At 39.3% G+C, this 144,179-nt stretch overlaps 6 protein-coding genes across 7 annotated transcripts in view; 5 read left to right on the top strand and 1 right to left on the bottom strand.

Moving 5' to 3' along the window:
• The window catches only part of smtnl2 (smoothelin like 2), a 48,792-nt gene extending 31,120 nt beyond the window's left edge, over positions 1 to 17,672 (top strand). Inside the window, exons 3-10 of the mRNA XM_088346309.1 lie at positions 6,699 to 6,771; positions 9,672 to 9,920; positions 9,998 to 10,051; positions 10,134 to 10,194; positions 10,270 to 10,422; positions 10,495 to 10,618; positions 14,986 to 15,137; positions 17,236 to 17,672. Coding sequence (XP_088202435.1) covers positions 6,699 to 6,771; positions 9,672 to 9,920; positions 9,998 to 10,051; positions 10,134 to 10,194; positions 10,270 to 10,422; positions 10,495 to 10,618; positions 14,986 to 15,137; positions 17,236 to 17,362 — 993 coding nt within the window. The 3' untranslated portion in view covers positions 17,363 to 17,672. The remainder of the gene's footprint in view (positions 1 to 6,698; positions 6,772 to 9,671; positions 9,921 to 9,997; positions 10,052 to 10,133; positions 10,195 to 10,269; positions 10,423 to 10,494; positions 10,619 to 14,985; positions 15,138 to 17,235) is intronic.
• A 5,027-nt stretch (positions 17,673 to 22,699) lies between these two features.
• sebox (SEBOX homeobox) lies at positions 22,700 to 27,941 on the top strand. Its single transcript, XM_088346120.1, has 3 exons — positions 22,700 to 22,828; positions 23,763 to 23,968; positions 27,264 to 27,941. Exons 1-3 carry the CDS (start codon positions 22,726 to 22,728, stop codon positions 27,939 to 27,941), a joined length of 987 nt encoding a protein of 328 aa, XP_088202246.1. The 5' UTR covers positions 22,700 to 22,725.
• A 7,365-nt stretch (positions 27,942 to 35,306) lies between these two features.
• Positions 35,307 to 41,471, bottom strand: vma12 (vacuolar ATPase assembly factor VMA12). The gene is made up of 6 exons (XM_088345534.1): positions 41,161 to 41,471; positions 39,742 to 39,815; positions 39,456 to 39,545; positions 38,640 to 38,682; positions 35,986 to 36,098; positions 35,307 to 35,848 (listed from the first exon to the last, which is right to left on the bottom strand). Exons 1-6 carry the CDS (start codon positions 41,342 to 41,344, stop codon positions 35,753 to 35,755), a joined length of 600 nt encoding a protein of 199 aa, XP_088201660.1. The 5' UTR covers positions 41,345 to 41,471; the 3' UTR covers positions 35,307 to 35,752.
• A 430-nt stretch (positions 41,472 to 41,901) lies between these two features.
• Positions 41,902 to 51,522, top strand: poldip2 (polymerase (DNA-directed), delta interacting protein 2). 2 transcript variants are annotated; one of them, XM_088346193.1, is made up of 11 exons: positions 41,902 to 42,123; positions 46,072 to 46,147; positions 46,369 to 46,466; positions 46,968 to 47,067; positions 47,249 to 47,324; positions 47,459 to 47,566; positions 47,685 to 47,821; positions 48,574 to 48,600; positions 48,731 to 48,856; positions 50,284 to 50,363; positions 50,476 to 51,522. In XM_088346193.1, exons 1-11 carry the CDS (start codon positions 41,945 to 41,947, stop codon positions 50,588 to 50,590), a joined length of 1,122 nt encoding a protein of 373 aa, XP_088202319.1. In that variant the 5' UTR covers positions 41,902 to 41,944; the 3' UTR covers positions 50,591 to 51,522. The 2 variants fall into 2 exon arrangements, with proteins under 2 accessions (XP_088202319.1, XP_088202318.1); XM_088346192.1 differs by having other exon boundaries at positions 46,066 to 46,147.
• Positions 51,523 to 53,649: 2,127 nt separating this feature from the next.
• Positions 53,650 to 110,651, top strand: lrrc75a (leucine rich repeat containing 75A). The gene is made up of 5 exons (XM_088345394.1): positions 53,650 to 55,927; positions 77,939 to 78,067; positions 87,474 to 87,586; positions 105,187 to 105,460; positions 106,542 to 110,651. The coding sequence occupies exons 1-5, from the start codon at positions 55,679 to 55,681 to the stop codon at positions 107,127 to 107,129; spliced, it is 1,353 nt and encodes a 450-aa protein (XP_088201520.1). The 5' UTR covers positions 53,650 to 55,678; the 3' UTR covers positions 107,130 to 110,651.
• A 14,106-nt stretch (positions 110,652 to 124,757) lies between these two features.
• crk (CRK proto-oncogene, adaptor protein) lies at positions 124,758 to 142,911 on the top strand. Its single transcript, XM_088345518.1, has 3 exons — positions 124,758 to 125,312; positions 129,377 to 129,972; positions 140,574 to 142,911. Exons 1-3 carry the CDS (start codon positions 125,093 to 125,095, stop codon positions 140,709 to 140,711), a joined length of 954 nt encoding a protein of 317 aa, XP_088201644.1. The 5' UTR covers positions 124,758 to 125,092; the 3' UTR covers positions 140,712 to 142,911.
• Positions 142,912 to 144,179: the final 1,268 nt, after the last annotated feature.

The following is a 144,179-nucleotide window of genomic DNA, read 5'->3' as shown; positions in this document are numbered from 1 at the left end:
ATATCGGTTAACTAAACAGGATGTGGCACTCATGATGAACCCTTATTCCGCCTGTTTAAACAGAAGGCCTTCCCTGCACTCGTGATCCCGTGGCAACAGTCAGGCCCTATTGTGACTTTTGCAAACAGTCTCCTTAGGTTTGATCTAAAGAGGAGATTCTCTGAAAAATGGTGGTTTATGGATGAATATAGGTAAACAGACAATACGTTTGATACATGCAGTCTCCTGAACTGAAACTTACTGCAAAGCTCTCATACTTGAGGTATATGCTCATTTTAGGGGGGAAATATTTCCCACTCTTCCTACTTAATACATGCATTCATTTGCACACTAGCACAATCGTTTGAATTGGGGCTAGTGCTAGCACAATCGTGGGGCGGCATTAGCTCAGGAGCGCTCGTCTTGGGATCAAGAGATCGCAGGTTCGAATCCCGGCTCCTCCGTGTTACATGTCGAAGTGTCCTTGGGTAAAACACTGAACCCCTAATGCCCACAATAAGCAAGTTGGCGCCTTGCATGGCTGCACGACTATTGGTGTGTGAGTGTGTGTTAATGGGTAAATATGAAGCACTATGTAAAGCGCTTTGGGAAGTCTTCATTGACTTGAAAAGCGCTATATAAATGCAGATCATTTCATTTTCATCTCATTTCATTACATGAAGTATCGGGTTATATTTTGTAAATGGAAAAACTGGTTTATTTTGGAGGCATTTTGACCTGTCAACATCTACATTTAGCGTCTTATCAACAGAAAGGACATGCGCCAAGAGTCTTTCATGTGCCAGTAAAAGGGAACCCAACCGGTTAATGAATAGAAGATGGAGTGATTGTTAACAACAGTCAAATTCAATGAAATAAGCACAGTTGTTTTTTTTAGTTCTGTAAACCATTAAAACCAACTGATGTGCAGTGAGGTTCGATTTACAGATAAAGAAACCAATATCTTATTAATGGTTTTATTGGCAGATGTCATATTGTCTTACTTTAACTTATAAATTAAGTCTATGTGCTGCTCCTTTCGACTAAAAGCATTAATAGATAACTAATCCTTCATTATGAAAAACAGCCGAAGCAACTACAAAACAAAATACTGGAAGATTCACTTGCTGTTAGCTCGCTAGTGCTATTACTAATGTTAATATTTCGGGCTAAAGTATCTATCTATCTATCTATCTATCTAAAGTGTGCGCCAAAGTTAGAATCCTTGGTCTGATTATCGCCCTCTGCCATGAGGCAAGAGGATTGCGTGCCTCACTCCGCATCTGCAGATGCTCAGTACAGTAATAAGTTACATACATATTGTATTAATAATATTTATAATATAATGTGACTTTCTTTGAAAAACGAAAATCCCCAATTTGTGAAGTCTAATGAGAAAAAACTTTAACATTGGATAAATATAATCATTTAATATATTTTTAATTTCATATTTCCATTATGACTGCTGTGCCTCCCTTTACTGCACATCACTAATTAAAATTGATAAGGAATTTTAGTAATTCTTTTCTGATTGTTAGTGCCAAAGACATTAAATTTATACATATCTTCTTATAGTATCTCGAATACTAAATATAACATTTGATCTCAGAATTTAGTTTTTTTTTCTTGTGTATTTATTCCTCAACGTTTTTAAATATTTTATAAAAATCTGCATTTAGTTATATCTATTTTGGGGGTGTTATTTCTTACATAAGAATATAAAATTTAAAAAAAAAAATAATTAAAAATAAAAACGAAATAAAAAAGTTAATGAAGTTTTGTAGCAGCGGTCTTTTCTTTTATGTACACAGAATCAGCTTAATGAATACAATACGATTTAAAAAGACTAATATGGCAGAAGAAAATATTTCTTTGACCTGCTACCCTTTGAGAAATGTATATTTTCCTACTTTCTATAAAAAGATATTGTGTATTGTTTGACCACTAGATGTCACTGTATTGTATAGTTCAATCAAAAATGAGTGCTATAAAGCACAAGGAAGAATACAAACTACGGACACTCAAAAGTGACCATGACTAATTTTTGGGGCCAGCCTTTCACAAGGTTTTTGTTTTTTGTGGGTACCCGTAGCAGCAACATGGCGGACAATCACGTCAGCTCCCTCTATGTGTGGCTCATCCTACGTAAAATAAATCCAAATTTCTCGACCTTTGAGTTTTAAAAAAATGCATGTTTATTTGATAGTTGACATACTTTTGCTTTGTTTTTTTTAACCACTACAAGGAGCTACATAATACGCAATGACCTTTTAAATACATTTAGAAAGCTGTGGAAAGGTTTGGATGCCGCTTTACGGGCTTTAGCACTACCTAATGTCTCTATGTGCATGGCAGTGATCACAAGTCTGATGGGGATTTTTTAATGTAAGCGCTTACTGTACACCTAAAATTAAAGATACTGTAACTTGAAATTGACATTCACAAAAAATATATGTATTTTTTTACCTGTAGTAGATTGCATGCGCAAACTGGACCAGCTGATGCTGGTGGCAAACAGTCACAAGCTGTGAGTGGCCCGAGGGATGAGCGATACTGTATGTGTGTATTATAGTTCATGCATTTTTGTTTACTGTTTAAATCAACATCATTTTTTTAAATTAATGAACTGTTTCGAACACTAGGAGGCACTAAATAATGTACACTGCCACTTTTAATCTGCTAAAAGTCCATTCATTTATTTTCTGCACCGCTTATCCTCAGTATGGTCGTGGGGGAGCTGGAGCCCATCCTAGCTATCTTCAGGCAGTGGGCAGGGGACAACCTGATGGTTGCCTGCCAGTCGCAGGGCACCCAGAGAAAGACAACTCACTCGCTCATTCAGACCTAGGGAGAATTTGGATTGGCCAATCAATTGGATTGTGGGAGGAAAAGCAAAGTGCACAGGGAGAACATGCAAACTCTGCACGGGGAGGCTGTGGAAATTGGAATTGAACTCTGGACCTCTGCACCGTAGTGCTAACCAACCAGCCACTGTGCCGCCCTGCTGTAATAGATCTAACTGCAATCCTCTAGTAACTTAATCACAACAATTACCGTACTGACAGCTTAAGAATATTGGCACATGTCTTTGCCGTGTACGCGGCATGACCTGAGATGCCCGTCAGCTGCGTGTCCCATGCCAAGTGTTGCAACGTGTTCTGCCAGCGAATCTCGAATGCAGATAAAGGAGGGAGTTTACAGGAAGCCGAGCAGCCCCACTATCGTGTTTCCCCCTCTGACCCATTTCGGATTTTTTTAGAGAGCTCCACTTCCCACACAACAGACGTTCGATGGTTTGTCTCCTTTTGCTTGCAGTCAGCTGTTTCCACTTCACAAGCATATGCCTCTTTTATTTCCCTTCATGCAACACACAGCTGTATAATTCGGTCTCCTGCACGTTCTCATAGGATAATGTTTCTCAAGAGTCCTTGTTAAAGTTCACTTAAAATAACACAATTACTTTGTAATATTATCTTTATAGAGTTATAGTCGCTGGCCTGAGAATTAATCCTTATCAGAGATATTATAACAACCGATGTGTTTTTGTTACAAAATAAACCCCAATGATAGAAAAGAATTTCAATTGTCTTCATTGACATTGTTAACAATGTAGTAAACATTCTTTACAGCAAGATTAGACATAGCATTCTATGATAAACACGTAATAAACAATTACTCTCATCTCATCTCATCTCATTAGCTGCACCGCTTATCCTCAGTAGGGTCGCGGGGGTAATAAACAATTAAGAGAAATATATTATGTCAGCATAAATAGGCAAGAATATTGACATGGTCGTTCTTGGGGACTGGGTTGCAATTAAAGTGCAATGAAAAAGAAAAATGCATCGTAGCAATAGTGCAATGGAAAGTAATGTAATAACTGTGTGAGAAACGTCACACATTTGGGTTTTCCTGTTCCTGTTCATGACAGTTCAGGGAACAAGTCCAGCTACCGTAACCTCCCTGTATGGAGTTTGTATGTTCTCCCCGTGTCTGCGTGAGTATCCTCCGGGCACCCCAGTTTCCCTCCCACATTCCAAAAACATGCATGGCAGGTTAATTGGCCGGTCCGAATTGTTGCTAGGTGTGAATGAGTGAGAGAGTTGTCTGTCTCTGTGTTCCCTGAGACTGGCTGGCAACCAGTTTAGGGTGACCCTGCCCACTGCCCGAAGGCTAGCTGGGATAGGCTCCAGCACCCCCGTGACCCTACTGAGGATAAGCGGTGCAAATAATAGATGGATGTATGTATGTTTAGGCACGAAATCATACACATTGTCCTCATAAGGATCCCTGACACGGATGCTTTGATTCCGAGCATTTTGACATCGCGCACTCAGCGGTGAAGCGGCCAAGTGATGGCCGCCAAACTCAATCAGCTTCACTCTGACATTTTCAAACACAAGCAGCTGCTGCCAGCTTTCATCACGGTTTTACCTCCCAAAAAGCTTTTCAAAAGATCTGTGGCACTTGTATGGTGTTGACACGGTGCAACTTTGCAAAAATATACTCAGCTTTCTCCGTTGAGGCTGGTAGAGCCCAGGCGGCACATGTTTGACATTGAGGTCGATCTTTGCATGAGGCCTTAACTCGGAACACAGTGATATTTAACCACGAAGTGTTTTTGTGTAGTGCAACCGAAAACGAGTGCTACAATAAACAAGGAAAAACATAAACTACTGAGACTCAAAGTGACCAAACCGCACCATTATTATTTTTTTCATTTTTTTCCTGCTTTACAATCTCTTTTTGTTTTTGGGGGGGGGGTAAACGTAGCAGCAGGACGACGGACAATCATGCTAGCTACATCTAGGTAAACCTCGTGTACCCAAAAAAAACACGTTCATATAACAGTAATTTTATTTTTGCTTGTTATTCAAATCAATACAGTAATCCCTCGCTATCATGCGGTTCCCCTTTAATGGTCTTACTGCTTGGCGGATTTTTATGATGTGTTGTGTTCTGCATTGTGAATTGCTAAACAATTCAGAGAGTATTATTGGTAAAAAAAATAAACAACAGTACAGTATACAGCACAGTTTTTTAAAAGGGCATTTATTTAAGTTCCATTATGTCCCTAAGAGAGTAGTAACTTACAGTACACAATACAGTACTTATATTTGTTAAACAAATGCTTGGACCTGTACAACGGTTTTATTAAGGGATTTCAATGTATTGATTGTATTTTATTGTATGACAATTGCAAACAATAAAGGTTACTACATAACGGGTTTCACGTATCACGTGTTATTCTTGTTAATGTAACCCCTGTGATAAACAAGGGATTACTGTATACAGTATTTTCACAATTGTATTCAAGTTTCAGATTGGAGTTGATATTTTTTAGAAAAAAATACAACAAAATGAGACGGAAAAGAATGTTTATTTCTCAAGCTATATAGGAAAAGATGTATAAATTGATATTTAAATACATGAGATGGAACATAGATGTATTCAAACATTATTTTTCATCTCTTTTTTTACTTTTTTACTTTTTTGATTGACAGGGTGGGAAAAACGTATGAAAGTGGCTAATTTTGTTAATTATATTCATATTACCGGTATATATTTTTTATAGCTATTCCCCCTTATACAAAAAAGATGTTTAAGTGTTTTTAAGGGGACAATGTGTGTTTTTTAAGAGAATAGTTAAGGGTATGTCATGAACCAGAACCGGATCAGGACCCAAACGCGTGAGTTTCTCACACAAGCCTTTTATTTTACGGGAAATGGGGAGTCATGCACGTTAGGCAGCAGTCTGGCGTGAAATGATAGGAAGCAATTGGCCGATGAGATCGATACCAATTGACCGGGTTGATATCGGACAGATGGGGTCGATACCAGACACAACGGGATAGACAGGATAGAGGATATCGAAAATAAACAGTTTTGCGGGGCAGAGGTTCGTTGACGGACTGACAAAGGAAAAATGAGAGCACTGAGCTTAAATAGACGGAAAGCCAATCTGTCAATGAGCCGCAGCTGACGCCAAATGGGCGGGGCCAATTGGGTGCCATGGCAACCGTGACAGGGTAAACAAAATGTTTATAAGGTACAGTATACATTACAGTACTTATGTTTGTTGAACAAATGCTGTGACCTGTACAACAGTTTTGTTTAGTGATTTTAATGTATTTGAGTGTATTTCATTGCATAATAATTGCAAAAAATTAAGGTTACCACTTAATATATTTCACGTTTCGCATGTTTTTCTTTTTAGTTTTTTTTGGTTTTTATTTTCTAGACACTAAGGGCTGAGAGAAACACAATTTCAATTCTCTGTTTGTGCTGCAGAATTGACAATAAAGTTGACCTTGTTTTTGACTTTAGGTAAAAAAAAAAGGATTTTTTTTTTACATCAGGAAGCGCTCAGATGATAATAAACATAAGTCAGCTTTAGAAAGAGCTATATTTCCGTGCATGTTTACAAAAAAAACCGTCACAGCAGGAATTAAATCTTCATAGTAGCACCTTTCAGACTTAAGCCTGACTCATACTGTACATTTCATGATGAATTCATCTAATTTTCTCCAAATGTAGTAACAAATTACGCATGATCCAAATATGACGCACAACCAACATTCTTTCCACATTTCATCAATCAGTTATATCGCTGGCTAAACAAAATTTGACAGCCACAATTGCATCAGTCAGAAATGACGCCAAACTCCCATCAAAACAAAACAATACATTAACTGTATTTTACTGAATGTGTGTTCCAGAGTATCGAGCGAGAAGAGCCAATAGAAATTGACCCGGTCCCGGCGCCGGAGAATGGACACGCCGCATCAACAGGTACCCGCAAATGTTTCTCATCACGCTAGTAAAATCTATCCTCAAACTCAAAGATCTAGCACTGAAGTGACGTCAAGCTAATTAAGTGGAAAAAAATAACTTTACGAGTTTTACTACTAAGGGTCACTTTACTCGAGGATGTTGAGTGGTAGCCTGTTAAAATGGTGGAGTAATGTTTTCTGTGGTTATGGGAGAGATTTGTCAAGTCTGGCAGACTAATCCCAGACCTTTTTACAGTGATGTCATCGCTGTTAGTTCTCTGTTAGTTCTCATTGTATTTGGTCTGAGAGGCCCGGGTGTCAACGATTTCTGGACTACGCAATGAGAAATATCCGTTGTTTTTAATACTGTGTTTTACAAAATGATTTCATAATAAGTTGTGCGCACAATTAGACTCAAACTGGTGCCGAAACACTGCTCTCTGTCAAAAAATATCTTTAGGAATCTTTTCAACGATTATACTGTACGAAACGAAATTGTATCCGATTGGCAAGTTATTTTGCGAATTCAATGAGGGTTTTCTTAATTAAAAAAATTACTGTTTAGCTGTTTAAATATCCATCCATCCATTTTGTCTGCCACTTATCCTCACTAGGGTCGCATGGGTGCCCATCCCAGCTATCTTCGGGCAGTGGGCAGGGGACACCCTGAACTGTTTGCCAACCAGTCGCAGGGAACACAGGCAGAACACTCACTCGCTCACTCATAACAATTTGGAGTCTCCAGTTAACCTGACGTGCATGTTTTTGGAAGTGGGAGGAAGCCGGGGTGCCCGGAGGAAACCCATTCAGGCACAGGGAGAACATGCAAACTCTTCATGGGGAGGCAGCAGCAGCTGGAATTTAACCCTGGACTTCTGCTTTGTAAACACCTACTCGTACCCTGTTTAAACATAATCCTGAAAATTCGTAAAACATCCTTAGAAGTAAATCTTATCTTGGTAAAACATATTTCCATTACATAATACCATATTGTGGTAGATGAGTGGTTAGCATGTCCGCAGCACAATTCTGAGGTCTTGGGTTCAAATCCAGCTACAGGCCTTCCTGTGCGGAGTTTGCATGTTCTCTCCCTGCTGGCGTGGGTTTCCTCTAGGCACTCCGGTTTCCTCCCACATTCCAAAATATGCATGTCAGGTTAACTGGCCGGTCCAAATGGTCCCTGGGTGTGAATGGGCGAGTGTGTTGCCTATCTCTGTGTGCCCTGCGACTGGATGGCAACCAGTTTAGGGTTTCCCCTGCCCACTGCCCGTAGATAGCTGGGATGGGCTCGAGCACCCCCACGACCTTACTGAGGATAAGCGGTTCTATTACCATTCACTCTTTATTAATACATAGAGAGGAGAGGTCTTAAAGAGATGATGGACCGCAGGCAGCCATAGGAAACAGCCCTCTGCTCTTTTTTACGGCCTATTTTTAGTAACAATATTCAAAATTGTTTGGAAAGGCGGCTGCAGGTGGGAACGCAGGGAAAGAAACCAACAGGGTGGTGGGGCGAGATGCGATTTTGGACGGCATTGAGGCGACCCCTTGCCGGAAGTCTGCACCCTGCTGCTTCTGCTACCCGCCACTACCCGTTGTGCTTTTTGCTACTACCCATCGCACAATCACTGCTCCGCTGCGGCGGCAAGGATGCACCGCGTATGCTCAAGTGTATTGAACTGTATTGAATTCCTGCACGTTTAACGTAAAGTCATACACAGTAACACTGCCGCTGGGGCATACCATTTAAAGACCTGGAAGGTTCACACTCCCTGAAAAACTTGGCCGTCTTGCCATAAGGATTATCACTTACAATGCCTAGTTTAACCAGAGAGAAAGTGAAACAAAATTTGACATTGATTTTTAACCGAAATTAGGGGTGCACGTTATGCACATGTGAACACTATGCTCGTCATACTATATTTGTGATGTAAGGGGCCTGTCACACAGACATTTGCGGCTGAATCACGGCTAAAATTTTGCGTTTTTTTTTTTGCCCGTGGTTGCCCGGGATGGAAAATGCGTTAAGGGGGGTTAAGGGTTATTGGTCTATCTTCTTTATTCAATATCCATTATCAATCAGTTCATAATACGATACAAAGCTTAGGAGCCGGGACTCTTACTCTCAGCTAAAAGGCCAAGTTAAGGTCCTAGCATTAAAGCCTTGCTGTGACCATTGCGAATGCACCGAAAGATTTATTCGAAATGAAGAGAAACTACGCTGACGGGGATCCATGTTCACCCCCTTGACGTCACGAGCACAACTGACGTGTGCTCGGCATTCGCGCTGTTTATACGCGGAGAAAGCCGTTTGACTGTCACACGCGTAACACGCTAATTTCACGTAATAACACCGCGATACAGGCGCAGAACATGCTATTACCATGCTCCACCCACGAATACCCGCTGAAATTTCCCGTCCTACCCATGTGTAAGCACGCCCTGGCCGCGGCCAGAGCACGTCGTTCCGCGTCATTTCCGCGTCATTTCCTCGTGTTGACCACGTGTGCGGCACGCGGTTTAACACGTGCTCAAAAGTTTTGAACGCGGCCAACCACGTGAAAATTTACGACCGCGAGTAAAGCACTGCTCTATCTCGTCTATATGGCGGTCTCAAAACCTCCAACAGCGCCCAACAGCTTCTGCTTCACGGTCAGAAATTTCTGGCCGTGGTTCAGCCTCAATACGCTCGTGAAAGGATGTGTACCCGCGCTCTGAAGAATTGAGCAGGGTAAAAGTTTTTCGCGCTGCCACCCGCGCGCGAATTTCCGAACTCGTGTTGAGCACCGCTGTATCTCGTCTTAATGGCGAACTCAATGCGTCCAATAGCGTCCGCCTCAAAGGCAGAAATTTCTGGCCGTGATTCAGCCGCAAATGTCTGTGTGACAGGCCCCTAACCTCTATTTCTGCTCCAAACAGAGCATTCTTTGCTGGTACATGGAAAAATGTCTCCACCCAGAGACATTCCCCTTGAGCACACACCTCCAGTCGCCATGCGGATGGCCCATTTTCCCATCATGGCCACCACCAAGACAGCAGAAGTCAAGACTTCTCTGGACTCTCCAACTTCTTATGGTTCCCCTCCAAGCTCAGAGGCCCTTTCTCCCTGCCAATCAACAGCCAGCACCATACAGCCTCGACTAGGTGCAGAATCTTCATTTCAACCAGGTGACTCTCTAATAACTCTAGTTTGTTATGTATTTTACCTGGTAAAAATCGAGACTAAACAATTGCTTTGTGATTAGTTTCTTCTATGAAGACATGGACCCCATCACCCGCTAGTAATTCTCGATTTCCAGGTGAGGTTCACAGATATAAATTCACTCAAACTGGACCTCAAATAAGAATAATAATAAAGAATCGCTGTGACTATCTTTACAGAAAAGACAGCCTCTCCCTCTACTAAAACTGTGACTTATGCAGGATTACCTCATCATGATAGGTTAGTTGAAAGTTGGAAAACTATTTCAATTCCAAGCTTAAGTTTTGTTAGCATCTCTGTATGTGTCCCTTGCAGGGATGGCCATGGCGAAAACAAAGATAAGGCTTTCAACCAAGGAGGAGAAAGAAGACGGGGAGAACTGGTGAGGTCACAGACTTTACCGAGAAACATTGGAGCTCAGTCTCGGCGGCCAGTATTTGAGAGGTTGGACACAGACACAAGTAACAGGTAAAGAGATGGTGTATTGATTGTATAAAATGATGGTAATGTACTGACAAATGTTGCTTTTGACCTATTCAGTCGCCCCAAACTCGTGGAGTCCAAACCCAAACTGAAGCGCTCACAAAGTTTTGGAGTTTCCAGTGCTAGCAGCATCAAACAAATCCTTCTTGAGTGGTGTCGCTCTAAGACAATTGGCTACCAGGTAAGGTGCTGTTTAAACTATCATAACTTTAGGTTGGTTGTTGTCTATCTCGATCACCTAATTTCTGATGATGATGTTGGTCCGCAGGCCAACAAGCTAGCACACTTTAGCACACATTAGTCAACTTGTTCATCACATTCGAACGGATAGACGTTTATTGTTAGAAACTCGGAAAGTAAAGTTTTAATAATAATAATGATGCATCTAATTAGCACTTTATTGAACACTCAGAAACGCGTAACAGAGGGTTATTATTCGTTCTCTCACAGATTATATTCACAAGCGAGTCAACATTTGTAGAATCTTTTTGCACATTCCTGGCAGCTTTAAGGTGCTAGCTTTGCTGTCTACATTTCGCTGGTTTTAAAATCGGGAAAAGCCTGTACCACAACGATAGCCAAAGGCTAGTAAGACAAAATGTACCATATTTTTTTAAAGTACAAAAATGGGAAGTAGTTCTACGTATAAAAAAAACACGGCAACTAGCTATTTGATGCGAATTTGAGTGAGCGTCAAATAATGCTAGATATTGAACAATGAAACAATTACATTTTTTTGTCAAGAACCCACTCGGGCTGGTACAAAAGCAAAGTGCAGAAACACCGGTTAGTAGAGCAAACAGAGGTTGTATATTTAGGCAGCAGAAGGTCAAGTAGCCAGGCAATAATCGTGTTCGAGGATGCAGACAAGGCGTCAGTGTTCCAGTGAGTCCATACAGCAAGGCAGACAGTCCGAGAGTTCATTCGGCAGTATTTGTGATCCAGAAGGGCAGGCAAGAGTTTGGTACAATTGAATGACAAGGCACTGGGACAAGAGTGCTTGGGGCGTATAAGGAAGGCAACAAACTAGCACCGAGCCAAGGGTACAGCGTATTTAAATAGTGAAGAGGGATAGGTGTGATTGGGGGGTAATCAGGACAGTTGATACCTGGAAGGTGGATTACCACTTGTGAAGCCCCTTCTCAAGGTTTCTTTTCTCCTTACGCTGAGGTTTTGAGTTTTTCCTTGCCCGCATGTTGGTTGAAGATCAGGCGATGGTGTAATTGTAATCCTGTGCAGTCCCGAGACTTTTTTGTGATTAAGGGCTATACAAATACATGTGACTTGACTTGACTTGACGTGTGGGGTGTAAATTACAGTAAGGTATGGGCACGTGGGAAGAAAGGAGAGAGAGAGAGAGAGAGAGAGAGAGAGAGAGAGAGAGAGAGAGAGAGAGAGAGAGAGAGAGAGAGAGAGAGAGAGAGAGAGAGAGAGAGGCGAAACCAACCTGAGTGCAGGATTGTGACAGATTTAGACAATTGATTAAGACAAATAACATATATTTTGTAAAGTTTCGGTATTTTTGTTTTTTGGGTTGTTTGTTTGCACTTGTAATGTTGTTTTTTTATGAAAGGTAACCTGTTTAGTGTTAACGTGCTGAAACAATAAAATTAATCCAAAATTGACAATTTTACATTTAGGAATAATAAAAAAGGAACAGTCATGTTACATCCGACCTTCCACAAAAACAGTCTGCATACAAGGTTTTACTATCACTAATGACTAATGTGAAAGGAAATAAGAAGAATATAACCTGCAAAGTGGCAGCACGGGGGCACAGTGGTCAGCGCGTGTGCGGCACAGTTAAGGTCATGGGAGCCTCCTGCGTGGGTTCAAATCCAGCTCCAGACTTCCTGTGCGGAGTTTGTATGTTCTCCCCGTGCTTGCGTGGGTTTCCTCCAGGCACTCCGGTTTCCTCCCACATTCCAAAAACATGCATTTCAGGTGAATTGGTCGGTCAAAATTGTCCCTAGGTGTAAATGAGCGAGTGAGTTGTCTGTCCCCGTGTGCCCTGCGATTGGCTGGCAACCAGTTCAGGGTGTCCCCTGCCCACTGCCCGGAGATGGCTGGGATGGGCTCCAGCCCCCCCGCGACCCTAATGAGGATAAGCGGTACAGCTAACGAGATGAGATGAGATAACCTGCAAAGTAATGTCAGCCTTAATATAATTCATCGTATTCAACTGACCCAAGAGTTTCAGCACTATATATGAATTTTTCGGGCAGGTGTGACTCCTGGCAAAGTTCTTTTGGTTTAAATGTTGCACGTAATCCTTTAAACGGAGTGTTAGGTTGTTAGTTGCTCTGGAGCATATGGAAATGAAAGTCTGTGAGTGTGTTTATAAAACATTTTATTGTGTGTACAAAATTTCAGGCGGTTTAGATCACAGCTAAGTGTTTTGACACATGGCTGCACTGTTAGCAGCCCGTGCCAGCGGTTCCATGTGGCTTCGGTTAGAGTCAAATTCGACGCAGCCGCGAATCGTATTCGCTAAGAGGAAACACACTATTGTTCATATGATGACCTAACATGTTTCATCTCACTCAGCCATAGAAATCATGTGCACTTGGGACAAGTCTGCAATCATTTAAAGTACTGTCGAGAACCATAAAGTAGAACTTGAACACAGGAAAGATGGTGTCAAATTGTTGTTTTAGATTAATTGAGGGGTCTCACAATTTATGACTTCTGAAATACATTTCTGTGTTGTTAGTTTTTATATTATCATACATTCCTGGATATTTGGTAATTATCGTAAATCATACCGCTTGGATTCCAAATTAAAAGCCAAATTATGCTTTTAAAATTCTGTAATGCTGTAATTTAGTTAGAAATCACACCAACTGTCATCATTAACCCATACCGGTCAACCTGTACATTTTTGCCGTACAAAGAACGTTTATTATGCATTTTAAGACGTGTACGACGTACAAGAAAATCTGTACGGAAAAACGCAAATTAGTCAATTATGGCTACCATCCGGTAAACACATACTATCACGAAACGGCAAATCAATCAAGTCTAACGAGTTGTGTCTATCTCGGTATCGTTTTTTTTCGTTGCAAACGAAGCAAGCGGTTTGATGCTGCTGTGCGCATGCGTCTGCCGCCTGGGGATTTCCCATCATGCATCATTCCGAAAAAAAAAAAAATGCTGTACGATCATTTTGTATTTTGTAAGGGAAAATACAACAGTTTGTACGGGCATGGAGCCGTGGAGGTTGACAGGTATGTTAACCCCACAAAATTAAGAATGGGCAAGTAGCGATATTAGGAATAAGTATCAGTGACAATAACAGCCCTATCATATGGTACTGTGGTACATACCAGTATCGGCTGCCCTCTCGCAGCCAAGGATTACAAATGTCAAACTAGAGAAATAATAAATGCTCAGTCCTTCAATGGGATTTGAAAGCAAAATGTGAACATATGGATATAAAGGACACGGGCTGTTTAACTAAAAGAGTATGTACTGTAGTGCAGAAGTGGTGGGAAATGGAATGAGAGGAAGGCCCAAATATGGTTGAATGCATGAGGTAAAATGTGCTATGGATGTGAGGTTGGTTAATTTAACGGATGCAAGAGTGTGTGCAAAGGATAAAGGTGAATATCAAAAGATTTAAGAATGAATGATATTGACGCATATGATGCGGAGGGGGTAAACTATTATATCCTGTCAGGCCTCTTTGCTGATGAAGTGTTGCATGGCACAGCAACTCATCCCTTGTTGTGCTGTGGGCTTGTTTGGTTTCAGGTTGGAAAGAGCAAAGGGGAATGAATGTTTGGTGAATGTTCTTGATCCTAAACACCAACCACTAGGGGGATATGGCTTCGCTAGACAGACAGACAGACAGACAGACAGACAGACAGACAGACAGACAGACAGACAGACAGACAGACAGACAGATAGATAGATAGATAGATAGATAGATAGATAGATAGATAGATAGACAGACAGACAGACAGACAGACAGACAGACAGACAGACAGACAGACAGACAGATAGACAGACAGATAGAAAGATAGATAGATAGATAGATAGATAGATAGATAGATAGATAGATAGATAGATAGATAGATAGATAGATAGATAGATAGATAGATAGATAGATAGATAGATAGATAGATAGATAGATAGATAGATAGATAGATAGATAGATAGATAGATAGATAGATAGATAGATAGATAGATAGATAGATAGATAGATAGATAGATAGATAGATAGATAGATAGATAGATAAAATGGGACTTAAGTAATACAAATTGGCTTGCCTTTCAAGTGTCAAGATGTTTGTCAGAAATTCAATGACATAAACCTGGAAGATGTTGTCAGTACAAAATGTGCATTTTCTAGACGGAATTTGACAAGCAGGAAGCGTAGGACAATTTCAATATTGGAATTTGGAATTCTTACTGACATGTTATAAAAAGGCAATTTCATTCCACGTTTTCTTTCTGTGATGACAAGCGACGTTTTGCAACCAATAACAACATCTATGGTTTGAAGTGTCTTGATTAGTATTGTTAAAATTCTCCTGTTTTCTGCAGAACATAGACATCCAGAACTTCTCGTCCAGTTGGAGCGACGGCATGGCCTTTTGCGCTCTGGTCCACTCCTTCTTTCCGACCGAGTTCGATTACCAATCCTTGTCACCAGCCAATCGCAAGCACAACTTTGAGCTGGCCTTTGGGACTGCAGAGTGAGTAGTAGTAAACATGTGTAAAAGTAAGAACTGGCAGTATTAGATCATTGATGATACTTCAAATTAAAAGCAAGATAAGACTAACAGTGAATCATACGATAGATTGTAGCTGCCTGGCCCGTTATGTGCCAAAAACATTTACTAATAGCTATGGCACACATACTGTCTTTTTTAAATAAAAGCCTTGTGCTGACTTTTTTATACCAAAATATGTGACATGTGGGTACTGAAAACCAAACATTGTGTATCATTTGATCACTAGGTGTTGGTGTATTGTGTAGTACAACCGAAAATGAGTGCCAAAGGGCACAAGGAAGAATACAAACTATGAAGACTAGACGTGACCGAACCTCACCATCATTCGTTACATTTTTCGCGCCACCTTTTTATGGTTTTTGGGTACCTGTTGAAGCATTATGGCTGACAATTATGTAGGCTCACACTAGGTGAGGCTGTCACAGACCAGGAACGGAGACAGGACCCAATAGCGTTCGTTTTACTCAGTTTTTATTAAGAAAGAGAGCAGTGCTTGCATCTACGATCCGATGATCGTCGGTCACGGGTAGCAGATGGCAGGAACGCAGAAGTGGCACTTTCGTGTCGAGCGAGGGTCGTCGTTGACAGCGAGAAAACAGGTCGATGGCCAGGACGGGGGAGCAAAACAGAAACGGGTCTAGAAAAGAGGTCGGCAACGGATATCGGGCAGGAAAACAGGGCAGAATAATGTACAAAGGCTTGCCGAGCTGAGAGCATAGGTTCGCAGACGGTCTGACGGCTTCCTTTTGGAAGACGGGAGTTTAAAAAGAGTCCAACAGCCAATCATGTCCCATGGCTTTTGGCACCAACGGGGGAGCAGCGGGTGCCCCGAATCAGTAATCATGACAGAGGCTAATGTTATGTAAAATGAATGCTAAGTTCTTGAGTTTTTTTAAAGAAACACACTTTTTTTACTATAGTTTGTGTATTTTTGCCTACTTTTTGTCTAGGGAGTACAATGACCAGAACAAATTTTTTGGCAATCGTCTCAAAGAAAAAAATATATTTTGTCCAGTTTTGAAGGTGAATATTGATTTTAAACCATATATTTTAATAAATGAACAACTGATCTTGCCATTATTATGCTTTTTAAGACTAAACCAATAAAATGCATCCCAGTTGTCCCTACCTTAAAGTTGTATTATATAACTGCTCTAAGTGGCAGAAAATGCACTTTTATTAATTAAAAAAACAAAAAAATGGTTTAAATGATAAGCAAAAATACATGCACTATCATACAAACATGCATTTTTAATATACTCGTAGGTTGAGAAATTAGTATTTCTTTTACAAAACATAAGCATCACCCAAAAGGAGCTAAAAAATCGTCTGCCATCTTACTGTTACAGGTAACCAGAAACCTAAAAAAGGCTAGGCAAAAAAATTTGAATTTAAATGCGTTTTGGTCACCTTGAGTCTCCGTAGTTTGTATTCTTCTGGGTGGAGAGACTTCATACTTGTCCCCAAAGGTTTTTGTTGTGGAAATGGTGAAAATAAGAAAAGGCCTATTCAATTACAGTCCAAACGCATACCCAAACCCACAAAAAGATGAAAAAATATGAGTTTTAATCGAGTGTGTCCAAAAAATGCACGTACTTGCACATGCAACATAAGGAGCTTGACAGACTCTCTCATACCAACTACTATACTCTCATACACACAACTGCACTCTCTCACACATTTTACTTTACTTTCATACACACACTACTTTACTCTCTCACACTTCTACCACACTCTCATAGACACACTACAATACTCTCTCCTACACATATTGCTATACTCTCATACACACACTACACTGTTGTCACACAATTACTACTAAACACTACTGGGAACACCTCCAGTTTGACGCTAAATTGAACAAAATACACACACAGAGATCACTGTGCATTGCCACGGGTACCAAAAGTACCCAGGAGCGAGCAACAGCGAGTAAAAAGGTTCCAAATTCCGTACAGCACCTTTAAAGGGTAAAAAGCAGTAGTCTAACGTGTAAAGCAGTAGTGTTGGCAGGTATGCTTATCAAAATCTAATAAAAGAATTGTTTTCACCTCTGCAGATTGAAGGCCGGCTGCGACCGACTAATCGAAGTGGACGACATGATGATCATGGGTCGGAAACCAGATCCAATGTGTGTATTCACCTATGTCCAGTCCCTCTACAATCACCTGCGCAAGTTTGAGTGATACTCCATAGGTGACGAGAACGTTTTCCTTTGCCACATTCTGCCTCCAAGTAAAGGGAAATGAAGGAACTTTCAATAGGAGAGATTCAAAGGACTACAGACTGGGCTGCCCTCTTGTGGTAGATAGGAAAACATACGCTCCAATTTGGAGGACCGTTTTTGAGTTCCTGCAGTTTGCAACTGTGTGCGTGTATGTATGAGAGGCCTTTTGAGAGGTTAATCATACTTCTTCTTACATTTATCATTGAACTCTTACACATGCACAACCATACTTTCAAACACCATGAGCAAACACTACTATACTTTCATACACACAAGTTGACACAACTATACTCTCTCACACATATTAATATACTCTCTCACACATACCACTATACACGCGTGCACACACCACTATTCTCTCTCACACGTTTCTATACTCTTATACACACACTTCTATACTCTCTCCTACACACATTAATATACTCTCATACACACACTACTATGCTGTCACACAATTACTACAATTCCCTCTCACACATACTACTATACTGGGAACAACTCCAGTTTGTGTCATGATTACTGATTTTGATCACCTGTGCCCGCTCATTTGGTGCGGGCTACCTGATTGGTTCCCTGTCCTTTTTTAAACCCAGTCCTGTCACTCTCCGGTTGTGAGTCTGTCAGCGAACCTCTGTTGTTTCAAGGCAAGCATTTTGACCCTGACTCCCGCCTCTCCCATTTTTCCACTCGTTTTTCCACCCGTTTTTCCACCCGTTTTTCCACCTGTCCGTTCCTGATCTCCCCATTTGTTTTTGGCTCCGACCTGTTTTTTGATTCCTACTAAGTCTGTTCTCCCTTCCTGGCTTATGACTCGTTCTCTGATCCCGACCACGTTTTTGCACTCCTGTCCCGGCTATCGACCTGTTTTTTCTGCCCTTGACACCGCCATCTCCCGCTATGGAAGATCCACTTCCGTATTCGGATCACGATCCGATTGCATGAGTGGCTTGCTTCCCGTGTCCAGCGTGCACCGGATCGCGGGCGCTGCCCTTCCTCTTTCTATCAATAAACTTGTGGTTAACGCTACGCATTTGGGTCCTGATTCCGTTCTGGTCGTGACAGTTTGATGCTGAACTGTACAAAATACACACACACACACACACACAGTTCAGTTTGCATCACCATGGTTACCAAAAGTATCGAAACTAAAACAACACTGAGAGGTGTAGTGATCATTACATTACATTATGTGTGGAAAAAACCCTATAGTAATAGCAATCCTAATGGTGTGTAAGAAAGTATAGCAGTGTGTGTGAGAGAGTATAACAGTGTGTGAGAGAGTTTACAGTAGTCCATGAGTGAGGATAGAAGTGCATGTGTGAGAATACAGTTGTATGTGTGAGAGAGTAAAGTAGTGTGTATAATAGAGTGTAATGGTGTTTGTGCATGAGGATGACTGTCTGAGCGTATAGTTGTGTATGAGAGAGAGTACAATATATTTATATGATTGACAAGTATGATTTAGTACTCAAACACTCTCTCATGCACCTGAATGTGTGTTATCCCACAAAGTAAAGACAAGTCATTGCGTTTGTCAACTATATTTAGTTTGTATGTTTATGTGTTGCTTGTAAACTTATGTTAATCACAAATGTTGAGTATGTTAACCTTTGACATTGCACCAGAAGGGAAACATCATCAGTGAAGAACTCAAATGTTGTGATGCTTGATCATGAAATGTCTTTAGATATTATCATAACAAAGTTTGAGTTTGTAAAAATGAAACTGAATGATGAGCTGTTTCGAAGAAGTGTGTGACATAACGAGTCCGATGGTTAAATAAAGAGTCATTTGTCAACTGAAATGCTTTTATATAATTTTGTCAATACGACCACATTTTCAGAAATAAGTCATCAAATGAAATGTATTGGTCCACATGCTTGGTAGATTATATTGTTTTGGTCAATGGGGAAAGAAAGATTTTCTCATCCAACACCCTGTGTGTTTTTTTCTTAGCAAACCAGAATATAACAATTTTAGTCGAAATATTACTTACAAGTCATACTTATATGTATAGCCCTTAATCACAGGAAGTCTCAAGGGTCTTCAAAGACACCATACTATTACGGACTACAGACTATTATTACACCATCCACTGATCTAGAACCTACACAAGGGCGAGGAAAAACTCTAAACCTCAGCATCATCAAAATGTTGAAATGAATTTGTGTCTTGCAAACCTTATGGAAAGGAATACGTGAAATAGAATAGACAAATACTCTTTTCAAAAATATATACATCTCTGAATTCATACATTATTAATTGTTTTATATTTGGTTGGTAGGTAGGGAGGTCAGTAGGTAGGTAGGTGGGTAGCAGGGTTGGGTAGGGTTACTTTAACTTGATTACTATTAATTACTTTTGGATTACTCCAGTACCAAATATGCTAATAAAAGACAAAATAAACTAAATATGAATAAAATTACTAAATTTTGTGCAGGCTTGGGGAATAACGGAATACATGGAACGGCAAAAATGATGTTGGCAAGCTGTTTGGATTTATTTTCATTTTGTTTCTGTCACATTTTATGTTAGTTTTTGCTGGAGCTCAAAGAGATCAAAGCCAGGAGAGAAAGCTTACCACGTGTTGTGAGTCATAGTTTTATATATTTATATATTTTTATTCTACATATTTAGTTTCTTTTGTCTTTTATTCGCATATTTGGTATTGGAGTAATCCAAAAGTAATTGAAAGTAATCAAGTTAAAGGTAGGTAGGTAGGTAGGTAGGTAGGTAGGTAGGTAGGTAGGTAGGTAGGTAGGTAGGTAGGTAGGTACAATGAAAACAAAGGCCATGGCTTACTGGAAATAAATCCTCTGGTCTGATGGGACAAAGATTAATTTATTTGGGTTAGATGGTGTGAAACATGTGTGGCAGCAACCAGGTAAGGAGTACAAACATGTTTGCGTTGTGTCTAAATTCAAGCATGGTGTTGGGAATGTCATGGGTGCTACTGGATATTATGAGTTGCATTTCATTAAGGGAAACACAAACTCAAGCATGTACTGTGAAAAACCGGAGCAGAGAATGATCGCCTCTCTCCAAAAACTGGTTTGCAGGGCAATGTTCCAGCCTGACAATTACCCCAAATACCTATCGAATATGACCAATGCTTTTCTAAAGGGTCTAAGGTTAAAGGGGTGGACTGGCCAAGCATGTCTCCAGAACTAAACCCAATAGAAAATCTTGGGCGGCACCTTCGAGCAGAAGGTAAAGAAGCACAAGATCTGGAATATCCCCCAACTCTGTCATCTTGTCATTGTGGAGTGGAGGAGCATTCCAGTGGCAATTTGTGAGGCTCTGGTGAAATCCATGGCCAGGGCGATTTAGGCGGTTATGCAAAATCATGGTGGCCACACAAAATATTGAACTTCAGGAACTTTTGCTTTAGGGTGTACTCACTTTTGTTACCAGGGATTTAGCTACTAATGGCTATACAGTATATTGAGTTTTTTAGAGGGGAATAAAAAAATTACACTGCTATATAAGCTTTCCACGGACTACATTTTATTGTGTCAAAGTGATGTTTCTTCAGTTTGTTTAATTAAAAATTATGAGAAAATCTTTGTAGAAATTTGAGGGGTCTACTCACTTTAGGACATACTGTAGGTAGGTAGGTAGGTAGGTAGGTAGATTGGTTGGTAGGGAGGTAATAGGTAGGTAGGTAGGTAGGTAGGTAGGTAGATTGGTTGGTAGGGAGGTAATAGGTAGGTAGGTAGGTAGGTAGGTAGGTAGGTAGATAGGTAGATAGGTAGGTATGTATGATAGATGGGTATTCAAGATCTGTGCTGAAACAAAATGAACTAGCATTTTTTTAAAACATGTTTTGAAATGACTGATATGGTAAGTTATTTAACAATTTGGGTTAAACCTCTGTGCTGTGAGGAGAATCTATTTGAGGATAATGAGATTTAATAATAAATAGCAGTGTTTCTCAACCTTTTTTGAGCCGAGGCACACTTTTTTATTTAAAAAAAAATCTTGAGGCACACTCTGTCAAAAATGTAGATATTAATTCATTTTTTTCTAATTTTAAAGCTTAAATGATCGTGTTGCCTATATTGACAGTGTAACATTTCATCATTGTTTCTGGTCACCGTGGATCTGGAGGTAATACAGGTTATGTATTTTGGTTAATAATTTTACAGTAATTTGGGATTTTACCATATTTATCACTTTTATAAGTTTTACAACACATTTATTTTCTGAAAAAAAAAAAAGTATAAAATAGTACCCAAAATGAGATATGCCAGTACGACTTCCAATTTTACTACATTAAGTTTTTCTGAAATTATCAATCCAAATGAGAACAACTAAAAGCAATATTTTTACACTGATTAATTGTATTATTTCTATCGGAGTACAATCTTGAACAGCTTCATCAAACAAAATAAGTTATTAATAACATTTCCCTGTCTACCTTATAATAAATATATAAAGGGTAAAAGAATAGGAAACTGCTGCCGGGTCGATGAATTTTAAAGGTTTTTGGCTGACCACTGGAATAAAAGGAAATATACTGAACAATGGCAAATTTCCTGCGGCATGCTAGACAAGGTCTCCCGGCACACTGGTGTGCCCCGGCGCACTGGTTGAAAAACACTGATGTAAGGTTTATCACTTAATTGCCAAAGACAACAGAAAATGGAAGAAAATAATTGAGACTTATGAGGAGAAATTAAGAGACTGAAAAGTTTCAATCTCCAACCACATTCTGCACCAGCCTTTTTGCACTGGTAAATATAACATTCCATTTATAAAGTTGGAATTTTGCTCGATAATTACATTATTTAATCTACTTTGAATGTAAAATATTGTGTGAAATATATAAAAAGTATATATGTAAAAATATAGGTCGAAAAGGATTTGCATTGTTTTCAGTTTTTATTAACAATATAAACAACACAACAGCTTCTTAGGGATAGGCATTTGTTCAATGTTTGACGGGATAAAGTCGTAATTTACATTTGGCCAAATAATCTGTTTCAGTTTGACATGTATCTTGTGTATAATGTACCACAACGTCAGGTGTAAATGATGTTACCAAATATCATGTTGTTTTTGTGGATTATAGTATTGAAGATTGAAGTGATTGTGGGTCTGTTATGGGACTTTGAGTACGGCATGATTTGATTCTCGGTAACTTGAGATTAAAGTGGGTGATTTTTAATACCTGGATTTCCTGTGTGTGTGTATATGTTTGTTTGTGTGTTTTTGGTGGGTTGGGGGTGCTCTCAGTGGTTATAAGAGGTGGGCCCCCCGTCCTCTAATCATGCATCAACTTTCAAAGGATCAGTGGACGACTGTTTTTATGCAGTGTCGATGGCTTTGTTTATGGAAGCAGATTTCTCTTTAGGAAAGCAGAACCATCAGCCTAATGTGGTGGATCTTACGGGTTTATTTGAAGAACAGGAACACAGTAAAGGTAGGCCCCAAAAACTGGAAATGGAGATTATTTATACACATTTAAGGAAATATTAAAAGGGACCAGATAATATAGTGGTCTCTAAAATATCATTGGCATCAAGATTTTTTCTGGTCCCTTTAACAATACCAGAGGGCATTTTGATACACATTTCTTTCTTAAAAATTAACTCTAAGTATAGTTTCGTTTTTGTAACAGGATACGATCCGGGTCGCCAGAGTGATAGTGCCGAACTCTTACCACTGGACAACCAGAGTTACAGACGACATAGGACAGTTTTATCTCATTATTACACTATCTTTGGTCGGCACCAGAAATGAATGTTAAATTTGTTGTGCATTTCACACTTTATTAACAATCATTTTTTCTATTCTTCCATTATATTCTGAGCATTGTTAGTGGCAAATTTATTGTCATTGTACCATGTCAAATTCACAACAAAATTAACATTTGTTTCTGGTACTGTGACTAAAAATAGTGTGATAATGAGATTAAATCAAATGTCTTTTTGCAGGTCTTCTATGCCACTGGGGGGTCCAGTGCTCTAAGTAAGACGCTAAACTTGAACTGGTTAAAACTGTGCACTGCAAATTAGTTCATGTATCACTGGGTGTTATTTGATTACTATCTATTTCAGGAATAGTTTCATTATTTTGCTGACTTTTGTTTTGCGAAGAATCCTGAAGGGTTTTATTGTGGCTTTCTGAAAAAAAAAAAAAAAAACATTTTTACATTCAGGCACTCCTGCAATTGTCTGAGTTTTTATGTTCAAACTGACCCTGGGCCCCTCAAAAAAGGCAAAATGTATGTGGCCCTTTGAAAGATCGTTAGTTAAAATGTAACTATCAACAAGCACATACAGTACTTAGTATATGTTTAAAACAATGATAGATGATGACAATTGAATTGAGAACATCTTTCCCTTTTTTTGAAGACGGGGTCAATGAGAGTATCCCACCCGCCTCAGAGCCCGACAGAGCAGCCTGTCTGATGGAGGGTCCAAGAAAGAGGAAACGGACAATCTTTAGCCGAGCTCAGCTCTCCGAGCTGGAGCAAGCCTTCGCGGTTACCCCGTATCCCGACATCACCCTCAGGGAGAGGCTGGCTGCACGAACACACTTGCCCGAAAGCAAAATACAGGTGTGTGAAATTGAATGGATTGACCTTAACTGACTCATCATAATAAAGTGTGTTTTTTAAAAATATATATATTTTGAAATATAATTATTATTATAATAAATATATCTATTTCCCTGTACTAACTCACAAGCAGATATTTTTTGTAGATAAAAAGAAAAAAAAAAGGACTGTCTGTGTTATTTACTTCTCAAAGAGTATCATTTTTCTGAAACACTTTGTAAAAGTAACACAATAAAATATATTCAAAGTGAACAAAGATATACTGCCAGAGAACATACAAAAATAATTCACACGAAAAGAAGGAAGCTACAACTTGAGGCGATCTAGTAACTTTAAAACACAACCAGTGAGAACTACCAGGAAAAGTACGTGTTCAAATTACAGGATGAGCTCAAAAAATGTCCAAGTATTCACCTGTTCAAATCCAGATACAAATAAACAATATTGGCAAAACACAGGGAGGAAGAAAATTGTGTTTGAATGATTTAGCAAAAGGTAGATGTAAGCAAATCAACATTGTTGTTATTATTATTATTATCATCATTATTATATTAATATAATGGTAACAATAATTATAATTATTATAACTGTCATTAATTGTTGTTATTGTCATTATTTGTGACTGAATTATATTAGGTGATTACTAGAATTATAGAGTAAATAAAGAGGTGAGACTAAATTATTCTGGCAGGATAAAAACAGTGATGAAGTGGTGATACTGATGATAATGAAGCGATTGTGTATCCACAGAGCCAACGTGTCGAGAGGTGTTAGCTGTTTGTAAATACACAGAAGAGCTAACTGAATCAAGTAAAAGGGGTAGGATTTAATAAGCGTTTGCTTCTTCCTACTGGCTTTCGAACATGTGCGATAACAATGTTTGTGTTTTTTTTGTATGTTTTTTTTTTCGATTTGTTGTTTTGTTTTTGTTTTGTCATGTTCCAAATAAAAAGTTTAATTCGTTGATTCAGATTCTAATTTATATATTATAATATCTTATTATAGGGCAGCAAGGCGGCGCAGTGGTTAGCACGTGTGCGGCACAGTTTTGAGGTCATGAAATCGAACCTCCCGTGTAGAGTTTGCATGTTCTCCCCATGCTTGCCTGGATTTTCTCCAGGCACTCCGGTTTCCTCCCACATTCCAAAAACATGCATGTTAGGTTAATTGGCCGGTCCAAATTGTCCCTAGGTGTGAATGAGCGAGTGAGTTGTCTGTCCCTGTGTGCCCTGCGACTGGCTGGCAACCAGTTCAGGGTGTGCCCTGCCTTCTGCCCGAGGATGGCTGGGATGGGCTCCAGCATCCCCGCGACCCTATTGAGGATAAGCGGTGCAGATAATGGGTGGTTGGATATCTTCCTATAACTAGGGAGGTCCAAAATGACGTCAAAGGTGTAGGTCTAAGAAAAAAATCTAAAAAGTGGATCGAGAAATAGTCACTTGGGGATCCGCTGACACACGTTACATTTCATAAGATTATTACCGTATTGCGAGAAAATGTTGCCAATATCAAGTATATTTTTTTTATTATATTGTTAAATATTCTAAACCAATTATTTTGTTAGTAAAACTTTAACAACCAGGGATATCTTATACAGCAATAACAGTATTTCAAGGATTGTTTTTCTTATTTTATGGGAAAGTCAAAAATACAAATATACTACATGAAATCAGGAAGAATTCCTGCTAGTTGTTATAATTGTTTTTAGCTTATTGAGAGGAGATTTTGCTTAATATGTGTATTTTTCCTTGTTTTAATATAATGATATTGTTTTTTTATTGTGAAATTTAAATCAGACTTAAAATAAGCGACAATTTCTGATTGTGTTCTTTGTGGAGAATATAAAAGAGATGATAAAATTTGTCAGTTTTCTACAGTACATGAACTCTATGCACACTAGTTGAAAAGCACTGGTTTTTACATTGTGAACGAATGGGTGCATGTTTTTTGGGGGTTGAAGTATGTGTTCTACACTTATAGTTACTTCATTCTGATAGCAGGTGTTTATTTTTCCTTGTTGCTTGTACTGCAGTTGTGTCAAACTCATTTTAGTTCGGGGTAAATTAATGACATAAAAAGTGTGCCTTACCTGAGGGTTTTTTGGGAAGTTCACAATTAAATTATGATTCAGGGATTTTATGACAAAATAATTGATGAGGGTTTTTTCTTCAATAAATGATTTCCTTTGCCAAGATTTAATCTCTTGTAGTGTTTATCAACACTGAATTTTATAAACAAAAAGCAAAGCAACAATTAAATTAATTCCCCCTACAGTTTATTTAACTCGAGAAAACTCATGCAGACTGGAAAGTGACACAATTAGCATTCAAACACTAATTTAAATAATTGATTTAATGATTCAAATGCCTTTCTTTTTTTTAACTGAATATAAAAATTTTACCTTAAAAATCATACCAGCTCAGTAGCCTAGATGGTAAGGCGCCCGCTTTGAGACTGGGAGGTCGGTGGTTCGCGCCCCGGCCGAGTCATTCCTAAGACTTAAAAAGTGGTCGGTGGCGCCCTCTGTTGGCTGCGGCTGCATCGGCTCGCTACTACAGGTCAGGTGCAATCGACATTTCGTTCTGTGTACATTGTTACACAGAATGACAATACAAGGAAATTATTATTATTATTATATATATTTATATATTAATTATGCAAATACGCTCAGGTGCTATTTGAGTGTCTTTGTATTTTTTTTATTTTATTTTATATTCTTTGTATTGCCTTGAACAGTGCGCTTATAATTTTTATTCAATGTAAAATAACATCCGAAAGGGTATCCTCAATGTTCTCTGGTTGATGAATGGTAGTCACCAAATACAGCAACAGTGGGTGCTTTGCGAGTGGCGCCTGGCTTTGGTAACATCCAGTAGACATATTTCAAACCCTAAGTAATCGTTTGACGTAATGCAGCTCATTTTTCTCTTTTGCTTCTCTCAGCATTGTCTCACGTGCCACATAAAATGATAGAGCAGGCCATAGTTGGCACGCGGGCCATGAGTTTGACACACAATATCTGTTTGGTTAAAAAATATAGCTAAAGAGTTCCCAAAAATCTGATAAAATACTTTTTCTAAAAAACAGTATTATACTAACAATAAAAATAAAAAATATTTTAACAATAACACTAACAAATAGGTCAGTAGTCTACTGTATGTATGTATGTATGTATTATGATTCATTGTCCACGAGGGTTCCCTTTTATCTAAACTCTATGAGTTAAGGTTATCTGTAATCGTTAATGTTGACTGTCAAAGTTTCCATCGAGACTAACAACAAAAATCTTCCACAGGTTTGGTTTCAAAACCGAAGAGCTCGAAGTATCAAGACTGGGAGATTACCCAAGTCCAGCAAACATGCTGCAGCTAGTAGAGGTCTTGAAGAGTCTGCCTCCAATCTGGTGACCACCGCGTTCTCTTCCCCAAACACTTTAGCAGACATATTCAGAGCGGATCATCACCAGCCCTGTGACGACATCCCACAATTCTGCTCTGACTGGATCCAACTTTACAGCAACCAGTCCACACCATCCAATTCATCCCTCCACCGGATTTCCAACCGTGGTTCCCCAAAGCGTTCAGAGACCCGTCTTTGGGAAGAGGAGCGACACCATCGCCAGCATCTTGGATCAAATCTGCCGGCGTTTCTTCCTGGCTCTTATTCGCATCCCATTGCTAGGCAACCACACCACCACTCTGCATCCAACCACTCTTACCAGGCCCTCAGAAACTTCAAATCCCAGAACTTGGTCCAGTCAGGGACTCATCAGGCTGTATATGGAGGAGATGGCCCCGTTTCTGTCGACCAAGTGGTTCCTTCTCACTCTCAGTCACTGTTTTGGGATGTAACTCAGGGCCAAGGACATCACCACCTTCATCATCACACACAAATGGGACCTCAGACTTCTATGGGCTACATATCAGACCTGATCTACAATGCTGCTATTGTCACCAACTTCCTGGAGTTCTGATTATATGTAATGTTTTTTTCTTGTTGTACACATCATTTGTTTCATTAAACTGAAATTGTATCAAATAGTGTATGATTTCGTTCCCACAATAGCCATAATAACAACATAACTATCACGAGACATAAACTATAGCTGTTGTCAAATAATATTAAGCTAATGACAAAGGGAAATACTCAAAAACTGTCACTCTTTCAACTCTTAGTGGAGAAGAATAAAAAATACAGCCCGTGGGCCCAATCAGACCAGCCAACAGATTTAATCCTGTTCGTGAGACATTGCTGAGAGAATAAGCACAAAAGAAAAATAAGCAACAATGACCGGCAGTTTTAAATACGTCCACTGGATGTTGCCAAAGCCACACGTCACTCTAAACCACCCACTGTAACTGTGTATGCTGACTACAATTTATCAACCAGAGAACATTTGAGAAAACATTCATACAGTTGTTATTTGACATAATCCAAAAGAACCCATACTAATTTTTCGTTAAAGGAAAATTATATGAGTCAAATAGCACATTTTATAACAAAGAGACTTGGGAGTTCGAAATGTTTGTTATACTCCTGACACTGTCCATTCTTATGGGCAATATAAGTAAATGTTTGTGCTGTTTAAATGGTAAATGGTAAACGGTCTGCATTTATTTTCAAGTCAATGAAGACCTCCCAAGGCGCTTTACAATGTGCTTAACACTAACCCATGACCTATTATTCTAGTGTTTTTTTAAGGCAATTTATTTGGATGCATACCTGTCAACCTGTACGGTTTTGCCGTACAAAGTATGTTTATTATGCATTTTAAGACGTGTACGACGGACAAGAAAATCTGTACGGAAAAACGCAAATTTGTCAATTATGGGTACCATCCGGTATACACCGACTATCACGAAATGGCAAATCAATCAAGTCAAACGAGTTCGAGTTGTGTACTGAAAGGAAGTCCGTCTCTTTTTAGAGAACCGGCTTTTTCGGCTCAACTTGTTAAAGAGAGCCGGCTCTCAAACGGCTCACTTGCTATGATGCATTTTATTACTAACTATTATGTTGTATAAAGAAGTTGAGGAAAAAAAGAAAGTATAAAAGGAGAAAATGAAAAAAGACAGGTTTGTGGTTATCCCTTTAATCAGTATATTACCAACAATAATTGAATGCCAGAAAATGAATTAATAATTGTAATAAGAAAATGTATTATTCTACTTAATTATATTTGCATGTATTTTTCCTTCTACAGTGAACGTCTGAGCTACTTAATTTTTTAAGTTTTTTTAATAATAAACCTCATTCATGTCGAGCAACTCAGTATCTCACAACAAAATGTTAATTAACAATATATATGATATAACGAAACACATGTACAATATAACATGTTAAACTCCATAAATAAACACGTTTGAAAAAAAAAATGGTGTAAGATTATAATACGACAGTTTGTAAGGGCATGGAGCATTGTAGGTTGACAGGTATGTGGATGTCTCCCTTAACCGCAAAATTTGCTACTAAACTATGCTTCCGATCACTGATTGGAAATGATCAGTTATCACTTGGAATAAAAAATACAAGGTTAAAAAATGCCAAAAGTTAAAAACCTTTAGCTACTTTCTGTAATAGATATGAATTTTAACAGCAAAGTGCCCAAACTTGGGTCAACATTTTTATTAAAATATTAAAATAAAAGCAGAAGAAAATCGTTTATATCATTAAATCAATCATTTACAGTGCCCCTTCATGAATTCTGTGTCAATTTGCACATTATTCACTCTCAAAGGTTTCAGATCATCAAACCAATTTTAATATCACATAGAGACAACCCAAGGAATTACAAGATACTGTTTTGAAAAGTCGATCCCATTTATTAAGGCACAGAAAAAAATCGAAACCTTCTGGCCCTATGTGATGGTGTGCAGCCCGTTGCATATGGCATAAAAATTGCAGCGCAATTGTCCCCCCCCAAAAAAAGATGCGAACTATAAAGCATTGATTGAATTTATTAAGTGTTAGGCTCCCCTTCTCAGCCTACAATTCTGTCCTCATGTCTGAATTTAATCAGACCTTTCTAGCTCACAGATGTTACTGAAAAATATATTTTTTTCGGAGAATTGGCATTGCAGGAAATTGTGTATTATTTAACAACTCTAGTGGTAAAAAAAACTAATTAAAAGAAAAAACACTGATTTGCATAATAAGCAAAAATACATGAACTGTCCTATGAACATATTTAAAAAAAAAAAATACTCCTAAATCAAGATATTCTTATTTACTTTACATAACAAGAGGTCAGTGGGGAGCACGGCGGCGCAGTGGTTAGCGCATGTGCGGCACAGTTCATGTCTTTGGAACCTCCTGCGTGGGTGCAAATCCAGCTCCAGACTTCCTGTGCAGAGTTTGTATGTTCTCCCCGTGCTTGCGTGGGTTTCCTCCCACTTTCCAAAGACATGCATTTCAGGTGGATTGGCCAGTCCAAATTGTCCCTAGGTGTGAATGAGCGAGCAAGTTGTCTGTCCCTGTGTGCCCTGCGATTGGCTGGCAACCAGTTCAGGGTGTCCCCTGCCCACTGCCTGATGCTTGCTGGGATGGGCTCCAGCACCCCCGCGACCCTACTGAGGATAAGCGGTGCAGCTGATGAGATGAACAAGAGGTAATCTAGAGGGAGCTGACATGATTGCCTTGTGAAAGGCTGGGCAAAAAACTTGCAGTTCTGTCACTTTGAGTCTTAGTAGTTTGTATTCTTCCTTGTGCTTTGTAGCACTCATTTTCTGTTTCCTTACACCAGGGATCTCCAACCTTTTTCGAGCTGAGAGCTTCCTTTTGTTACTGATTAGCGCAAAGGGCGGTTGGATATGAATTTCAAAAATAGCAACTTAGCCAGATGGCTTGCTAAATAGCTAAAAAGTAGCTTGCTAGTTAGCTCGAAAAGTAAAAAGGTAAAAAAATAAAAGTGAGAAAGTAAACTCAAATTACACATTAGATCATTTTTAAATATATAGTTTGTAAAGCTTTATCGTGTACTACACCAAACTTTAAATATTGGAAATCTCATGAATACACGTTTAATTATGTATTCATTTTATTTATTGAGAAATTTTGCTGAAAATAAAATAACATTAGCAATTTGAGTTTTTTAAATGCAGGAGAGTGAATTCTTGCACATCATTTTAGGATGAAAATGGTGGAAATAAGAAAAGGACTGTTTACAATATAGTCCAATTGCCAAACCAAACCCCCCAAACAAAGTAAAAAAAGAAGAGTTTATTCTAAGAGAGACACGTGGGCTTAAAAAGGAAATTTTGGACAGCACCCGTGGTTGAGTCATTTTTATCATCCACCTACATTTCTTACCAGTAGCTATCAGCTGCCATTTTGCAATCACCTTTTCCAGTTCAACCCTGGTTTGTGATGTTTGTTTATTGTTTTCTGGTTCAAACAGTTTTATTGCTGATTTTGACCATTTGTTTGTGACCATTTTGAGGATTTTGTCATTAAATAATATCCTTTTTGAGCATCTTGCCTTGCTTCCAGGTCCACTAAAACCCACAATGACCCAACCATGGGTGCTGTCCAAAATGTTCTTATTAAGGGTCAGGCAAATTAGGGACAGGCGTAGAGTAATTGGACACACCTTTCCCAATCACAAACCAATTAGGGTCAGGACCAGAACAGAAACAGGACCCAATTGCATAGCGTTTACTACAGTTTTTATTGAAGGAAAAAGGATAGGCTGCGCCCACGATCCGGTGTTCGCTGGACACGGGAATCAAGTCGCTCTCGTATTCGTAACCCTAACCCTAACATAGAAATGGATCTTCCGTAGCACGCGATGGCGGTGTCAGGGACGGAAAAACTGGTCGGTAGCTGGGACTGGGAGAGCAAGGCGTGGTCGGAAACGTGTCGTAAGCCGGGACAGGAGACCAGACGTGGTCAGGATCAAAACAGGTAGTAGCCGGACACAGACGGAAGCAACAAACGGGACAGGTGGGAGTCAGGGTCGAAAAAGGCTTGCCTAGTATACACAGAGGTTTGCAGACGGACTGACAATGGGGACAGACAGGACTGGGTTCAAATAGTGACAGGGAGCCAATCAGGACCTGCGGCGGTTGGCGCCAAATGAGCGGGCACAGGTGATTCCCGTCAGTAATCATGACAATTAGGCGCCCTCTGGTGGACGGAGGCACGCCAGACCTTAACAGGAATAACACTCAGCAACAACAAAAAACGTTTAGCAGCAAAAAAAAAACATGATACAACACGATACTTGTTTTTCCTGTGTGATCTATTCTCTAAAAGAACTCTGAATACTCCTTTTTAGTATTAGTCTATAAACTATTTGAGTAATTAAGGGAGACTTTTTAGGTTGACCGAGCTAATTTTAACCCACTACTAATAATTGCAACCATGTGAGAACATAATTACAATGTACAGTATGTAGCAAGATATTAATAACGTAACACAAAGAGTCATTTTATAAATGCATATTTGTCACGGTTGCCAAGGCGCCCAAATGGTCCCGCCCGTGTGGCGCTAGCTGTGGCTCGTTAACAGATATGCTTTCTGTCTATTTTAAGCTCAGCGCTGTCATGCTTCCCTTGTCAGCCCGTCAACGAACTTTTGCCCCGCAAGACGTGGGTTTCAACTCGGTCCTGTTCCTGCTGGTATTTCCTGCCCGGTATTGTTCCCGTTTATTTCGTCCTGTTTAATTTCGGTTTCCAGTTTTGTTTCCGTCTAGTTTCGTCCTGTTTATTATTTTCTCCAGTTTTCGTTCCCGTCTAGTTTCTCCTGTTTATTTTCAATATCCTGATTCATTATCGATCCTGTGGGTCCTGTCCTGTCCGGTATCGACCCCATCTGTCCAATATCAACTCGGGCAATTGGAATCGATCTCGTCGGTCTCTGGCTTCCTGTCTTTCCACACCAGACCACTGCCTGACATGCATGACTCCCCATTTCCCGTAAAATAAAAGGCTTGTGAGAGAACGTCACGCGTTTGGGTCCTGATCCAGTTCTGGTTCTTGACAATATTAAACTAGTCGCGCTTCGCACTAAATAGTATGAAAAAAAAAAACGTAGCTATCAGCTTCAAGAAGGTTGGTGACCCCTGCCCTAGACCCTTGTGAAAATTATTTTTCAAAACATCCTGATTAAAATTGTCCAGGGATACAGCGGACGGAATAGTTGTTTTCTAAATCTCTCTACTCTGGGTTATAATACAGTAGGCTGGCAGAATAAACTAATGAAAATTAAAGCCAAAGCTTTGGGGTCTATCAGCTTACAGTAATTATGCTTGGACTTAAGTTTTGAAATATTACATGAGAAGTATAATACATACACGAATATGACGGAGGGGCAAGACAGTCGTGCAGTGGACAGTGATCTCTGCATATCACAATCATCTTTAATACCAAATAATCTTTCAATAAACCCTTAATCCGGGTGTCAAATCTCAGGAAAATACTTTTCTCTTCCCAGATGTAGTTACATCTTTTAATCCTCCCATTTATGTGGTAGGCCCAAACATGGGGAGGCCGGCATAAAAATATGGCAAAACAAGACTTGTATTATATTTAAAGAAGGGATCAGAGACGAATGATCATCTGAGTCTTGTCTGAATTGTTTTTAAACTCTTGATTGTGGACAGTAATCTTTTGTCGCTAACATCTGACATGAAATATGTATTGACGGCTGGTCAAACAGTTGACATGTATTACGCAAATAAACAGTAATATTCATGTTTGCGTTTCAATGATTTAATTCTATTTTTTTAAACCTTTTTCAGGGATTCCTTAAATTGCTTTGTGTGGTAGCATTTGTTGTTGCTCTACACACATTCAAACTGAAAAAATGTTTGTAAAATTATGCACTTAAATGTAAGAACGGTGTAAACCAAGGGTGTCAGAAATGCGGCCCGCGGGCCGGATCAGGCCCGCTTAGGGATTGAATCCGGCCCTCGAGACAATGGTGAGAGAAGCGCAAGAGAAAAACGAGCTGCAGGCTGAAATATGTCCACTTGATGTTGCCAAAGACAGGTGCCTCTCACAAATGCTGCATTTGTATTTCTCTCTCTCTCTCTCTTCCTCCCTTTTTCTCTCACTCTCTATGTCTCTCTCTATTTCTCTCTCTGTGTCTTTTTCTCGTTCCTTGTTCCTCCTCCTTACTGTGTTTTTTTACCTTCTTTTGCTCTCGCTTCCCTTGTTCCTTTTCTCTCTTTTCTGTCACTCTCACACTTTCCTCTTCTCTCTTTCTCCCCTTTTCTCTCAATCTCCTCTTTTCTGTCTTCTATTTCTCTTTGGATTACCTTCTTTCGCTTTTGTTTTCTCCCTCTCTAAATATTTCTCTTTTTATCTCTTTTATTTCTCACATTATCTCTCCCCCGCCTCTCTTTTCCTCCCTTTCTTTGTCCCACCCTCTATATTTTTCTCTCCCTTTCTTTCTTTTATATCGTTTTTCTTTCTCTCTTATCTACTAGTCCAGCCCCCGAGAGAATGTTTGTTCTTTTGTCCGTCTATAAAACTATAAACCAATCAACAAGGAAGTATATTAAATTACAAATTGATAATCAAATAAAGATTTTACACATAATTTTACATATGTAACTTATTTTGTATTTTACAAATAACTTAAGTCGGAACCTAGTAAAATATTCATGATCCAGTAGTTGAGTATTTTCTTATTTAAAGTATTTTTAAGTATGTTTGTCTTTTTTTCTAGAAAAAAAAAGAAAGTATAGCAAAATCCCAAGTTTCTTTAAAATGATTAAACAAAATTAATAACCTGTACTTTTTGAGCAACAGTAACCACAAAAGCTTTTTACTGTCAACATTATTTATGGAAAAAATATTAAACCTGTGCCGGGATTGAATTTTTAAAATACTTTAGACGTACAAAGTTTTTGGGGAATGAAAAAAAAAAACAGTACCTTGGCTTAAGAGATTGGGAAACTGTGTTTGACCATAATACAACGACCATAAATTTTAAAAATAAAAACTTTCGGAAATGGGTTTAACAGTTCTGGCTGGATTTAAAGAAGTTTTGGGTGGCATTTGTCCTTTTTTTTCTCTCCAGGAATAATATAGGAATGACTTCACTGGTAATTCCAATTTTTCATAGTTACACTGACAATTGCTTGACTTAATTTCAAAGTTTCTTTATTTTATGAAATAAAAGAAAGGTGAAGTACAAAAGCTATAAGGTTGTGCGTTAAGTATAACACACAATAATATCTCTAATAACATGTATTCAATAAGACCTAAATAATTTAACAGGTCTCTTTTTAAATCAATATATATCACCACCATTAAAAACAAACACAACACACAAAACTTAAAAGGTAAGATTGATAGAGACTGGGTTTCACAAAAAATACAAAAAAACAGACAAAAGTATGCATAGTTTTATTAACACGAATGACACACAGAATTAAAAGTAAAATCACAAATGTTGAGGTTATAAAATTGACTCCATTTTTGCATTTGGAGAGAAAACACAATAAATAGGACATTAGTAATCAAAATGAAACAAGGTTCAGAATAAACTAAATAAGGTATAAAAATGATTTAAATGAGCAATAAATAATGACAGATGGTGTAAAATCACAACAGGAAGAATGGAGTAGTTCCTCTATATAGAAGGTGAACCTCACAGAAAAAGCAATAATATTTACTGCTGTTCTTATTCGGCCCATTCAGAAATACTTTTGGTCAAATTTATTCTCCAAAAATTGTATCCAAATACTGTCCAATGTTTTAAATGATCTTTTTTAATCAAAGCTCCTGTTGACAACCTCTTCTCTTTGATTTTAGTGTAGTTCTCTTGATTGTTATATTAGGGTTCTCCGAGTTCCCCCTCCATGGTACGGACTAGAACGTACAGCTCAGCCAGACCAACTACAGATGTCGTGATCAGGGCAGAAATCACGCGCTGGAGGGAAAAAAATATTTAGGCAGATCAGATTTTGCAGATTCCTGGAAACTCAGAAAATCACAACTGGAAATTGTTCTCGTATGTGTGCAATAAATAGAAGTGGAAGAGAGATATAGTCATCATCTGATTCTTACCGCTGTCGTTTCGGTGAAAAGGTACTGACTTCCCATGTAGGAGCATGCAAAAGTTGCAACTATCGTTACCAGGAAGTTGAAGACAGTCACCACTGCGGCTTTGGCTGATCGCACTTCAGAAAACAAACAAAAACAGTGTACAGTATTGTTCAGATTTTCTTATTGAATCACACAAGTATAAAGAAGAACCTTTCAAGGAGATGTAGATTTTTATATCTAACATGTCAACATGCCTTAATTGAAACAACTCGCATCATTGATCATCCTATTATCCGACTACTTTGAGTCATGGTACCAGAGACGAACGTTAGAGAATGGAGAAAACCTCCTAAAAGATATAAACGTTTTAAAAAAAGGGAGAAAAGGTAAACAAGTCTTTGGTGTATGTGATGATGCGTCGGACTTTGAAGGAGATTAAATAATTGCAATGTGAAGTTTGATATTGGTACCGTGAATACGAATGGTGTGATGAAGAGATAAAATCTGATGCCTTATCGCAGGGGTAGGGAACCTATGGCTCGGGAGCCATATATGGCTCTTTTCATGAGTACATATGGCTATTGCACATCTCTCTGTGGCGTTTTAAAGCCAAGTGATTTCATCCCGATTTTGGCCCATATAAAGCAGAAGCAACTTAATGCAGAAGTTCGATAAGAAACCATTTAAACTGATAAATAGAAACGCTGGCAAACAACTTTGAATGGGTGAGCAGATCCCTGCACACAGCACCTCTCTCTCTCTCTCTCTCTCTCTCTCTCTCTCTCTCTCTCTCTCTCTCTCTCTCTCTCTCTCTCTCAGTGCAGACAACACCGAAAGTGAATATGACGATATGCTTATCGTTTGCAGTAGTTTGGGACATTTTTATAAAAGAACTTTGCATGGACATTGTTTTGAAACCGTTATTAAGGACAAATTTAATGGAAAAAATTGCCTCAACACCCTTTACTTAAGGTGAAAGACAAATTGTAAATAACATATTTACATTGATTTGGGACACAGAATTTGGCATTATAATCATTTCATACATTTGATTAAATCATCAAATGACACACAGTGAAATAAAATGTGCTGAAGAATAAGCTTTTGTCTAGAGAGCGTGTTTTGCAGTTTTGTCAATTTTGTCTGAAAATATATGATGTGGCTCTTTCAATTTCTTTTTAAAACATTTTTTGCTTTTATGGCTCTTTGGGTCAAAACGGTTCCTGACCCCTGCCTTATCGTATGTCATTGATATCTTTGGTGGGTCAGTGGTTAGGATTCAGCGCTCTCACACCCATGACACGGGTTCCAGTCGCGTTGCATCCAGAGAGCAGTGGATTCCACCTACCCCCTTTTCCTTCCCCCATATCGTACAAAGACCAGGTCAAATAATCATTTTCAATGTTCTGTCACTAATTTTCAGCTAAATTTTGCTTACCCGATAATAAAAACATAAGGCATAAAATGTATTGCAAGTGTCAATATGGTAATCTCAGTCAGCTAATTGCTATTGGTATTTATAGCAGGTCCTCTTCTCTCTCAAAGTTTTTTTTTCCCCATTCGAGGAGGAACTGCACAACCTTCACTTGCTTTTACTCAAGTATTCATTTAGATGACTGCTTTTTACTATTACATGAGTAATATTTTCTAAAGTAACAGTACTTTCACTTGAGTAACACACTTCAGCGCTGTGGCACGCTGCCGAAATGCGCACTTCGACGTCAAAACTATATTTTTCAGAAAGCAATATCATAAAGAGCATGCTTACAAAATAGTCAATCAGTTGGATTCCAAATCACAAAACCCAAATAAATTTTCATCCTCAGTGTCACTATAAAGATGCACCACTTCCTCTTTCCACCTCTGCGTCCCTTACATCAGACGTCATTTGTGATTCTCGATAATAGCTTACAAGCTTTACAAACTTTTCTGTTTTTGGCCAAATATTTCACTATTTGCATCCTGTAATCTGCAGAATATGATTTTCTTTTAAGCGCCATCTTGTTCAGTTTGCTGTACTTCTCCCAAATGCGCCCTTTGGCGCAAAACCGGTTCGGCACCAAACCGTTAACTTCGGTTTTCTTCGGGGCCGAAGTAAAGCTTCGGGTTTAATCCGGGCTCGCCCCCTCAAATAAAATTAATTGGCCAGGTTTTGGGCTTTTTATTACCAGAAGGCCGGGTCGGGCAGGATTTTTTTATGTCCGATCTTACCTCTAATTTGGACTACATATTGCGGGAACAGAAAACCTATGAATAAGAAGAGTGACTCGTAGTCCGTTTCCAAAAGTGCTCCAGGGTTGAGGAATAACATGCCCTCGAAGATAAGAGCTGCTATCCCATTGAAAATGTTTGTCATTGATAAGATTTTTCGGATTTTAATATTGTACACCTGCAATGGTGTTTGCATCGGATGTCAGTTCCAAATTTTCATTATACTTCACTGTTCATTATTTTGACCATCGTGCATCAATTCAAAAGAAAAATGTGAAATACATCTCTTAATCCACATGACAATATATTCTTAAGCAGCTGCACCATCTAAATAAATGTGCAGCAGTTATAAGTTATATATATTATAAAAAAATAACCGCTCAGAACCCTACCCAACACAGGCAACAAATATAATAATAGTCAATTATTATGTCTTCTAAATATAAATTGTACAACACACTAACCTTGCTGTCCAAAATCTGCCAATGTTCCATTACGGTTCATTTCCTGCACAAGAGTAGAAGTATTAGCATTAGATAAGTGTATCCACTATTTATGGCATTTTTGCTGGAAAGAGAATTGTGATGTTGCTTCTTAAAGAGTGTTTCAGGATAAAACATCTCATCTCATCTCATTAGCCGTACCGCTTATCCTCATTAGGGTCGCGGGGGGCTGGAGCCCATCCCAGCCATCTCCGGGCAGTGGGCAGGGGACACCCTGAACTGGTTGCCAGCCAATCGCAGGGCACACACGGACAGACAACTCATTCGCTCATTCACACCTATGGACAATTTGGACCGACCAATTCACCTGAAATGCATGTTTTTGGAATGTGGGAGGAAACCGGAGTGCCCGGAGGAAACCCACGCAAGCACGGGGAGAACATACAAACTCCGCACAGGAAGTCTGGAGCTGGATTTGAACCCACGACAGGTTCCCATGACATGAACTGTGCCGCACAAGCGCTAACCACTGCGCCGCCGTGCTGCCCAGGATAAAACATTTCAAATAATATTAAATCCCTGGAGTTTGCATGTTATCTCCATGCCTGAGTGGGGTTTCTTTCACATTCCCAAAAAACAGATGGTTATCTTGGCTATTCTAAATTGTTCAAAGGTATGAGTAAAAGAGTGAATGGGCATCGTTTTTTCAAGTTTGCTCCTAATTTCAATTACCGCCAAAAGACAGCTGAGGTAAGCTACACCCTTGATATCTGCACAGCAATTAACAGTTGGGAAATAAATAAATGGAGATTAAAGGGTGTTCGTGAAGGAATGTACCTGATTGTTTACATTACGAGTCATCTTGTTGTATTCCTCATTTGCTAATCTGGCTTTAATGACTTCCAAGCGTGCAACCAGCTCAGGATTCTGGAATTAAAGAGAATCATTTTAGACAGTATTTACCAAACAAGTTGGATAAATGCTGAAACATGTGATCACATTGATTTCTTGCAGCGATAACAATAGTGTACTGATTTCAGGTTGAAATTTGTACCAGGTCATTAAAAAAAAACGTTTCTATGTCAATATTGTTGTACATATATTTCAATCAACAGCAACTTACTCTGGGGGGCTTGACAACTTCCGGCAGGTACAGATAACCATCCTCCAACAATTCATGCAAATAAAATGGATGGCCTAGAGCAAAAAAACAAACAAATCACTCGGCATCTATATGCTGTCAAATTAACGCTTTAACTTACGTTAAAGCTTAAGAATCACTTTAACCTCATCAAAAGCAAGTTTAAAACTATAACTCAGACTTAAAGCAAACTCAACTCAAGGGATTTCCCCAAAAAATATTGTGTTTAATGGTCCCAAGCCCAGGCAGCACGGTGGTTAGCGCGTGTGCGGTACAGTTCTGAGGTCATGAGATCGAACCTCCTGTGTGGGGTTTGCATGTTCTCCCCGTGCTTGCGTGAGTTTCCTCTGGGCACTCCGGTTTCCTCCCACATTCCAAAAACATGCAGGTTAGGTTAATTGGCCTGTCCAAATTGTCCTTAAGTGTGAATGAGCGAAAGAGTTGTCTGTCTTTGTGTGCCCTGTGACTGGCTGGTAACCAGTTTAGCGTCTCCCCTGCCCACTGCCCGAAGATAGATGGGATGGGCTTCAGAGCCCCTGCGACCCTAGCGGTGCAGAAAATAGATGGATGGATAGATGGATGTATAAGGCTTTACTTTTTTGCAGCGTCAATCTTTAAAGCATTAACATGTTTTTCAACCATGCAAACAGAACCCCGATTTTAGCTAACCTGCATTGGCTCCCTGTTACCTTAATGTGTGATTTTAATGTTCCGTTGGTATTGTACAAAATCATGCATTGACTTTCTCCCTCATATATATCCTTCAGATTTAATTTCCCCCTGTGTTCCGGTCTAGAGCCTTCACTCTGATAATGCTGGTCTACTAGTGATCCCAAGAGCCAAGAAGAGAACCGCAGGTTCAGGAGAGTTCTCTATTCGGGCCCCGGTGTTGTGGAATGCTGTGCCCCCGGAGATTGGATCTGCAACCTTAGTGGAACTGTTTAAATCTAGGCTTAAAACACACTTCTATTCTATAGCTTATGAATGACTTATGTTTCATGTTGACAATATCTGTATATTATTTGTTATAGATATATCCATTGCAGCCTGGTCATCCTGGAAGGGGAATTACCTCATGTGCGGTACCTTCTCAAGGTTTCTTCATTTTCCTCATGTTGAGTGAGGTTTTTGAGATTTTTCTGGCCCTAATGTAGGTTTCAGATCAGTGGATGGTGGATGGTGGTTTGCAATAATCTGTGGTCTGTGCAGCCCTTTGAGACCCCTTATCATTAAGGGCGATTCAAATAAACATGACTTGACTACTCTGCAACAACATACAATATGTTACTTTTTGATCTGGTTCAATAAAGCATGCAAAAGGAAATACGGGGGAAGCAATGCTGGCAACGGGCGATGGAGTAGAGGAAGATATAAAAAACAGACTTTCGTGCAACAAATTACCTTCTTCTTGAAGGTACTTCTTCAATTTTCTTGCTGTGCTAAATGGCAACGTTATTTGGCCTTTCTTTTCAAGTAGAACCTTCAGTTGTGTTTTCAGTTCTTCGGGCAAAGATGAGTCCACCTGTTCCAACAGTTCGGAAACCTTCTTTCTGAACTGATCACCAACTATGAACACCGAGGCCATGATTTATACAAAGGACGGCACACTACAAAAATAAATTGGAAGGAATTTAAAAGAATAATTTAGCAAGTGGTTTGTTTAAAGAGCTCAATGTAGATCCACGCAGGACGCCATGTTTTTACCCCGTGACCACATGACGTGCAGCTCACGTGATCACTGGTGTTAAATGTGCTTTACATTATACTTTCACAAAAGTACAAAATATGATTATAAAAAATATTTACAATATTTTTTACCTGTATTGGGGTGTTATCACAATTTAATTTTTGTTTTGTTATAATCTCATGGGAACCACGTCCCGTTCCACGTGATTGTTGACGGAGCGTTCATGTCTCCCTGTTTTTTTATTTACTATTAGTACTTACCACGCAAACCTGCAGTTTTTAAAGTGTATTTACGTGATCAATATTTTTTTGTGAAATATTGTATTATTATGCTTAAAAATCAAGTATTTTCCAAAAGTCTTCGAGAAAAAAAAAAGTAAGTTCATTAGTTACAGAGGAAGGGCTTGTGGTATACAGACTATTTCAGCCTGTCCCGAAGGCAGCATCGGTAAAGGACGTGCGTACGTACGTGCGTTGACGCGTGCCATCACCAACAAAGATGGCGGCCTGTGCGTTACGTAGAGGTCTGTTGACCACTTTTGGTAAATACAACAATAAACACGCACATAGATTAATAAGTGTGGCTGACAGTAAGTTCGAAACGTATAAACCACAACTGGAATGCCGAGCCTGTGGAACGTTTGGCGTCGTACAGCAGAAAAGATTCATGTCGTCACGGTAAGACACGCCGCCAGTGTCCTCCTGTCTGTGCTAACTAGCTAAATACTTAGCTTCTAATGATTTGATAAAGACAGCACAGTCAATGGAAACAAAGGAACTATGGTCGTCTGTCAAAATTAACATGAGCCAGAAGCGTTTTTAAATAATTTATAAACATGAGCGCGTATCTTTAATGGGGCAATACATTGTAGCTTCTGTGTCTTAGGTACTATTCATTGGCTTAGTCTCAGCTTTAATTTTGTAACTCATAAATGGCAATGATTCTGAGCATACTTAAACTAAAGTGTCCATCTAAATTTAATTTGACCAATCATGTATTATACTACATGCTGTTTTTTAAAACACCCCATGCCCAAAACTGACCTTCAATAATTCATACTTTGTAGTGATGCTCGGTCAATTTCTGCTCGTATCTTTTATGTAGTTGCGAGCAATCAGAAGAATTAAAGGGACAGTGTGTATAATATAGCGAGTTTTAGTAGTTAGTAAACACCATTCGTACAAATAAAAAACATGAGCTAAAATACATGAACGCTCATATGAACATTTTCTAAAATATTGTACATCGTTTGAGGTGTCTTACTTTTACTTGCAGCACTTTAGGAATCATGAATAGGGGTAAGGGGGAGAACAATAATAATATAATAATTTCCTTGTATTGTCATTCTGTGTAACAATGTACACAGAACGAAATGTCGATTGCACCTGACCCGTTGTAGCGAGCCGATGCAGCCGCAGCCAACAGAGGGCGCCGCCGACCACTTTTTAAGAAGTGGTGGAGAGTGATTTTATGCTCGTACCCTGATTTTTTTGTTAGTGTAGCCTGAAAATTGTGAAAGTGAGAATAAGCCTGTTTCAAATACAGTCCAAACGCCAGCCCAAATCCCCAAAAAGATCTAAAACGAAGAGTTAATTAATACTTGAGGAATGATATGACTGAGGATGCAATCATGACTTTAAGCCAGTAGATGGCAGCAGAGAGTAGCAAAGTTTAGGACACCGCTTTTAAGGAAAGATCTCAGATAACATCATTTTGGTTAAAGTGAAAAATATTATTTATTTTAAAATGTTATATGTGCTGGAAAATATTTACATCAGATTAAATGGATGCGATGCGTAGTTTGAGGTGCGCTTAAAACGTTTTTTTTAAATAAATATTTTCTTTGTTAAGAATGTTTATACAATGCTGAACTGAGTTCAAAGAGCCTTTATATTTGTTTACACTGTGATGATCTGCTTTTATCCTACTTTTATCATCGGTTTTCTGGCCGAAAAACACATAATGTTGAAGGGAAGGAGGCGGGGGGCTTGGGGAGGACAGAGAAATCATGCGCGTGGTCGTGGTTTTTCTTTAATTGTAGGATGAAAATGGTAAAAGAAGAAAAGATCTGTTTCAAATACAGTCCAAATGCCAACCCAAACCTTTAAAAAGATGCAAAAGGAAAAGCTTAATCAAGTGCATTGAAGAATTTCACATACTTGCACGTGCAACATAATGAGCTGCAATGAATATTTCAGCCAGAAGATGGTGTCAGCAAGTAGAATATTTTGAACCTACATATACCACTTTTAAAACAGACTGCATTATTTGTTTTCTCTAAATGTGATAAACAGAGAGTGGAGACAGTTAGACATAAAATAATTAGTTTTCTCTGAATTATTACTTTTGACAAGTAATGAAATCCAACATTATGCCATTCCATCAAATTTATTTTTTTAACAAATGGTTTAGATAATCACAGATTTGGGTTTCAAAACATTTACGAATCTTAGGATGATTCATAGCTCTACCATTAGATTATTTTATTGGATTTTGAATACTCTCGTTCTAACACTCACCATATTATATTGGTGTTTGTCTTCAAAGCAAAAGTAAAGTTCATTACTTTATATGAATAACAGTGGTTGTTAGGCACATACCGAGTTTTGTTTTTAAAAAATATTTTTCTGGTAAAAAAAATATGTTCAAATAATTAATTCACTGGAATCAAACCATAAACACATCCAATGTAATATTTGAGTGCAGCTTTAGTTCTGGATTAGATTAGCATTGGAGGGCAAATAGAATAAAGCATGTTTGTGACCAGATGATGCCTTTGCGGGTTTGTGCAATTGAGTATCTCTGTGTTTGTCAAGGCGCACTAGTGAGAACTAATGGAATTTGTGACATCTGACAAGTCAAGGTGTTCTACACAATCTTGTCACTGTCACGATTGAGATTATCACTATAGCAGCAAAGGCTCAAAGTGGAAGTAGGATTTACCCTCCTGTGGGGATCATATAGATTGTTTTCTTAAGAGGGTATCTTCTTATGTTATTGAAATATTGAATATTTTGTCGTGGCAAGGATAGTAGAGACAATTAAAATAACAGAAAAGCCATTAATATATGACAAGGTGATTGCAGTAAACAGATTGTTTGGATTGTTTTATGTGTAACAGTCATCGATATTGTCGTTTGTGTTCTGGCAACGTCCCCATCGACTGAAGAATGTCTCCCACGGTTTGCAATTAATTTACTTCACATTGATTTTTCTTAGCGGCGTGTACTTAAAAGGACAGTATGTATTATTTGATTGCTAGGTTTCACTGTATTGTTTAGTGCAACCAAAACGCATAAGGAAGGATACAAATTATGGAGACTCAAAGTGACTGATAAGTTTAAAATCTTGTAGACACTCAAAATAAGGAGAAAGGAGAAATACATCAATGCATTTTTAACTTGCAAGGATAACAAGAGAGAACCTAAATCACAGTTAAGAAGTTCCACTCTGTTCCAAAAGTCGTATTCAGAGCCCCCCCCTTTTTTTTAATCTCCTTGGTTGCAAGCAGATCTGCCCTAAAGTGTGTGGGTATCGAAGAACAGCAACTTGATTGGTCGATAATGACAATTATGTGCATAAAAGTCCAAACAATGAACAAAGGTGTGGTTTAACAGTATAAAAAGGAACTGGCGTCATATGCAATCTCCTCCTTTTGCATGTGTCCAATTTTAAAAACAGAATAAACTATATGCACCATTTTTTGCTTAGCCTTTGCAGTTTTTTGGGGGTAGTTGTAGCAAGCTTGTTATGTAATATAAATATCTTGACTTATGAGTATTTTTTTTAGAAAATGCATGTTTATATGTTAGTTTATGTACTTTTTGCTTGTTATTGAATTCAAGATTGCTTTTTTGTAATGCACGTCTTTTACCACTAGGAGGGGCTAAATAATACACACTGTCCCCTTTAATCAATATCCTGACCTAAATTAAATTTGCAAATGCATATAAAAATCCCATTCAAATTTGATCAAATGCTACTTTTGTTAAACAATGTAAATGTGAATGTATAGTCTCCCTATTGTTGTTACACAATTATTTAAAAACCTTTGAGATGGGAGGAAAAAAAATCATCAACTTCAAACTCAAACTCCTATGCAATAGGAGTCAGCACACAACTTGCTTGTCCAAGTAAAGATGAGATTTTTTTTACTATCTTATATTTTGTCCCACACTTGGGGATGAAAGATGTGAGACTAACCTATCGACATATAATTCATTCTTATAGACAGAAAATACCCCATTGCATGATTAACTCTGTATAACGTTCCCGTCGGATTCTTAATCAATTTCCTCTGATAGACTGTCTTGTTGAATGTTCCCCCGTATGACTAAAATTGTTTCCAGGGAAAATATTTATAAGCAAACATGACCGCCATCTTTTGGCCAGACAAGAATGCTACAGTGGTTTCAAGGGTTGATTTACAAGGTGGTCTAAAAGTGAATTTATAACTACTCTTGGATATGCAAATGTGATATTCCAAAGAAAGAAATACTATAGCGCTTGTGTTTGCTCTGGCAGGGTTGTTACAGTGTGCCTTTCACTTGCAAACACCCCTGTAAAGTCTAAAATAAATTTGTGGCAAATGCAAGCCTGATGTTGCCTGTATTTGGCAGGAACAGGCCTGAAGGGAAGATTTTGGAGACCGTTGGTGTGTTTGAGGCTCTGAAGCAACATGGCAAATACGAGACGGGCCAGGTAAAACTTGCAAAGTCATGTGTAGTTGCCACACAATTATGTAAACAAACACATTCTAGGTTCACACTGGTATATTTCACATAAGTGTTGTCAAAGTAAAGCCTTTGCACACTTACATTTATTTTGCACATGCCAGCCTTGACAAATATTTGATCGCATTTAGTTGAAAACAATGTCAACCTTTTTAGCAGAATTAGCTCATACGTCTGTGTGGTTCTCAGCTTTTTCTCCACAGTGTCTTTGGTTATCGAGGAATTGTCTTGTTTCCATGGCATGCCCGACTTTATGATAGAGACATCACACCTCCCTTGTCTGAAAGGTAAAGGCCCGTCAATTCTACATCAGTGTTTCTCAACTATTTTTTTATTTGTTTGTTGCACACTTTCATGTAAAAAAGGTCAAATTAAAAGGCGTGTCCAAAATGTATTATGTATTATAATACATTTATCTTTCCATTTAAGTTTTGTTTTTCAAGTTTTATATTGTCAAGACCGGATATAACATAACCTCTATTGACAATATATTGACCTTAGAAAATTGCTCTATCATTTGTGTCCATTGTGCCTTTGGAATACATAGTTCATTAAATAATTTTGAAATGTTTTTATGTATAACCATGCATTTAATTAGTTTTCAAAAGAAAATTGTTACAGTAAAATTAGGACCCACTATATTTTTATAGGAAGGTTCTCTCTGGTTGAAAAACACTGTTCTAGTTGACAAATCTTTTAATCCTAAAAAGGCTTTCCAATTGTTCGGTGTTTATCCTTTTAAACCACAAACTTCATGTCTTTAATTTCATTGGTTTTTATTTTCCCAGCAAGCCCGATCCCCCTGGTGTGCATGGCTCAAAGGAAGTGAAAGGGAAAACACACACTTACTATCAAGTTTTAATCGATACTAGAGACTGCCCTCACATTGTAAGTCTCTCTCATTTCTTATTAGCATATTTCTTTGCTTTAACATCAAGCATTAGCTTGTGTTCTTGAATCACTTTAAGCACTCTGTGGGATTTACTGTTTTGGCAATTTGTGGGTGCTCATTGCAAACAACTAAAAACGTACCCGGATTAACAATATGGCTTCTTGACGCATTTAACAGTCGCAGAGGTCTCAGACAGAGGCAGTGACGTTTCTTGCCAACCACGATGACAGCAGAGCGCTTTATGCCATCCCAGGTTAGTTACTATGTCTACACCTTGTGTCCAGGTAGACTTTATTACCATGTATAGCTAACTTAAACACGTAAAGCTGCAGTAATCCGCCTCAGGATGATAATCTTTTAACATTTTTACTTGTCTCTTTCCTTCAGGTCTGGATTACGTGAGCCACGAAGACATCCTCCCGTACAACTCTGCAGAGCAGATCCCCATTCAACATGAGCTTTTTGAACGCTTCCTTATGTTTAACCCTGCCAAATGTAAGCACGTAATCTGTTGTCCTTCGAGATGCCAAGAACTGGTTTTATTTCATATCTTCTAAATTCTCATGATTCAGCCCTTTCTATTGGTTAACTTGTCTTTCTATGTACATTGTAGCTCCTCCATTCATTGCTAGAGATACCCTAAAAGCATGGCAGGAAAAGAACCATCCCTGGTTAGAGCTTTCAGACGTCCACCGGGAGACCACTGAGAACATCCGGGTCACTGTAATCCCATTCTACATGGGCATGAGGGTAAATAATGGAGCCACCCCTGGGCCCTCATTGTGTTGTTTTAAGCATGCGATGATGGAGCCTTGGCATTCTAGCAGAGGTAAGATTTGGCCTGAAAAATCCAGCCCGACCCAGGCCGAAACCCTACCAATTAACTTGATTTGCAGAAGCAAAACTGGAAATAGAATAACATCAAAGATGTAAGGAAAACATGTATGACAAATAACAAACCACCCAAAACACTAAAATTTTACGCAGAAAATGCTTATGCAATAAACTCAAGTTCAAAGAACATTTAATAATCAAATGTAAACAGAAAAGAACCAGGAATGCAATAAATTGGTGAACCTTGGGCAAAATTGATTAGTCAATTCCTAGTTACAAGTAGGACTCTACTAAAAGAGGAGCCAATGCATTTAATGTATGGTTAGCAAGAGCCGAAGCATACAGAGGTTCTTTAAATGTTTTTTTTTTTTTTTTCATTTTTCAATCAAGGTGTTTTTATTTTTTTATTTAGTATCCACACATTGTTTTGGTATCCATTTTTATAAAGTTATTGCATATATATTTCTATTTATTAGAAAAAACAATCTACAAGAGAGTAGCTGACCCGACCCAAAGGTAATGATTGACTTTTTAGGCCCGACCTGGGCCCAAATTCGAGTCGGGCTCGCACTCTGGCTTTGGCTTAAAATCTTACCTTTTCTTTCCAGTCAGATCTAAGAAGTGCATCTGTTTTAATATAGAAGTCTAACATTTTTGTCTGTTTTTAGGAGGGCCAGAATTCTCATGTATACTGGGTGAGTATAGCAAACAATAATGTACTAAAAGAAGCATAAATGTTTAATTACGAAAAAACTATCTAATACAGCTCTCATAATATCCTGGCAATTTCTGATATTATTTCTCGTTTTATTTTTTCTTGTCAAGTGGCGATACTGCATCCGTTTGGAGAATATGGGCAATGAAGTGGTTCAGCTTAGAGAGCGACACTGGAGGATCTTCAGTCTGTCCGGAACCCTAGAGACTGTCCGAGGCCGTGGTGTCGTCGGGCGGGTCAGAGCAAATTATTAACTCTTTGAGGGACTCACTGATAATCCATATGAGTCATTAATGTGATAATGATTCAGATAAAATGGTCACTTGACAGTATCAGTTGGGTCCTAGAGTGATATTTTTCAAAGAGGGCCTGATTCCTGGTGATATCATTGAAGCTACCCAGATTAAGTCACTTTTCAAATGGAATTAATTATTCTTTTTTCACTCCAATTCATATTTTATCACATCAAAACACAAAACAAAGTAATGAGGTTGCAAATGAACACGTTTGTCGCTCAAGTGTCAGTTTGTCCTCATTTGCTGTTGGTTCTGTTTGAAAAGTGCAAATATTGAATATGTCTTAACATTTTTAAGCTCAACTGTTTCCATAAATGTAGTAACCCACAACATAGGGCAGTTTTTATATTCTCATAATACCTTATTTTCCACGCTAGAAGCCACACTGGATTATAAGACTCACCCCCCCAAAAAAATAGTCTGTCATATATTTTTCATACATAAGGCGCACGGGACTATAAGGTGCATGGAATTGAGACTACATTAAGAGCTACCGTATTTATATATAGTGCATTAATGAACCAGTCAATAAGCAGATTAATGACTTAAATCGCAAATATAGAGAATCCTGGATCACGGCAGTTAGGGTGCTTACATTTAGCCACTAGACAACCATTGGTACAGATGACATACGAAAAGGCATTAGAGCGGATCTCATTGTCACATTGTTTTTACTCACGGTGCCAGAAACCCTGCTTTGCCAGGGAATTCAGACGCACTGGTGAAAATGTGGAGAGTTGTTAACCTATCAGTTTAATATGTATACACACGTAAAAGAGCTTGTGTTGTATTTTGGTGAAAGACTTTTTCAGTTTTCTGTGCCTTTGGCAGTCTCATTGACGCAGAGGTAAAGAAGCAGAGAGACTGTTTAACCTATCATGATGCACTATGTAAATCAGTGTTTCTGGCACAATGAGTAAAAAGTGTGATAATGAGATAACGCTAAATACCTTTTCATATGTAATCTGTACCACCGGTGGTCTAGAGGTAACATGTTGGCGCCCTTACTGCCACGACCCGTTGCATACAATTTACTTCTATTAGGGCTCAAATACGCAAGTATATCGTAAAACCTGTTTAGTAACGCACACCTACAAATATCTTTTGCCTTTTCCAATCTTATCCACCATATCCTGCGGTTTATAAGGCACACTTTCAAATTTTGGGCCGATTTGGGGTTTGAACGTGCGCCTTCTAGTCTGGAAAATATGGTTATCTTTCAAAATAACTCCGCAAATTCTGTATTTTCTTTGACTTATGGATCTGTATCTGTATAGAAAGTTAAGTCCCACAAGGAAACGAAAACCGAGGTTGATCCTTTTGTTTTTTTTTTACAATTTTAACCTTGTCATTATGTGTGATTAAAGGAGCCGGTGTTGTCCAAAGAGCAGCCAGCATTTCAGTATAGCAGCCATGTCTCACTACAAGCCCCCAGCGGACACATGTGGTGAGTTTTTCTGTAATGTAAACTCAAATTTTGAGATTTGCTATTTTCATTCAACACCACCTCCAAATGCTGTGTGATTAACACCATTCCATTTTCATTTTTTTGCGGTTAGGGGAACATTTCGTATAGAAAGGACTGACGGCTCCCATTTTGATGTTCGTATTCCTCCTTTCTCCTTGGAGAGCAACAAAGACGATAAAGCTCCCCCTGCAGGATACACATTCTAAATGTGACCAATTGCCCAACCCTATCATTACCTGCCTTGAGTATCAGAAAAATGAGTTGGGTTAAGGAAATGGGCAATATAGCGTTTTCTAGATCTTCCATTTGCACACCCACGTATCCCATTTTCCTTGTTGAGTGAATACAAATAAGCATGGCAAGGTTAATTATAAAGCAGAATAAGCCTGGATGGGGGGAAAAAACAAGAAAATGTATATTGGAAATAAGCTGTTTGGCACAGATTACCTGAAGTATTGACCAGGTTGTGTTTCCAGAGTCAGCAACGGTGCACATCACTAAACAATGACTTCATGTTAATACGGAAGATAGAATACGGAAGATAGAACAATTCAGCGTGTTGATTCTCGTTTTCTTGTTAACCATTTTTCCACTAGGCTTTTCGGTTAAATTTTGCCTATCTGTCTTTTTAAAAACATTTACACTCTACAATCTTATTTAACAGTTAAGACACAAGCAACTATAAATTAGGTTTAAGTTGTTACTTTGGAGGTTGCTCTTAAAATAAGCGATGTTTTTGCATGAGCAGTCAGCATCTACAAGTTGAACGGCATCATAAAGGTGCAAATTTGAGGTGATTTACTCTTGGATGAAAAAAAATGGGATTGGAACAAGGCAGTCTCATGTTTGACGCAGCTTGTTTTTGGTTCCATTTTATGGATTATATTGTGAGTTGGGGGCAGCAGTTCTCCTGCTCTGTGTGAATGTGTTTTTATCTTGCATAATAAAAGTGATGTCTGCTTTTTGTAGACTGAGGATGTCTTGCATTCAGCCAAGGTGCATGACACGGAAAGACTTCCAATGATTCGGAAATGTTCTTGCTATAAAAGCCATTTTGATAAGTGATTTAAAACTCCTATGGTTGGAATACTGTAAATAGGAATGTAATTAAAGGAAAATAAATATGTTTTGAAAAGTACTCCAATACTGCATTTCTTTGTCCAAATTGTATGCACATTCAAATTTGTGACATTGTTATGTCTTGCCACTAAGGAAATGTATCTGCATATTATATATACACGTACTTTGTAAGTAGAAATGATACCCTTATAAAGGATGAATTGTGACGAAAGATTTCTAGTTCTTCTAAGAACCTAATGTGTTTTTTTACAAACATAGTCAAATCCCATTCAGAATGCTTATTTTTAGTGTTTTTTTGTTCCCTATTTATGTAGAACGTTACTGTGTTTTTAAATATGAAAAAATAAGTAAAGTGGTAATCATGGAGACAATTCAAAACTCAGCTCTGCCCTGGATAAACTAAAATCCACCAATGAAAAATTAATTGATTCTGCTTGAAAAAAGAAAAAAAATGCACTAAACTAGGAAAAATAATTATACAGGGCCATATGACACAGTTCTGAGGTCATGGGTTCAAATCCAGCCAACAGCCTTCCTGTGTAGAGTTTGCATGTTCTCCCCGTGCTTGAGTAGGTTTTCTCTGGGCACTCTGGTTTCCTCCCACATTCCAAAAACATGCATTTCATGTTAATTGGCTGTCCCTAGGTGTTAATGAGCGAGTTTAGGGTGTCCCCTGCCCACTGCCTGAAGATAGCTGGGATGGGCTCCAGCACCCCTGCGACCCTACCGAGCATATGCAGTGCAGATAATGGATGTGTAAATAAGTAACATTTTTGAAGTTAAAGTGGCAGGGGCACACGAGTGTTCCGCGAGACATTGTGTGGTGTTACGCAGCAAACTGCTTAATTTTATCTTTGCAAAAACAAGTCATCTTAAAGTATGTTTGTGTTCTTCCAGTGATCAGCTAGGTAACTGTAACATCTATCCAAATCAGTAGGTGGAAGATTACTTGTTTGCATATAATCTGTTCATGAGGCTGTTTTGGGATTTTTTTTCAAGTGTATTTTGTGTGATGAAGCTGTTTTAAATTGTACTGCAAAAAAAAAAGGAAGTGAAGATGTCCAATTAACTAATACAGAGAACTGGTACGATGAAGTGCAGGTGGGAAGACAAATTAGGTGCAGGTGGGTGTAATCCAGCCACTCCCCCCAAGTTTACATCTTTTTAGGGGGGTATGGTGTGCCGGATTCTAACAAAGTTCTTGCACGTAATTTAGCTTTTTTTTTGTAATCTAATTTTACTATAAAAATCAGAAAGAACAAAAAAAGCCTTTGTTTAACTTTTTGTTTTCTTTTCCTAGTAAACGGGTTAAACATATAGCAACACCCAAAATTATAGAATATTCAATAACCAAAATGACCAATCGGTATTACCTCCTCAGCCAATGACCACAAATTATAAGAAAAACTGTCAATTAAGGCAACATGATTTTTTTTTACGTTAAACAAAACACAAAACTGGTCCTGGTATTATTTTTTAAACCTTTACAATCGACGCCATGTGCCTCTTTTATTAACAAAGTATGCTTCGTCTTAGAAAGGGTTGTAAAACACTGCTTTCTTTCCCCGGACCTAACTTGAACAACAGCATCCTCTTCTGTTCACACCGTCAAAGTGCAATGTTTTATTCATCCAATTTTTAACAGACATACAAAAACAGATTAAGACAATGTCGAACACAAAAAAATAATAAAAAAAAACAGTAGTTTTTCTTAAGTAAACATGAACTTGGAATTGAGATCAAGTCTTTGTCATTTTTACCGGAAGTATATGGCATATATCTCATTCCTAAATGCTGTAACAAACCGCGCCCAAAGATGTTCAAAAAGTGAGTAAGACACACGGTGAACTGTGAATTTTGAATAGCTCATGTTAATTTTACTGCGCTAATATACAATATTTTATGACGAAAATAGAGCCTAGCAGCTGGTTTAAGATAAAATAAACCTTGTTAATAATTGTATGGTCGGCATACACATGGCAGACTGCGTCAACCTACTTCACCACTACGACTATACTATTAAAAGTAATTCAACTCTAAGATAGCCACACTAATGTAAGCCATAATGGGTTAATAACATACCCTAAACTTGGTGATGTTTTCTGCCTGGAGGCGGTTGGGGGCGTGCTCGTACACTGGCAAGCGCAGAGGTTGTCATCCATAATTCAGTCCCAAACCAGGCAAGGCAAGCAAGCAAGTCGTCCTCTGATGCTCCTTGGACAGATGCTTATCCCCGATGCCACACGTCTCCTGGGTTCAATGACAGGAAACCGGTGAATTCCGTGGCCTCGGAGTGGAATATAATAGGGAAAATTTGGGACAAGGAGACAGTTCTCGGTGAGTCGCGGACGTAAACATTGCCATGCCCTGACTGTTTCCCCGCACCGCCGCCTTCACTCTAGGACAGGGCTGTGTTGAGGATGACATGGGAGAACAAGAACAACAACGACACGTTCGTACTCGGAGGTAAATGTAAAATCCAGTGAAGTTGCTTTCGGGACAGGAGACTGCAGTGCTCATCAGTTCTGCTGTGAGACGGGTGCATTTTGAGCGGCCATGCTGCAAGCATCCTTCTCAGACCTCTTCCCCACTTGAGCTGCAGAAACTACTTCCTCCTTTTCTGATTTATGATTATTTCCTCTCTACTTGCGACGATGACTCGATCCATGTGGATTCAATTGGATTTCAAAACTGGCAGTGCTTTCTACACCCTCCAAAGTGTCCAGACGATGAAGATGTGATCAGCTGCAGGCAGTGTTGGGTGCGTTACAGAAAAATAAAAAGTAATTGGTTACAGTTAGTAGTCATTTAAAAAGTAATTGCATTTGTCCCCCGGGAATTCTGACACCCAAAAGTTGCGCGTTACTCTGAAAATATCTAGCTACAAGTTACCTTATGTACTCGCATTGAAGCCGACCACCTAAAACTGCTCAAAAATGATCAATAAAATAGAAGGAAATGTGTTCACCAACCTGTGGAAGCAGTAAAGCCTTCATGTTTGTTGGCTTTTTGCATTCTTGAGAGCTTGCAAATTAACACAGGCGAGACATTCCATATCCATTTTTTCTATTGTCTTCTAACCAGTCGAAGATTTATTCTCTTTTTTTTGGTAATGTCCAGGACGTTTTCCTTTTTCTCTAGGAATGGTGTAATGCAAAAATAATTTTACAAATCTAGGCTCACGGATCCCTTAACTACCTGTGTGGGAAGGATACCACTTATTGTGGTGTGTCTAGGACAAGTTCAGCCTGGTGGCGCCCATCCCTCTGCGGGTCTGTTTTTTGGCTAGGGGTTTGCTCCCCCACATGTACTACTGACTTTGTTCTCAAATTTTTGTGCAATGGAAGGTAATTCAGTTGTCTTGCTGACGATGTTATATTTACACCCCAGCCACATAGCCGCCCTCCTAGGCCTCTCGATCTTTCTTTCGAAACAGTTCTTCCATACTGATAAGGTTTGCATTGAAGTTATCTTATAAAAAAAATCTGGAAAGCATTTTTAGTTCCCAAAATCATGCTGCACACATCTGAATCATAATAAACTAAAGGGAGGGGGTGATTATTTCATTCAAAGATCATAACATTTCCAAAGAAAAGGCATCAGCATTTTCTCAGTATCAACCGATACCACTCTAAAGACACCAATTGAGCATCTTCTGCCATAAATTCTGTCCTCATTGAATAAGTTGTTCCTGTAAAAACCGTGCCACGCTACCTGCGTGCTACCTACAATTCGCTACTGGTGACACACAACCAAAGATGCACGTATAAACCAGCCTCTGATTTCAGTATTTTATTTTATAGTTGTAAATACGGCTTGGACGCGAGTATACACGGTAGGGAGAATATCAGAATATCAGTAGTGAGAAATTACGTGTTCTCGTACTCTGAGCTTCAGTCGGCAACCCCGTAACTATATTCAGTTGTATCATATATGTGCATAGAGACACGCTCATCTGTTTTGTTAGATGTTGTATAATGGGAGGAACATAATCTATTATCTGCTTTTAAAGTAGCTGAGTAACACAATACAGTTCAAAACATTAATTAATAATGTGTTACAGTACTCGTTACCAAGAAAAGTAATTGCGTTCCTTTGTAACGGGGTACTCCCAACACTGGCTGCAGGAAACATCCACCAAGGCTGCCTCTGCATGAGCAACTGCCCTGTGGGACGAGGCTTGTTGTTATCACATCTTTCCCTTACTTATTACAATGGGGGGCAAGCATACCAAGAGCCACGATGCTGGAGAAGGAAGCCCTCAGCACAGCTGGAGGCGGACCCCCACCAAGGAGCGAGGGGACCTGTTTGCGGCCCTCATGTTGAGGTCGGGGGACAGGCTGAGCCGCGGTGCTACTCCGCCGCCTTACCAGCGAAGAATCGTAATGATCCAGGAGATGATGCTGATGGCCAAGCAGGGCAAGCACGATGAAGCCACAGAGGTGCTGAGGACACTTCGGCAGGTAAACTCAAGCCTTTTAAACACCCGTCATTTGTTTCTCGTTTGTATAATTTTCGCAAAGGGCCCAGTTTTTCTCACCCAGCTGCTCTCTTAAACACTTTGGTAAAAAATAACCCAAAATGCCCAGTTGATAAACACTAAGAGAGTTTTAAACGTCTGGGTTTGCATGGGTGCTTGAAATCCTTGAAAATGCATTCATTTTAATGTTGTGTTTTCAAGGTTTGAAAACTACTTGGATTTCGGGTGAAGTGCTTGCATATGCTTGTAGTTACTGTGCAATTGCATTTCTTCTTCCCTTGTGACTAACGGTAGCTGACATTAGTTTATATGGTGTTGTCATGTGAAGTGTCATTGCCCCCTACAAGTGCTTTAGGACAGTTGTATCAGACCTGGAGACTTTGGAAAATTGGCTTTGAAAGCGCCTAAAAAAATGCTGGATTTTGGTCATGAAAAAGGTGTATGAACCCTGGATCTTAGTGAAGAAAAAAACATCGAGGAAAAAAAAATAACCTCAATAATCGTTTTATAATCAATTCTTACAATCTTAATTTGTGAGCCTCTGAAAAAAAACCCAAACAACTCTATAATCAGATCATTGATGACTCGGAACAACAGCAGTGAATTACTTAACACTCTCACATGTGAAATAAAGTGTGCTGTGTTGCTAGTGTGAGAATGAAGTCAGGGAACGTACAAGTAATTTATTTTAGGGTTGATTGAATTGATCAGATTGTGTCTCAAGCCTTTGTCTGAGTGCTCAGACAATCCAGACTTGATGACGTCTAATAAAAGCGCATGCTCGGTGATGCAATGACTGTTTTTAGTGTTTTGACTGAGCAGCCATGTCCCTGCTCAGTTGGTCAGTTGTATTCAGCCTCACTGCAACAAATGTATGAAAATTAAGAGCATAATTAAACATAATAAATTGACTAGAAGGTGCTAAAACATGTTCTGCTCCACTGCACACAGCTATTTTTATTCCTTTAACTTCTAATTCTAATTAATAAAAGCAGGGATAATCAATAAGGATGCACGATAACTTCTTTTTAATAGCGATACCAATACAGAGAACCCTCAATAGGGACCTGTAATAGGTGAAATCCACGAAAAAGAAACATTTATATTTTTTCCATTAAAATTATTTGATGGGACTGTACATCGGTGCAGATCGTTTCATCATCAGGGGGTTTATAAAACATGAATTTGAAAGAAAATGAAACAACAATTTTGCAAGCAAGTTTTATGTTATTGATGCGCAGGAAGAGAAGAAGCGGAGAGTTTCATGGTTGCCATGGCGCCCAATTGGTCCCTGCCGTGTGGTGCCAGGTTCTGTCACGGTTGCCACGGCGCCCAATTGGCCGCCCACTGACACCAGCTGAAACACGATGACAGATTGCTGCCGGGTGACTTAAACGCGGTCTTGCGAGTTGCCTGGTGTCAGAGCGTCTGCGAAACTGCTGCTAGACTCTGTGTGTCATTCCGAGTCCTATGAATCTCCGTTTTTGCCTGTGTTTTGATCCTGTTTTATTTTTGGCTCGTTCTGTTTGATTTAAATCTACTTCCGCGATCATCGATCCCCGGATCGAGTGTGCGCGCATTCCTCTTCTCCCCAATGAATTGTTAGTAACGTTACACGACTGGGTTCTCATTCCTGTTTCCTGACATGGTTCGTGACAGAGAGACTGTTTAGCCAATCTGAGTGCAGAACACAATGCAAATCTGTGAAGTATAGAGACCGAGAAAAGTGAACCGGGCTATAGTGAGGGTTCTCAGTAATCGATACAATTCTGCTCATTCTTATCAAGTGGCATTATCTTAGCTGCACACATAAGTAGCTACAATAAATCAAAATGTATTAATGTACAGAGGGAAACCACAATGAGCCACCTAAACGTTTATCTAATTACAGTCGTGGAGATCTGTTATAGAGAGGCACGTAAGGCAAATTTATGGCAGTGACATCTTGCTAAAGGAGTACAATAACGTAGGGGAAAATAAGTATTTAGTCAACCACCAATCTTGCAAATTCTCCTACTTGAAAAGATTAGAGAGGCCTGTAATTCTCAACATGGGTAAACCTCAACTATGAGGTACAAAATGTGAGAAAAAAACAGAAAATCACATTGTTTCATTTCAAATAATTTATTTCTAGATTAAAGTGGAAATTAAGTATTTGGTCTCCTACAAACAAGTAAGATTTATGGCTGTTAAAGAGGTCTTACTTCTTCTAATGAGGCGTAACGAGGCTCCATTTGTTACCTGTATTAACGGCACCTGTATTAACTCAATATCGGTGTAAAAGACACGCGTCCACAACCTCAGTCAGTCACACTCCAAATTCCACTTTTGCTGAGACCTGGTTTCAGGCTGGGAAGACTGAATCTGCAAAAGTATGTTGCAAAGAAATCAACTGTGAAGCAAATATTAGAAAATGGAATACATAAAAGACTATTGATAATATCCCTCGATTTTGGACTCCATGCAAGATCTCACCCCTTGGCGTCAAAATGGTAAAAAGAGCGGTGAGCGAAAATCCCAGTGAATGACCTAAGATGTAGGTATGGTGTAATTGTAACCTGTGCAGTCCTTTGAGATATTTTGTGATCAAGAACTATACAAATAAATGTGACCTGACTCGACAGAGAGCTGGGACCACAGTAACAAAGGCTGCTATCTGTAACACAATGCGCTGCCAGGGACTCAAATCCTGAACTGCCAGAGGTGTCCTCCTGTCTAAGCCAGTACACGTCCAGACCTATCTGTGGTTTGCTAGAGATAATTTGGATGATAAAGAAGACAATTGGGAGAATGTGATTTGGTCAGTTGAAACCAAAATATAACATTTTGGTAGAAACACACGTTCCCGTGATTAGAAAAAATACTGAATTGCATTCGAAAAACACCATAGCCACTGTGAAGCATGGGGTGGAAACATCATGCTTTGAGGGCTTTTTTTTTTTCAAAGAGACCGGGATGACTGATATGTATGAAAAAAAAATTAATGGGGCCATGTATCGAGAAATCTTGAGTGAAAATCTCTATCAGCAAGGGCATTCAAGATGAGACGTGGCTCGGTCTTTCAGCATGACAACGATCCCAATGATACACTTTAAAAGGCGCTCGAGGTCCGTGATACGTTTGAAAACTAAGACACGTTATAATACTATTCTACATCAGGGGTGTCAAATTCATTTTAGCTCGATGGCTACATAGTAGAAAAAAACATTTTCAAAGGGGTAAATTAGTGGCATAAAAAGTGCGCCTTAGTTGAGGGGCTCATTTTGGAGGCACACGAGTAGATCATGATTCTGGGATGTAAGATTTGATTATACAACAACTATTAAGGGTTTCTTACGTCAATATAATTTCCTTCATTCAGATGTAATCTCTTGTAGTGTTTATCAATTATCTGCAATTGTAAGAAAAAAGGAAAACAACAGTTGAGTTCATTTCTACTACGGTTTATTTATCTCAGGGAAACTCATTCAGACTGGAAAGTGACAAAAATAGCAGGGCTTGGCACGGGTCTCAGTACTGGGGGCCCCAAAGCCGCTGGGCTCAGTACGGTGGCCCCTAAAGTTCCAAACGCTTAAGGCCTTTTTAGTGCATTTACCTTTTTATTTACTCCTTTCTTGAAGAAAAAAAAATGTTTTCCATTTTCTTTAAAATATCAAATATAACACACTAATTTAAATGATTATTTTACTGATTTGGGGGTCTTTCTGCTTTTTCTTTTTCTGTTTTTTTCTTCTCAAAATCTATATCTGAATATGGGAACTTCGCTGTTAGATTTCATCTATCCATCCATCCATTATCTGCACTGCTTATCCTCAGTAGGGTCGCGGGGTTAGATTTCATATTATATTACGTTGGGCAGAGACAATCTGTGTCCTTCTGCATGTTCATTTTCCGGGACCAGAAAACCATAAAGCTGGATAGAAGCAGTTCAGTTCAGAACATTTATTACAAAGTTTCAAATTAAAATTAAAACAAAAGTAAAAAACAGAATGCACTCCAGACCAATTGATCAGGGAAGCGTCCTCTCACTAAGATGCCAGGAGTGCGCTCCCTCCCAAATGGCATCGACAAATAGCCGACCACGGTTTTTATAAGAGAATGTTGTGGGTTTGCAAAAATGGAACATGGAGCGATAACAGACACTCAGAACTCACATTACAAACCAAAGAAAAGGAGTCCATGTACAAGAGATAAGCATGGCGGAATCTTTAAGGTTGTGTGATAAGACCATTGCTGAGAAGTACACAGACATGAAAGAATAAATTCAGCAAGTAAATACTTCATTTAAATATGTGGATAAGTTTGATGTGCATTTATAACAACAAAATGAAAATTTCTATTATCAAATTAATAATGTTATGATTATATGATAAAACTAATATAGCTGGAAAACACATGCATTAGTGACAACATAATCTAACAATTACTATTAGAGATAGGAGCTAAAGCTTCTTTGAACAGCTGAACCCAGGTGATATCTTTTTTAATTTTTTCGTATTGCCATAAGCAGCTTGTCTGTGACTTTTATTTTAAGTAAAATGACAACAAAATGGGTTTCCTCAATGTTTTTTCGGTTGATCGACATTAGTCAGTTAATACAGCTACAGTGGGTGCTTTGCGAGTGGGGCCTTGGTTTTTGTGATACTCAATGAACATATTTAACCCTCATGTCCAGAATCTAATTAATTCTTGATCACCAAAAGGAAAGAAGTATCGCGTAACATAGTCAAGGCAACATCCTAACAAACATTATACGCATCCATGACCATGTATTTCCATTGTAATGTGATTTTTTGGCTCCTTGAGGAACATCAGTTATTACAGTTTATAACCTTGAAACGGGTCACTGGAGACCATAACACAATACAAGGGTTAAAACTGCAAGTCACTGTTTGCTCATTTTTCTCTTATGCTTCTCTCAATGTTGTCTCGTGGGCCACATCAAATTAAGTGGCACGCCAAGAGTTTGACACTTGTTCTACATGAAGACTTGAATTCTAGTATTTATTTTCATACAGATTTTCATTGGGTGCTCCAAATTGAGTGTAGGTGTTTAATTTTCAAAACATCAGTCATTATTGGCCGAATTATGCAAGATCAAAAAAACAAAAACAAGGGTCCAATGCATATCAGGTCCTATGCATTATGCCCAGCAACAGCATGCTCACATGCAACATGATGATGAACATAGAGCAAAGGCGTGTAATCTTGCAACCTAGATATAGTTGATCAGTTTTATAAGACCCTCTTACCAAAGATAGAAACTGACACAGCGCATCAGACATTACCAGAGAGCATTCCTGGCATGCTGATCCTTTCTCTGATGACCCCTGTGGATCGTTATTGTTGGAGAGTGAGGATTACATATGAGGAATATAACAGCGGAGAGGGATGACATTTTTAACTCATTCAATGCCAGATGTTTCCTTTAAATGGAAAGAGCCAATGCCAACCAATTTTTGTATTTGAATTAAACATAGAAGAAAAATGTAGTTGGGTAGACATAGGACTTATACAGATAAAGCTTAAACCCTCATCTTTCATTACAAAAAAGGATGTTTTAACATTGTTAGGTAGACAACAGTTGAACATTGCCAAGGTTCTTGAAAATACTCATTTCCAAGAAAACGTCTGAGAAATGTGGCACAATTCACTTTTTGCTTTTTCTGCATTTGTGATACAGTAAGCAAAACTAGGAAGTGGGGGCTAAGTTCTGATCAAAACCATTACTGCCACCTAACGGTGATCTTGATACTTACTTATGAGCTGCGCCAAACTTTTAACAAAAACCCCAATGTATTTTTACATTTTGAACTCAGTGCAACAAAAAATATATAGAATTGTCACGAGGCGAGGTGGAGTGGAAGGGGTGACCGGACAAGGCATAACCGACCGGGGAATATGTAATGAGCCAGCGCCCGCCAAACCCACAACCCAGCCTTAAGTAGCAGACCAGCAATCAGCTGATCTGCTACAGCTTGAGTTTGGGGGCGCGGCAGATTGGTCGCCACGGCGACCGTGACAAGAATAGAATAGAATTTACTTTTATTGTCATTCTTTGTAACCATGCACACAGACTGAAATGTCGATACACCTGACCCGTACAGTTAAACTGTAGCGAGCCGATGCAGCCGCAGCCATTTTAGTCATTAGGTGACCAAACCCCCCAACTCCAACCCTTAATGCCGAGCACCAAGCAGGGTGGCAATGAGTACCAATGTTGTAAGTCTTAGGTATGACTCGGCCGAGGCTTGAACCAGCGACCTCCCAGTCTCGGAGCGGGCGCCCTACCATCTAGGCTACCGAGCTGGTAATGAAATGATCTGCATTTATATAGCGCTTTTGAAGTCAATGAAGACTTCCCAAAGCGCTTTACAATGTGCTTCACATTTCCCAATAGCGGCCTTGCAGCCATGCAAGGCGCTAACCTGTTTTTTGGGGGCATTAGGAGTTCAGTGTTTTACCCAAGGACACTTTGACATGTACCACGGAGGAGCTGGGATTTGAACTGCGATCTCTGGATCCCAAGACGAGCGCTCCACCTCCAGGTTATGGCACTGAGGGAGGTATTATTTTGATGCTTGATCAACAAGGCCATGTATCCCCATTTTCACTGAGCTATCTACATAGGCATTACAGTAAAACCCACACAAGTATTACAGAGTGAAAGACAAAAGAGAGTGAGATTTGGATGTTTACGAGATTCCCTTATACGTAGCCCAGGGACAATGTTGATTTGTTGAGCTTAAGCAGACACTGATCAATCATGAAGCCGGTCTGTTACTGGCTAATGGTGGGGCAGCCTTCTTAATCACTACACTGCTACAGAGCTACAGCAGTCTTCAATACACCACTTCCCTCTGGGATGCCTCAAACGCGAACCATAACATCCGCTTCTGTGGGAACCTCCGGCTTTCAATTTAGTCTCGCCTCAATGTCTTTGCCTCTAAGGGCTTTTTGTCTGCTTCCAACTACCAAAAAGAATGACTGCTTTAGATTCAGTAAACCATAGGAGCTATTTTAACATTCATCACACTAAGGCTGCAATTAACAACTATTTAAATAGCTGTCTCGTCACTGATTATTGAATTGATTTGTTGAATAATCAGATAATAATTACTTAAATAAAACAAATATGACGTGCATTTTGTGAAGTACATTCAGCGGTCAACTGCAAAGTCTCTAACCAAAACACTCTCAACTGTCACAATCCTGTCAGTTGCCCTCTGATTACCCTCACCTGCGCTCACTCCTTCAGCTCCAGCTGCCACTCGAGTCCTAATTATCCCTCTCCCTATTTAAGCGCTTCCTTTCCGGTCACTCTTTGTCAGTCCGTCAGCAAACTGTTCGCCTCAACACCTCGACTTGCTCCGATCCACAATCACGCTCTGCTCTCCGGCCCCGGCTGTCCGCCTCGCCACCTGTCACCGGACATGGGGGCTTTCTGTTCCACCTGCCCAGCAAGCACCAGATTGCTTTTTTTCCTCTTTCCCTGATCCCCCCGATCCCTTAATTAAGTGTTGTGCGAATCGTTCCGCACTTGGGTCCACCGTTTGTTCCAATCGTGACACTCAACAGTTTGAAATAAAACGATTTATATAACTGACATTTGTCGTTTTTCACGTTTTAACAACTGACGTTTGTTCTTCGGACAAAGGGTGGGTGGATCGATCCAAATATGGATATTATTAATACGGCGCTAGTGCTTATATCTGATCAATACTATATACTTGGTATTGATACTGTGTTCCTATTCCAACTATCAATACAATACTGTTGTAAGTGAGTCATCGGGTTATCTCTCAGTTGAAAAAGAAGAGCGCTGAGTGTGAATACGATACTAGGTGTTATACCTATTTATTCTGCATTGTATTGCTTCAGCTTGATGTTAATAATTCAGGATGTCTAGCTTGTGGAGGGATTTCACCTCCAGGCTGGCCAACATTCAAGTAACAGCATTACTGGCGCTGTAGCAAAGATGCTTTCCAGAAAGCACGTTTGACTATAAAGTGATCCACAGTGTGAATGCTGACAATCAAGTCATAAAAGCATGGCTGACTGCTTTTCATAGTGATTAAACCCTTGTTTGCGCATAATGTCCTCATCACTGAGCCATGTTATCAGACAGGCGCTAACGGACCTCTTACATTTGTAAAAATAAGCAGATGCACAAACGTTACTGAAAGCTGTAGTGCATTTGATTATGTTAATCAATAATCAATCAAAATAGAGTTTGTGTAAGAAACAATGTAAGATCTGAACTGTGGCATACAAATTACCTACATGTACACAGAATAAATAGAACTGCCACACTTAAAATGCCTGTAAAAGAAAACACTGTTAGGAGTGTTTATTTAATGATATCTATACATACTCAAATTATTTATAACATTATCTTAAGGGATGCCACATTTTTCTTCAGACCGATGACCAGATTTTAAGTACTGTAAAATTCGGGCTTTAGAGTGAGCTGATTATGAGCTGCACCCAGTACATTTTTAAAGGAAAAACCTTGTGTATGTACATAAGCCGCACCTGACTATAAGCTACATGTGCCCCCATTGAAACATGAGATATTTACAAAGAAAGATGGTACACGGAAAGTGTTTTAATAATATACTGTATCTTAACCCTTTAACGTTCCTCCGGCCTGCCATCGAACCGCCAGACTTTTGATAAACAAATACTTGTCTGTACGATGTCACCAGTCCTTGAAATACGTCATTGGAAAGCTTAAAATCTTGGGATTCAAGAAATTTTAAAATGTACTCATCGGATAAACATCTGAATCAGCCTGAACCAAGATACCTGAAAACTATTAAGTCGGCGTAACTCACCATTAACTTCCTTGAATGTCCTCGAAAATTACTTTCTTTACATCAAAGACAATCCATAGAATCCAACCGTGTAAAATATTTACTCTTAAAAACACGATAATGCCGACAGATGAATAGAAATCCTCCCAAAACATCTCCATTTCATTGGACGTTGCTTCTTCTAATCCTTTCGTTTCGCCACATTATTTCCGTTAACAAATAAACAGACTCGTAAAATTATTCCCAATATGGTAGTTAGCCCTCCCCTTTCGATTGACAGCTTTTCCAAGATGAGGGTCTGTTCATGCTAGTTTTCTTCATCACAAAGTGCAAAGTTACATTAAACTTGTATCTTCCAAGACACATATATTCCGCCTCTGTCTCACTCTTACCTTTACTGCCCGGGCGCCCCTGGGGGCCGATAGTAAAAAGTGCATAAATTAGCCGATTCATTGAATAAGCCGCATGGTTAAAAGATTTGCTTTTAATACTCAGTAGTTTGGGGACACTTATTTGATGTTGTTGTATATATTGTTTTTTGTAATTTCATTGATTTTATTCATTTTAATTTTTTGTTTGATTTTCACTTATTGTTTGTCTGTTATTATTGTAAATCACTTTGGTACCACCAAAGGATTGTTGTAAGGAGCTCTAAAAATAATGTAATTTGGCTGAAGGGCTTTGTGAGGGGGGGAATTTTTTTGAATCTGCTGATACGGTCTCAAATTGGATACCAGGGCAATAGAAACAAACATTTCTAGTTTTTCTCAAATGAGTTTATGAATAAATTAAACGCAGACATCTATGTGGACATGTTAGACCTCATCTTTGTTTATTTGTTTATCAATTCACATTTTCATCAAACCGGTATAGAAGGACTCTAAATAAACTCTAAATAATGTAACATGTCCCTTTTAAGCAATAAAGTTGATAATATGCATTAAAAACTCAAAATTATATAGGGCTATGTCTGAGGGTTTTTTGTTTGCTTAATATTTTATAAATATCTTGAATAAAATATATAAATCATAATTAAGACATAGCCAGGTAAATGCACTTTGGCATATACATACATACATGTATATACTTTAAGCATTTTCGTTTGAGGGCCGAATCAAAAAGCTCAACGCGCCTCATGTGGCCCCAGGGCAATAGTTTTCCCACCCTTATTATAATATCAGAATACTGTACTATTCACTGCACTACAAGAACACATATTTACAGAGGTGGCACTATCACGGCAATCAAAAAATCCTTTCAAATCAGTGTACGATTATTCCAATTTTTAGAGCTGCAGTCAAAAAAGTCCCAAAATTCTGTATTTACTTGGGATGTTAATTTGATTGAGCATTCTATAAAACGCAGTCTCTCAACCAGTGTTTCGAGGCACACCAGAGTGCAATGTCTGGTGTGCCGCAGGAAATTGTCCATTTCCTCTATTTGGTGAAAACAAATCGATAATTATTTGCAAAAAAAGCATGCTGTTGTCGATCATCTCCGCAGTCTACCAGTATTCAATACACCAAATGTAACTTTTTATAATCATCTGATGATGAAGTGGGTTAGTATCGAAAAGTGATGTTTGAACTTGCACTGCGAGCCAATAGAAACAAATAAATATTGGGAAAAACATCATCCTAACTCGATGCAGAGGTTTTTAGACAGAAGTTGTTGTGTTGCCATTCCACATTTCAAGGTAGACTACTGTAAATAGAAACAAGGTATTCAGTACATTATAAGGAATACCCAATGAGTTACCAAAACTAACTCCTAAACCAAAAAACATTGCACTGTAACTATTAAAGACAACTAAATGTATAGTGTTTACTTGGGCTTTATTCGAACAAAATATGTTTATTTAGGTTCTCACTCGGGGCAGCATGGGAGCGCAGTGGTTAGCGCGTGTACGGCACAGTTCTGAGGTCATGAAATTGAACTTCCTGTGTGAAGTTTGCATGTTCTCCCCGTGCGTGGGTTTCCTCCAGGCACTCCGGTTTCCTCCCACATTCCAAAAACATGCATAGCAGGTTAATTGGCTGGTCCAAATTGTCCCTAGGTGTGAATGAGCAAGCGAATTGTCTGTCCCTATGTGGCCTGCGACTGGCTGGCAACCAGTTCAGGGTGTCCCCTGCCCACTGCCCAAAGATAGTTGGGATGGGCTCCAGCACCCTCGCGACCCTACTGAGGATAAGCGGTGCAGATAATGGATGGATAGATTGAGGTTGTCACTTTTTTCCTTTTTTTGTAAGATAAAAAAATAATTAAAATAAGGAAATTATGTGCCAAATTTTTACTTTACTTGGGTTATTTTTGTCTTTCTGGTGCAATATGAAACAAGTCCATCAAACAATATTAGTTATTTAATGTATTTCCCTGTACTGTACTACCTCAGGGGCAGATAATTACTGTATTCATGTTTAATGCACTTTTTTTTTTTTACCTAAAAAAGAACTATAAGTTTGTGTTTATTTGTATACCCTTTTATCACAAGGAGTCTCAAAGGGCTGCACTGACCACAGATTATTGCAAACCACAGACTATTATTACACCATCCCCTAATCTAAAACCTACATGAGGGGAAGGAAAAATTAAAAAACCTCAACGTAAGGAAAAAGAAAAAACCTTGAGAAGGGATAGCACATGAGGTAATCCCCCTTCCAGGATGACAAGCCTGCGACAGATGTTGCAAAAAATAGTGTGATAACTATATAAAATCGAATGCCGTGTTGTATGTCATCTATACCAGGGTTGGCAGACCCGGTCCTCGAGGGCCGCATGTCCTCCATGTTTTTGGAGTTTCTCTGCTCTAATACAGATGATTCCAATCACCTGGATCAATATCAAGCACCCACACAGCTTTCTAACAAGCTAAAAATTTGCATCACCGGAATTGTAGGAGAGAAATCTACAAAACATGCTGGACATCCAGCTCTCGAGGACCGGGTAGGCCACCCCTGATTTATATCATTAATGGTCTAGTCATAAGGATTCAGTGCCCCCATCGTTGCGACCCAGGTTTGATTCCTGTTGCATCCAAAATGTTGATATTGTGGTCAGCGGTACAGAGTACCTAGTACTCTGTAAATTTTATGTGAGTACTGTGTTGTGTTTAGAATTTATGCAACATCAATCGTCTCTTACATTGCTTACTTTGAGCTGAGTAAAGTCAAAGAAAATTGTATACCAATTTTAATGAAAATAGGGGTTTATGTTATACACAAATGAGTACCATAGTGTATAAAAAGAAATCAAAATCCTCTGCCAACTACTGATATTGATGAATGTTACAGTTATTGGACTTATTAATGTAAGGAAGAAAATATACAGAGCAATGGAATACTTCTTCTGAATTGGGCAATTTCCTGCGCCACACTAGACAAAGTCTCACAGCACACTGGTTGAAAAACACTGCAGTAATGTATTCTTCTCCACCGGCCTTTTTTCTTCCCGTGTCATTTCTTTTCGTATTGAAGTTGACCCTTTCTAGTGGTTGGTGCCTGTTGATAAAGGGTCAGGTCATACTTTCCCCCTCTAAGCATAATTAGTAATTTTGCATATCTATTTGATTCCTTGCATGTATATTTCATGAAGGTTCTGTTCATAATGTAGTACTTCACAATAGTCACACATGGACTAAATTGGATTGCACTCTACATGGAGTCAAGATACTTCTTGATAATGCTGTGAACCTCGCCATTGTTTCCCTCTGTGTTTTCCCATGTGACAACCTTTATTTGGAAATTCAATTCCCATGGGAACGACCCTAATGCTGAAATAATGGTTGTTTACCATTCAATCAAAGCTGCTGACTGTCATTATTGCCGTCTCTCGCAGAGCGTTAGGCGTCATAGAAACGTCAGTGAGTCATACCTTTTCTGTAGGATGCTGAGCAACTCGCTTCCTATTGCTTGCTCTGTCTTCAGAGAATGAACAGCTCTACTACACGAACATCAGCACACACACTGGGTGTATAAATCCGGAAACAAATTAAATCGAAATAAGACAGGAAGGGCAGCGCCCGCGATCCTGTTCTCGCTGGACGCGGGAAGCAAGCCACTCACAGAATTGGATCGTGTTCCGAATGCGGAAGTGGATCTTCCGGAGCGGGAGATCGTGGTGTCGAAGACGGAAAAAATAGTTTGATAGCCGGGACAGGAGAGCAAAACGTGGTCGGGATCAAAAAACAGGTCGTAGCCGGAGGCAAACTGGGAAATCAGGACCGGAAGGGTGGAAAACGGGTGCAAAAAGCGGGACCGACGGGAGTAAGAGTCAAACTGCTTGCCTTGTAGAAACAGAGGTGACGGACTGACAACAGGCGAGTGAAAGGGCTTAGCTTAAGTAGGACGGGGAACCAATCAGGTAGCCAGCAGCAGCTGGCGCCAAACGAGCGGGCACAGGTGAAATGTAACGAGTAATCATGACAATTAAAAGTTTTCAGGAAGTAAACACTTACTGTATATACTGTATACTATTAGGAAATCATCAAGACTATGTCATATTTTTCTCCTACAGAAACCATATAATTTTCCATTATCAAACATTTTTTTAAAAGTGCCAGGAAGCCACTAGGGTGTACCAAAGAGCCGCATGCAGCTCCAGAGCCGCTTGTTGCTGATCCCCGACCTTATGTATAGGACACACTTTTTCAATCGAGGCTGTCATATCTTAGACCAGTGCTTTTTAAATAGTGAGACATGGCACACTTGTGTTTCTTGAAACTTTGCCTGGTGTGCAACTACGAAATTGTCCAAAAATAAGAAAAATATTGCTTTGTTTAAGTCAAATTATCTAGTGTCTACAATATCATAACATTTGGGTCATTATTTGTTACATTAACATGTTTTTTGAAAAAACAAAAACAAAAAAAACAACTTAAAGGTCATTTAAATCAGTGCAAAAAATAAGATGTCAGAGCCAGGACAAATAGTAGACCCAAACGCGTAACGTTGACTCAAAAGTTTTTGGGGATATTGAGGAAAACAAACGCCAGCGATCCGGTGCTCGCTGGACGAAGAAAGCAAGCCGCTCACGGGATCGGAGCGTGATCGGAATGCGGAAGTGGATCTCCCGGAGCGGGAGATTGGAGCGTGGTCTTTGGTCAAAAAGGGGCCTTAGCCGGAGCGGGAGATCACAGCGTGGTCAAAAGGACAAAACGGGTCAATAGCCGGAGAAAAACGGGGAATCAGGAACAGACGAGTGGTATACGGATGAAAATGGGACTGACAGGAGCCAGAGTCAAAGTGCTTGCCTTGCATATGCAGAGGTTCGCTGACGGAATGACAAGGAGGGACTGGGGTACTGGGTATAAATAGGAGGGGAATTAATCAGGCACCTAGCAGCAGCGATCATGACAGAGTAAAAATCATGAAGTTTGGTTGCTTTGAGACTCCGTAGTTTGGATTCTTCACTGTGCTTTGTAGCACTAATTTTCAGTTGCAATACACATCACAGCGATATTGTGTGGTTAAATATTACACAGTGTCCCTTTTTAAAAAAACATGCACTGCAAAAAAGAAAATGTGCAGAAAAGATACCACTGGAAGATGACTTTATTCATCTTAAGCATTTTTTTTATTATTTACCAGAAAACAAGTAAGCACACTTTTTTATGTATTTCTTTATTCATTTCATCCGTATCTATTTTATATTTTTCACGTAGGCTTCATTGTCTGCCATGACATTTTAAATATTAAAATGGAGACATTGAAAAAATGTAATTTATTTAAACATTTAAATAAGATGTATGGAATTTAGATTTTCTTTACTCTATTTAGCATCCATCCATGAATGAATGAATGAATGAATGAAAACTTTATTTCGAACATTAAAATAAAAACAGGACAAAAACAATGAGTAAACAGCAAAATAATGTCACATAACATGTCCGAAAAGGGGTAGTCAGAAGCAGATGCTTATTTTCCATCAATTATCTGCATCACTAATCCTCAGTAGGGTCGTGGGAATGCTGCAGCCCATCCCAGCTATCGTCGGGCAGTGGGCAGGGGACACCCTGAACTGGTTGCCAGCCAGTCACAGGGCACACAGAGAGAGACAATTCACTCACTCTTTCACACCCAGGGACAATTTTGAACCGGCCAATTAACCTGACTGAATAAGGGAGGAAACCGGAGTGCCCGGAGGAAAACCCACGCAAGCACGTGGAGAACATGCAAACTCCACACAGGAAGGCTGGTAGCTGAATTTGAACTGATTACCCCAGAACTGTGGTGCGGACGTGCGAACTACTCAGCTGCAGAGTACATTAGTCGGTAAAAATAGGTGGATATCGCTTTTTGAAACACATTCTACAAAAAGCATATGAGGCAAAATGGCCTATACAGACTAAATTGTTAGAAAATCTTGTAAACCACATTGTGATATTTATTATTATAATAATAATTTCATTTAATTTTGCATTTTTTTTTCAGTCGGCCAGAGATTAATTCAATGAAAAATAAGTGCCTTGGCTCAGTAAAGATTAAGAAACACTGTCTTAGACATTAAGAAGACCCACTGCCGCATACGGTTCATTTTCATAAATATCCTCAGATATTCTGCCGTGGATTATATACTAACTCGTTAGCATGACAGTGGTGCATCTCCCGAGCACACAAGAATAAAAGGCAAATTCTCAACTGAGCATTATAATAAAGATCCCTTCATACACATGCTTTATAGGAAATAAGACATCTGCATTCAACACAGCAGGCGCACAATATTGGAGACACTGTGGAGCAGCGGACAGCTCTCCCGGCGAGCTTTGAGCAATGAGCTTCAATTCTGTCTTGTCAAAGATGGCCTTTAGTTGTGAAGGATTCTTAACCACTCAGCCATTGTGGCATCATTATTTGCGAGTGTATCCAGTGTTTTTTTTTCTCAAGTGTGAAGTCAGGCTGATATTTTTCTGGGTACAACTGTCAATGTTGCTGCAGGTACATTTCTAAAGCATCGAGAGACTGGATATATGTGATTAGTCACAGGAATTGGACAAAATATCCAAATTGGTGATGAATTATATCTTTTAACCAGGGTTTGTCATGACCACCCATTACATTCACCTGTGCCCGCTCGATTGGCGCCAGCTGCTGCTGGTTACCTGATTGGTTTCCCCTCCTATTTAAGCTCAGTGCTTTCAGTCTCCCTTTGTCAGTCCATCAGCGAACCTCTGCATATGCAAGGCAAGCACTTTGACTCTGGCTCCCGTCGGTCCTGTTTTCATCCGTATACCACTTGTCTGTTCATGATTCCAGGTTTGTCTCCGGCTACGACCCGTTTTTTGAACCCAAACACGTTCTTATCTCCCGTCCCAGCTAACGAGCAGTTTTTCCCGTCCAACCACGCTACGATATCCCGCTCCGGAAGATCCACTTCCGGATTTCGATCCCGTGAGCGGCTTGCTTCCCTCGTCCAGCAAGCACCGGATCCCTGGCGCTGATTTTCCTCTATTTCTCAAAAAACTTGTGCGTAACGTTACGCATCTGGGGCCACCTTCTGTTCTGGTCTTGACAGGGTAATTTGAAAATCATGGCATACGTTACATATAAAGGTTTCTAAAGATGAAATCTTTTACAAATAATTATCAGACTAATTTGAATTGTTTTGTCTATTTTCAATGTAAAAGAAGCAGATTTTGGAACTGTTTTAATTGCTGCCACCATCTCCGGGCTTGAGTGTTCATGTCAGCCCCTGTTAGCTCATTTGTGATGCGCGTGTAAGTATGTGCATTTTTCAGACGTGCTTAAATAAACTCTTCTTTTTTCATCTCTTTTGGGGCATTGTTGGTGTTTGGACCAGGGTTGGGTAGGGTTACTTTAACTTGATTACTTTCAATTACTTTTGGATTACTCCAATACCAAATATGCTAATAAAAGACAAAAGAAACTAAATATGAATAAAATGATGACTCACAACACGTGGTAAGCTTTCTCGCCTGGCTTTGATTTCTTTGATTTCCGGCAAAACGAACATAAAATGCGACAGAAACAAAATAAAAATAAATCCAAACAGCTCACCAACATCATTTTTGCCGTTCCATGTATTCCGTTACTCCCCAAGCCTGCACAAAATTTGGTCATTTTATTCATATTACGTTTCTTTTGTCTTTTATTAGCATATTTGGTATTGGAGTAATCCAAAAGTAATTGAAAGTAATCAAGTTAAAGTAAACCTACCCAACCCTGGTTTGGACTTTGTTTGATACAGGCCTTTTCTTCCTTTTACCATTTTCGTGCTACACTAACAAAAAACTGTGCTGCCGAGCATATCGTAACTCTCTCCTACCTCCTCCCTCTACTACCTAATGTGTTGCTTGTTCCTAACAGCGTGGCTAAAAGTAAAATAAAAGCACGGTGGGAAAAAAATGACAATATAAATGTAAGATGACTCTTTTTGCTCTTTTGTGACAGCAGTGGTTATCGCCTGGGAACTTTCCCATGGAGGCCTTTTTTGGGCACTGTCTATTAGTGGAGTCAGGAACACTAACATGAACTGAGGCCAGCGAGGCCTGCAGTTCTTTGGATGTTTTTCGAGTTTTTTCCCACCTCCTGGATGAACCCTTGTCGCACTCTTGGAATAATCTTTGCTACTAGACCGCACCTGGGAAGGTTTGCCACGGTTCCCAGTTTTCTCCATTTGTGGATAATGGCTCTGTCAGTGGTTTGCTTGAGCCCCACAGTTTTGGTAATGGCATTGTGACCTTTTCAAGACTTATATATTTCGTTCACCAATATTCCAATTTCTTCAGGGAATCTTTGGATCATGGCATGTCGCTTGCGTTCTTGAGATGAAAATGATGTCAAACTACAGCAACATTTTGTTACCGTTTTTTCCACACTACTAGGCACCCCCCATAAAATAGTCTTATATTTGTCTGTCATATATTTTCATGCATAAGACACACCGTAATATTAGGTGCATAGAATCGAGACTACAGTAAGAGATTCTTTGTGTACAGCTACATATTAATGCAATGCATTCATTTGAGCCGCTATCTCTAATAGCAAAACATTTGTATGCAATCGGAATGAACCCGACTAGTGGTGGTAAGAGCACAGACACATTACCACTACATCACCAGTGGTACAGATAACATATGAAAAGGCAACAATGTTTTGCCATTTAGGTATGCTATGTTTATCAATTTGATCAAGAATTCCTCAAATAATTTATTACCATAAAACCTTGGATGGTAACGCACACCAATAAACACTGTATGCATTTTTTTCAATCTCAGCCGTTGTTTGCTGCGGTATATAAGGAACACTGGATTATAAGATGCAGTTTAAAATTCTTTGGCCAAATTGGGGTTTTTTTTTGTCTGGAAAATACACTGATTTTGAGAAAGTTTCCGTTGAAATAGTCGAGATTTGGCCAACAATTTAGCCCTTGTCACAGTTGCCATGGGGCCCAATTGGCCCAACCTGTGTGGCGCAAGCTGCGGCTCATTAACAGATTGGCTTTCAGTCTTTTTAAGCTCAGTGCGCTCTCTCTTACTTTGTCAGCCCGTCAACGAACTTCTGCCCTGGTTTCGACTCGGTCCTTTGCCTATTGGTATTTCCTGTACGGTATTGTTCCCGTTTATTTTGTCCTGTTTAGTATCGGTTTTCAGTTTAGTTTCCGTCTATTTTTGTCCTGTTTATTATTTTCTCCAGTTTTCGTTCCTGTCCAGTTTGTCCAGTTTATTTTCGATATTCTGATTCATTGTCCGGTATCAACCTCATCTGTCCGGGCAACTGGAATCGATCTGGTCGGTCTCTGGCTTCCTGTCTTTCCACGCCAGACTGCTGCCTAATGTGCATGACTCCCTATTTCCCCGAAAAATAAAAGGCTTGTGTGAGAACATAACGCGTCTGGGTCCTGATCCTGTTTCGGTTCCTGACAGCCCAGCCTGATTTGTATGAGTCTTGGCCCCTCGCTCCTACTAAGTGGCCAACCGCTGTTCCCAGTGTTGGCATTGGCAGCTAGCTTTGAGGATAGAAAAGCTGACCAATAATAATAATAATAATAATAATAATGCATTTTATTTAAAAGCGCCTTTCAGGCCACCCAAGGACACTGTACAAACAATGAAAGAAAAAATACAATTTAAAAAGTTGTAAACGAAATAATAAATAAAAACAAGACATAAAATCATAAAAACATAAGAAATGGAGAAGCTATGTGTTGTAGGCAGTCCTGAACAGGTGTGTTTTTAGACGGGACTTAAAAGTGGAGAGAGGTGTGCAGTTTTGGAGGTCCGGAGGTAGATTGTTCCAAAGCTTGGGAGCAGCGCGACTGAAGGCTCTGGCTCCCATGGTGCTCAGATGGGCAGGGGGCACTGACAGTCGGAGGGAGGACGAGGATCTGAGGGAGCGAGTGGGGACGTGCACCTGGAGAAGGTCGGACAGGTAAGGAGGAGCCAGGTTGTGAATGGCCATATATGTATATAAGATGAGTTTGTAGCTGATGCGATGCTGAACAGGAAGCCAGTGTAGCTGTTGGAGAACGGGGGTGATGTGCTGCTGGAAAGATGTTTTTGTGATGATGCGAGCAGAGGCGTTTTGAACCAGCTGAATTTTATGGAGGGACTTTTGGGGAAGGCCGAAGAGGAGAGCATTGCAGTAGTCAAGGCGGGATGTGACAAGACTGTGGACGAGAATAGCAGTAGTGCGGGGGGTGAGGGAAGGGCGGAGTCTGGTAATATTGCGGAGGTGGAAATAAGCAGTGCGGGTGATGGTGTTGATATGTGAGTGGAAGGTAAGCATGCTATCCAGGATGACACCCAGATTCTTGACCTGGGGGGAGGGGGACACTAAGGAGCTGTTGATGTTGAGAGAGAAGTTGTTTACTTTGGATAAAGTGGATTTGGTGCCAAGAAGGAGGAATTCTGTTTTATTGGCATTTAATTTAAGAAAGTTTGTTGTGAACCATGTTTTGAGTTCGGAAAGGCAAGAGGTGAGGGAGGGAGGTGGGAGTATGGAGTTTGGTTTGCAGGAGAGGTAGAGTTGGGTGTCATCAGCAAAGCAGTGAAAGTGGATATTAAATTTGCGGAGGATATGACCAAGAGGCAAGAGGTAGACGATGAAGAGAAGAGGACCTAAGACAGATCCCTGGGGTACACCTGTGGTGACTAGGGAGGGCTTTGAGGTGAAGGATTTCAGCTGGACAAACTGAGAGCGGCCAGTGAGATAGGAATGGAACCAACTGAGGGGAGTATGGGTGAGACCAATGGAGGAGAGTCTATTGAGGAGGATAGGGTGAGAGATTGTGTCGAAGGCGGCGCTCAAGTCTAGGAGGATGAGGATGGAGACTAAACCGGAGTCGGATGCTATGAGGAGATCATTTACAATACGGATTAGGGCAGTCTCTGTGCTGTGGCGGGGGCGGAAACCAGACTGAAAGGGCTCATAGAGAGAGTGGAGGGACAGGTGCGAGTGGAGTTGAGCAGCAACAGTTTTTTCAAGGATTTTTGAAATAAATGGAAGGTTGGAGATGGGGCGGAGGTTGTCGAAGTTGTTGGGGTCAGCACCATGTTTTTTAAGTGTAGGAGTAACAGCAGCGGTTTTGAAAAGTGATGGGACAATACCAGAAGAGAGTGAGGAGTGAATAATGGCAGATAATAACACAACTTTTGACCTGCCACGACACAATCTGTCATTCAATGCATATCAAATGGATTGAGCACAGAGAGGGTAAAAAAAGCATAGCTAATTGTCAACTGGTCGCTTTCAGGTGATGCCCAAGTCACTTCATTTGGGTCCTGGCAAATAGCAACGACTCTTCTCTTGGTCGCTTGCATGACTGAACTCCCCAACTCGTCTCTAAGAATTCAGACAACCTGCAAAAAAAAAAAAAACTCTTTTTGACTGCTTGTTATGTGATTTTGGTCTTTTGTTCACCAGTCACAGCTTTCAAACACATTTAAGGTCAAGGACTTATATCATGAAGTTCAACCGATAAATCCTTCCCGACTCCCAACTGAGTATGTGTCACTGCAGTCTGTCAATCTCCTGCTTCCTTCTTTATCTTTCCTACCAGTCAATTTTTAAAGGGCAGTTTTTCTGTTTTGGCAGTTTGGAAAAATGTCTTCTAAAGTAATAAAAGTAAAATACAACATTGCAGATATAATGATGAGATGAGCAACAGAGGATCAAAGATCTTAAGTATTTTGTATATCCGGTGCCATCAACCTTCATTAAGCTAGGACTTACAGAATTTATTGATGTACAATGCACATTTCTTTTTACCTAAAAAAATAACTCAAAGTTTGATGCATGAGGTTTTACGTTGATATTGCAAAACATTAGTTGAAATGGGATTTAAACCCAGGTCATTTTTGTGACAGTGCAGACCTTGAACCACTGCACCACCAATGATATAGATGAAAAATGAAAAGGTCTTGAGTTTGATGTCATTATCACACTATCTTTAGTCATGGTACAAAAGACAGATGTCAATTTCGTTGTGCATTTTTACAGGTTGCAATGGCAAAACATTTGTCACTTACAATGCTTTGAATAGACTAGATTCCAAGGGTCTCCAACGTGGTACCCCCGGGCACAACAGTGCTCCCTAAGGACAGCTAAGGAGATGTTCAGAAAATAGTTCACCAGTGCTGGGTCATTTTGATTTTCCAGATTATTTTTTTTTAATTTGTTGACTGAGTCTATTTAACCCTACTTCCAGTAACTAACCTGGTAATAACATTGTAACAACACAGTAATAGCATAAATTGTTATTTTAGAAATGCATATCAAACTTGGTGCCCTTTGCGCTAATTAGTAACAAAAAGTACCTTTCAGCTTAAAAAAGGTTGAAGACCCAAGAAATAGAAGAATGGGATATAATTTATTGTTGTTGTAGCCCGTGAAACCCAATATGAAATTAATAGTCGTCTCTGGTAGTATGACTGAAAATAGTGTGATAATAAGGTAAAATCAACTGCCTTTTCGCACGACAACTTATACCACTGGTGGTCAATTAGCTAGAAACAGTGTTGTCACTGCCGCGACCCAGGTTTGAATCTGAGAAAAAGGTGAAACAAAATTTTATACTAATTTCAAATAAATGCATTTCATTTCTTATCATGTTTAAAGGCTCATAAGGTTTACGTATGTGTTACATAACCATGATGTCTTGCATACAGGATTGCTGATTGTGTGGAATGTTTCATCACCAATCTACGTTGTGTGTCTGTATAGGATCTGGGAATGGAGTCGACGTCTCTTGATGATGTATTGTACCGCTACGCTAGCTTTAGAAACCTTGTTGACCCCATCACGCATGACTTGATCATCAGCCTGGCACGTTATGTACACTGCCCGAAGACGGTAAGACGTGCACCCTTACACATGGTCACATGCATTGCGTACTTCCCAAATATTTGCCAATTACACTAAAACGTCTTTTGAACACCCACAGGGGCCGACGTGATTCATTGCTATCAGCTGATCTCTTGATTCATTTCTTCTGACGTTATTAGATTAGCGAATTGCTCTAAGTGGTTGCGTAGTCGTGTGTGCGGTCATGAGCGAAATGCAGTTTTTTTGTGTTTGTTCATGTGGTTTGGCGTCACTTAGAGTGAAGAAAAGCGTGACGCTATCCTACTAAATGAAAAATATGGCTGAGTGGCTAAGACTAAAATGGGAATTAAAAGGCTGTCCAAAGATGTCAAGTCAAGTCAGGTCAAGTCATGCTTATTTGTATAGACCTTTATCACAAAGAGTCTCAAAGGGCTGCACAGACCACATTTTATTGCAAACTACAGACTATTATTACACCATCCCCTGATCTAAAACCTACATGAAGTACATGAAATAATACACAGATATTGTCAACACAAAATATAGGTTATTCATATGCTATAGAAGAGAAGTGTGTTTAAGCTAAGATTTAAACATTTCCACTGAGGTTGCAGATCGAATCTCTGGGGGAAGAGCTTTCCACAGCACCGGGGCCTGAATGGAGAGCGCTCTCGAACCTGCGGATCACTTCTTGGCTTTTGGGATCACTAATAGACCAGCATTTTCAGAGCGAAGGCTCTGGACCGGAACATAGGGGGATATTAAATCTGAAAGATATGAGGGAGCAAGTCCCTGCATGATTTTGTATACTACCAACAGAACCTTAAAATCACATCTTAAGCTAACAGGGAGCCAATAAAGGTTAGCTAAAATCGGGGTAATGAGATCAAACTTTCTTGTCTTAGTTAAAAGCCTCGCTGCAGTATTTTGTACCAGCTGAAGGCTCTTAATCTTGGACTTCGGGAGACCGGAGAGTGGTGCATTACAGTAATCGAGACGGGAGGTAAAAAAACGCGTGAATTATAATCTCCACGTCCGACTGAGACAGCATAGGGCTAATTTTAGCATTGTTGCGAAGATGGTCAAAAGTTGTTCTAGTAATATTCTTAACGTGTGTTTGAAAGGATAGATCGGGGTCAAATAGGACCCCTAAATCTTTGACTGAGTCACTCTGGGTGATATTACTTTTGTCAATGTTCAGAGCAGTTTTTGAGAACAAGTCACGGCAATTAGATGGACCAATAACGAACATTTCGGTCTTTTCAGAGTTAAGGCGCAAGAAGTTGGGTGACATCCAATCTTTCATCTCAGTGAGGCAGGCCTCCAAATTTCCACAATTTAGTGTGGCAGATTCCTCCATCGGAAGATATACCGTAGTTGAGTGTCATCTGAGTAGCAATGGAAACTGATATTATACTTGCGAATAATATCACCTAATGGAAGCATGTAAATCCTGAAAAGAAGGGGGCCAAGTACTGAATCCTGCCGAACACCACAGGTAACACTAAAGGGCTCAGATGTCATTTCACCATAACACAGTGCGTCCTATCTGAGAGGTAGGATCTGAACCATAAGAGGACGGTTCTTGAGAGACCAATCCATTTTTCCAGCCGTTCTGTCAAAATATGTTCAACATGAGGTCAAGAAACAAATCATCACAGGTTCTTTTTTAGCTATTAATGCTGCATTTTGGAAAACATCTACCATAAATCTTTGTATTCCAGCAGCACCCAATATAGGAAAGACCTGGGGCAGAAAATGGTACTCTTTATTGAAACTTTGGCCTTTTTAATACACTGGTGAATTGTGAAACCGGCTATCGGGCCATTCCCGACTATCCCGGGGGTTACTTTCCAAAAAAGGACCCGTAATAGGTGAAAACCACAAAGCAGAAAACATTATTTATTTTTTTACAATTAGGTACTCTCCCTAAGTAACTCATATTTAACCTAAAGTCAAAATATATGAAGGCAATCTATTTTGTTTTGCAATCTACTGTATGTTAGCATTAGCCTTATACTTGTGGAGCGTTTTGAACACATAATGGTCATTTTTTAAATTTTAGTTAGCATCAGGCTTGCATATTTTTGTTGTTGTCTGAAACACCAGCTTTATGTTAGTAGATATTTAAATTAAAGTACAGTATGTTTCTGTAGTGCAGTGGTTCGCGCCTAACACAACATGTGAAAGGTACCTGGTTCGAGATCGGGTGGAAATGTATGTTGGCCTGGAGAGAGATATATGCCACCAGGCTGTACTTGATCAATACACACCAAAGAAAATGGTGCGCCTGTGACTCGAGTGCACAGGTGCCAAACAGGCGGCCCGCGGGCCAGATCAGGCCCGCTAAGGGATTGGATCCGGCCCGTGAGACAACACTCAGAGAAGCGCAAGAGAAAAACAAGCTGCAGGTTGAAATATGTCAACTTGATGTTGCCAAAGCCAGGTGCCTCTCACCAAGACACTGTACTTGTATTTATTTCTCTCTCTCGCTCTCTCTCTCTCTCTTTCTTTTCCAGCCCGTTTCTCCCACTCTGTCTCTGTCTCTTTCACTCTCTGTGTCTCCCTTTTTCTCTTCCTTTGTTGCTCTTTGTCTCTTTCTCTTTGTCTTTTAACCTCTTTTGCTCTAACTTCCTTTTTTCCGTCTTTCTATTTCTCTTTGGATTCCTTTCTTCCTCTCCCTTTCTTTTTCCCCTCTCTCATGACTTTTTATCTTGTGTTTCTCACGCTCTCTCCCTCTATCTTTTTTTCTTTCTTTGTCCCGCCATCTCTCCTTTTCCATCGCTCTTTCTTTTATTTCTTTATCTCTTTTTCTTTCTCTTTAATCTACTAGTCCGGCCCCCGACAGAATGTTTGTTCTATCGTGTGGCTCCCGAGTTAAAATGAGTTTGACACCCCTGCTCTAGTAGTTAAGTGATCCATCCAACAAACCAACCATCCATTGAGCCTTTCATCTGTCACAAAAGCAAAGGCAGGGACGTCATCGCCACAAAGTTTGTTTTTCAACTAAGATATGAAAGCCTCAAGTATTGCACAATGTGATACCCCAAATTTGGTGTCAAAATACTTTATCCCCATTAATTAGGCTCAGGTTTAGTATTACTGTTGTCACACGTGGCTGCCTGTCAATGGCGCAGTCCGGCTCATCTCTGAAAAGCTGGGTGAATCCCCCCCCCAAAAATGGCGACCCGATGATAAAGGTGCTGTATCTGAGTTATATCAGTAGGGTTCTCCTGCTACTGTTAACCATGGAAACCAGTATTATTGTCAGGGGCAAAACAGAGACAGGACCCACTTGCGTACGTTTCTCTAAGTTTTATTGGGAAGAAGGGAAAGGATGACACACGATCTGTAGCTCGCTCGCTGCGGGGAGCAGGTTGCTCAGACGCGGAAGTGGTATTTCCATGGCGAGCGATGGCGACGTCGAGAGCAGAAAAAAAGAGATCAGTAGCCGGGACGGGGGAGCAAAATTGTAGGCGAGATCAGAAAAGGGGTCGGAGCCGGGAAACGGACGGGAATCGGAACAGGAGAGAGTCAGGGTGGAAAAGCTTGCCTAGCGTAAGCTGAGGTTCGCAGACGGACTGACAACCGGTGACTTGAAGACGGGGGTATAAAAAGTGACAGCTAGCCAATCAGCGTCCGAGGCAGTTGGCGCCAAAGGAGCAGGCTCAGGTGCCTCGCATCAGCAATCATGATTCATCATTTGTTTAATGTGGAAAAGCAAACCCCATTATAAAGAATAGCATGGAGAGAGACGTGCGCCGCAAGGCTGTACTTGCCCAAAACACACCAGGACGAGGTGCCCCAAGGACCCTGGCAGTTAAGGGATCTGTTTACTGTAAAGTCTAATAAACATTGAAACCAAACAGCAAACCTTTTTCACTGGCCCAAGCAATAATCTAACAAATAAAAGTGCTCTATAATGTACCTGTAAACATTTTTTTTATTCCTTTTCACGAATACAGACTGTCATAGGGACGTTTTAGCCAATCAGAATGCAGAACACATTCCATGATGAAAATCTGTGAAGAAACGAGGGATCACTGTATATCAATTCATTCAGAAAATTTCATTATGTGTTTACTGTTCGTTTGTGGCATTCCTTCCTCGGGTTACACGGAATCCGAGAAGAAAATAACAAACAAAAAGAAAAATGAAATATATGCTCCGAAAAATATAGACTAAGTATGAAGGATACAGGAACTGACCGGTACAGTATTAGGGTCATTATATCTCTTGGGATGGAATTGATTAAACGATGTGTGCGTTACCTATAGTGGAAGCGGCCTAGAAAATAAATTGAGGTGGGGAAACAGAAGGCAGTATGGAGGATGAGGAGATGATGAAATAAAAGCACAGCTACGGTCGGTCATAGAGCTACTTTCAACGGCTCAACATCAGCCTCATCCATTTAATTACAATCCACTTGACGCAGCCTCCACAACACAAGCATTCATCCTGAGTGGTGGTCTAAAGATGTCTCGAGCAACGAAACATAAATTACAAGGACATGTTCAAAGGTTAAGATTCAACACTACAAACTACATACAACCACAATACAAACAGATGATCTAGAAAATCGTGGCTATTAGTATACAGCAGGGGTCCCCGCGGCCACCAGGGTGCCCCCTTAGGACAGTTGAGGTGCCCACAAACCTGTTTTGAAAATAGCTCTCCAGTGCTGGATCAATGTGATTTTCTAGTAAAGTGATTTTTTTTCTTGGTTAACTGATTCTATGTAACCTCTATTTTTAACAAGGAACCTGGTAATAACATGGTAACAACATAGTTATAACATTATACGTTGTTATTTTGGGAATTCAAATAAATACATTCCAGTTCATAAGCTTCATGAACATAAAAATGCAGTCAAGTGTTTATAATTATTCTTAAACAAATAACTAAGAAAACAGAATGAAAATTAATTTTTGTACAGTATTAACAATTATATTCATTTATCTTTTTGTTGATTTATTAATAGGAAATACAACAAAATAAATTTCAGTTCATGGGTTTTGTAAACCGAATAAGCAAAAAACTGCAATTTTTTAGCTAGGTAACTGGCTACCTTTTCAGCTTTGTAGCTAGCTATATTTCTACCTTTTTAGCTATTTAGAAGGCTATTTAGCTAGCTTTTTTACAATTTCTGCATGCTATCTTGCTAACATTTCACTTTTGTATCTAGTTATTAAGCTAGGTATTAGGCTCATTTCTAGCTAGCTATTTAGCTTTGTTTTAAAAAAAATTATCCTGCTATTTAGATGGCGTTTTACTCTTTTAGCTAACTAGCTAGCTACCTATTAAGTTTTTACCTGTTTACCTTTCTAGCTAACCACCAAACTACCTTTTAGCAATTTAGGACGCTATTTAGCTAGCTTTTTACATTATTATGCATGCTGTCTAGCTAACATTTAACATTTTTTTGCTAAATTTTCGGCTACTTTCTAGCGATCTACCTAGCTTTGTGTTTAGCTTACTATCCGACTATTTATCTGGCTTTTTATTCTTTCAGTTAGCTACCAAGCTCCCTTGTAGTTTTTTTTTACCTGTTTACCTTTCTAGGAAACTATCAAGCTAGCTTTTTAAGCTATTTAGCAAGCCATCTACCTAGGTTTTTACACTTTTTTCCCCATGTTATCTAGCTAACATTTTACTTTTTTGCTAGTTATATAGCTAAGTATTAGGCTCCTTTCTAGCTAGCTATGTTGCTTTGTTTTTAACCTTTCTATCCGGCTATGTAGATCTTTTTTTACTCTTTTAGCCAGCTCCCTATTAGTTTTTTACCTGTTCACTTTTCTAGCTAACCATAAAGCCACCTTTTATCTATTTAGCAAGCAGTCTAACCAGCATTTTACATTTTTTGCATGCTATCTAGCTAACATTTTTACATTTTTTGCTAGTTATCTAGCTAAATTTTCGGCTACTATCTATCTATCTAGCTTTTTTTTTTTCGCTTACGATCCGACTATTTAGATGGCTTTTTACTCTTTCAGCTAGCTACCAAGCCCCTTTGTAGTTTTATTGTTTTAGGTTTACCTTTCTAGGAAACTATCAAGCTACTTTTTAAGCTATTTAGCAAGCCATCTGGCTAAGTTGCTATTTTCGAAATTCATATTAAACTGGGTGCCTTTTGCGCTATTTAGTAAACTGGTATACAGTAGTTCAAATTAATCTAAATTAAATTTCGAATTGTTAAGCTAAATACAAAGCTACTGTGCTTGCTGGAACGGAATAAACAACAAAGAGATCTACAGTATATTTTTGGAGGGTAATTCAGTAAAACTGGCAACATTTTTTGCAGGTGGCAGCATATTTGATGATCTCTCATGGCATGCTAAATTCAGTTCTACAATGTTTAATTCTTATTGTCAGAGCTCTGTTCTGTCTTGCGTGAATTGGTTGCGCTAGATTTTTCACAGGTATGAGACTTACTCATCGGTGTGTGAAGTGCTGCTGTTATGCACGGTTCATAAAAGATGCACTGCGTTATACCTGGCATTTTAGGTTTCATGCGCCGCTGATACAGACATCATTCTCCTTTAAGCTAACGTAAAAAAAATAATCCAAAACTATTAGAACAAGGCCTTATATTTAGTTGAAGTTTGCGGAGAATGGAAACATTTGTGTTTGATTTAAATGAGAAGACATAGGAACACGAAGTACTCATGGGTAACCAACTTGAAAACCTAAGAGCCATCCAGAGGTGTAATATTAGCAATTGAAAAGCTGAAAAAGGAAACTCCCAAAATTATGTTGAACTTATTGGGTTAAGCTGGATGTTGTAGCAGCTGTTTTTCTGTATTCTTTTGGAATTTCATTAGATTTAATTACCACGAGCTGATGTGACATTCAACTGTAAGGTGGATGATTTTCTTTATGTTTTCCAAATAAACATGATTGCTTTTTTTTCCTGCCCTTTTTTGTTAACAAAAACGGGCAAAAGCTTCAAGAAAACCCATACCGTACCATTTGTCCCCTAACGTGTTTTACTTCCTTGTATACCAAACATTGACAGATGTAACACTTTCTCACATATGTACTTAACATTTTATATTTCGATTTAATGTAAATGAAGGGCTTCTCATATAACAATAATGAATTTAATGCTGCAAAGTATAAAACCATAGACCTGGAGTGAATCATCATCAGGTTATCACTGAATGTGTGTCTGTGATATGAGAGGGATTCACAGACTTGACTGACAAATGTATTTGCCAATTATTTGCTCCATTGGTGCATAAATCCGGCTTTTCATAATCTCATCTCCCTGCAGTAATGTCAAAGCCATTATGCCTCCCTTTGTCATGCCCCGAGTGAATTAGACAACTTGATGACTAGAGTTGATTGACAGCATGCTCTCTGTTTTTGTGCAATGTGATAATTGATCCAATCTTTTCTTTATAATACCATAGGTCAATTCTGAAGATTTGGAACCTTAATTTAAAACACATCGTAACCGCTGTTAAAAAGCGAGCTAGAACTAAATAAACATAACATTTAATTTTTTTTTAATTCTCTGTCTCAGTAAAGTTTTTTTAAAAATAGACAGAATAGTGCTGTTAGCATGTCTTTGGTCATTTCTTGCTGCGGGCAGAACATGCACGCCAGACAACAGACGGACCTGCGATCATCATAGCAATCATTAGCAAAACATTGCTTGGAAAAAAACAAAAACTCTCCTTCTCAAACAAAATCTTTGCTTTGACTCCACCCGGTAACAGTGTAATTCACAAAGCATGAAAAAACAGAACTAACAGAGAAAATTCCTCAATTATTTGGACAATTGGAATTTTCTCGGTGAGCTAAGTTGCAAGATATCTAGACCAGGAATCCAACGAGTATCTGTTTGAACCTAGAGCTCTACATCAAGGTCGTGGTAGGAATTGGATTATTTCTTTGGTATTTACGGTGGACTGCTGAACTCTAAGAATCTGCTTATAGCATACACCCATTGATTTGGGATTCCCCTTAACTGGAAAATATTGAAATTGTGTTTTCTTTGCGTTTTTGATGAACCTGTCACGACCAGAAACGGAATCAGGAACCAATTGCATAACGTTTACCACAAGTTTTATGGTAAATGGTGAATGGTCAGCATTTATATAGCATTTTTCAAGTCAATGGAGACCTCCCAAAGCGTTTACAATGTGCTTCACTCTTACCCATTCACACACACACTCACACACCAATAGCGGCCTACCTGCTTATTTGGGGCATTAGGGATTCAGTTTCTTGCCCAAGGACACTTCAAAATATATCACGGAAGAGCCGGGAATCGAACCTGCATTCTCTTGATCCCAAGACGAGCGCTCTACCTCCTGAGCTAATGCCGCCCATATTGATAGAAAGAGGAAGGGCTGCGCCCATGATCCGGGGCTCACTGGACGCGAGAAGCAAGTCGCTCTCGCAATCGGATTGTGATCCGAATACGGAAGTGGATCTTCCGTAGCGGGCGATGGCGGTGTCAGGGACGGAAAAGCAGGGACAGGAGAGCAAAAACGTGGTCGGGGTCAGAACGGGTCGTAAGCCGGGACGGGAGAGCAAACGTTGTCGGGATTAAAAACAGGTTGTAGCCGGAGACAAACGGGAAGATCATGAACGGGAAGGTAGAAAAACGGGTGCAAAAATGGGACAGAGGGGAATCAGGGTCAAAAAGGCTTGCCTTGTATCAACAGAGCTTCGCAGACAGACTGACAATAGGAGAGTGACAGGACTGGGTTTAAATAGGGACAGGGAGCCAATCAGATAGCCCACAGCAGCTAGCACCAAATGAGCGAGCGCAGGTGATTCCAATCGGTAATCATGAAAGAAACTGCTTGTCATTTATTTGAATTGTTGATAAAATTTGAAGTGTGACATTAAATTCTGACATGAATACCCTATCGGTGCGTAAGTAAATATTCTGACAAATAATAGGTATATTATAAATTAGAGTAGTGTTCACATAGTGCAGTGGTAAGCACATTTTCCTGACACGCTAACAGTCCCCAGTTTGAGGAAACCTTTTTTGGCCTGGATGGGGATGGTCGCCATCACGCTGTACTTGCCCGAGATACACCACAGGAAATGGTTTTCTTATCTAACACCTTAAACCAAATAAAAGTGTTTTTTTAACTGTAATTTATGTAAAATGTTGTCCATTGTATTGTCCATTGTTCATTGATTTGCCGGCTGTTGTTAAAATTAATATTTACTCTAGTGTTTCCTCTATTAATCTTACCACTTATCTAGAACCTAGAACTAGTCTAGTAGCTTTTTCTTTCTGTCTAGTAACATAGGTCCTACAACTTTCTGATTTTTTCCATTGCCACAAATAGTCATATTTATGTTTTTGTTTTGTTTTTACAGGTGGTCTGGCCCAAGACTTGTTTATCTGTCAAACCGCCACACATCAAGTTCTGCGAGTCTTGATTGTGTTGTTTGTGTTCACTAGGAGGGCGACTCTCTGGGGGCCATGGAGAAGGTTTGCCGCCAGCTGACCTACCATCTCAGCCCGCACTCTCAGTGGAGGAGACAAGGCATGCTCAAGAGGAAACCTCAAGCATGGTCAGGACTTTACGTTTATTTTAGTAATGAATTTTCGCAGTTGACCAATTGCTTAATTGTTGTTGTTTTTTAAAATTGGAACTATTGTTTAATTCAATAGTTAAGCCCCACATGACTTGGTCAAATTTGTATATTTGCCAAAGTCACAACTTTTAAATTTGCTTCATCATTTGGACATTCTTCTAGGACTCACCAGCAATTACTTTTTGGATACTACTATACAAGTATATTCGGTTTAATCAAAGGGTATTATTTGTGTTGTAGTAGTAGTAGTAGTGGTGGTGGTTGTAGTGGTTGTTAGAGGCGGTACTAAGTTGTAGTGAGTGGTAGTAGTAGTTGTTAGTAATTGTAGTTATGTTAGTAGCAGAAGTTATAGTAGTAATAGTAATGGAAGTAGTTGTAGTTGTTGTTAGTGGTAGCAGTAGTAGTTGTAAGTAGTGATAAAAGTAAATCATTTATGAGTAAGTAAGTAAGTAGTCAATCAATAAGTAAGTAAGCAAGTAAGTAGGCAGTCAATAAGTAAGTAAGTAGGCAGTCAATAAGTAAGTAAGTAGGCACTCAATAAGTAAGTAAGTAAGTAAGTAGCCAGTCAATAAGTAAGTAAGTAGCCAGTCAATCAATAAGTAAGTGAGTAGCCTGTCAATAAGTAAGTAAGTAGCCAGTCAATAAATAAGTAAATAAGTAGTCAGTCAATCAGTCCGTAGTAGTAGTAAGTATGTGAGTAATTAAGTCAGTAATAGTAGTAGTAGTAATAGTAGTAAGTGGTATGTCAGTAGTAGTGGTAGTAAGTCAATAGTACTAGTAGTAAGTCGATATTAATAGTAATATATGCAAATAGCGGTAAGTAAATAAGTAATTCTCTCCTCCTTTTCCCCTTTCACTATTTCTCTTATCTCTTTTGTTTCTCACACTCTCTCTCTCTTCTCTCTCTCTCTCTCTCTCTCTCTCCTTCTCCCTATCTGTCTTTCTTTGTCCCACCCTCTCTACTTTTCTCTCCCTCTCTTTCTCTTATTTCTTTCTTTTTTTTTCTCGCTAATCTACTCGTCTGGCCCCCGAGAGAATGTTTGTTCTATTGTGTGGCAACCGAGTTAAAATGCCTATGACACTCCTGACATAAACGGAATAAAAGTTAAGACCATGGTTTTATCTGAACGATCGTCCCCCCCAAAAAAAGAAAAACAAAACCCTGTACAAATCCTCAACCAAGCCAAAAATTAGGTGGAAAAGCCTGCCAGCTACCACAATTCCAGATTAATATTTCCATCCATCCATTTTCTGTACCACTTATCCTCAGTAGGGTCGCGGGGGTGCTAGGGCCCATCCCAGCTATCTTCTGCCAGTGGGCAGGGGACACCCCGAACTGGTTGCCAGCCGGTCACAGGGAACTCAGAGACAAATAACTCACTTGGGACTAGGTTGGTTGGCCGGACAATTTGGACCGGCCAACCAACCTGACATGCATGTTTTTCGAATGTGGGAGGAAACTGCAGTGCCGGGGGATACCCACACGGCTACGGGGAGAACATGCAAATTCCGCAGGCTGCGGCAGATGGAATTGAACCCTGGGAATCTAACCACCCAACCACCATGTGCCCTAGATTATTTTTTTCAATTATTTTGCCTTCAAATGGTGTTAAATTTCAATTAAGGAGGTGTCAGCAAGAAGACTATTTAACTTTGAAGCCACAGACTCTTCCTGTGCTAAACAAGTACACATGTTTTCTTTCGTGGCAAAAAGTGCTTTATATTGTCATCCGACATAATAAGAAGCGGCAGCATGGTGATTTCACACAGGTTGCAAGTGACTTTGACTTAAGTCCATCAATTTTCACCTGTTGCCATGGCAACCATTTTGTAAATGAGACTAAATTTGAAAATTGTGTGATGACATCTTTGATGCATATTAATTGCTAATGGACTAAACTAGAGGTGTCAAACTCATTTTAGCTCTGGGGCCACATGGTAGAAAGACTCAGTTTCAGTTTTAATGGTATCCACATTCTTAAAATGAGATTCTCATGGGACCATTTGAACCCAACTGATGTATTGGGAGTCATTAGGTGACCAAACCCCCCAATTCCGAGCACCAAGCAGGGAGGCAATGGGTACCAATGTTGTGAATCTTAGGTGTGACCTGGCTGGGGCTTGAACCAGCAACCTCCTAGTCTTGGGGCGGGCGCCCTACGCGCTAGTTGCGCAGGGCTGGACTAGTATATTCAGATCATAAAGAGAGCCTCAGCTGGAGGGCTGAGGGTCTTTTCAGAAGCTGACGATTAAATTATGATTCAGGGGTATAAGATTTCATTCCAAACATTGATTTTGTTTTTCCTTCTCATTTTATTTTTTACTTCACTAAGATTGAATCTCTTGTAGTGTTTATCGACTGTGCATTTGTAAAACAAACAAACAAAAACGAGAAAAACAACAAATGAATTAATTTCCATCACAGTTTAACTTGGGAAAACACATGCAGAATGGAAAGTGACCAAAACACTTATTTCATTGACAGATTTAATTATTTAAAAGTTTTTTTTTGAAGATTTGTACCTGAATATGGGATTTTGGCTGGATTTCATATCTATTATGGAAAGGAGCTAAATTGTCTTTAAACTTCTGCAAAGACGGGTGTCGTTTTTTCTTTAATTTTGTATTTTTTTGTTTGCCTTAATAAGCGTGTCCGCGACTTTTATTTGGAGTAAAATAACATTGGGATGGGTTTCCTCAATGTTCTCTGGTTAATCAATGGTGGTCAGCACATACAGCTACAGTGTATGGTCTCGATGGGCACTCAGCTTTGGTGACACCCAGTGGGTATATTTAAAACTGCGTGTCATTGTTTGACGTGATGCAGCTCATTTGTCTCTTGTGCTTTTCTTACATTGTCTAGTGGGCCACATAAAATGTTTGACACAAGTGGAATTAGAGGTTTGATTTTCTGGCCATGTTAGATACTTTAATTTGGTATTATACTATTTTGAAAGACGCTTCGTGAAATATGTGAAAAATGTACTCTTTATTTGCTTGGGTCCTCAAAAACAATTCTCCAATAAGTAGCCGCACTGTGGAGCTAAATGCTAACCATCCAACCGCCATGTGCCTCAGATTAATATTTATTTTTTCAATTATTTTGCCTTCAAATGGTGTTAAATTTCAATCCAGGCCAAGTTTGACGTAGTGAAGCAATCACTACTCCATAATTCACTCGGGTGATGTTCAACCTTTGCTTTTGATTCATTTATGTCCTTTTGATGCAATTTAATGAATAATACTTGTCAGATTTATGGCAAGAAAATCAACTGCAATATCTAGAACACATACACTACCGGTCAAAAGTTTGGGGTCACCCAAACGATAGTGTGCTTTCCATGACAGTATTCAATTTACATGTTTTGAAATTGTTTGATCGGAACGGAATTCCGACCATGTGTTGAATACTCTACTGGGGGACAGATCAAATTATACGTATAGCCCTAATGAACCTAATTGAACCTTTTGAAAACTAAACAAATGTATTCCCATTTGAGCATATAAATAAAGCAATTATTTCTTATAGCAAACATTGACTCAAGATATATTTGCAAATTATTTTAAAAACCTGCGGACCTCTTAGCCCTTGGAATCACTAGCAGACCAGCATTTTTGAGCAAAGGGTATGCAGGAACAAGGGGGAATTAAATCTGAAAGACATGAGGGAGCAAGTCCGTGCATAATTTTGTGTAATACTAACAGAACCTTAAAATCACATCTTAAACTGACAGGGAACCAATGCAGGTGAGCTAAAATCGGGGTAATGTGATCAAACTTTCTCTCAAATGAAGATCATCCCCCCCAAAAAATATTATTTTAAACATATTCAGTTTTTCAGTAATCTTTCATAGAAAATAGGTTGGCTTCACCCAAACCAAAAATTTTTGAGAAGAATTTAGAAAATTGTGAAAAGACTTATTCACATCAAGTTAGAGCATATCTACACTGGTTTTAAGTTGGTTCGATAATGTCAAAACACCGTCTGGATTTGAGCATTCTTGAACAGCTCGTTTGGACTCGATTCGGAGTACTCATCCTTGCTAGATTGCAAGTTAGGGCAGCACAAAATGTTTTGTTATGGACAAAATGTTCTGGGATTACCGTCCATCTTGTCCCAGTGAGCTGGTCGTCACAGAACTGTAACTACAGATGGCTATGACTTTATTACATGTATGCAGCAGCTGCTGTTTTTTTCCATCGCTTCAGTTTGAGTATCAACCTTGGAGTCACTGTAATCAGTTTTTACTTTTGTAAATGCACTTAGAGATATAACATTGAGAAAAATGGGCTCTTACTTGGTGGGTTTTACCTTCATAAAACTAAACTGTAACTTTCAAGCTACTTATGTTTTCTTCTACTGCCTTTCGTCTACTTCTACTTTGGGCTCCAGTTATTTTTTTCAGAAAGAGAGACATCATTTTCAACTAATGGTCAGTCAGTCAGCGCAGTGTCGGTGCAGCTTGGTTTTCACAGCAGAAATGTCCAAGGCATTGCTATTTCAGTCATAAAAGTCACTTAGCGAGAAATAACCGACAATGGTACCCAATGCTTGTGTGCCCCCTGATGGCTTATGCTGTCAATGGCACTCAAACAATTACAGAGAAAAAATGTTTTGCCGTACTTCTCTGCCTGACTGGCTGGCATGGTAGTTGCCGTCCATATACTTTCTGCAACACTATTTGCTTTTTTTAAGTGGCTCAAAACATAGTTACTATTTCCAAGCTTCTTCTTCATCACATTTCACGTACTGAAGTGTTTTTTGTTTGTTTTCTGCACTTTGACATTTTTTTCGTAATGATTTTTTGGTTTCACTGCCTTGGCTCAAAAAGCTTTGTTTTGATGAATTTCAAGTGTTATGCTGCTCTGTTAGGCCGCTTAAGTGGGTGATTTCACCGCATTATGTATATATGTGACCAAAAAAGGAAATGCCACCAATGCCCAGAACAAATGTCGACATTTACGTATGATAAAGTAATACAATGAAGTCAAATTCTTTTGCATTTCCATTGACTCACTAGCAAACACACACATGCACACGTACACTCAGTTTAGTCTAAATCGAGACATTCCATTTCCTAGCACTTTACCGTAACGTTAATCATCAAAACTGATTGCCTCACTCTGACCTTTAACATCAACCCAAACCAAATCCTAACTCAACTCTTGGCCTTAAAACCCTTTTTAACCTTAAAAAGCATGTCTAGCCACAGTAAGACCAGTAAAATGCCCTAATAAGCACTAGTCAAATCAAGTCATGTTTATTTGTATAGCCCTTTTAGTATTATTACTCCATCAAATCAAAAATGTATTGGACCTCACACTTATTGATAAAATACTGAAAATGGCTTTGAGAAGGTAACAAAATAGAAATACACAGACACAGAATCACTTTGGTTTAGAAAACGGTAAATGGCAATCAATATGACATTTATCGTCCAAATGAATGTAAAGGTCACGGTAGTTCAGTGATACTGTTGTGACACCTGAAGGTATTCCAAAGACTGAATCGGAGTAAATTAAATCGAAGTGATTGAAAGTAAGGGGATTTTTATATCACAATCACGTTGAAACACTATTTTTGTTTGAGTGTAACTCATATTCATTCCCCTGTGGATGGCTGACCCCTTGCTGCCTTTTGAATTAAGTATTGTTATTCATGAGTAACTCTGTCCTTTAACACTCCTATTCTAGGGGTTTACATTATCGTAATCTTTCTGGGGCTCCCCAAAATCTTTTGCCTATTGCTAGGTTAAAGGTCCTTATCACGATACTCAAATTGATAATCTGACTCCAAATTATTGAACATAAATTTACCATTCAAACTGTTATTAACCTTAGCTTCACCTTATCTTCACCTTTCCTAACAATAATGCGTGCTCACTCTGTAAGCGAGAAGACCAGGAAACCAATCAGCCTAATCACCCGAGATTTTATTCCTAACAGCAAAAAAAAAAGACTAATACAGTATTGGGGGCTTGGGTCCCTCTCAATACCAATCTGCACTCCCCTGTGGCCATCAGGGAGAGACAACCCCTCCCCTGAGGATCCCTGAAGAGTTTTATATATATACAAATTTCAAATCAAAACAGCAAAACACTACCCACTCCCATTTTATTGGTTACATGACATCTGCAATCTGTTTCTTAAGATGCTTATTGGCTCTTTTTGCGGAGTGTCAGATGACGCCCTTTCTTGCGTATGTGACTGGCTGGGGTGCGCTTCCGGGAAACACCACACCATCTGGATTCCCAGGAGCAGGGATTTTTCGCTCAACCTTGGCCCCAGGCCTCGTCAGTTCTTGTTTGTATGTCTGGCGACTAGGCCTCAAAAACAACTTCAAAACAGCACTATTATTTGTATTTATTTGCAATACAGCTCTGAATTATAAAAAAACTGTTAGCATAGCACTACATGTCTGCACAAAATAATTAAATCCTTCACTATTTTATGATTACAAATTCACAGGCATCAAATGCAGGCATTCAAATCAGACTATTTCCGGCATTCTGATTTTTTAAAGCCTTGTAAAAGAGCACAAAGATCCAACTGTGGTCGTAGTTAGACTACCTTTTATCCGATTAAAATGGTTTGGTTAGTCCTTTTCAATTTTGAATTACTCGTGCACTTAGACCCATTCGAATGGTGGACGAATTGTGCGCAATGGTTTGCATGTGCAGTTTCTCTATCCAGAATGTTTTTTTTCTTCTTCATTTGTGCCACAAAGAACAGTGGACTTTTAGAATAGAATAGAATAGAATAGACCTTTATTGTCATTGTTACAAAATGGGTTATCATATTGTGGCAACGAAATTGGGCATGACACTCCAGGTTCACACATTCACAGTGAGGTAAAAAAAGCCAAGAAGATAAAGGAACAGAGAAGATAAGGTTATAAAACAAGGAGGATAAGGTTATAGTTATAATTTACACAATATTTACACAAGGAATTTCGGCATGTAGGATGTTACATACAGTTTGGTATCGTAATACAGTTTGGTGTCGTAAGGGTTTGTGGAATTATGCATTTGGTGCAAAAATAGTCGTCATAGTGCAAAAAATAGTCAACTTATGCATTTGGTGCCAAAAATAGTCATCATAGTGCAAAAAAATAGTCAACATTGTGCAAGGTGAGCAGTAAACATAGTGCAGTCAACATGTGCAAGAAACATAGACTTAATACTGAGACAAACGATAGAGGCTAACTCAGCTTTACTCGCTACACAATCCTCATGTGTATTGGTTGATTTCCCTGGGAAATTTCAATCATTTTTGTACCCATGGTGAAAATGAGGCCACTTCTGGAGCGGGGAGAAAACAAGCATGGTACTTTGTTGATTGTAGTAAGGAACATGAATGAAGTTGTTTTTATTTATTGTCAAAAGTTAAATGTGGAAACACGTACTTGCGTAGAAAAGTTCCCTCCTGTTTCGACAACTTCTGATCGCAAATTCATAAATATACGGTTCTTCATTTGTCACTAGTCATGTGGATTCTTTCGGATTGCTTGCAATATGACGACTGTCGATGACATTAAATAGTATGCGTGTATTGAATAAGTAATTGTTTTGTAGAGCAACTCAGCAGAATGCAACTAAATAACTAGGTCAGTGTCAGGACCAGAACGGAAACAGGACCCACTTACGTGGCGTTTACCACATGTTTTATTGAAAGAGAGAGGAAGGGCTGCGCCCACGATCCCGTGTTTGCTGGGGGTGGGAAGCAAGTCGCTCTCGTATTCAGATTGTGCGCCGAACGCGGAAGTGGATCTTCCGTAGCGAGCGATGGGGACGGAATAAACGGGTTGGTAGCAGGGATCGGGAGATCAAGCCGTGGTTGGGGTTGGAAGCGAGTCGTAAGCCAGAACGGGAAAACAGACGTGGTCAGGAGCAAAACAAGTCGTAGCCGGAGATAGACGGGAGCAAAAACGGGGCAGGGGAAAGTCAGGGTCGAAAAATGCTTGCCCAGTATTCACTGAGGTTCGCAGACGGACTGACCACAGTGGATTGACAGGACTGAGTTCAAATAGGGACAGGGAGCCAATCAGAACCCACGGCGGGTGGCGCCAAATGAGCGGGCACAGCTGAATCACATCAGTAATCATGACAGTCCGATTCGACCAATTTTACATATTTAATCGAGGACAGTAAAGGTCTCTTTAGTATGTAACCTATACCTGCCTCAGACAAACTTTTTCAATAACATTGCGTTAAACAATTTGGCAGCGGGGCCGCACCAGTAGAAACAATAATGAATGATTGATTTGATACAGTCTTGAATACGATACCTTGGCAATACATGAGGAAAAAAGACTTGTCCAATTATTCTTAGATAAATTACAGAAGGAAGAAACTTGCAGATATCTACTTGTACATGTTCTATTTCAATTTATATCTGTTTATAGATAAACCATTTCATTAAATTAGTGTTGAAATACTGTGAGTTAAAGCAAATTAGAATATTATCTCTGTTTAGTCATATGAAATGAAAACTCAAAAAGCAGCAGAACTACCTCCGAAATTTTCTTGTCAATAGAAATACATTATTAAAAATAGCAAATGCAGAAAATGCTTCATGAAAGATATTTTTTATGGGGAGATATCCAGGTGAAGGTACACTGGGGACAAGAGTGGCAAACAATCCAAAACCTTTTTGTTTGTAGTACTTACCAGTTTTACTATACTCTGTATTATCATGATATTTTTACAATTTTCGTTTAGCAGGCCAGATTAAAAAGGCTGACAGGGCGTATTTGGCCCACGGGCCGTAGTTTGACCTTGTCATAAAGAGTGAGCGGGTGAATTGGTGATGCCTATCGAAGTGCTAAAATTGTCTTAGCTCACTCATTTCTGCCTGACCAAGTACGAAACAGGAAGTTAAATCCTTTTTTATGACCCCATGTGTCAAGATCTGGCATGCCACTTTCTCCCAGAGGGCGCCAATCGGGTGTGTAGCAAGACACACCTGATCCCAATCTTCACACACCTGTCTTTAATTAGGCAAATACTTTTTGTTGACACCTCGGACAGCACACTGCGTTGGGTCATTGCATTTCATTAGGATCTTTTTTTCTGGTTTGGCTATTGTCAGGTTTGTTTTTGTTCGGATATGTTAATTATTTTGTGACCCCTTATTTGTTGCTTTGTTCCCTCCATTTCCATTTCCGGTTTGGTCTTTGTTCCTGGTTTGGATATTGTCAGGGTTGATTTTGTTTGGACATGTTGTGTGTTTTGTGATCCCTTGTTATTTTATCACGTTGCTCTTTGCATTTCCCTTTACCTTGGTCCATCCTGCAAAATGTAACACCCCAGCTAGAATCATTAGTGATATCAGTAATAAAACTGCTTCAGGCAGGTGACAAAGATGCAGTATCTGTATTATGGATTCTTTTTTGGCTTACTTGTCTGTTATATCCATCCATCCATCCATTATCTGCACCGCTTCTCCTCAGCAGGGTCGCCGGGGTGCTGGAGCCCATCCCAGTCATCATCGGGCAGTGGGCAGGGGACACCCTGAACTGGTTGCCAGCTAGTCGCAGGGCACACAGGGACAGACAATTCACTTGCTCATTCAAGCCTAGGGACAATTTGGACCGGCCAATCAACCTGACATGCATGTTCTTTGAATGTGGGAGTGCCCAGAGGAAACCCACGCGAGCATGGGGAGAACATGCAAACTCCGCACAGGAAGGTTGATAGCTGGAGTTGAACCCATGACCTCAGAACTGTGCCGCACACACGCTAACCACCGCTCCGCCATGCTGTCTGTTATATATTTATATAAATTATTTATTGATATTACTTTTACTTTATTCAATAAAAATAGGCGTGGACATTAAAGAGTATGTGTGTATTAAATAAGTGATTGTTTTGTAATGTCACTGTAATGCAATTGGTTTTCTTAACCTGAAGTAGTGTCCACTAAAGCTAACTAAACAACTAGGTCGGATTTGACCATTTTCCATATCCAATCAAAGGCACTAAAAGTCTGTTTTGCACGTAACCTACTTGCAGGATTTTTTCTTTGTTATATGTTCTAAACTTTAAAAAAAAAACTAATTTAAAAATTTGATTCTGATGCCTTTTCCACTATATTAAAAAAGGGCACTGTATTGTTTAAGGCCAAGTGCCAAATAAAGACAGTGTATCAGCAAGATGCCAGACAAACATGGTGGCGACTACCAGGTGTGAATTCCGCTTTGTAAAATAAATGAAAATGTATTAACATATGAATAGTAAAATTACAATGGTATGATAGTTCATGTATTTTTGCCTCATGTTCAAATCAATTTTGTATCTTATTTTACTGAATGACCGTTCTTGTACCACTGGGATGCACTAAATATTACACACTGTCCCTCTAAAGCCCTAAGGCAGGGGTGGCGAACAAGTTTGACACAAAAAGCTGAAATTTTTAACAGTGAGAGTCAAAGAGCCACACCACGCACTGACTTGCCGTGACAGACAGACACACACAAACAATTAAAAACATATTATTTCCCATAACACACTTCTCTCCTTACAATACAACAAGTATTGTTCTTGTGTTGATTTCAAGGAAAGTATCCACCCTTAATACACACACAAAAAAAATAAATATGAAACAAGGCAAAGAGCCACACTATATATTATGAAGTAAAGAGCCGCATTCTTATTGGTCAAGAGCCGCACGCGGCTCTAGAGCCACGTGTTCGCCACCCCTGCCCTAATGTGTAATATTTGACCACTAGATGACACTGTGTTGTCTGGTACATGCGAGGCCCAGTGATACACGGCACAGCGTGGTGGCAGGATGCAGGAAAAATATGGCGCCAACCTAAGGGGATTCCACTGTGTAAAAGAAATGAGAATTTCTCGACCTGTTATATTATAAAAGTTAACATTGGTATGATAGTTGATGTATTTTTGCCTTATATTCAAATTAATGTTTTTTTTGCTGGGTTTTTTTTTTGGTACAAGTAGGAGGCACTAATTATGACACACTGACACTTAAAGGCAGGCTAGTTGGACAGTCACATCTTTTTTAATGCAAAGCCTTTTATCCTGCTTCACACGTGAGTCTGCATTTGTTTTTTTCTTTGTGTGTTTATGTGTGGTAATGCACACCCTTCGAGGAATTCGTGTGTCTGAATTCTTGTGTTGCATACTAAGTTTGGAGTCCTTCTAAAGAAGAAATGGAACACATTTCTTGGTTTTGACCTTCTGGAAAGCTTGCTATTGATGAATAAGTTAAAACAAGAACAAACGTGAGACAAATTCTGACTACATTTCCGTTAACAAATGTTTATATTGACCACTATCACTGACAAAAGACTCATTTGTCTAAATAAAAACGTAATTAATTGGTCTTCCTGGAAATCCTGACTATGAAGTTGTCCTTATTTTCTCACCTTTACCCTAAGACTATAAAATGATAAAAAAAAATTGTCATGGGAGGACCTGCTCTCACTGTGTGACTGTGTCATTGTGTGATACATGATCCTGCAGGGACATAGAGTGTGCACCAAACCATGGAGAACATGATAATCTACTTCAGAAATGTGATGTTCACCTTAAAGAATCGAAGCACCAATATATCCTATCATATAGTTCCATAGGACCAGCACTACTCCAAAACAGCTTAGTTTCACGCCATGTGCTCCTTTTTCGATTGCAAAACTATTCCTCCTTTATCCTCGTTGCAAAACCCGGGATGAGAGGGCGTTGGTGTTAAACTAATTTAATTGGCCAAACGATGCGGATCCTACCCCCACACACCCATTTCCTGGTTTTAATGAGGATGATGTAGCCAGTAACACCATGAAATACAGTCTATGAAAGACACACTCTGCAAATTCTTTCTTTTTACCTAACCATATGTCCCGGGGGTGTTCCGCACCACATTAATTTCATAACAATACCCAAAATTCGAGTGAAGGTAACATACAATTCATGACCAGGATCGTTTTTGATCGACCTGATGTAAATCCATTACAATGGCACTATCGGGACACTACTATCGGGACAGTATCCTGTTTCTGAGTGTGGTGGTAGATTGCTGTGCCGGCTAGCTGCTAAAATTGTGGCCATTGTGCCAGATTTTTAATTCAAAAAGCGAGCATCTGTTAAAATTAGCATCTGTCAGAAACCACTTCTGGTGGCAGGTTGTAAGTCAGATGTTACTATTAGTCATCAATCCCGATACAATTTAACAATTACATTATACCAGGGGTGTCCAAACTTCTCAGGAAGCGTGTCAGGTTTGGCAAGCTGAAAATGTGTGAGGGCCGACTATTCAACCTGGCATTCTCTGGACAGTCTTTAATGTATTCACCCACCCTGAAAGGTTTTCAGTGCGTACTGATCAGCATCGCGACCTCTTAGCTCACCTTTTTAGCATTTTCATTTGCCTGGCAGGGTCTTGTTAAAAAAAACGCTGCTGTGCAGTTAAAGCAGCTTCCAATTGCTTCACCTTTTCACAGCGTTTATTTCCAGTTTCCTTTTTGTAGTAAGCATGTTTGTCCGGTAGTTCCTCTTGATATTATATTCTTTGATCCAGTCTGTTGGCAAAATAGGCAGACTCAGTTGTTTCAGATTTTGGTGAAAAAATACTGCAACTTCCAGCTGTCCTGGAAGCGGCGGCCCTCACAGTCAACTTTCCTTTTTTTAATTTATAGTTGCCTTGTCGAAATTGGGGTGGGCTAAAATTCTCACAATGTCAAAGTCGCCAAACTGCTACAGCCATCATCTAGTGATTTTTTTGTATTTTATACTGCAGGCAACATTACTGGCGGGCCAGACATTATTCATTTTATGACGGAGGCCCCAGTAAAAATGTAATCACGGGCCGTAACTGTCCCCTAAGCCGGACTATGGACAGGGCTGTATTATACTATAAAATTTCCTACGCCAAAGGTGTCTGATGTTTACCTTTAAATTCCAACTTAATTATTTCCTTAACATAGCATTAATTTAATGGCAAGAGACTATTCCCTAATTTCAGGTCATTTATTGTTAAATGTTCATTAGAATGAAGCAAAAAAAGTAGCAAAAAAACCCACAAATAATTGTGACCATGGCCAACCCAAATGCCCAAACACCCAAACAAGTTAAGCACCCCAACACCCAAGTTTGTCATGATTTCGTCCCCCCAGATGAAACGGGTTACAAGAAAGCAGCCATGTCACTCAGGTAAGGGTGACACAACACACTCTTCTGTTTAACAGCAGGACCCAACAGCTTTCACTGGTTAACCCCTGCCGTATCATACAGGTGCCTTGCCGAGTTAAAAAAAAGTTCCTTTTTTACTTTTTTACCTCAAAGAATCCTATTCTGTTTGGCTTTTTTTCAGGGAACATAGAACATTTCCAATCCTACGTTAATAGCACATTGACGTTGATAGTAAGGCATGGGTGGGCAAACTTTTTGAGCCGCGGGTCTCATTAGGTTTGAAAATTCAACATTCGTTTTCGCATTTTAAATCAGTCTGTGATTTAATTTCACGCAGCTAATTGAATAGAAAGACCTCTTGACTGCATGTCTCTCCTCAAATTAATTCCTCCAAACGGTCAAACACGTCAATTCTGAAGGCGATGAAATTTAACACGTCACCTGAAGCTGACAGCAGATTCATCACCTCTACTTCATATGCAAAATAGTTGATGCAAGCTGACAGCAGGAATGTAGATAAGCGAGTAAGGATTTAATAAGATTTGATTTTCTCACCCAAACCAGAAGGGATTATTATGCACCAATTTTAAGAAATGTTTTGCAGTGACCTCGGAATAGATCCTACACTACATTCGGACATTGATGGAGCATGCATAAGGCTTTCTTTATGGCGAATGAAAAGATGTGTTTTAACAGGATATAATTAAAAAAAGAAAAATAACATTTTTGGTCTGACTATAAACATAAGTGACATGTTTTAGTGGCTATTTGGTGTATTGTTTTACAATGTGGTTTTAATGTGCTGTGAGTAATCGTATATTGACAAAAGCAGTGTCATTAAAAGAAGGAATTCAAGGAAGTTTAGTGTTCCATATATATAGTTGGTCCCTAATTAACCTCACCCTTCATAAAAACATTTCGGGATAGCATTCAGTGTTGGGGGCTTTTCATATCTGCCTTTGTTTTTTTATCATCACATTTTCCAGTTCATCCTGCTTTCTGAGGTTTGTTATATTGATTTATGATCCAGACAGTCTTGTTTTTGACCATTTATAGTTTGTATAATTGTTTGTGGCAGCACGGCGGCGCAGTGGTTAGCGCGTGTGCGGCACAGTTCTAAGGTCTTGGGAACCTCCTGTGTGGGTTCAAATCCAGCTACCGGACTTACTGTGCGGAGTTTGTATGTTCCCCCCGTGCTTGTGTGGGTTTCCTCCCACATTCCAAAGACATGCATTTCAGGTGGATTGGCCGGTCCAAATTGTCCCTAAGTGTGAATGAGCAAGCGAGTTGTCTGTCCCTGTGTGCCCTGTAACTGGCTGGCAACCAGTTCAGGGTGTCCCCTGCTCACTGCCCGATGATTGCTGGGATGGGCTCCAGCACCCCCGCAACCCTACTGAGGATAAGCGGTGCAGCTAATGAGATGAGATAATTCTTTGTGTTTTTATTCCTCATTCTTAGTTTCAATCCACGATTTGTCGACATCTAATGCTCTGATTCTACAGACTGTCCCTTTAAGCTCTGGAGCTGATAGCTAACTAATATTGAATTGAAGACATGTCAATTGGCTCAATGTTCTGCTTGTTTGCAGCAGTTTACAACAATCGTAAAGGGATATTTTTTGTCTATCCAAATGCAAATATGGTAGCAAACACTTTCCATTTTAATATGCATCAATCTATTCATTTTCTTAATCACTTGTTTGTATTGGGATCAAGTCTGAGGTTGATCCTATCTTAGCTAGCTAATCTGCATATCAATGTCTTTACATTTAATTAAGAGGGGGTGGTGTTTTTTTCATTTTCAAGCAAATATATAAAGTGTCTCGCTCAATCTTTTTAGTGAGCAGCCCAGCAGGTCAGCCCTTTGTGCTTCCTCACTTCATTTCTTCCAAATCCAGTTGTCCCGCTGGGTTTATTTATAGCCCAGAGCGTACAATCTGAGACTACCGCTTTAAGTGCTACTCAGGCCTGTTTTCATTTGCAAACTTCAGTGTCTTAAGCTTTAAATCCCCTTAGCATCAAACCGTCTGCATGTCCCCAGCCTCCTTTATTTCTATTCGTACTGTTTCCATTAGCAACCAAGCATCAAAGCTGGACTTTTCGCAGTTTATCTCATCAGTTGTCCACACTTTGTGTAATGACCAGATGGCAGGGTTGACCTACTCTGATCCTGGAGGTCACCTGGCTGGCATGTTTTGGATGCTTTCCTCCTCCAACACAGCTGATTTATATGCCGTGTATGTGTATTTATATATCAGCTCATTAGGGAGTTGTGCAGGGCCTGGATAATGATACCGATTGTTTCAAAATATGCATTTGAAGCCAAAACAATGACTGGAGTTGCTGATCACATAGCCAGACTTGTTGCTGTATTTTTTAATCAAAAACAGGTGCTAAGTGCACCTCCAAACTCAAACTTGTTGCAAAAATCCAAGGATATGTTACATTTGAGGAAAGCGGGAAGTGAACCTTTTTGACTTCATACCAAATGAGCAAAGGCCTTTTGATTCAGAGTTCATTTTGACACCAGTCAACAATAGTGAACCCAAAGGAGAAACAGACTGTGAATGGTAACATATTTAACACGCAAATGGCCCAGTGTTGCTAGGCCAATAGAAGATTGGATTCCGCTGCTTGGGGTGGTCGGTGGTTGGGAGTTGCAGGACCTAATTTATCTGCCAGAGGGTGTTAAGAGACCCCACAAAATCAGATCACGCGATAGCATATGTTTATAGATTTTGTGGGTATTTATTTGGTGTGTGTTGACACATGGGCAGCACGGCGACGCAGTGGTTAGCGCGTGTGCGGTACAGTTCTGAGGTCATGACATCGAACCTCCTGTGTGGAGTTCGCATGTTCCCCTCGTGCTTGCGTGGGTTTCCTCCGGGCACTCCGGTTTCCTCCCATGTTACAAAAAACATGCATGGCAGGTTAATTGTCCCTAGGTGTGAATGAGCAAGTGAGTTGTCTGTCTCTGTGTGCCCTGTGACTGGCTGGCAACCAGTTCAGGGTATCCCCTGCCCACTGCCCCAAGATAAAAGGGATGGGCTCCAGAACCCCCGCGATCCTACTGAGGATAAGCGGTGCAGATAATGGATGGATGGATGTTGACACAAAACCTAGTAAAGACATTCGTGTAGGGCTCAGGTACAACTGTGATCATTTTCGCAAAAATAGGGCTGCAACAACTAATCGATAAGATCGATTAAAATCGATTATAAAAAAGTATTGGCGACTGATCAAATAATCGATTGGTTGTATCACGGGACGTATGTGTCACTAAGTTTGTAAAATCAATGCAAATACGAGTGCACACAATTGAAGCTGAAAGTTGTAGTTCCAATTTAGTTCAGTAGAGAGTATCAAGACCGATTTTGAACATCATTACAAATAAAATTTGCATGAACGTTTGAACTTTGACTGTGTTTGACTGTTTCATATGAAACAAACTAAACACTTTTCAAGGGAACCGAAGTACAGAGAAAAAAATGAAAATAGGTAAATAGAAAAAATAAAGTAAAAATGCTTTTATTAATAATAATTCCATGTTTAATTCTACACAAGGGGCAGAATTTGTAAGAATAGTATAAAATATTTTCATACTTCTAACGTTTAGCGCATTTAAAGATTTAACAGAAAAAACAAATTTGTTGACAACATTTTGAAAAGTGGGTTTACACCTAAACTGAAAATATAATATGATCTTTGGACAATGTGGTATGAAAAGAGTATATTACAAATTTGCTGGTGTATAACACATTTCTGTATGTATTTTTGTTTATTGTCAAGTTAATGGACAAACAATTGGAATTTTCCATTGTTTTATATAATAAAATATTCTACTGTGTGAACTATGTTTCTATCTGTACCAAAAATTCAATATTTGAATAATGAGGAGGAAATTAAAAATGTCTTTAAGATATTTAATTTATCGATTCATCAAAAAAAAATCGACCGATTCATCGATTGTGGAAGTAATTTGGGAACATAGCTGTTCGATTTCATGTCTATTATTGAAAGGAGCTAAATATTCATTATACTTTTGCAAATACATCCAAGTGCTGTTTTTTTAATTGTGTATTTTCTAATCCAGGTGAGTGCAATCGTATTGCCTTAAGCGGTACGCATGTGACTTCTATTTTAAGTAAAATAATATCGGAATGGATTGTTGCCTCAAATGTCCTCTGAATGATAAATGGTGGTCAGCAAAGACATCTTTGAGAGTGATGCTTAGCTTTGGCAAAATCCAGTGGACATATTTAAAAATGCATTGTTTTTGCTTTTTAATCTCTTGTGCTTTGCTCATCTATGTCTCTCGTGCCTGATTAAATTATTTGGCAAGCCGTAGTTTGCCATCTATAATGTAGAGTTTAATGTATTTTTGGGAGTTACAACAAGTGCTAATTGTGAATCATTTGTCTGTTTTTAGTCTAAAGGCAGTGCTGTCCACACCTCCATCCAGTGGGGCATTGGATTTGTCCGGCATCCCTCTGGTGGCTCGCGACATGGAGCGTCTGTGCGCGCACCTCCAGCATCACGCTTCCACGGTGGTCAGCTTGGAACTGGGTTTTACCGAACTGACTGACGAAGCCTTTCTGCTGCTCCTGCCGACACTTGCAGCCCTGCCTCGCCTGGAAACACTGGCTATGAACGGGAACCGGCTGACCAGGACTATTCTGAAGGAACTGACCGATGCCTTGAAGGTCACTCCCTTCTTCTTGTTGCATCTTGTTAACGTACACTCCTTGTGATTTTTATCGTTCTGTGCATGCATTGGGTACTTTAACATGCAGGCAACAGTCAGATTACGGTTTTCGACTAATGTAAAGCCACGCAAAGGCACATAAATGTCCATCCAATTATGGTCTTAGTACCACTCTAGGTAGTCCGATTAAAATCACGAATGTTTCACATGTGTGACCATTGTTGTCAAGTCACAAGATCATCAGGTCTAGTAGGATCATTCTCCAGGGCACAGTCCAAGGGAGCAGAAGGAGAGGAAGACATAAAAAGAACTGAGCCAACATCAAGAAATGGACTGGTGCTAACTTTGCTACAACCCAAACACAGGCCAGGAATTGTCAGCAGTAGAGAAGGCTGTCCAGAGTTGTGTTCTCAGTGGTGGCCCGATGACCCAGGCAGTTACGGGATCTGGGAATTATTAACTGTCAATCATATCTATTTTTCACTTTTGAAATTGATTGCATTTACCCGTTTTTCTTCCTGTCAAATGACCTACTTGCGCCTTAGTTTTATTGAAGCCCTGCCTGTGGCTAACAGTATCACATTTAAATCCAAGTGTAACAGATTTAGAACATTATTATTTGCTCTAAGAGACAGTGGAAGCCTTAAACCCAGGAGAAACCAGATCTGATTTTGAACATGGGACAGACTTTAGATAATTTTTTATTTTTGCAGAAGAAAAGGATGTTGGTTTTTGGCACACTTGAAGGAAAAAAAGTAGCAGGGCTCTCAATCCATCTGTGAAAATGTATTTATTTGGTAAATGATTAAGCTCTTTATGAGTATACATTGCAGAGCCCGTCAACCTGAGAATAAAATTATGTTAAATACAATTTTTACAAGAGACGAACTCTAGAGGAGTGTCCGCACTATGTTTGGCCTCACTTGTCGGCTTCAAAGCTCCCCTCTCCAATTAGACGGATGTTCCTGGTCCATAGCTGACAGACATTAAGAAGTCGTTAAGAATGTGTCAAATAAAAATAAAATGATATTTTGCAGTAATTACATTACAACCCGAGATTAATTTATTTTATTCTTTAGGACCCCAACAGTTTCCCAAGTGTGACGTGGATCGACTTGGGAAACAACGTGGACATCTTCTCCCTGCCACAACCGTTCCTGGTCAGTCTGAGAAAGCGTTGTCCTAAGCAAGGCAACCTGCCGACCATCCTGGAGTTTGGCGAGAGTCAAGCCAGCGAGCCTCCGGAGAGACTTCGAGGAATTGGTGAGGATGACGAGACCGACGACACCAACAGGACGGAAAGCATGGGAGAGCTGCAGTCCGAAGTGGAGGAGGAACTGGACGGTGAGCTGGAGATCGAGGAGATGATGGAAGAACTGCTGGACTTTGACAGAGAAGTGCAGGGCAAGGAGGATGAAGATGAGAGTATGTGGACAGTGGAGGAACAGAGAAAAGCGAGGAGGAGAACATATGAAGGAGAGCTTGCGAGAAAAGAGAGACCGGCTTGTGTGCCGGAGATGGCAAAAGACGAGGACGACACACAGAGTCATTCGTCCCCTTTGTCTTGCTCTAGCCAGTCACAGCACTCCTCGGCTGCTGCAGAGCCAATGAGAGTGGAAGAAGACGATTTTGACATTGTGACTGACCAATCAGAGCACTTGACCTGATTTTTTTTCACCCTTTTCTCCTCTCTGCTTAAAGGATTTCTCCTGCTGTGGCGAGTTACGTGTGGCAGGAGGCAATGGGGATGTTGTGCTCCCAGCTTGAAGAAGCCAGATCTAACCAGCTCAAGCAAGGTGGAGATTGATTGAAGAGCAGCTGTCTTCACAGGTCCACTTGTTGTGAATTAGCGTAAATGCCGGACTACAAGCTGCTACTTTTTTCTACATTTCAAACATTGTGGCTTACAATACAATGCGTTTTGCAACGCGGATGGTTGCAAGGGAGTCGACGGCGACTCAAATGCGGGGCAGGCCCTTCCCACGGTTCTCCCCAGCGGTTTGTTGGGCTCATGTGTCGACGCGGCCATGCTCATCGCCCTGTTCAGCTAGTGCTTGGCTTAGAAGTGGTGCAGACACTGGAAACCAACTGTTTGATTAAAACAAATCTTTGAGATTTCTGCCAAGTGCACTGAATGTCAAAGTGGAGAAATTCAATTTAGCGTCGGTAAACGGCATGAGTAACTATGACCCCCTTTAATGCCTTGTCATCTATTTACTGACGCGCACGAATGGATGAACGAGATTCTCACTGTCCCTATGAATTATGATCACAATCTTGGCAGAACCAGTTGGGAAACGTCTAGGAAAAGTAACACATTGTACCGTGATTATAACACTTGTTTGCGAACTCTGTCCCCAGCAGTCAATCTGAATTTACTAGCGCAGCAGTCAACATTAATTATATTGGCAACAAAAACATTGGCAGCAAGGCGGGTGAGTGGTTAGCGCGTCCGCGGCACAGTTCTGAGGTCATGAGATCAAACCTTCCTGTGTGGACTTTGCAAGTTCTTCACGTGCTTGCGTGGGTTTCCTCCGGGCACTCCGGTTTTCTCCCACATTCCAAAAACATGCATTTCAGGTTAATTGGCCGGTTCAAATTGTCCCTAGGTGTGAATGACCGAGTGAGTTGTTTGTCCCTGTTTGCCCTGCGACAGGATGGCAACCAGTTCAGGGTGTCTCCTGCCCACTGCCCGGAGATAGCTGGGATGGGCTCCAGCACCCCTGTGACCCTACTGAGGATAAGCGGTGCAGATAACGGATGGATGGACAAAAACGTTCTCAAAAGAAAGCGCAATGTACTTTACCGACTAAAATCCAGAAGCCTGTACACTTGCTGTGCCATACGACTGATCTTCAGCTCTCCCATCCTTTGCACACATAGCAAAGTGATAGACAGGAGACCAAGTATTGCAACTACTGCATAAAAAAAACTATATACATGCCCACATGAGTTACAAATTAATGAAGGGTACACAATAATCACCGGGCTGACAGTTATCGGACTAACACAATATGACCATACAGAAGGAATTTACCTGATAATATTCACTTCCTGCCACACTAAAATCAGCTGACACTACTTGTTAGAAAGATTCCAAGCATTCATTTATAATGACTTCTGTCACACTCGTGCATATATGTTAATGCCGTTTAATTAATATTAACTTCTGCGCTATTCAATAGAGATTGACAGCTTCGGACACAGTCCGCAAACGAGTGTCTTAATTACAGCACAATGTGTTATTCTTCTATGTTTGACATTTTATCAGCTTGTACAATAACAAAGTTGAGTTTCTTTCTGAAATTTGCGCATGCGGCTTTTAACCACATACGCTTTGTAGTCTGATATTCACAGTACCTATGGAGCCTAATTTAAAACACCGCTAAGTTATTGATAAGCTTTTTATTGTAACTCACCCTTATCAGGGTTGGAGTCAGGACCTTCTGGTAACCTTATTTAACCTTCATGTGCCTGGAATATGTCCCATTAATAGTTAGGTGTTTGTGGCAAAAAATATTTTTTGTTAAAGAAGCACAAGTTAAAGTTCCATTCAATAGGGAGTCTGTGAATATTAAGAATGCTTATTGACACCTTAATCACTCACTGCCAATGATGACTACAGTCATCACATGCAGTCATTGGTTACTGCCAACGGCTTCAAGAGCCGTCAACGGCAATGAATGAGTTAATTTCAGCTTCAGCTATAATCAAATCCATGCATGATTGCTTCAGGATTGATTTCTGCACACACTATCTCTATTTAGTTCTTAAGTCAATCAATAATTTATTTGTTTTGGTTTATGTGGTTAGAAAACACTGTTATGTTCCAATATATGTGAGCTTATTTGAGGTTTGGATGTAATCTGTCTTGGACTACTCGTAACTGTGGACCTTAAATAGCGATCCAGATTTTTGTACGGGAAAATATAACGCCTCCTGATATTAAGTGTTATTAACATTATTCATATAGATTAATACTAGAGCCCAACCGACAGGCCAGGGCAGATAGAGTTTTGTACGTTTAGAATTGGCCAATAATTTAAAACATATACAATATATAAATATATATTCATGATGCAAAAAAAAGGAAGAAAAACACTTGTGTGCTTAGAATGATATTAAACTCTACAGGAGAAGTGTCTTTAAACGGTTTAAAGTATGCCTAGTGATAACAAAATCGCAAACATAAATTGGTAGTTGCTAATGCTACGCAAGCAAAGTAGTGCGTTCAAGGTCCCTTCACCATCTGGATAACTTTGTTTTTGTTTTATAATTTAAATAAAAAGACATATGGCTCATTGTTTTTGGGCAATGTGTGAAGGATCAAAATCCAAAGCCAATTACTGTAATCTGATTTAGAACCTAAAACTTGTAAAAGTGTCAAGACCAGAACGGAAACAGGACCCACTCGTGTAGCGTTTCTCACAAGTTTTATGAGAAAAAAAGGAAAAGGGTTGCCAGACGCGGGAAGCAGGTCGCTCTGAACGCAGAAGTGGGACTTCCGTCGCGAGCGATGGCGGTGTCGGGAACGGAAAAAAACAGGTCAGTAGCCAGTAGAAGAGCAAAAACGTGGTCGAATCGGAAACAAGTCGAAAGCCAGGAGAAGAGTAGACGTGGTCGAGATAAAAAACGGATCGTTATTCTGGACGGGAGAACAGACGTGGTCGAGATCAAAACAGATCGTAGCGGGAGACAAACAGGAGCAAAAAACAGGACAGGCAAAAAAGGGCTTACCGTGTAAAAACAGAGATTCGCAGATGGACCGACAACCGGGGATTGACAGGACAGGATTTAGATAGTGGGGAATCCAATCTGTCAACAAGCTGCAGCTGGCGCCACACGGGCGGGGCCAATTGGGTGCCATGGCAACCGTGACATAAAAATATTTGATGAGGTTTTAGACTTCTTAGAATAAGAATGTGTAATGCAATATAAAATGTGCCAAATTTTAGAAGTGTCGTTCTAACTGATAAATACCGTAAGATTTTTTTTATTTAACTATTATGGTATAAGTGGTATAGCTCTACTTTAACACGATAAAATAAATGAAATCATAGGCTTCTTTACCAGCTCCCATGAGATTTGTGTGCACTTGAATTCCCCTACTTTATTTGGTCAGTGTAGTCATCTGTTGTTTTTAGCCGTTCTCAAGAATTGTTGTCTCCAGCAGGGAATTGAACGTTCCCCCCAAAAAAAACATAATGCGAAAAACTGCGCAAAGATTGAATATATTTGAAATCATACTTGTGTATACAGAAGATACGACTGTTCTATTAAACTGATATTTTGCCATCACTTTCTCAATCTTAAGGTATTCCCAAATTCCTAAACATGCAAAATGTGAAGAAATAATACATGTTCTTGCATAAAATCTATATTTTATCTGTATATTCAATTATTTTCCAAGATAATGCCTTTTTTCTTGTCTTTGTCGTCCTGGGCTGTGATGTCATCGGAGGAACACCAGCACCCTCGTAAGGCGGTCGCTATATTGTTTTATGAGTTAATTAGTCGAAGATGTTACAAATGTTTTAAGCAAAGTTTTGGTGGTTTTTGTGGAGAGAGTGTTATCGCAAAGGGCGAGCAGCCACAAAGCGGCTAAGTCGCAAAATTAACATAGTGAGCTATCAGGGCTAACCAGAACTGATCAATGAAAGACACCTGCTGCCTCTGCGGATAAACGAAAAGTTGGCCGACCAGACTAATTGGGAAGCAACAACAAAAAGCGGCTACGGCTATATACGCAAAGCCAGACGAGAATAAACCAAGGGACACGGCAAAACCTGCGCGAACGCCAGGCTAGCTGGTCAACAAACATGCAGTGAGCAGCCAGTCTAACCGGGAACCAGCAACAAAAAGCGTCTGCGGCCATATACGGGAAGGCAGACAAGAATAAATGAAGGATCATGGCAAAACGTGCGCTAAAGCCAGGCTAGCCCGTAAAAAACATGCGGAAAGCAGCTAAGCTGATCGGAAACTAACAACAAAAAGCGGCAACGGCTACAGCGATAAACGTAAAACCGCCTGCCAATAAACCAAGGGACACGACAAAACCGGGGCTAATGCCAGACTAGCCAGCCCATCAACACGCGGTTGCATCCTACGAGCGCCAACCAGGAGCAAGCAAAGCAGGAAAGCGCTCGACACCCTGACACTATCGGTGATTTAGCCAGACAAAATTATATCAACTGCGACACACGTGGCAAACAACACAAACAAAAAGCCACAATCGCTGCTTCCCAAGTAGAAGAAAGCAATATGCAATCGCTGTTCACTAAAATCGCTGTATTTTGCAGCAGTCCCCTCACATGTTGTGTTAATGGGATTCACTATTTTGAAAGGGTTGTGTTCCTTCAATAATGTCGCAGCTCAACAGGAATCAAGCCAGATGTGTCAACTTTGAAGCTAAATTCCTCAGGCCCCTGGTCGCGTGGAATATTTTAAAACCTATGTGCACCAATGTGAGGAGGAACTCTACACGTTCTATTCCTGATTGAAATAAAAATCTGTTTGGGAATACCTCTGATTAAAATCACATGGTATTGTGCAGCAATACGCTAAAATCAGTAAATCATATTTACTCCCTTTTGTATTGGGATGTAAACCGTTTTACTAATCAGTCAAGATATGCCGTGTTAGCGACTTATTATAGAGAGAAAATGGCTGTAACAGGAAGAGATACCTCGAAACTCATGTAGCTTACCCCCAAATGCTGTTAATGCTGCTCCTATTGTCATTGTTTTGGGGTCCCGATACCTGCAGATAAACACTTTTTTGAAAGCTTTACCAAACGGCCCCGTGGCTTGTGAGTTCACTTTTACATTATGATGAACAAACAAGCTGTACGATTCAAGTGCTGCAAATAATCTTCCCTTTAATGTAAACCATGTAAGCATTTCTTTTTAAAAATGTGTTCATATTTGGTTCAGCCCAGTGAGCCCTTTAAACATCTTGCATATTGTGACTTGTGGAAATGTGTATCTTCTGTGTATCAACAACTTGTTGTTGTATCAGCAGTGTTAAGCCCTTTTTGCACTGCATTTAGAAAGCTGTCTTCACACCTACCTTTTTAATCTCGTTTGCATCGGGGGGCAAGGACCAAAAGGAATATAGCGCTGCCGATTGCAAGCTATCATGATGTCGTATGAGCCTCCTATTTGGTCTGACTCATACTCCATTTGAGGAAGATGGGAATTCTGGGTTTTATGAAACAGAAATTCAGGAAAAGAGACTCAGACTTCCACTTAAATGCATTTCTACAATAGCAAACCTGTCAACCTCAGCCATTTGTGATTGCAAATTATTGCAATTCCCTTTATTTAGCAAAAATAAACCCTACAAGCTCAACACAGTACCTATTTACTCACATCAAGACAGACTTTATAAACAAGTTTATTAAATAATTATTTCAGCATGTTTCTTAGTATTTTTCCCTTTTGCAGTATATTTGGGTTATATAATGTTGTGAGACCCGGAACACCCTATGAACCAAGGAAACAATACTGATGTTGTGTTCAGGTGCATCAGTAGATGAATGTTATCACTAAGTTTATTATAAATTGCAGTGCAGGATTTTGCCGACTTCATCTTATTTTACAATCTACAATGAGGCTGTCGTCTGCTACCAGTGACCGAGACAATCTGGATTAGAGCCAAAATGGACAAGACGAGATTGGTCTGTCCCATAAAAAATGAGTTTGATAATAAGACTTTGTTTTAGACTGATATATGGCGTACACAATTTAAAATGATCAAAATCTTATCAAATTAAAGGAAAAATATATTTTGACAAGTATGCAACAGGGGAGACAGACACTGTATGGTAAAAAATATATATATTATATGTACATACAGTGAAGAAAATAAGTCCTTGAACACCCTGCTATTTTGCTATTTCTCCCACTTAGAAATCGTGGAAGGGACTGAAATTTTCATCATAGGTGCATGTCCACTGTGAGAGAGATCAACTAAAAAGAAAAATCCAGAAATCACAAGGGATGATTTTTTAACAATTTGTTTGTGTCATACAGCTGCAAATAAGTATTTGATCGCCTGTGTATCATCTAGAATACTAAACCCAAAAGACCTGTTAGTCAGCCCATTAGAAGTCCACCTGCACTCCCTGTATCATCCTGAATCAGATGCACATGCTTGAGGTCGTTAGCTGCATAAAGACACCTGTCCACCCCATACAATCAGTAAAACTTTAACTTGTAACGTGGCGAAAACCAAAGAGATGTCCAAAGACACCAGACAAAATTGTACACTTCCACAAGGCTGGAAAGGGCTACAGAGTATTTGTTAAGCAGCGTGGTGAAAAAAGGTCCACTGTTGGAGCAATCATTAGAAAATGGAAGAAGCTAAACTTGACGGTCAATCTCAATTGAAGTGGAGCCCCATGCAAGATATCACCTCGTGGGATCTCAATGATTCCAAGAAAGGTAAGGAATCAGCCCGGAACTACACGAGAGGAGTTGGTCAATGACCTGAAAAGAGCTAGGACCACCGTTTTTAAGGTTACTGATGGTAATACACTAAGACGTCATGATTTGAAATCATGCATGGCACGAAAGGTTCCCCTGTTAAACCAGTACATGTCATGGCCGGTCTTGAGTTTAAATATGACCGTTTGGATGATACAGAGGAGTCATGTGAAAATGTTTTGGGGTCAGATGAGACCAAAATAGAAGTCTTTGGTAATAATTCCACGAAGCGTGTTTGGAGGAAAAAGAATGAAGAGCACAATCTGAAGTATACCATTCCTACTCTTAAACAGGGATGGTAGCATCATGCTTTGGGGGTATTATTCTGCACATGGGACAGGACGAGTGCACTGCATTGAAAAGAGGATGACTGGGTCCGTGTATTGTGAGATTTTGGGGAACAACCTCCTTCCCTCAGTCAGAGTATTGAAGATGGGTCGTGGCTGGGTCTTCCAACACGGCAACGACCCGACCCGAAGCACACAGTCAGGAAAACCAAGGAGTTGTAGCATGGCCCAGCCAGTCTCCAGACTTGAACCCAATCGAAGATTTTTGAAGGGAGCTCAAACTCCTGACTGATCCAGAGAAGATCTGTGAGGAGGAGTGGGCCAAGATCACTCCTGCAGTGTGTGCAAACCTGGTGAAAGACTACAGCAAATGTTTGACCTCTGTAATAGCAAACAAAGGCTACTGCACCAAATAGTAACATTCATTTTCTCAGTGTTCAAATACTTATTTGCAGCAGTATCACACAAATAAATCATTAAAAAATCATGCATTGTGATTTCTGGATTTCTTTTTAGTTTAATTTTTCTCCCAATGGACATGCACCTACAATGAAAATTTCAGACCCCGCCATGATTTCTAAGTGGGAAAAATAACAAGGTGTTCAAATACTTATTTTCTTCACTATATATATATATGTCAAGTCAAGTCATTTTTATTTGTATAGCCCTTAATCACAAAGAGTCTCAAAGGGCTGCACAGGTTATTGCACAGACTATTATTTCAGACTATTATCACACCATCCCCTGATCTGAAACCAACATGAGGGCAAGGAAAAACTCAAAAACCTCAACATGAGGAAAATGACGAAACCTTGAGATGGGACCGCACATGTGGTAATCCCCCTTTCAGGATGATCAGGCTGCAATGGATGTTGCAAGTACAAATAGTACAGAGATATTGTCAACAATATATCAACTTCATATTTAGCTTTTCTATCACTAGCACAATTTCATTCAGTGCCAACCTGTTTTCACCAATTTGACTGTTTCTGAAGCCCTAGACAGTTGACAGTTTTGAATGGAGACAGGAAAAATAACAAAAGGTGCTCTTTAGAGCAAGGAACTTTAAAAATGGTGTGACAAAAACACAGTCCAAAAATACAATGCTTTACAAAGTTTTACTTTTCATGAAAGAGGCATTGAGGGTTTTAGGAAGCCGTGCAGACAGGTAGGAAAGTCTTCGATCTGACACTGGAGATCTGTCCATGCTGTAATTTTAATGAACACTAAGTGCACCTAATCAGGTAATCAGTCCCCTGGGGCCCTCTGTCAGACGTAGGCGCACTGGGACCTCACAGGGGGTCTGTCCCACTAGCTGGTACTTTTTTTTTTAAAACTTTGAAAATGGAAAATTATAGGGAAGGAAAATATAGTTATGCATTTTTTCTGCTGATAAAAATAATCTTAACATTTCCTGAAACTTTAAAAGCTTTTAATCTAAAAGGATTTTATTTTTCTGTGGCTCCAGACATAGGTATTTGTTTTTATATGTATTTTTTTGGTCCATTTTGGCTCTTTCAACATCTGCTAGTTTAAACAATCAAGGGGACAGAACCAAGATATCATCTGGCTTTTTCCTCTCTCACATTTTTTGCTTTCTGATTTTGGATCAACAGAAGGGGAAAAAAAGAGAATGTCAATTAATCAATGTTTCGAAATTCGTGTCAGATGCTTCAAGAGCAGCACAAGGACGAGAGTGGGATAAATTCAACTACCAAATGTCCTCAAACGCATCATTACTCATGTCAGTGCTTTTAAATACTGACATCCTGGAAACTGGTCATGGTGTGTTGTTGCACGACTCCTTTAAATTTGCAAAAGTGCAGTGTCAAAGGGGCTTTCAGGCAAAAACATTTAAAAAATCACTACTTTACTTGACGTGACCTTTTAAACAAGTGAGAGACTTTCCTCAGGTTTACCATCATTTTGTGGTAGAGGCAATTGAGCAGAGTTTAGCCTTTATGCGACTGTCAATCAAATATTGACACCCTTGCTTTTGTCAGTAGAACACCAGTCTTGGGTTAATTAGCGTGATCTATATCCAGAGATGTTTAACTGTGATGTTTTTCTCGAGAAAAATTCGGTGTCCGGTTCCTTGTGTAGTAAGAGGTCCCCACTTGGTGTTTATTTTTTAATTGACTATCATCGAAAAGTAAATTAATGCCGCCCAAATTTGTCTCTGAATTGAAATTGTGTGACCAGTACTTCCATGTAACTGTTTCTTCACCTTGTAATTTCCTCTCCTATGTGGTACTTTGTTTTATTTGCTTAGCCGAGGTAATTTGAGGCAAATTTATAACTGCATTCTTTACCACATGCAGAATCACTTGAAAATGTATTAAGCAGTGTTATATCTACCTCATATATACAGTACAATTAAGGTACTGCTCACCAGTGTGTCTCAATGTATTGTGAAATATAATACTTATTCCTCAATTGGCTAGATTATCTGTGTCTGCAATGTAACACAATGCATCACATTATTTCTTGCGTTACCATGTTGCATAGTTCATCTGCTCAGCAGGTACTACATGTCAATAATAATATTCATCCATTATCTGCACCACTTATCCTCAGTAGGGTCTCGTGGGTGCTGGAGCCCATCCCAGCTATCCTCGGGCAGTGGGCAGGGGACACGCTGAACTGGTTGCCATCCAGTCGCAGGGCACACAGAGACAGACAACCGTCTTTCTCATTCACATCTAAGGACAATTTGGACCAGAGTGCCCGGAAGCACAGGGAGAACATGCAAACTCTGCATAGGAATGTTCGATCTCATGACCTCAGAACTGTGCCCCACACACGCTAACCACTGCGCCGCCGTGCTGCCCTAATAGTAACATGATTAAAATAACAGGCCAGGAACAGTCAACCGTGGAGAAAGCTGTCCAGAGTTGCGTCCTCATTGGTCCCTCGACGACCCATGTGGGTTAACTGTGACTACTGGTGAAAAATGAGTCGATTTTGTGCCACTTTTCTCCACGGTAACATTTAAAAAGATGGGTACAGTTTTCTATACATGGTTAGGGAAAAACAGCAAGTATTCATTTCAATATATCAAGATATTTCATGCAAAAAATACTTCTTAGCTACCTGTATTACATTTTGGGTTTTACAATGCATTTTGTCAAATAAAGTGCTTAAAAAGGGATGTACAGTGGAACCTCGAATCTCGACCATAATCCGTTCCAGAACCCTGTTCGAAAACCGATTTGGTCGATCACCGAAAATCGTTTTTCCCATTAAAAGTAATGTAAAATCGTTTTAATCCGTTACAACACCCTCAATGTTTACCACGGACGTAAACATGAAGCTAACCCAGGCTAATCGTACGTTCGCGTTAGCGTAATCTTCCGTACGAAAGATTACGCTAACATGAACGTGTAAAAATAAAAAAATCAGGTCGTTTACACGTCATTTAGCACAACAAGCGGTGAGCGGTTAAAGGATAAAGAAAAGATTTATGAACAGGATTTCTTACATTTGTGGTGGTCTGCAGAAGCCATGCTCTATTCCCTCGAAAGAAGGGAAACACGCACATGTTCTTCATATTTTGCTATTATTTCTTTCTTAAATGCAATAGTTGTACGCACTCCTCTTCTTTTTTCACCTGTAGCAACTTTGTTGCTTGCACTGACCTTCTTCCGAGGCATAATTAGGGGTTAAAACACTCCGTTCACCGATATTAAAAACGAAAGCAAAAAGGAGTGCACGCTCACGTGACAAAAGTTCTTCACGTTGGGTGGGGTCAATCTACACCCGTACGCTGCTCAGCATCGCCCCTAGCGTACCGGCGTTCGAACTCCGATTTTTTGAACAAAAAGCGAAGCAAGAATTTCTCAATTTTTGGTCGAGAACCGATTTGTTCGAACTGAGAGGCGTTCGAAAACCGAGGTTCCGCTGTACTATATGAATCAATTCGGAGTATTTCAAAATAAAGTTGATTAAATAGTCTATTTATAGACAAACAGACACAAAATTGTCAGAACCAGGACAGGAGGAGGACCCAGATGTGTAACGTTTACTCACAGGTTTATTGAGAAAGAAAAAAAACAAACGCCAGCGATCCGGTGCTCGCTGGACGAGGGAAGCAAGCCGCTCACGGGATCGGAGCGTGATCGGAATGGGGAAGTGGATCGTGGCATGGTGAAACGGGAAAAACGGGTCGATGCCAGAGACAAACGGGGAATCGGGAACGGAACGGTAAAATCCGACACATTTTGTTAACCATTGTTTTGGAGTTAACGTGACCAAAAAAGATCGCTAACGTAAGTTCAACATTTTAAATGCCTTTACATTTTGTTTACTATTGTTTTGGGAGATCTGAATAAATGTTATTTTTTACAAGGCCTTGCCAAATCAATTTTGCTTTTTTTGATAAAGAAACACAATTAATATTAAGCAGAATGAAGATCAGTTTTTGGACCGGGCCGTCATAATATTTTCTGTTTTTCATGGGACTCCTAGAAAAAAATAAAAGCCCACCCCTGCTTTAGATTGTGCGAGGAACCTAAGAGTGTAAACGCAACATGAATTTACTTCAATTACTTTAAATTGTATTTGTGTGTTTTTGTAATCCATCACACACTTCCGATAGAGAATCTATAGAACTTTTCTGCTTTTCCATCGCTCATGTTGATATTTGGTTTTTGCGCTTGATTAGAAAGCTTCTAAGTTATTTATAGATGAACTTGTTACTCAATTTGGTATAAACAATAAACACTATGACTGGGGAAAAGAATATGTTCTGTTCATTCTTTCACTGCATTTTGTTAAAATGGAGTATAATTTATTGCCATTGTGACAATTGAAATGCACGATGAAATGAAAAAATCCCATCCCGATAATAAGTAATAGCATAACGCAGTGTTTTTCAACCTTTTTTGAGCTAGCGCATGTTTTTTACATTGGAAAGATTTTGCGGCACACCACTAACCAAAAATGTTATAAAATGACACTGAACATTATGTTAAATTACAATATAATTTATAATACCTCCGAGTTTTTACAGCACAGACACTTGACAAGACATAATATTTGCAGAAAATGATTCATAAATGTTTGAGAAAACATTATATATATATATATATATATATATATATATATATATATATATATATATATATATATATATATATACAGGGAGTGCAGAATTATTAGGCAAATGAGTATTTTGACCACATCATCCTCTTTATGCATGTTGTCTTACTCCAAGCTGTATAGGCTCGAAAGCCTACTACCAATTAAGCATATCAGGTGATGTGCATCTCTGTAATGAGAAGGGGTGTGGTCTAATGACATCAACACCCTATATCAGGTGTGCATAATTATTAGGCAACTTCCTTTCCTTTGGCAAAATGGGTCTTGACAGGCTCTGAAAAGTCAAAAATAGTGAGATATCTTGCAGAGGGATGCAGCACTCTTAAAATTGCCAAGCTTCTGAAGCGTGATCATCGAACAATCAAGCGTTACATTCAAAATAGTCAACAGGGTCGCAATAAGCGTGTAGAAAAACCAAGGCGCAAAATAACTGCCCGTGAACTGAGAAAAGTCAAGCGTACAGCTGCCAAGATGCCACTTGCCACCAGTTTTGCCATATTTCAGAGCTGCAACATCACTGGAGTGCCCAAAAGCACAAGGTGTGCAATACTCAGAGACATGGCCAAGGTAAGAAAGGCTGAAAAACGACCACCACTGAACAAGACACACAAGCTGAAACGTCAAGACTGGGCCAAGAAAAATCTCAAGACGGATTTTTCTAAGGTTTTATGGACTGATGAAATGAGAGTGAGTCTTGATGGGCCAGATGGATGGGCCCGTGGCTGGATCGGTAAAGGGCAGAGAGCTCCAGTCCGCCTCAGACGCCAGCAAGGTGGAGGTGGGGTACTGGTATGGGCTGGTATCATCAAAGATGAGCTTGTGGGGCCTTTTCGGGTTGAGGATGGACTCAAGCTCAACTCCCAGTCCTACTGCCAGTTTCTGGAAGACACCTTCTTCAAGCAGTGGTACAGGAAGAAGTCCGCATCCTTCAAGAAAAACATGATTTTCATGCAGGACAACGCTCCATCACACGCATCCAAGTACTCCACAGCGTGGCTGGCAAGAAAGGGTCTAAAAGAAAAAAAATAATGACATGGCCTCCTTGTTCACCTGATCTGAACCCCATAGAGAACCTGTGGTCCCTCATCAAATGTGAGATTTACAAGGAGGGAAAACAGTACACCTCTCTGAACAGTGTCTGGGAGGCTGTGGTTGCTGCTGCACGCAATGTTGATCGTGAACAGATCAAAGCACTGACAGAATCCATGGATGGCAGGCTTTTGAGTGTCCTTGCAAAGAAAGGTGGCTATATTGGTCACTGATTTGTTTTTGTTTTGTTTTTGAATGTCAGAAATGTATATTTGTGAATGTTGAGCTGTTATATTGGTTTCCCTGAGGAAAATAAATAATTGAAATGGGTATACATTTGTTTTTTGTTAAGTTGCCTAATAATTATGCACAGTAATAGTCACCTGCACACACAGATATCCTCCTAAAATAGCTAAAACTAAAAAAGCCTCACTCCAACTTCCAAAATATTCAGCTTTGATATTAATGAGACTTTTGGGTTCATTAAGAACATGGTTGTTGTTCAATAATAAAATTAATCCTCAAAAATACAACTTGCCTAATAATTCTGCACTCCCTGTATATATATGGATGATATGGTTACATTAAATGAAAATAAACAAATAAGAAAGGCAGACAGACAGACAGAGAAGCAGGTAGGTAGGTACAGAAGGTAGGAAGGTTGGTAGGCAGATGGACAGAAGGACTGACAGGTAGGTAGGTAGGTAGGTAGGTAGGTAGGTCGACAGATAGATAGATCGATAGATAGACGGATAGATAGACGGACATACAGACAAATGGACAGACAGGTAGGTAGGTCGGTAGACGAATAGATAGACATACAGACGGATGGACAGACTGATTGATGGATGGATGGATTGATTGATTTTGATTGATTGATTGGTTGCTTGATTGATTGATTGAATCGTGCATTGTGTTCTGTTGTGCTGTGTGCTGCACATTTCCTTTGAATTGCATTATAAAAAGCGATTTCAAGACTATTGTGTTGTGGTCTGATTGGCTCAACAGTGTCCCATCTTGTTATTTGTCGGTTCAGGAGTTATTTGAAAGGAAATACAAACAATTAAACGTTTAAACACTACTCTCATTTGTTGAAAGAACAATGCTTAAAATGCTCTAAAAGGGGTTTGTTCTTTTGATAATAGTGTTCATTAGTACATAATAATAATAACAATAATAATAATAATAAAGAAAAAAAAATACTCTACCATGCGGATTTTGAACATCACGATTTCGAATTGGAATGAAACCCTCGCGTGAAACGAGGGATTACTTAAAACCAGTTTATGGACCTTTTTTGTCTTGGGCTGACATCTGGTGGTAAGAGATACTAATTGAAACTTTTTCTCTTGCTAAACCAGATTTGTGTGTTTTTTTTTTAAAGTTTTGTATTTGAACGCGATTTCTGTCATTTATTTCAGGGGGAGAAGGTGCTTGATATAATTGTATCCAAGTTGTAGACATTTGTTGATATTCTGATTAATAGTTCCTGGTGTTCGGTTATCATCCAGATATGCAAAATCCCCCAAACCCCCAGTAAAAAAGAATGTGAAATTTATACTTAAGTTAGTCGTTCCTGCAAATTTTTACTTACTATTAAATAGCTACAACTAATGTAATGATGCTTCTTGTCCGGTTGCCACTGATGCAGCAGTTTGAAGTGCCTACGTCACATCCGGCGCTGTGTAGCGATTGGAGTTCCGGCTCGTTTTAGAGAGACGGCTTTTCCGGCTCGGCTCCCCGAAAAGAGCCGACTATTACGCCTAAACAACGGCTCTTCAGAATTCTGTGTGCTTCAATCCATAAATGACCACTTTCTAAGTACTGCACGAACGGACTTTAAAAAGTAAGAAAAGTAAAGGGCGAAGGAAAAAGAGCTTAATAGAAGAAAAAAACCTAGGGGAAAACAAAGAAAAACAGACATAGAACTGACAGGTTTCAGGGGTCTCTTTTATCTATCTATCTAGCTATCTAGCTATCTATCTATCTATCTATCTATCTATCTAGCTCCTTAGAAATATATGTTGCTATAAAAATATAATTGGTGAGAGAACTGCATGTACTAGTGTTCTCTAATTGTTCCCCTGGCAGATATTTCTTTCCACATTTTAAGTCTGTTGTTGTTATTTTTCTAGAAAAACAAGATATGAATTGTTATGAAACATGGTAAAATAAGGAATTTCGTGACCCCAAATTAAATAAAGAAAAACGTTGTAATTTTAGGTGGCCGTATAATTTAAGCTTGGAAAAAAATCACTGGTGAATGATATCTTAAACATATTCAACAGACGGTGCGCCTCGAGATTTAACAAGGATAGGTGTGCCTTGACTCAAAAGAGGGTGAAAACCCCTGCTATATTGTCAGAGTACAACTAACAAATGGTATCCTATAGTGAGTAATCACATGTCAACACCATCCCCTGATCTAAAACCTACATGAGGGCAAGGAAAAACTCAAAAGCCTCAACATGAGGAAAATGAAAACCCTTAAGGACCCGAATGAGGTAATCCCCCTTCCAGGATAACCAGGCTGCAACGGATGTAGTCAAGTCATGTTCATTTGTATAGCCCTTCATCACAAGGAGTCTCAAAGGGCTTCAAAGATCACAGATTTTTTTGCAAATTACAGACTATTATTACACCCTCTCCTGATCTAAAACCTACATGAGAGCAAGGAGAAACCCCAATATGATGTAAATGAACAAACCTCGAGAAGGGACCACACATGAGGTAATCCCCCTCTTTAATGTTTTCTATATGAGTTTAAATCTACATATTTAATATTTGATTTTTATTGTATATTCAACTTTAATTATTTTATATTTTATCTTTAATTTTCTCGTTTATTAAAGGAAGATCCATTGCAGCCTGGTCATCCTGGAAGGGGGATTACCTCACGTGCGGCCCCTTCTCAAGGTTTCTTCATTTTCCTCATGCTGAGGTTTTTGAGTTTTTCCTTGCCTTCGTGTAGGTTTTAGATCAGGGGATGGTGTAATAACAGTTGTGGTTTGAAAAAATCTGTGGTCTGTGTAGCCCTTTGAGAGTCCTTGTAATTAAGGGTGTCATAAAAAAACTTGACTCCCGTCTCGATTACTGTAATGCACTACTCTCCGGTCTCCCGGAGTCCAAATCAAGAGCTATCAGCTGGTACAAAATGCCGCGAGGCTTTTAACTAAGACAAGAAAGTTTGATCACATTACCCCGATTTTAGCTAACCTGCATTGGCTCCCTGTTAGCTTAAGATCTGATTTTAAGGTTATGTTGGTAGTATACAAAATCATGCATGGTCTTGCTGCCTCATATATTTCAGATTAGATTTCCCCCTATGATCCAGTCCGCAGCATTCGCTCTGAAAATGCTGGTCTACTAGTGATCCCAAGAGCCAAGAAGAGATCCGCATGTTCTAGGGCGTTCTCCATTCGGGCCCCGGTGCTGTGGAATGCTCTTCCCCCTGAGATTCGATCTGCAACCCCAGTGCAAATGTTTAAATCTAAGATTAAAACACACTTCTATTCTATAGCATATGAATAACCTATATTTTATGTTGACAATATCTGTGTATTATTTGCCCTCATTTAGGTTTTAGGTCAGGGGATGGTGTCATAATAGTCTGTGGTTTGCAATAATCAGTGGTCTGTGCAGCCCTTTGAGGCTCTTTGTGATTAAGGGCTATACAAATAAACTTGATTTGTACGTTAAATGGTGTGTGAGTGTGTGTGTGTGTGTGTGAATGGGTAAACATTAATTGACTTGAAAAGCGCTATATAAATGCAGAGCATTTACCATACCCATATTGAGTTGTATTTCGGTGTCTGAAAAGTGCTACACAAATAATGTATACCTGTCAACCTGTACGTTTTTGCCGTACAAAGTACGTTTATTATGCATTTTAAGACGTGTATGGCGTACAAGAAAATCCGTACGGAAAAACACAAATGTGTCAATTATGGGTTCTATCCAGTAAACACCGACTATCACAAAACGACAAATCAATCAAGTCAAACGAGTTTGCCGCGGTAGCCTTTATCTCGGTATTGGGTTTTTTTTTCGTTGCAAACGAAGCGAACCGTTTGATGCTACTGTGCGCCTGCGTCTGCCGCCTGGGGATTTCCCATCATGCATCATTCTGAAAAAAAAAATATGGTGTAAGCTTATTTTGTATTTCGTAAGGGAAGATATGACAGTTTGTAAGGGCATGGAGCCGTGGAGGTTGACAGGTATGAATAATGTTATCATTTTTATACTCAACAAATTTAAAGTCAAAAGAAAAATACACCTTGATCATTCACGAAGGGGGGAAAACGTCTCAGCGAAAACCGGCTCTTGATTAACGTCGAGCCGGTTCATAGAGTCCTTTCGTTCGCAAACGACACATCAATAGTAACGGGTCCCTTTCTCTTTTTTTCATTTTCCCGTATCCGCCATTTCAGTTTTTGAACTTAGTTGTCATTGGCCGTTTTCGTATACATGAAATTCCGACCCTTAATCCCATCCACTTTGTTATTTTTAGTCGATAGCGTTAACGCCGAAGCGCTCATCGTTATTTTATTTCCAGTGCCGAGCTTTTGGCGGCGTCCGTTGATGCGCGAAAAAAGGCCAGCTAGCTTCGGGATGTTGTGTGTTTACTAAACGTGCTGAAGTTTTTTGTATGAGTTGAAGGTTTGGCGTGTGGAGAGCAGGAATAGGAGAGCAGGGAAAGAAGCCCGTCTCGGCGAAGGCTCCTCGATCATGGCCGGCAATTTTGACGCGGAAGACCGCGGCAGCTGGTACTGGGGTCGCCTGAGCAGGCAGGAGGCTGTGTCGCTGTTGCAGGGGCAAAGGCACGGCATGTTCCTGGTCCGGGACTCCTTCACTAGTCCTGGAGACTACGTGCTCTCGGTGTCGGAGAATTCCAAGGTTTCGCATTATATCATCAACAGCATCAGCAACAACCGACAATCCGGCCCAGGTAAGATAACGTTGCATCCTCGGGCCAACAAGTTTTGCAATGAACTGCACGTTTGCGTGCAGAAGCACGTTCGTATCGTTTTTGGTCCAGTTTAAGATTAAAGATACGCTTTGCATTTTATTGAAGTTTGAAATGGAATCACTTATCACAACACCGATTTCATTTCCCCCTCTATATTTTGTAACTTGTTCTACTCGGGTCTCAAAAAGCATTGAAATCCTTATTCAAGTCAAGTCATTTTTATTTGTATAGCCCTTAACCACAAAGAGTCTCAAAGGGCTGCACAGATTATTGCAAACCACAGACTATTATTACACCATCCCCTGATCTAAAACCTACACAAGGGCAAAGAACAACTCAAAAACCTCAACATGAGGAAAATGAAGAAACCTTGAGAGGGGACCACAGATGAGGTATGGATTTATGGACTGATATATATATATATATATATATATATATATATAATCGCTTTTCAAGTCAATGAAGACCTCCCAAAGCGCTTTACGTCTTCATTGACTTGAAAAGCGCTATGTAAATGCAGACCATTTACCATTTACAATGTGCTTAATCCCCCTTCCAGGATGACCAGGCTGCAACGGATGTTGCAATAACAAATAATACACAGATAGTGTCAACATAAAATATTGGTTAATTCATATGCTATGGAAAAGAAGTGTATTTTAAGCCTAGATTTCAACAGTTCCACTGAGGTTGCAGATCGAATCTCAGGGGGAAGAGCATTCCACAGGACTGGGGCCCGGATGGAGAACGCTCTTGAACCTGCGGATCTCTTCTTGGCTCTTGGGATCATGAGTAGACCAGCATTTTCAGAGCGAAGGCTCCGGACTGGAACATAGGGGGAAATTAAATCTAAAATATATGAGGCAGCAAGTCCATGCATGATATTGTATACTACTAACAGAACCTTAAAATCACATCTTATGCTAACAGGGAGCCAATGCAGGTTAGCTAAAATCGGGGTAATATGATCAAACTTTCTTGACTTCGTTAAAAGCCTCGCAGCAGCATAAAATAAAATCTTAATTGGCATGAAAATGTCTTAAATCCAATTTCGTACGTATTCAAAATCTACACCCTGCCTATGCCAAGTTGATTTTTGAAACAGATATTTTTATTATCGGAATATTTTCATCATAACGTTTTATACAGTCAATGCCTCCAATATTATGCCTTGGAGTGGACAAACTACTATAGATGCTGCCCGGCTTACGAACAAGATAGGTTCCGAACGATCATTCATAAGTTGAATTTGTTCGTAATTTGCTTCAGTGCTATAATTTGTATGTTTAAGGTTTATATACGTATGTTTAAGGCTTGTATAAGTAACCTGTATTGTTCTGTACTAAAAAAATAAACATTTCTTAAAAAAATATACTCTATAAACATAAAGTTGAGTTAAACTTACTTTTGGAAGATGTGCTTCAAGAGGTCCTCCTCCGTTGTAAAAAGTGGCCGAAAAAAGGGTTCCGACCATTTTCTCAACCACATCAAGCTTTCTTATTCCACTTTTTTTTTTTTTCAAAAGAAACAGCTTGCCTCTTCTTTACACTTTACACCAACCATATTAAATGGATGCACGAGATATTAAACAATAAAAACGTCAAAGTTCTTAGCACGCTAGATAAAGTACACGCAGTACTGTATGTTTACACACGAAATAGGAAGTAGAAGCCGGATTTCTTCTTCGGGGTAGATGCTGGGTAACCTCTCACAGCGCCACACGCTGGTAGCGGCAGAAAGAAGCACTACAGTAATGTCCTGTACTTCGAAAAAAGGTGCACACAATGCAAAATCTAACTATATTGATATTTTTCGACATCCCGAAAAAATGTTCACATCTACCGTTTTACGTAAGACAAATGGTCGTATCCAGGGGAGTGTCTGTACTGTACGCCTAAGTAAAGGGTCTTATTCGACCATGACAGAATTATGTTTGGACGAATTACATCAGGAATAAAAAGGAAAACAAAACATTCACTGTTTACAACTTGCAATCACCTAAGTCAGGGGTCTCAAAGTCAAATAGAGAGAGGGCTAAATAAAAATGGAATGCTCTTCCTTTTAAAATTTGATCTGCAACCTCAGCGGAAGTGTTTAAATCTAGTCTTAAAACACACTTATACTCAATAGCTTATGAATGATGTTGACCTCATGAAGCTGTCAACCAGACATTCTGTTATTACCTAAATTTCATGCTAATGACGTTTGTGTATCGTCTGTACATCCTTTTGAGACTTCTTGTATTTAAGGGCTATACAAATAAACTTGACTTGACTTAAAATTACACTTGTTTGAACTAAAAAGCTTTAGGAAAAAGTTTTTTATTTTCATTCACCATGATAGATAGATAGATACTTTATTCATCCCCGTAGGGAAATTCACACTTCCAGCAGTGTCCTTGTGTTGAAAATAAAACTAATAAAGTAAAAGGAATATAATACATAAATACCCACAGTAACATGTTGATATAGAGTATTTAAATATTGCTACATAAAATACACACTGTAATAGAAATAGGGTAATATGCAATGTGGGGGTGGGGAATAATGTGGGCTTTTACTCCCCCGGGTGGAGTTAAAGAGCCTCATCGCATGAGGAAGAAATGATCTCCTCAGTCTGTCCGTGGAACAAGAAATGCTTCATGAATGTATAAGAAGAGTTCTTTGGAAATAGTAGTTATCTGCCAGTTTTGACTGAGGATCCGTGATTTACTCTAAACATCTTATTCATTGATTGTTTTCCATGCCTAAAACCTTGAAAAGTGCTGTGTTTTTCAGATGGGACATTTTCAACTCGAACAAACTGTGATTGAAAACATAAAATACACATTTGTTTAAGATTGCAACTTATTCATGCGGTGTTTTTGTTTGTTTGTTTGATTCAATTGTGTGCTCTGGTCCACTTGGTCTTGAATTTGATTTGAAAAGGCAATTACAAACGTCTTGAATTTACCTTGTTTTCAAGTGTAGGAACCTATTGTTTTTACACATATTTAGTGTAGAATAATAATCAATGGTGTTCATAGACTCTATAGCCTAGCCCTCAGCTTAAAAAGGATTAGAGGCCTCTGATTTAAATACTTGTAGTTTGTAATAACCGTTTTTGCAACAATAAAAACAAGAATCTGAATTATTTCCATTTTAGTTCATGCAAACTGCAAAGTCACAAATACTACTTCAGTATTTAAACCTTATGTGTTTTGTTGCTTTTTATTTTGATATGAAAACGTTTCCCTTTGTTTATTTTTCTGCAAAGACTCGTTCATGATTTTTATTTTTTTTATTGTGTTATCATCGACCTTCAGTTTCGAATAATGGTGATAAGAAGCTCGTATAAATTTGTTGAAAAACATCCACGCACTACGTCTCAGTAAGTGCGATTGAAGCTGCCTTTAACAGCGAGTCCTTTATTTGTATTTCAAGTAAAATATCTTTGGGGATCATCACCCCAATGTGAGTGTACCATTAACGTACCAAATTTATAATTGATTGTGTTGTGTGGAGCAGTGTTTTTCAACCAGTGTGCCGTGAGGCATTGTCTAGTGTGCCGCTAGAATTTGCCCGATTTTATCTTTCCAAAAAATCAGGCCATTATTCAGTATTTTTGCCTTCTTCAGACGAGGAACTGTAATAGTCATCCATATCAGAAGGTGGCAGTAGATTTTTATATACTAAATATCTGCTCATGAGGTAGCACAATACATTTAATAACTTAATTTGTTTAACAAAGCCCAATCTTACCTTTTGTACTCGAGCGCCGCTGGCGGCTGTTAGAAAAGTTACATAAATTGGCCGTATCACTGAATAAGCCGCAGGGTTGAAGGTTTGGGAAAAAAATAGCGGCTTATAGTCCGGAATTTACGGTACAAGTCAATAAGAAGTACTTTTGTTCCAATTAGAAATCTAGAAGACTGGGTAAAACTTCTAAAATTTGGACTTAGTGTACATTTTGCTTATGGTTTATGAAATAATGTGGTTTATTTTTGTCTCTTTGGAAGAGGGGTGCTTACACATGCTTACCATTTTTTCTATCCTCTATTTCAGCAAGTTTGTCGCATCCAAGGTTTCGTATTGGCGACCAGGAGTTTGATGCGCTTCCTGCTTTGCTGGAATTCTACAAAATCCATTACTTGGACACCACCACCCTTATAGAACCCATCAACAAGTCTAAACACACGTCTTTCATCGGCATTGGCCCATGCGGGGCCCCGCCACCTCGCCTGGAAGACGAGTACGTCAGAGCGCTTTTCGATTTTCCCGGCAACGACGACGAGGATCTCCCGTTTCGGAAAGGTGACGTCCTTCGCGTTCTGGAGAAGCCGGAGGAGCAGTGGTGGAACGCTCAGAACTCCGAAGGCCGAGCAGGGATGATCCCGGTGCCGTATGTGGAGAAGTATCGCCCGACGTCTCCGAGTTCGGCTGTTGCTCCTGGTTTACCCTCCGCTTGCCCGCCGGGAGGAATTGGGATGGTAGCAAACTCTGATGGATCTGTGGCTCACCCCGGTCCCCCACTAATGGGAGATCCCAGTCAGTATGCCCAACCGACTCCCCTGCCGAACCTCCAGAATGGACCTGTCTTTGCCAGAGCCATACAGAAGAGGGTGCCCAACGCATATGACAAGACCGCCCTTGCTCTTGAGGTAACTTGAATGTGTGAGTGTGTGTGTGAGTGTGTGTGAATGGGTAAGTGTGAAGCACATTGTAAAGCGCTTTGGGAAGTCTTCATGGACTTGAAAAGCGCTATATAAATGCAGACCATTTAATCATTTTGGCAGTCGTCTACAAACCTTTCTGTATCATGGATCAGTTTAATGTCTGACTGTATTGTCGCAGCCCGGTCTAATAATAACAATAATACAAATAACATCAATAATAGCGATAAGCTCAAATCCACTGTGCAAACAGTAAACGACTGTAGATCCAGAGGACAGGAAAAGGGCACTTGATTTTATCTCACCATCAGACTATTTTTACTCACAGTACCACTTTGTACAGCATGCTTTGGCTGACCGTTTACCCATAACGTTTCATTACTTGGAAAGCTAAAAGCAAGTCAAGCCATCCAGTAATTATTTCAGCGTCGTACGGGCTTTTTTTCCTCATCTTCCATGACCACTTATCGATTGATGCTATCATTCAAAAGGAGCGTTGCATTGAAAACATTTATGAGTTAAGGTAAGACAAAAACTACTGAAGCATTATGGGAAAGAGTTCTGCCAAATCAACATGGAGAGTAAAAATAGTGTGATGATGAGATAATGATTATATACCTTTTGCTTTGACACTCACAAACGTTGCAGCAGTGAGAGACACATGAACTTGGGAAAAAATATCTTGTTGTTAAAAGCTTGAGGAGGGCTGTGTTTTATGGCATTCTCTTTCTCCTTCCTTCTCGAAAGCAAATTGAAAAATAAGCAGTCGTGTCGTGCAAAAACTTCTCCTGAGTGAAAACCAGCTGCACAAGGTGACATCATAACAAAGCTTTTGAATACTTTTTCTAGGGATTTTTTTTTATCTGTGTGTTTTTCACGACTAAACCAATAATGCATTTTAAGTTATTTTGGCAGCAAAATTTTCACTGCCAAAAATGTCATGGGTCTCTACTTTCTTAGTGTGTAAACCAGCGCAAAAGCTTCATGTATCTTTTCCTTACAAGATCAAATTCAACACCTTGGGTTTAAAGTTTTGATCTTACTTAATCAAATAGAATTGTAAACTATATGGTAAAAGATAACTGTTCTGGTCCCAAAAACTTCTTTACATTAAGTACACTAAAGCCACTTTTCTACTAAACGGTTCTGGCCTTCTTCGCCTCCCCTGGCCTCTCCCTGGTACCTTTTCCATTAGAGGGCGGTGCTACGTCTTGATGACATTTCAGCGTCATATTTGGCACTAATATTTAGCTGAACTCTTCTTGTTTGTCGCCGATCAAAGTAAGAAAACACTGCATCTGGTCAGAAGATGTAATAATTATATCCATGAGATTTTGTTATATTAGACATAAGAGGAAAGGAGAATTTGTAAAATGTATTTAATAGGGAAGATAAAGGGGTAGGAAAAATAAGCATCTGCTTCTGACTACCCCTTTTCGAACATGTTATGTGACATTATTCTGATGTTGACTCGTTGTTTTTGTCCTGTTTTTATTTTTATGTTCGAAATAAAAGTTTTCATTAATTAATTAATTAATTTATTCATTCATTCAAGACCATAGGGCTGAAGTACGTGCAGTATCCTGAATTTCAAAATAGTCTTTGTTGCTAAAAAATAATGTGACGCTATTTTGAAAATGGTGGGGAGAATTAACAGAACCTTCTTTTCTTTACTGCCCATTTTGAGCAATCAGTGGTCAGCAGTGCCCCAACTTCGCGCACCAATCAGTGGTCAGCAGTGACGCACGAGAGGTTTTCAGTCCCTGGTCTGGGGTATAGAACCTCAAGGGTATCCAGGGCCAGGCTCCCAGGGACTAAGAACCGGTTACTTTTCATAATTGAAAACCAAAAAAGGCCAGTTGAGGCAAGGCAAGGAAGGCGAGAACCGTGTCGTAAAAAAGGGGCATAAGACAAAGACTAGTAACTTGGTGCATAAAATGCTACTGCAGTAATAAGAATGAATGAATGAAAACTTTTATTTCAAACATAAAAATAAAAACAGGACAAAAACAATGAGTCAACAACAAAATAATGTCACATAACATGTTCGAAAAGGGGTAGTCAGAAGCTGAGGCGTGTTCAGGAGAGTGAGTGATTGCTATCGCGAGCTATCGCTAGCTTCTGAACGGCCAGTGATTATTGAGCGCTCGCGTGCCCGAGTAATCACGGGAGAAAGACCGCTTACTTTGATTTCCAACATGGCGTCGACAGTGCAGAAGATGGAGGATCTCACCCTGACGAGTGCTGTTGGCGATGTAATATATCGTCTTACATTGCCTGGTAATGTTTGTGAACAATGCAAGACAGGTATGACCCTTCCACTGCGTTTAGGATAACCTTAACTGTGTCAATATGCGAACTGTCGCTTATATCAGCCAACTCGCTCAAAGCAAGCTGTAGAACGAAATCCATTGTACTGTCGTCGGCCATTTTGGATCAGTAAGGCAATCACAGTGAGCGATTACAAAACGTTCAGCAGTGCGCGGCAAGCGATTATCAAGAGACTACATGTCTGATCACTCTCCTGAACACGCCTCAGATGCTTATTTTTCCTACCCCTTTATCTTCCCTATTAAATACATTTTACAAATCCTCCTTTCCTCTTATGTCTAATATAACAAAATCTCATGGATATACTTATTACATAGGTCAGATATCAATAATTATGATAATTACAATAATCACAGATTTTATACACTAATATTCGCAATACCCATCCCTCAACGTCATAATGCACCTAGTTACCAAATGTCACTGCGGCACCAATGATAATAACAACAATAAAAATAAACATAATATCTATAATAACAGTAAGAGGAATCATAAAACTAATAATTTGTTTAATGCCTTTGATAATCCCCGTATCTATATTATTTTATATTTAAAAATATATATCAAAAGGGTTAAAGACAAAATTTAACAACTATACAAAAAGAGCTATCTTGAGATCGGCAGGTTCGAGAGTGTTCTCCATTCGGGCCAGAGTGCTGTGGAATGCTCTTCCCCCTGAGATTTGATCTGCAACCTCGGTGGAACTGTTAAAATCAATCTAGGCTTAAAACACTTCTGTAGCATATGAATAACCTATATTTTTTGTTGACAATATCTGTGTATTATTTGTTATTGCAACATCCATTGCAGCCTGGTCAACCTGGAAGGGGGATTACCTCATGTGCGGTCCCTTCTTAAGGTTTCTTCATTTTCCTCATGTTGAGGTTTTTGAGTTTTTCCTTGCCCTCATGTAGGTTTTAGATCAGGGGATGGTGCAATAATTTTCTGTAGTTTGTAATAATCTGTGGTTTGTGCAGCCCTTTGAGACTCTTTGTGATTAAGGGCTATACAAATAGACTTGACTTGACTAGAGTAGATCTAATTTAAGTTGTTAGCGGGCTCATTGTAATTTAAACAATATCTGATTTTTACAACATTGCAATGTCCAGCCTGAGGGCCGAGGCCAGCTAACACTGGAGCAAGCATGGTGTTTTGTTGCAATGTCATAAATTATTCGATGATGTAATGCTCATCTCTGCAAAATACTTTAAAGAATCACAGCAAACAGAAACTCATTCGCTCCTAAGAAGTTCTACTGTCATATGGAAGAATCCAAGGCTTCTTAGCAAATACATCCTATTTTCCCCTTAATATTTACGGACATTATTTTTGTATTCCCACTGTAATTTGTCTGCTGGTCTATTTTGAATGATTTTTCGGTAACGCAGATGAAAATATTAAGTGTCCCTGAAAAGTAGCATTTCGTGTTTTTTGACAAGTAATATACAACATTTTTTGATTGAGTGCAGGAAGGGTGTGTTCAGTTCTTACTTGGTGATGACATTTGCATGGGTGTGAATACATGTCTCGCCTATATGTGACCACTGATTGACAACCAACCAGTCCAGTTTTTCCAACTTTTTTTGAAGGTTAAAAAATTAAATCAAATATAAAGCTGATGATTAAAAAATAAACCCTCAATGGTCAGAAAAAAATACTGTGACTGCAAAGAAAATGATTTTCATTGAGCTGAATTGTAATGTTAGATAATATTCAGTGTAAAACAAATGTTGTATCGCACATAACTCTAATATTGTATGTACTCCGATCATGTTTGTGTGTCTACTATAAATACAGTTTTTTTCTTGTAAAAACTTAAGCAGTGCTGCAAAAGCTTTAATTCATAAGGTAATGCTTTAAATCACCTTCATCTCTTTTTTTAAGACAATAAGCAAAAAGTAAAGCCACTAAAACTTTGACATTACTTGTATTAAGGTTAATATTAGGGGTGGGACGATATGCTTTTGTCACAATTCGATTGTATCAGGATACTAAGTGCCGATTTGATTTTCATCACGATTTTGATAATTGCGATCCTACTGCCATTCGATATAATTGATAATTGCAATATCATTTTCTTTCCTAAAACAAAAACAACAAGCAAAAAACGGGGACCGAATATATTATTTTGCTTTCAATCTGAAAATTAAAAAAAACTATCGAAATGATCCAAAAATACTATAATACAGAAATAATACCACAAAAATACTACCACAGAAATACTACCGCTGAAACACTACAAAAATACAACTACAGTAATAATACAAAAACACTAAATAAATATGACAGAAATACTAAAACAATACTACTATGGCAATACTTCACAAATCCTTCTACAGAAATACAACCCAATTTACCACAATGGAAATACTACAAAATACTATGGAAATCCTATTATAATTCTACTATTTGAATACTTCCGAAATACTTCTACAGAAATACAACCAAAAACACCATTACCATTACTCTATAATACAAAAATACTATGACAGATAAATTACAACAGAAATACGACTAAATACAGCTACAGTAATATTCCAAAATTACTACTATGGAAATACCATAGAAATACTAAAACTTTCACGATGGAAATACTTATGCGCCAGATATGACATCATAAAAATCAATTCCTGGGAGAAACATCGAATTTGAAAATGGCCCAAAATAAAATCACAATATATACATGAATCGATTGTTTTTCTTGTCCCTCCCTTAGTAAATACAAACCGTATTGTATTTTTCAAAAAGGTTTTAAATTACAAGATAAGATGTACATATCTAGCTAAATGAGTATGTTGTGTGTATTCTGAGAAGGATTTGAGGGCAGTTTGTCTTTGAACCAGGTGAAAGGGTTCGGAACAAGTCAAAGTAACCTTAGATGGAATTTTGATCACTGGCATCCGGACGCAAGGTGTAGGGAAGAGTTTTGAGTCGGAGAACAGGACTGTTTCCTCCAGCTTCTATGAAGTCAGAGAGGGACTTGAAAACTCAAAATTGCTAAAGACTCTAGCAGTCAAAGCTAGTGTTAAATGAATGTATTCAGACTCTGCCCTATTTACGAACAAGAGTATGTTAAAGGCTTGTAACCTGTAATGTTTTGTACTAAAAAATAAATATTTCATAAAATAATATGCTCTATAAAGATAAATAAAGTTAAGTTTAACTTACTTTTGGAAGATGAGCTTCAACAGTTAGACAACTTCCTCCTTCGTGGTAAAAAGTGGCCGAAAAAAGAGATCCAACCATTTTCTCAACAGCATCAAGCTTCCATATTCCACTTTCTTTTCAAATTAAACGGCTCACATTTTTTTTACACTTTACACCAACTATATTGAATGGATGCACGAGATATCAAACAATAAAAATGTCACAGTTCTTAGCGCGCTGGAGATGCAGTATAGAATGTTTACACATGAACTAGGAAGAGGAAGCGGATTTCTTCTTCGGGGTGGATGCTGGGTGACCTCTCACAGCGCCACACACGCTAGTAGTGGTGGAAAGAAGCACGACAGTAATGTCCTGTACTCGGAAAAAGGTGCACACCATACAAAATCTAACTTACAGCAATGCCCGGATGTTTTTCGACATCCCAAAAAAATGGTCGTATCTACCGTTTTACGTAACTCGAATGGTTGTAAGTAGGGGAGCGTCTGTATATATTTTTAAAGAGTAATTGGTTGTGGTCTGTTAACATAAATGGATACTTTTTACAAATGAGCGACCAAACTACTTTTGCAAAGAGCTTGGTGCCCTCGATCCGTTCCCACAAAAATATTTTCTATAGCTGATGTTATACTTGACTAGTTATTTTGTTGTTATTGTACTCTGTGCAGCCCTTTGAGACTTTTTGTGATAAAAAGCTATACAAAAAAACATGACGTGACAAAAGAAATGATTCCAAGCCATCCACAAACAACAAATAAAGCACAAGCAAGGCAATTTTCTCATAAAAGAGCAACATTTAATCGAGAATGATGACTGGATAGCCTCATGGCAGAGTGCTGGCAGTGCAGTAATTCCAAAAAATACGTTGGAAGAATGAAGTGGTCATAACATGAAGGTACACCGTCAAAATGATCAAGTGTAATATCAAGATGATTACTTTTCATATAATCACCATTCAATTGTGACAGCTTTTAACTTGACAGGGAGTTTTTGTTTCGTTTTGGGAGGTAACATTTTCATACAAATTTACTTTAGTGACGTAAAGCTCCATTTGCCGTAGTGTAAATTGTAGCTGAGCTCACTCCTTTTTTAGGTAGCCTTGCCTAGCGTTGGTCGTGACATACTGTACAGTCTAGCTGCGCCACTCCCTATTGTTTGATTTTCTGGTATTATCCGGTGTAAGTTTGCCTTGATGTGCTTTGCTCAGGTCAGAAAAATGACTCAACTTGTTGGCTTCGGTTTGGATTGTTAATAATTAGCTTGGATTTCCTTGTCTTTGTCTATTGGATCCCTTTGTTTTATACTCTTATATTACCGTAGTCACTTTTGTTTACTATTCTTATGTAGTGTATGGTGACACTTCTGAACTGATTATCTTTTGTGTGGTTAGGTGTTTGCAGGAATTAGGAGAACTTGGTGTCATTTTAATAATAACACCCATAATTCAGGCTTTTATCCACCTGAAAAGATTGTAAGAACACTGCACAAATTGTTTCCCACCGAAGTGACACAGCATTTACAGGTCAATAAATAACATCAACCCAACAGTGAGGTCGACGGGTGCAACAGCCACACCTTCTGTTGCAGGATATCCTCCTGAGGCAGGCAAGTGCAGGAAACGCATGACTGTTAATATCACCTTCACTTTGAGGGTGATATGCAGAACCAAACTAATTATTTATACAGTAACATAGGCAAGCTATCAGTACTTGAAAAGCAAAGCGAACAAAACAAAAAAAGGCTATTAAGTCGGTTCTAAGCAGCTGTTTGTCATCCGCTGGGATTGATGGCTATTATGTCAGAATTCCAGAGGTTGCAGCAAGTACCGTATTTTTCGAATAATGGTCTTTTCTGATATATTTTTCATATACGGTATATGGAGGTAAAACTACACTTAAGAGTTAGGGTTACATAAAACATAAATTAATATATTTTAACCAAATTAAGTCTCATCTCATCAGCTGTACCGCTTATCCTCATTAGGGTCGCGGGGGGGCTGGAGCCCATCCAAGCCATCTCCGGGCAGTGGGCAGGGGACACCCTGAACTGGTTGCCAGCCAATCGCAGGGCACACGGGGACAGACATCTCACTCGCTCATTCACACCTAGGGACAATTTGGACCGGCCAATACACCTGAAATGCATGTTTTTGGAATGTGGGAGGAAACCGGAGTGCCCGGAAGAAACCCACGCAAGCACGGGGAGAACATACAAACTGCGCACAGGAAGTCTGGAGCTGGATTTGAACCCACGCAGGAGGTTCCCATGACATGAACTGTGCCGCACATGCGCTGACCACTGCGCCGCCGTGCTGCCCCACCAAATTAAGTAATTTCATAAAATATAAATTAACAATATGACATCCTGTTTCACCACAAAAATTAAAATTTTAATTCATAAATGATTAATCTGCTGTCCTCACTCCAAATTGTGCCATTTTTCGCGAACTAGACAGATAGTGAACGATGTGCCACAAGTAAATAAGAATTCGCAAAGAGCATTCGAAAGTGGACGACTGTGCTGCCGTCAAAATTCTGTTTTTTTCTTTTAGCAACAATTACCATGTTAACCTAATGAAGGCGCTTCAAGACCTTTGTGTATGTTTCTTAAAGGCAGAACATTAACCTCACTGTCACAAATGATTCTGAACCGTGCATGTATATCTATTTGATTAAACATACAAATTAAAAAAATACAAACTGTTGGAAGAAAAGATTATTAGATTATTATTATTATATATTGTTGCATTTTGGTTATTATAGGAAACCCTTTCATCATTGGTTGAAATGTAACTAACATTACTGTACAATTAACATGTTAAACACAAGAGGGCACTTAAACACCACTCTATATGTTTCTCAATGGCACAACAGTTACCGCATGCATTAAAGGGTTCTTACAGATTCTTGAAATACGTGAAAATGCTTGAATTTTAAGGTTGGGTTTTCAAAGATCAAACTGTGTCTGAATTTTAGGTAAAGTGCTTTTAAGTGTTTTGCCATGTTACTCAACAAGTCTCCTTTAAAATGACACCGACCCTGCATTCTGGCGGCCTCGCTTTGCCATTGCATTTTTTCTTCCCTTGTGATTAACGGCAACTGGCCTTATTTTGTATGGCATTGGGTCATGCCCAAGAGGACAGGTGCATGTCACACCTAAACAGGGCACTGTGAAATGAGTATCAGTGCAAGGATTACATATATCCATTGTGGACATTTATTATGAGCCATGCAAAACAATAAGGTAGTGTTTGCCAGTGGTAAGTTCTAATTCAAAAAACTGAAAATGTGTTTTTACCCAACACCTATATGGAGGACATATGTCTCAAAAACAAATATATTCGCAATTTACTCAAGACCTAAAAATCCTATGTCTTGATGAATGCATATACAAGATTAAAAATCGCATATGTGGATCGCAGATCTATTTGTGGCTCTCCAAAATACATTATTCACACTGGATTTTTTTTCTTTTAACCCCTTAACGTTCCGCCTGCTGTCGATAAAATTGTGTCTTCACGATGGCACCAGTCACTGAAATACGTCAGGCCAAATATTATTGCAAATCTTAAACTCTTGGGATTCAATATATGATGACCGCCTTAAAAATTTAACAATCACAGAAACATCACAATCAGTGTGAAACAAGATAATGTGGTACCTCTACTTACGGATTTAATTAGTTCTGTTAGTAGCTTGTAACCTGAAAACTTCTTAAGTAGAGACATATTTTGAATGTAAATGCACTAATCCGTTTCAAGCCCAGCAAAAGTACAGTATGCATTTTTAATAAATCATAAGAGTGCATCAGAACATAAAACAAATACATGTGTAAAATTAGATTACTGCACAATAAACATACAACAAAAGGCACATAAATGTAATAAAACAGAATAAAGGGATTAATAATAATCTTCATGTACCTTTTTGCCTTGCTTTTCTTGAAAAACGGATCCAATGGTGTGTGCTTTTGCCTGTTTTTGAAAATCCGTTGGAAATGCGTAGGCAGACATAGCGATAGCCCGACTTGTCCACACTTTTTTGGGGTTATTTCTTTCCAAAATTTCTGGGACTTGATGGAATTTTGCCAAAATGTCTTTGATTTGGCCTGATTAGAAAATTGCTGCGTCCTCCTCAGCTATTTTGCCGGAACCTATCCTCGACGTCTCTGATCTCTGAACTGTGACGGTGACACGAAGGGCATGCTGGGAGTACGCATGCACACTAAGTTGCCAGGCTGATTTTAAGCGATAGCTAGTTTTTTATTCATTTGGGAAACTCTGGGAGCGGCTAATAGGAGCCTATACCATATTGTATTTTTTTACTTTGTATCCTGAAACGCCTTTGTAACCATGGGAAATATTTTACCATTCAGGTGCTTTGCAACATGAAACTTTCGTATGAAGAAATATTCATGAGTAGAGGTATCACTGTACCCCAAAACTATAAAGCTGGCATAGCTCACCAATAACTTGCTCTCATAGTTAAGCTGATTATAGGATTCCCGGCAAACATAGACTCGTTAATTCCAGGAAGATCCAGTGAATCCAACTGTGTAAAATATTTACTCCAAAATACGTGACAATGCAAACAGATGAAAAACCTTTGAAAACGCTTTGACATACCTTCAGAAAATGTGTGAAATAAAATGTATAGTTTTTCAGATTGTGATCAAATTTGACCTATGTCCAGGTAAGGCTTCATGCTATTGTCTCACCTGTTTTCCAGCTAAGATGACCAAGTTACAATCATCTGCTGGCCTTTAATTACAAAATAAATTCAGGCAATTAAAAAAAACTGTTTCTCTGTGTTCTAACTCAGAATACTCAATTTTAGTAGCACTTGCAGTGATTATTTCAGTTGCGGGCAAAACTCGAGGGTCTTAGGTTTCATAAAGAGAACAAAACCGTCAATATTCTTCAAGGACAGCATTCGATTTACGTCTTGGATTGGGATTTTAGGTGAATTTTAAGAGGTATTAGAGAAATTATATAAAAGTGCTTGAATTTGGCCTTGAAAAAAGAGGTGTACTGTTTGTAATTATGCGAGCTTTTGACTGTCTGATTCATATGCACAATTTGTCTCTCTATCCAGGTGGGGGACATGGTGAAAGTGACGAAAATAAATGTAAATGGCCAGTGGGAAGGCGAATGTAAAGGCAAACGCGGCCACTTTCCTTTCACGCACGTCAAACTTCTGGACCAGCACAACGCAGAGGACGAACTCAGCTGAGAATGGACTGGCGGGTGCCAAAACTGGACTCGAGCCTCAAGCCCGCCTCGCTCCCCGTTGCCCCTCAATGCTCACACCAAGTAAAGTTTGTCACCACTGTTCTGAAAAACAAGCACCATATATTTCTGACAGCCTCTCACCTCCACTTCCTGCTCAGACTGACCGAAAGCAAAATGAAAGAGGAGCTGGAAAGTCTTTTGTAACGAGTTCTCTTCTCCGTAGTGACACCCATTTAGCACCTCTCACTCCTCAGGACCACTCATCACACAACTTGGCCATTTCCTCATCCTGGGTTTGGGCATGTAGATACGTCAGCACTGTGTCATTTTTCATTCACTAAGCTGGGTGGAAAAAACAAGTTCAAAGGTGAACACAAGAGATTTCTGAAGTCGCTGGCTCTAAGGAAACAGTTAAATTTAGCTTGGCATGTAGATTTTTTTACCGTATTTTCCGCACTACCAGGCGCACAGGCGCATCTACAGTCTTTTGTCAGAACTGATTCATATCGTTAACCTCATGCAAAAATGGCACTACTTTCTTTGTTTCATGCATGGACGGTAGGAAAACCTTCTCAGCTATTCATGTTTTTATTAAATTCTCGAAATATGAATTATTTTCTAAATTCTATAATCTAACTGTTGGCGTGCGATAATGGCCTGAACGACTTATGTACCTAGCATGCGATAATGGCCATACTAACGTAAAGCCATTATTGCATACACTATCATTTGGAAATCCAGTATCCTTTTGTTATTCTTTCCTACAAATTTATCAGATGTTGATAAGGCTTTTATGGCATGAGAAATTTGTAAACACTTAGGCCATTATCACACGGAAATATATTTTCATTATTCGCCAACTAGTGATTGTTTCGACAAACGCTATGTGATATGAAAGCTAATTAATTGGTTATTTACAAAAATAAGTCAAATTAAGTGCAACTATTATTTTCAAATGACATACAAAAAAGCATTGGATTTCATCTCAATATCGCACTATTTTTACTCATGGTGCCAGAAGTCAATGTTAGAGAATGGAGAAATCAGAAAGTTGTCCCCAAGCAGTGTTCCCTCTAAGCTGCGCGCGTGCGCAATTGCGCACTGCTCGCACATTCTGAGCGCACAAGAAAATCTAGACAGCGCACAAAAATGAGGGCTCAAAATTACTAATTAAGAAGCGACTAAAGTCAAAGTTACAGTGCATGAAGGTAAAAATACACGGGTTCCCCTGATGTTGTGTCCTAAATGCGGTATTTTGAAGTCGAGTCGAAGTAGAACGAAGTTGAGTAAAGTTAGTAGAGTTTGTCAATAACCGGCTTCTTCGGCTCGGCTCACTAAAAGGAACCGGCTCTTTCGGGTCCTAAACGGCTCTTCAGGTTGTTTTTGCTACTTTAATCCCAACATGACCAAATTTTATGTAAAATTATGCACAAAATGACTTAAAGGAATGGGGGAATAGAACAAAAAAGAAAAAAGTACCAAAATGAAAAAGTAGTGAAAAGCTGAGAAAAAAAGAAACAAAAGGAAGAGAAAAAAAGATTGAAAAATTTAGAAAAAAGCCAGAAAAAAGAAATGTAGGAAAAAAGTAAATAAAGAACAAAAAGAAAGAAGGAACAGCTCGGAAAAAATAAACACAATGAGATTTTTTTTTTAAAGGAATTTTTAAAAAAGTAGAAAAAAAACACGGAAAAAAGAAGAAAAAGTTTGTGTTGCATTTAAATAATTTCCAATTATATCAAGTGAATCTTGTTGCCAACATTGTACTTCCACTAAAAAATGTGATTAAGTACAGATCTGTATCTTACAACTGACTAAATAAGCCCCCAAAAATATTAATATTATGCGACAAAATATGTCAGGAAATAAAAAGAAATGGATATCTTGTGAAAGAATTGTAAGAACAAACGACGTTTGTAGGCCGTACAACCTTTGCAATAGTACACGAGTCAATTCATTCAAAAGAGAAAAATAATTTTGCATTGCCGGAAACTCAGCAAAATGTAACTTGATTTCAAGTTTTGGACATGTTTGATAATTAATTATCTTGCCACACTTGGGATTATGGTTGCTCACTGTTGTTTCAAGCGTTGCTCACCGACTTTGTCTGAACGCTCAGACCCATGGAAAATTAGAGGGAACATTGTCCCCAAGATATAAATTTTATTCATATCTTTTAGAATGACTTTCTCCATTCCTTTACGTTATTTATACGTTAATGAGAAAAAAATCCTATGCTTTTTTGTATTGAATCTATATCACTGGTGGTCTAGTGGTAACGTGTCGGTATTCTCACTGCCGTGACCCATGTTTAATTCCAGTTGCATATAATGTTTTGCAATTTTGGTCAGAAGTATTTTGATCAACTACGGTAGTATACCATATAACCTTGTGTAGCAAAGAATACAAATAAGGTTCATCTGGTAATAAGGCTGACTTTAGAATTTCTCCGGAAAATACAGCAATTTTATTTTTTTGTTCCTCCCTGTCCTCGCAATGTGAGTTCATCATTTTCCCAATCTGATAACCTATAATGTGTATACGGTCATTTTCAAAACTGCTTATCGTCTTTTGGGTCATGGGAGTGAAATTATATGTTTTTCTTATTAATGCACAAACAATAAGTATTTAACAGCAGTTAGGTATTGATGAAGGTTAACTATTATGTGATTTATACTAGGGTTGCAATTTTCGAATTTAAAAGAAAAGTACATTTTCTGTGCAAATTCGATTTTTTGTAAGTACTTAATCCCAGTGAAATGCTTTGACCACAAGGCAACAGCGCCCGTTTCTGGGGCTCTTTGCTAGGGTTGCTGTCTGCTGACACATGGTGGGTGGGTGGCATTAGAGTGCTGCTTGCAAACTTTGCCTTGCCTTTGCTAGTGCTATGAAAACCTGCCTTTGATTGACTGGGGCCGTTAAAACCTGAACTGGGATGATTTTGGTTGGCCTAAGACTCTATCACTTAAATAACAAAGGGTTTGCCCTTGAACATGGAATTATAAATCCTTGAAAAAAAATACAGTGTCTTGCGATTACACAATCACACTTCATCACATGGCAATATCGGTTAGATTTCGGTTAATCGTGCAGCCCTAATTCATATTAGCCTTAGCAAAGGTTTGCCCCTGTGCTGACTGCTATTCCAGTCGCTATAAAATTCACGGGCTTAAGAGAGCAGTATTACCAGAGCATTACTCATTGTTCCTATACAAAGGTTAGGTATTAGTGGTCACAAAAAACCTGTGCAAACCTTGTGACTACCCAAGCGAAGTATAGCTGCCTGTTAACCTACTGAATGTCTACTTACAAGGACTCATGTTAAAGGAAGTGACTTAAAAGATTCAGTCTGAAGCCACCCTTTCATTACCTGATCACAAGCCAGAAACCCAAAATGGGCCAAGTTAACAATGTGAAGGATTTTTTGGGGGGGGGGTTTACAGACCTGTTAAAAACAGGGAAGGTCTAGATA

Source organism: Urocampus carinirostris, chromosome 10, assembly GCF_059441175.1.
Source record: "Urocampus carinirostris isolate Australia breed hairy pipefish chromosome 10, RoL_Ucar_1.0, whole genome shotgun sequence".
In the NCBI taxonomy this organism is placed as follows: Eukaryota; Metazoa; Chordata; class Actinopteri; order Syngnathiformes; family Syngnathidae; genus Urocampus; species Urocampus carinirostris.
Note: the sequence above shows the minus strand (reverse complement) of the source record. Positions and strands in the feature narration are given on the sequence as shown.

What these genes read in the sequence shown, in the direction of transcription:
- sebox (XM_088346120.1), top strand. Translation starts at nt 22,726, where the DNA reads ATGGCTTTGTTTATGGAAGCAGATTTCTCTTTAGGAAAGCAGAACCAT. An exon ending in AGAACAGGAACACAGTAAAG is followed by an intron (nt 22,829 to 23,762) that starts GTAGGCCCCAAA and finishes CTTTTTTTGAAG; the next exon opens with ACGGGGTCAATGAGAGTATC. An exon ending in TGCCCGAAAGCAAAATACAG is followed by an intron (nt 23,969 to 27,263) that starts GTGTGTGAAATT and finishes AATCTTCCACAG; the next exon opens with GTTTGGTTTCAAAACCGAAG.
- vma12 (XM_088345534.1), bottom strand. Translation starts at nt 41,344, where the DNA reads ATGGCCTCGGTGTTCATAGTTGGTGATCAGTTCAGAAAGAAGGTTTCC. An exon ending in AAGTTGTCAAGCCCCCCAGA is followed by an intron (nt 39,546 to 39,741) that starts GTAAGTTGCTGT and finishes CTTTAATTCCAG; the next exon opens with AATCCTGAGCTGGTTGCACG. An exon ending in CTCGTAATGTAAACAATCAG is followed by an intron (nt 38,683 to 39,455) that starts GTACATTCCTTC and finishes ACTCTTGTGCAG; the next exon opens with GAAATGAACCGTAATGGAAC.
- poldip2 (XM_088346192.1), top strand. Translation starts at nt 41,945, where the DNA reads ATGGCGGCCTGTGCGTTACGTAGAGGTCTGTTGACCACTTTTGGTAAA. An exon ending in CTAGAGACTGCCCTCACATT is followed by an intron (nt 47,068 to 47,248) that starts GTAAGTCTCTCT and finishes CGCATTTAACAG; the next exon opens with TCGCAGAGGTCTCAGACAGA. An exon ending in GCCGTGGTGTCGTCGGGCGG is followed by an intron (nt 48,857 to 50,283) that starts GTCAGAGCAAAT and finishes GTGTGATTAAAG; the next exon opens with GAGCCGGTGTTGTCCAAAGA.
- lrrc75a (XM_088345394.1), top strand. Translation starts at nt 55,679, where the DNA reads ATGGGGGGCAAGCATACCAAGAGCCACGATGCTGGAGAAGGAAGCCCT. An exon ending in TGCTGAGGACACTTCGGCAG is followed by an intron (nt 55,928 to 77,938) that starts GTAAACTCAAGC and finishes GTGTCTGTATAG; the next exon opens with GATCTGGGAATGGAGTCGAC. An exon ending in ATGTACACTGCCCGAAGACG is followed by an intron (nt 78,068 to 87,473) that starts GTAAGACGTGCA and finishes TGTGTTCACTAG; the next exon opens with GAGGGCGACTCTCTGGGGGC.
- crk (XM_088345518.1), top strand. Translation starts at nt 125,093, where the DNA reads ATGGCCGGCAATTTTGACGCGGAAGACCGCGGCAGCTGGTACTGGGGT. An exon ending in CAACCGACAATCCGGCCCAG is followed by an intron (nt 125,313 to 129,376) that starts GTAAGATAACGT and finishes CCTCTATTTCAG; the next exon opens with CAAGTTTGTCGCATCCAAGG. An exon ending in AGACCGCCCTTGCTCTTGAG is followed by an intron (nt 129,973 to 140,573) that starts GTAACTTGAATG and finishes CTCTCTATCCAG; the next exon opens with GTGGGGGACATGGTGAAAGT.